The sequence below is a fragment of the Geotrypetes seraphini genome, chromosome 4 (assembly GCF_902459505.1).
Source record: "Geotrypetes seraphini chromosome 4, aGeoSer1.1, whole genome shotgun sequence".
Classification (NCBI taxonomy): domain Eukaryota; kingdom Metazoa; phylum Chordata; class Amphibia; order Gymnophiona; family Dermophiidae; genus Geotrypetes; species Geotrypetes seraphini.
In genome coordinates this window covers 304,748,306-304,892,484 of record NC_047087.1, presented here as the reverse complement: position 1 = coordinate 304,892,484, position 144,179 = coordinate 304,748,306, and positions in this window count along the sequence as shown.

Genomic DNA, 144,179 nt, shown 5'->3' with positions numbered 1-144,179 from the left:
GAACGCTGCGCATAACGAACTTTTTGTCTTGCTCCCTATAACGAACTTCGTTTCACACAACGAAGTCGCCCGAGGGGCCCGGGGGGGGGGGGCGGAACTACTCTCGCCGCTTCCTAATGTGAGCCGGGAACAGCAGCACCCTCCTGTCTGAATGCAGTGTTCCATCATCTCCCTCCACCTTACCTTAGATGCCGAGTTTTCCGGCTTTCTTTTTCGGCCAGCCACACACTTTCAAAGAGCAGCACATGCGCGCATGCTCTGTTGTTCAATCTTCTCCTCTGACGCAACCGGAAACCGGAAGTTGCAGGAGAGGAGAACATTGATCAACTCCAGCAGCTGCGCGTGCACAGCTTTTTGAAAGCGTGCGGCTGGGTGAAAAAGAAAGCTGGCAAACTCTGCATATAAGGTGAGGTGGAGGGAGGGAAATGTAGGGCTGCAGAACGAATTATTTTGTTTTACATGTATTCTTATGGGAAAACGCGTTTCACACAACGAACGTTTCACATAACAAACTTGCTCCTGGAACGGATTAAGTTCGTTGTGTGAGGCACCACTGTATAAGGAATATGGAGTTTCAAGAGGACTTTTAAGAAGTTACAGCAATTACACTAGCGTGTTTTTTGTTTATTTTCTTGAATTTTTTTCACGCTGTTTGATTTTTGAAGTTATTTTCCTCCTGTGTAGTTTTAACTGCAAATATTTAGCAGAGATAACCAGCTATCGCCAGCTGAATATCTGGGGATAGCTGGCTCTGTTTGATTTGCTGTAACCGACCAGTTAAATTGTTTTGAATAATCAGGGGGAGTGTGTTTATGTGTATACACTTCCCCCTCCCCATTCGCGGTTTCTGCACTCGCGATTTCACATAATCGCAATTTTTTTCTGGGGAGGGGGAAAATTTAAAAAAACATTTTTTTTACCTCCCTGCTGCCTTCCCGGCCTTACCTGGTGGTCTAGAGGGCTTTCGGGGCAGGAGCGATCTTCCTACGCTCCTGCCCCGTGCAGATCGCCATGACGAAATGGCTGTAGGGAGTTCCCGTCGTAGTCTCGAGAGACTACGGGAAATCACAGCAGCCATTTCCTGATGGCGATCTGCACGGGGCAGGAGCGTAGGAAGATCGCTCCTGCCCCGAAAGCCCTCTAGACCACCAGGTAAGGCCGGGAAGGCGGCAGGGAGGTGGGGATGGGTCAGAGTCGGATAATCGCGGTTTTTTGCCATTCGCGGTCCAGCTCTGCCCTTATTTACCCATTATTTAATAATTGTATGTACTGTATTGTTTTTTTTTTTTTTTTTATATTTACTAATTGTTAAATTTAAAGTGTACATCGCTTAGAATATTTGATTAAGCGATTTATCAAATCATCTAATAAACTTGAAACTTAAACTTGAAACTTATCCCCTGCGAATAACGAGGGAGAAGTGTAAATGTATTTAGTTATTGGGATTAATTAACTGCCTTTATGTAGAGTTACCAGATTTTAACTAAAAAAATTAAAAAGAGGATGGATGGCCCTGTCTTATTTCACCCACAGCCCCACCCCGTTCTGTCCCCTAGCTCCGACCCCATAAAAACCTCTTTGAGACCATGTCTGGAGGGCATCCGCACATCCATAACGGTGTTCCCTGACCGTCGGCGGCTAGGGGAATCCCTGTGTGGGCGGCGAGGAAAGCCCGGGCTTCTCTGCTGTTAGTTGCTGGAGAGCGAGGTACTCGCGAAGGGGATCCCTGGATGCCGGCACCCGATGCTGACGATTCACCTTCGCAGCGGCCTGCGCAGCACATGCACAGGCCGGCCATGAGTGCCTCGTGTCTGGAGCGCAATGAGCACTTTTTCCTGGTGAAAGTGCTCATTGCACAATACCCAATCTAGCTGTAATACAAAATACCGGTTAGTAAAAAAAAAAATAAATAAATAAAAAAAAGCAAACACAGACAAGGGAAGGCTCCCTTCAGACTGGCACTGCCTCAGGATTTTTTTTATTTTTTCAGAACAGACTCCAATTGCCTGTATTGGTTCGCTCCAAAACACCCTTTAAGGGAATTCTAACAATGCCACACACAAATAATCAGCTCACAGATGAAACCGCGCAAGACAATCGCGTGTGAACAAACCTGCCCAGACAATTGTACGCAGGATGTCAGCGTGCCGGATTTCAACAGTATTTTAAAGCGCTGTAAAGGGGTGTGTGGGGGGAAACCCCCCACACACTTTAGTTAGAAATGTTGGCGCTCCTTCTGTAATGGGGTTTCCCCTGACCCCCCCCCCCAATGGGAGCGCCAACATTTCTAAGTAAAGTGTGTGGGGGTTCCCCTACATACATCCCTTGGAGCGCTTTAAAATACTATTGAAATCCAGCGTGCTGACGTCCTGCGCGCGATTGTCTGGAAGGGTTTGTCCTTGTGCGCTTGTCTTGCATGGTTTTGACTGGTCACCCAAATAATCCCTTATAACTAAATCAAGATAAGGAGGCAAGGGTGAAAACACACTCAATGGCTAAGAAGAAAAATTAAAAAAAAAAAAATTTAAATTGAATCAGGTTGGGCAGACTGGATGGACCATTCGGGTCTTTATCTGCCGTCATCTACTATGTTATATGTTACTATGTAATTTATTATAATTTAATCCTATTAGCTATTAATCTTATTAATAGCGTACCCTCAGCTAGCGATACACTGGAATTAAGCACTATTCCAGACTTCTAAACCAAGCTGGCACCTTTTTCACCATCATAGGTGTACACTGTGTGCCCCAAAATGTGCACTGCTAAGTGGGCTAGGTTATATGACCATTGATTGTGACAAAAACATTCACTGCTATTTGTGCTTTGCTCTTTATGCTGGAGCACACAGTGTACACCTATAATGGTGTGAAGCATGGCAAAAAAAACGTACCGGCTTGGTTTAGAAGCCTGGAATAGTGCATAATTCCAGTATACCACTAGCTTATTTAATCACGCTGAGGGTACAATAATAAAATGATTAATAGGATTAAATTATAATACATTGAATGTGTTTTCACCCTTGCCTCTTTATCTTGATTTAATTACACTTCTCCCTCCATATTCACTATGATAGGGGATTAAGAGACCCGCGAATACAGAAAAAACGCGAATAACTTTTTCAAATGTTATTTGCTGTTTTCCATTAAAAACCATCATGAATATGGTGAAACCGCGAATAACATGGTGGGAGACCTGGCCTGTTCCTGAAGGAGACGCAAAAACACGGCGAAGAAAGTGCCGGGAATCAGCAATTTTCTCTGTAAACACTTGGAATCAGCGATTTCTCTATGCAAGCTGACGTAATTTGGGGGAAGGAGCCAGCAAGCTAAAAACCACGATTGCTGAAACTGCGAATACAGAGGGAGAAGTGTATAAGGGATTATTTGTGTGTGATATTGCCTGTATTGGTGGCAAGGCTTACAGCTGAGGCACATCTACAAAATTTGGGGGAGCTGGAGGAAGGGGGGGAGGGACTCAACATGAGACACGTTAGGTGTGACACCCCCCCCCCCCGAGGTGGGATGGACCCCAAACAAGGCCCCTCCTTTATGAAAAGATTCATTCGAAGCGGTGCTCAGCAGGTGTAGCTCGATTTAAAGAAGTTGCACTGTGTTAACAGCTTATATAATGACTAGTGTTTAAGCCTGTTAGATTAATGGGTGCTAGAATAGATGTGTAGACTTAAAAGATCACATTTAATGAAAACTTACCATGTGAGCTGTCTGTTTGGGGGTTTTTTTCTCTCTCTCTCTCTCCTTGGCTGCTGCCTGTCTGTCTGGTTTTTTTTCTTTGTCTCTCTCTCTTTTGCAGCTGTCTGTCTGTCTGTCTCTGTGGCCCCCCTCTCTGTCATTCTTTCTGTTTCTGTCTCTCACTAGCCCCCTCTCTGTCTGTCTTTCTTTCTCTCTCTCTCCTTGGCCGCTGTCTGTCTGTCTGGGGTTTTTTTTTTTTTTTTTCTTTCTCTCTCTCTCTCTTTTGCCGCTGGCTGGCTGGCTGACTGTCTTTGTGGCCCCATGTCTGTCTGTCATTCTTTCTGTTTCTGTCTCTTCCTGGCCCCCTGTCTGTCTGTCTTTCTGTCTGTGTCTCCCCCTGGCCCCTTGTCTGTCTGTCTTTCTTTCTCTCTCTCTCCTTGGCCGCTGTCTGTCTGGGTTTTTTTCTTTGTCTCTCTCTCTCTCTTTTGCTGCTGGCTGTGTCTATCTGTCTGTGTCTTTCCCTGGCCCCCTGTCTGTCTTTCTTTCTTTCTCTCTCTCTCATTGGCTGCTGTCTGTCAGTCTGGGTTATTTTCTTTCTCTCTCTCTTTTGCCACTGGCTGTCTGTCTGTCTGTCTCTGTGGCCCCCCTGTCTGTCTGTAATTCTTTCTTTCTCTCTCCTTGGCCGCTGTCTGTCTGTCTGTTTTTTTCTTTGTCTCTCTTTTGCTGCTGTCTGTCTGTCTCTCTCTCTGGCCCCCTGTCTGTCTTTCTTTCTGTCTGTGTCTCTCCCTGGCCCCCTGTCTGTCTGTCTTTATTTCTTTCTCTCTCTCTCCTTGGCCGCTGTCTGTCTGTCTGGGTTTTGGTTTTTTTCTTTGTCTCTCTCTCTTTTGCTGCTGCCTGTCTCTCTGACCCCTGTCTGTCTGTCATTCTTTCTTTCTCTCTCTCCTTGGCCGCTGTCTGACTTTCTTTCAGTGTCTCTCTCCCTGTCCCTCTGCCTGCCTAGAAACATAGAAAGATGACGGCAGATAAGGGCCATAGCCCATCAAGTCTGCCCACACTATTTACCCACCCTCTTAAGTCTACTGACCCCCTAAAGAATAATTGTAATTATACTGTCACTCTACTGACCCGCTCATTCAGTCCTAGTGACCCTATCCCTTGGCATGACCTCGTAGGGATCCCACATAGGTATCCCATTTGTTCTTGAAGTCTGAGATGCTGCGTGCCTCGACCACCTGCACTGGAAGCTCTTTCCAATGCTCAATCACTCTCTCCGTGAAGAAGTATTTCCTGGTGTCTCCACGAAACTTCCCTCCCCTGAGCTTGAGCGGATGTCCTCTTGTGGTCGAGGGTCCCCTGAGAAGAAAGATATCATCTTCCACCTCTACCTGTCCCGTGATGTACTTAAATGTCTCAATCATGTCTCCCCTCTCCCTACGCTCCTCGAGAGTGTAGAGCTGCAATTTGCTCAGTCTTTCTTCGTACGGGAGACCCTTTAGCCCCGAGACCATCCTGGTGGCCATCCGCTGAACCGATTCAACTCTGAGCACATCCTTACGGTAATGTGGCCTCCAGAATTGCACACAGTATTCCAGATGCGGTCTCACCATGGCTCTGTACAGTGGCATCATGTGTCTCTCTGTTGCGCCATACCTGCCTGTGTCTCCATAGCCCCCTTCTGTTCCCCCCAGAGCAAACCATGATTGCTGTCTGCCCCCAGCACACCCCTCCCCCCCAAAGCAGCCCCCTTTTCCGCTCCCCCTCAACTTCCCTGTGGAGCAGCAGCACATCGTGTAATTCTTACCAGCTCATCAACAACTAACTCCCTCTTCTGACAGGCGACGTCTTGCAGCACCCACAGGAGACACACCGCCGTTGAAACCGCCGCGTGCGCAGTGCGCCATGCGTCGCAAACAGCCGCACGCGCCGCGAATGGAACACAGCCATGGAGGCACACATCACGGTGGCAGGGATCACGGCCTTGTAAGTGCGCATGCACACTTAGGGTTTTAGCATTAATGTTACAGCACATGTTACTGGAGCGCCAAGATATTGTGGACATGTCAACTAAAGCTGGACGGTTGTTCTATCAATGTTGGCATCTCTTTAGTGTAACCTTTACCTCTTATGTTCAAAATCAACTTTGGACACCTTAGTGGGTTTACTCCTTGTTTTATTTCTTTGCTACTTATTTTGAATTGCTTGCTGCTGCTGCTGCCCAGGGTGGGGGGAGGGGGGGTGGTTGGGAGGGTGGGGGATTGGAGTTGAATTATGTTTATAAATCTGCTTTCTATTGTGTTTTGTATTACTCTTTGTGGTGCTTAATAAAAAAACGATTTAAACATAAATAGAGGATTTACAAAATGAGCCTTCTCTTTTCAAAATGTGTTTAATTGACCTCAGACTGTATGAACGTAAGTGGGGGGTGTCGAACCAGAGACTTTGGAAACCCAGGTCTGAAATTTGCTGGGCGGGCCAAGAAAGTTGCCGTCTGCTTTTCATAACATCATTCAAAAATGAGAGGAAATGTTAAAGAGACAGCTTGTGGTGTCAAACGAAAGGAAATTCCGCAAGCAGGAAAAAGAAGCAAAGCGCACCCATAGCGGCCTGGCGCTTCCTCCCATCCCCCCCAGAGTAATATTTTCCTACTGCAAAGGGTGGGGGCTATGTTTTCTCACAGGGGCACTCCGGTTCATCTTTACTAGGAATTTCCTTTCTTTTGATGCTGTGGTCTTTCTGCCAGTGTTATTATGTTCTTAATGTATTTGTAATTTTTTTTCTGACTGTATATTTACATTTGGGGAAATCCTTTAAAGATGAAAGAATGGTTATCTAACAGTTCAAAAAAGCAGGGACTGGCTTGGTGACTCAGTGGTGCACTGCTACACAGAGGGATCTGGCTTCAATTCTACTACTTATTTCTAAAGCAGTGCTGTACAAATTAGAGAATGACACAGGGACAAATTTTTCCCCGTCCACAAGGGAACTCATTTTCCTGTCCCCACAAATTAATTTCCTATCCTTACCCCATTGCTGCAAGCTCTGTCCTCATCTGCACGAGCCTCAAACACTTTAAAATCCTAAGTAGCAACATTCTAGAGCTCAGATTGTGATGTCATAATGCCTCATCCCACCAATGCCTAAGCTCCGTCCTCATCTGCACAAGCCTCAAACACTTTAACATCATAAGTAGCAACATTCTAGAGCTCAGATTGTGATGTCATAATGCCTCATTCCACCAATGCCTAAGCTCCGTCCTCATCTGCACAAGCCTCAAACGCTTTAACATCATAAGTAGCAACATTCTAGAGCTCAGATTGTGATGTCATAACGCCTCGTTCCACCAATGCCTAAGCTCCGTCCTCATCTGCACAAGCCTCAAACACTTTAACATCATAAGTAGCAACATTCTAGAGCTCAGATTGTGATGTCATAATGCCTCATTCCACCAATGCCTAAGCTCCATCCTCATCTGCACAAGCCTCAAACTCTTTAAAATCCTAAGTAGCAACATTCTAGAGCTCAGATTGTGATGTCATAATGCCTCATTCCACCAATGCCTAAGCTCCGTCCTCATCTGCACAAGCCTCAAACACTCTAAAATCATAAGTGTTCGAGGCTTGTGCGGTGAAGGCAGAGCTTATGGGAATGAGGCAGGGACAGTGACAAGACTCACAGGGACAGGGCAGGAAAATTAAGTTTCTGCGGGGACGGGAATAAATTTGTCACCATGTCATTCTCTAGTATAAATGATATACAGGTACTCTTTCTGTCCCTAGTGAGTGCTTTTGTACCTGGGACAACGGAGGGTTAAGTGACTTGCCCAGTCACAAGGAGCTGCAGCAGTAATCAAACCCAGTTCCCCAGGATCTTAACCCACTGTGCTAACCTAGGGTTACTAGACATGTTCGGATTTACCCTGACATGGCCCCTTTTTAGAGGGCATGTCCGGGTGTCCAGATGGCTTTTCAAAACCCGGCACTTTGTCCGGGTTTTGAAAATCGGATCGCGTCGGGAGGGGCGTCTGCGCATGCGTGGATGCAGCGTGGTGACATCACACGCACGTGCGGATGCCATCTCCCTCCCGATGAGAACAGGCTAAAGGGGCGGGACTAGGGATGAGGCTGGGGCGTGGTGTGGGAATAATGGGCAGGGATGGGTGGAACTGAGCTGGCCTGGGGGCGGGTCTATGGGCCCAGATTTTACTTGAGTAAAATCTGGTACCCCTATGCTAACCATTAGTCTATGCTAACCATTAGTTCTTGGGTCAGTCTCCTGCTCCTCGAGCTGGCCAGGATTGCGGATGTAGTGGAACCAGTATAGTCATAGCTCTGACAGACAGTCCAAGGGAGTCTCAGCCCCTGTGCAACCACCACACCTAAACCAGAGCTCACAAGTTTTCCGGTTCCAGGAAGAAGATTTTAGGCCCGTTCTGGATTTCTGGTCACCCCATTCTGCTGCATTATGGGACTGGCAGCACACACTAATTTGGGAACGTACAGTAAGGAAATGCAAATAACTCATTACTTAGAGAAGTAGGTTCACAACTAGAACTAGCCAGAAAGAGTCCCTCCTAGGACTTGGCAACTTGGCAGCTCTGTGCTAGGGAGTAAATCCATATGTGGGTGCTATATTTTAGGTGCCCACTTTCCCAGGAAAGGGACTTGGGAGTTCTGATCGACAAGTCGATGAAGCCGTCCGCGCAATGTGCGGTGGTGGCGAAAAGGGCGAACAGAATGCTATGAATGATAAAAAAGGGGGATCATGAACAGATCGGAGAAGGTTATCATGCCGCTGTACCGAGCCATGGTGCGCCCTCACTTGGAGCACTGCGTCCAGCACTGGTCGCCTTACTTGAAAGACACGGCACTACTCGAAAGGGTCTAGAGAAGACCGACTAAAATGGTTAAGGGGCTGGAGGAGTTGCAGTACGGTGAGAGATTGGAGAAACTGGGCCTCTTCTCCTTTGAAAAGAGGAGACTGAGTGGGGACATGATCGAAACGTTCAAGATACTGAAGGGGATAGACTTAGTAGATAAAGACAGGTTGTTTACCCTCTCCAAGGTAGAGAGAACAAGAGGGCACTCTCTAAAGTTAAAAGGGGATTGATTCCATACAAACGTAAGGAAGTTCTTCTTCACCCAGGGAGTGGTAGACAACTGGAACGCTCTTCAGGAGTCTGTCATAGGGGAAACACCCTCCAGGGACTCAAGACAAAGTTGGACAAATTCCTGCTAAACTGGAACGTACGCAGGTGAGGCTGGACTCATTTGGAGCACTGGTCTTTGACCTGGGGGCCGCCGTATGAGTGGACTGCTGGGCAGGATGGACCACCGGTCTGACCCAGCAGCGGCAATTCTTATGTTCATATGTTCATAAAAGATGCACACAGTATTAAAGAATTCTGGGGATCTGCGCCTAACTTGGCCACCAGGAATTATACCCGATTTCATTTGGTGTACGTCATCATGCCCAAAGCTGGGTGCAGTATCTCTGCTAGTGTTGCTCTATAAAAAGCACTCAGCCCGGAGCTCCCTATATAGAATGGTGCTGAATGCAGATAAGAACATAAGAATTGCCGCTGCTGGGTCAGACCAGTGGTCCATCGTGCCCAGAAGCCCGCTCATGCGGTGGCCCTTAGGTCAAAGACCAGCGCCCTAACTGAGTCTAACCTTACCTACATACGTTCTGGTTCAGCAGGAACTTGTCTAACTTTGTCTTGAATCCCTGGAGGGTGTTTCCCCCCTATGACAGCCTCCGGAAGAGCGTTCCAGATTTCTACCACTCTCTGGGCACAAGACGAGATTTCTTAAGACTCTCTTCCTTCCAAACAAACTTTGTCTTGCATTGAATAAAAGGTAGAGAAAACTGTTCAAGGCATAAAGAAGGAACATGATGACTATAACTACAACACTTCTGCCTAAAAATAGACATCTTCAAAAGAGTGAATCACCTTCTCCTGAACCCAATTAAAAAAAAACACACAAAAAAAACCCCTCATGAATATGGAGAAATCACCACGTGATGTGCTTTCCCCAGGTGCTTTTTCAAGAAAGATTACATCTTGTGTAATCCATTAACTTTGACTGTTTGTTCCTAGACCTACCTCCCCTATTTTTTTGTAAGTTGCCGACGTTACAAAAATAAATGCTGCATGGATTCATATTCAGGCTGCCGTCAGGCTACAAGCACAGCCAAGCCAACGCAGGAAGACCCTGCCATAATTACAGAAAAGCCACTGACAAAGTGCCACATAACATGTCCTCTACAGGGACACAAAAAATACAATCATAAAGTGTGAAAAGCTAGCATCAAGGGGATGCTTGCTGAAGCCGGCCTTTCCATTTTGGATATCGCTGGGAATCAAAGAGGGGTCATGAAAATATTCAGCACAGTTACACAAATATACTCAGCGTGACCAGGAGGAGGAAGTACCATAGATCCTTCATTAATGATAATTGCCTGGTCCAAAAGGAGACAGGACGGCTTAGGGCACCAAGGGAAGGGGGCATCACAGAGTTTCTTCCCCTCTTAGCTCTTTCTCTGTCATCTGCTACACCCATTATCCTCAAAAAAATTTTAAAATATGATTTAAACTTAGATCGTGCCTTAGTGCTTTTGAACGACACGAGGGGAATCTCAGAACGCCACCTGTCCGCTGTCAATTCATGCAGTACAGTGTGTCAGCACTCGTCACTGGCTCACCCAAACTTGTCCTCTACTCTATTTTTGTTCTCTTTTTTTCTTTCTTTCAAATTTATGAAATTTCTGTCATGAAGAAATATGTCTATTCTTCATACTATTTTTGTGCTGTTTCATAAATAAATAAATTCTAATACTGACTTCAAACTCGTTTCCAAGATACTAATTCATTATGTTTTTGTCTGTTCCATATACTTTCATAGTCATTTCATTCATTTCAGCAAACTTTCATTCCTTCTAATTCATTTTCAATAGGTTTTCTGAATTTTTCTTATCCCCTAGATAACTTAGCTTATTTGTGCTGAAATGACTAAGAAAGTATATGGAACAGACAAAAACATAAGGGTTCGGTGCTGGGGCCAATCCTGTTCAATATGTATGTAAGTGACATTGCTGAAGGGCTAGAAGGAAAAGTGTGCCTTTTTGCAGATGATACCAAGATTTGTAACAGAGTAGACACCGAAGAGGGAGTGGAAAATATGAAAAAGGATCTGCAAAAGTTAGAGGAATGGTCTAATGCCTGGCAACTAAAATTCAATGCAAAGAAATGCAGAGTAATGCATTTGGGGATTAATAATAGGAAGGAACCATATATGCTGGGAGGAGAGAAGCTGATATGCACGGACGGGGAGAGGGACCTTGGGGTGATAGTGTCCGAAGATCTAAAGGTGAAAAAACAGTGTGACAAGGCAGTGGCTGCTGCCAGAAGGATTCTGGGCTGTATAAAGAGAGGCGTAGTCAGTAGAAGGAAGAAGGTGTTGATGCCCCTGTACAGGTCATTGGTGAGGCCCCACTTGGAGTATTGTGTTCAGTTTTGGAGACCGTATCTGGCGAAAGACGTAAGAAGACTTGAGGCGGTCCAGAGGAGGGCGACGAAAATGATAGGAGGCTTGCGCCAGAAGACGTATGAGGAGAGACTGGAAGCCCTGAATATGTACCGTATTTTCACGCATATAACGCGCACATTATACGCGTTTTTACCTACCGCGCATACCCCTCGCGCGTTATACGCGTGAGCGCGGTATACAAAATTTTTTTTACATAGTTCCCACCCCGCCCGACGCCCGATTCACCCCCCCCAGCAGGACCGCTCGCACCCCCACCCCGAACGACCGCTCGCACGCGCTCCCACCCGCACCCGCATCCACGATCGGAGCAAGAGGGAGTCCAAGCCCTCTTGCCCGGCCGACTCCCCAACTCCCTGACAATATCGGGCCAGGAGGGAGCCCAAACCCTCCTGGCCACGGCGACCCCCTACCCCCACCCTGCACTACATTACGGGCAGGAGGGATCCCAGGCCCTCCTGCCCTCGACGCAAACCCCCCTCCCTCCAACGACCGCCCCCCCAAGAACCTCCGACCGCCCCCCCAGCCGACCCGCGACCCCCCTGGCTGACCCCCACGACACCCCCACCCCCCTTCCCCGTACCTTTGGTAGTTGGCCGGACAGACGGGAGCCAAACCCGCCTGTCCGGCAGGCAGCCAACGACGGAATGAGGCCGGATTGGCCCATCCGTCCCAAAGCTCCACCTACTGGTGGGGCCTAAGGCGCGTGGGCCAATCAGAATAGGCCCTGGAGCCTTAGGTCCCACCTGGGGGGCGCGGCCTGAGGCACATGGGCCCAACCCGACCACTGAAAGTCAGGGAGGGTGAACGGAGAGTCGGGACAGCGCACGGAGAGGCGGGACAGTGCACGGAAAGTCAGGGAGGGTGAACGGATAGTCGGGACAGCGCACGGAGAGTCGGGGAGGGCGAAAGGAGAGTCGGGGTGGCCAGAGGAGAGTCGGGGCGGGCGAAAGGACAGTCGGGCAGCATGCACGTTATACGCGTGAGCGCGGTATACAAAAGTTTTTGTACATAAAATCGTGGTTTCTGCGCGCTATACCCGTGTGCGCGTTTTACACGGGTGCGCGTTATCTGCGTGAAAATACGGTATATCCTAGAGGAAAGGAGAGACAGGGGAGATATGATTCAGATGTTCAAATACTTAAAGGGTATTAACGTAGAACAAAATCTTTTCCAGAGAAAGGAAAATGGTAAAACCAGAGGACATAATTTGAGGTTGAGGGGGTGGTAGATTCAGGGGCAATGTTAGGAAATTCTACTTTACGGAGAGGGTGGTGGATGCCTGGAATGCGCTCCCGAGAGAGGTGGTGGAGAGTAAAACTGTGACTGAGTTCAAAGAAGCGTGGGATGAACACAGAAGATTTAGAATCAGAAAATAATATTAAAGATTGAACTAGGCCAGTTACTGGGCAGACTTGTACGGTCTGTGTCTGTGTATGGCCGTTTGGAGGAGGATGGGCAGGGGAGGGCTTCAATGGCTGGGAGGGTGTAGATGGGCTGGAGTAAGTCTTAACAGAGATTTTGGCAGTTGGAACCCAAGCACAGTACCGGGTAAAGCTTTGGATTCTCGCCCAGAAATAGCTAAGAAGAAAAAAAAAAAAAATTTAAATTGAATCAGGTTGGGCAGACTGGATGGACCATTCGGGTCTTTATCTGCCGTCATCTACTATGTTACTATGTTACTATAATGAATTAATATCTTGGAAACGAGTTTGAAGTCAGTATTAGAATATTTATTTATTTATGAAACAGCACAGAAATAGTATGAAGAATAGACGTATTTCTTAATGACAGAAATTTCATAAATTTGAAAGAAAGAAAAAAACAGAACAAAAATAGAGTAGAGGACAAGTTTGGGTGAGCCAGTGACGAGTGCTGACACACTGTACTGCATGAATTGACAGCGGACAGGTGGCGTTCTGAGATTCCCCTCGTGTCGTTCAAAAGCACTAAGGCACGATATAAGTTTAAATCATATTTTAAAATTTTTTTGAGAGCAATGATATTAACTGAGTGAACACCCATTATCCAACATGAATTTCAGTGCTTCTCTAATCGTTATAAATTAGGGTTACTAGACGTCTGGATTTTCAAAACCTGGCACTTTGTCCGGGTTTTGAAAAGCTTCCTTGAAATCGTGTCAGGCAGGAAGGCGTCCACATATGAGCGGATGCCATGCAATGACCGCGTGCCATCAACGCGTCAAATCCACGCATGTGCGGAGGCCTTCCTGCCTAGGGTTACCAGATTTTCCAATTGGAAAATCCAGACTCCCTAGGCTCACCCCCCAGGCCTGCCCAACGTGATTTGAAGCAAACCCGAAGCAATCTTCAGGCAATTCCTACCCCTCTCACTTTCCCTCCCCCTTTCAACCCCTCTTACATTCCCTCCCCTACAACCCTTTTCTTCTGTAACTTTCCTCTCATGCATTTCTAATTCGCTGAATGTCCAGCCTTTTTTCGATGTGAACCGCCTAGAAGTCGTCTGACTATGGCGGTATAGAAAAATAAAGTTATTGTTATTGAGGAGGCTTTTCAAAACCCGGACAAAGTGCGGGTCTAAGGGTCTGGATTTTACTACATTAAAATCTGGTAACCCTAGTTATAAATATATATGATGTTTTGTTTCATACCATACTGGAAGCATGCACGACATTCCCCCAAAAAAGAAAAGGTTTTCCTTGGTTTCTCTGAAATGAACTTGGAGGCAAATTCTATAAGAGGCAACTAAAGATAGATGCTTAACTTAGGGCCACTGTTATCAAGCCGCCCTAGAGCTTTGTAGCGTGAGCTGGCTCAGTAAATAGAATTCCTATGAGTGTTGGAGCACTTGCCTATCTTACGTGCGATTCTACAAAAGATAGGTGCCTGTCACATAGCACTTAGCAGCGCCTAACTCCAAAGTAGGCGTGTTTAACGGCGGAGATGGACTTAGGCGCTGCTAGGCGCGATTCTCTAAAGGACTTAGGCGACTACAATGTAAGCCTTTAAAACCCTGCATTACGAGCGTCAAGAGTCGAGATTCTGTAACAGACACCTAAGTTTGATTGACAAGGGCCTAGGTTCACTAAGCGAGCCTTCTCTGACCCTGACCCGATTCACTAACCTTCTGGCCAATCGACCTCCCGCCCGATCCAATCCGCGCATGCAAATGAGGGGAAATGGCGTGCAAAGTAGGAAGGCAGCGATTCACTAAACTCAAGAAGGAACACCGATGGGGCTGGCTGATCCAAAAAGAAGCGACTGCTGAGAACCAGTCGCTCACGTCCTTGCCGACTGTTCTGCGCTCTGTCGCCCTGAAATCCCAGTAGAAGGCAAGCTCTGCCGACTCTCCTGCTGCCCTTCCCTGTAGTGCGAGTCTGTGGTTTTAACCCGCGGGTTAAAAGCGTGTTCTGTTCCTGGCTGCAGCGTGTTCTGTTACCCGAGGTTATACAACCCCCCCCCTTGCAGCGCGTTCTATTACCTGAGGTTGTACAAACCCCCCTTGCAGCGTGTTCTGTTCCATTACAGCCCCTCCCCCCCTTGTGTGGAGAGCAAGCACATGCGCGGACCGCATCTACAGGCCAGAAGATGGCATGCACATACGTCAGGATCGCTCTGCAGCGATCCGTGGGGTCGGTGTGGTGCTAGCCTCTGATCGTGTTAATTTGCATGAAGACTGATAGTGAATCGGTCGCCCAGCCACGGATCGCCCACGGTTTGGATCGGTGAGTTTAGTGAATCTAGGCCAAGGCACCTATCTTTTTAGACACCATTTACAGAATTCCCCCCTATTGCCTTTTGCCTCTGAAATATTCGGAAAGAGTTATGCAGAAGTCCAATGGGACATATTTCCTCAATTACAGACGGGCATTTGTTTATTTGTGAGCATAAATGACAATGCAGGGCAGCCCTGCCTCCAAGAAAGAGATAATTGATGATTATATTAGGAAATGGTCCATCTCCACCTTGATTAGAGTCCATGATAATTGATTGGTTCAGGTGTGTGATGAGAACTGGCAAGTGCTAATATTAGATTCCTAAATCTGGATGTCTACAGGAACATTAGGTCCTGGTGTCTCACTCCTTGTTGACTGCTAATGGAGAACAGTAAAATAGAAATGTTACATCAGTCTTTAGTCACTTATAGAAAGGGGACATGAAGGTGCATTTGCCTCTATGGAACAAGGAGAGACACTTCAGTGGATGCATTGAGGTATGTGGTCTCTTATAACACTGATTAAAGATGACAGCCTGACCTTTACTCTATAATAATAAAACACTAAGCACGCATGCGCACTCCTACCTGCGTGATCCATGATCCGTAGGTCCCTGGCCGGCAGTAGTGCTCATGCATGCTTCGACTCCCCCCTCACTCACTGTAAGGCAGTTCGTCGTCATCGACTGCCTTCTATTGCCCTGATCTCCTCTGCTGCATCCCTGATGACATCGAGACAGAGACGCGGCAGAGGAAATCACGGGCAGGAGAAGGCCACGAAGCAGCGTGTTTAGAGTGCTGCAGACGCTGCTGGAGCCGGGAGGTGTGTAGGTCGTCTCGCGGTGGGAGGGTCAGATGGGAGGGCCAGTGGGTCTTGAGTTTCTTCTTGAAGTCAAGGTAAGTGGTGGGCTGTCTTAGATATGTTGGCAGTTTGTTCCAGATAAGAAGACCTTGGTATTCAAAAGTAGTTCCAAACATCTTCCTCCATCGGATTTGTCGAGGTGTTGAGAAGGATAGTTTGTAGCGTTGTGACGCTCATGCATTGAAGAAGGAGTGTCGGATTTTAATATCAGAAGTTAGTCCCTCTGAGTTTTCCCCATAGATCGCTTTCTGAACCAAGCAGGCTATCTTAAATTGGATTCGCTTTTTCATGGGCAACCAGTGTAGTTGCTAATAGTGGATGCCTTCTCATACCTATTCTTTGTGAAAATTAGTCTGGACTGGTCTGATTGTCCTCGGTTGTCTCATCTTAAAGAATAATTTTTTTTATTAAAGAGGTGATATGAGCATTGAAGGTTAGGTTCGAGTCCAGTGTAACTCTCAGTACTTTGGAGGAATTTTCTATCTTTAGTCTCTCGCCTGTGGACAGTTCTAGTTCTGTGTTGGATAGAAAGTTACAGTTTCCGAACCACGATATTCTTGTCTTAGCTTTGTTTAGTTTGAGGAAGTTTCTCATCATGATTTAGAGTATTATCAAAGGACTTTTTGGTGTTTCAAAGAATAAAGATATCATCTGTGTAGGAAAGGATGTGATTTTGGGTCGAGGGTAGGTTATTTCCAAGAGCTCATGTATAGATGTTAAACAATAATGGAGAGCTTTGTGGAACCCCATAGTTGGCCTTCCATTGCTCGGATTTCTTGTCATCTTTCCACACTTCATAAGCTCTATTTTTTTACATACTGTGAAAACCATTTAATATCACACCCTGCATCCCGAGATCATTTAATTTGAGTAGTTAGACTGAGTGGTCCATTGCATCAAATGCTATCAAGATGTCAAATTGTAGACATCGGATTTGCATTAGATGGCTTTTCTTTGCTGAGTTGATGTCTTACTTTAGAAGTTAGTTCAAGTAGTAGAGATTGGCGCAGTGCCTTGGCCTGAAACCATTTTGCGATTTGTGGAATCTGTCTGTCTGGTCTATGAATTTAGATAGTTGAAAGAAAAAAGGAAGAGGGAAAGGGAGTTCTCTTTTTGCACGACAATGCACCTGCTCACAAGGCTGGCAAAACAATGGATGTTTTGACGCAGTTGGGGTTTCATTGCATAGACCATCCACCCTACTCACCAGATGTTGCTCCATCTGATTATTTTCTGTTTCCAAACCTTAAAAAAAGTTTGAAAGGGTGACAATTTTTGAGTGATTCGGAAGTGATTGCAGCAATAGAGCAATACAGTACTCCTCCGATATTCACGGGGGTTCTATTACAAGAACCCCCGTGAATCTTGAAAAACTGCGAATATGGTTTTTAGCAGGGGAGACAGAAGAGGGCAGCCGGAGCGCCAGCGAGTGAAGGAAATCTTCCTGTACTAAAGTCGGGCCTCACCAATCAGGAGGTGCGTGTCAAAGCAGCTCCTGATTGGTGAGGCCCGACTTTAGTGCAGGAAGAGGTGGTCGGAGCATACTGCAAGTGATTTTCTTCACTCGCCGGCACTCCAGCTGCCCTCTCCTGCTTCTCCGGCTGCCCTCTCCTGCCCGGTCATTCACAGTCGAAAAATACCACGAATGACTGGGACCGCAAATCGCATACTGCGAATTCGCGGGGGAGCACTGTATGTCATTAACCTACATCGGATTATTTTTGGGAAGGATTACAGAAACTTCAGACACGATGTGCCAAGTGTGTTGAACATAGGGGTGAATATGTGGAATATCTCTCCCCTTTAGAATCACAGAACTCTGGAACAACCTCTCATCCCCACTCAGAAACTCAAGCTCCTTCCAATCCTTCCGCAAACACTTGAAAACTTGGCTCTTTGAAAAAATCTAATCACCTCCCATTCCTCAGTATTCTGTCCCTCTCTTTCCTCTTAGTCCCTCTCCTTTATCCCTCATTGTAGTTCCTTTCCTCTTAACTCTGTAAACCGTGCCGAGCTCTGCGCTTGTGGAGATGGCGCGGTATACAAACCTAAGGTTTAGTTTAGTTTAGTTTAATAACTTATAAGTTTCATGGTTCCGCGTCATTCCCTTCTTGGTTGTGCTGAGAACTTTACAATTTCCCCAAATATGCTTTATCCAGTCTGCCCAACAAATTGGCCATAGCGTAGCTAAATCAAATGTTATGTGAAGTCAACATGCAAAGAATAAGTCTTTACTGAATATCCATGCCTTTACTAAGCCTAGTTAGTTACAATACCTGAAAGCGACTGAATTTTGGATTCTTTTCCAGAATACAGATGTATGAAGAGATAATCGAAAAGGCATGTAAGCAAGTTTGAAACAGATTTCAGTTTTAGCAAAGCCAATTCATGTCATTCTCGTTCATCCCAGTGCGGACACCTCAGAATGTACATTTGTAAAGAAACTACAGAGCCTGGATCGCTTCTCAGCAAAAGGGAACTTCCCCTCAAAACCACACTTACACAGCATTCATGCTCGCCCAAAGTGGCTTACACAACTGCCATTGATCAGGTGAAAATAGTTAACTATGGCTGCTCTATTAATTCCATTTCTGTATCTACTGCCTGGCTTATAATAAGTGATAACCTAGGGGAGGGGTGAAGGAAAGGATTTTGGTTATAGAGAAAAGAGATATGTCTTAAGTTTCTTCCTGAAGTCAAGGTAAGTGGTGGGTCGTTTTAGGTATGTTGGCAGTTCGTTCCAGATAAGAGGTCAGTTCAATGCAGTTAACAAAAATAAGAGACTGTACATGCACAGTATATTATAATCCCATTCAGAAGAATTTTTCAAATAAGTAAATCTTTAGCATTTTTCTAAAGGAATGATAAGAGCTAGAATTTGTTATCAAAGTGGAAAAGTTCTTATCCCCAAATCTAACTTGAGATGTCCAGCATTCTTAATTGTAATCTTATTTGTAACCTATTTGTAATATTACCTAGAAATGTCCAGTCATCTTACTATCTAATTTGCAAGTTCTCCTGGAAATATCCAGCTATCTTACCTCTTTTGAAACCAAAAAACAATCGTAAAGTTACTGGAAATGTCTAGTTAGCTCTTTTATAATCCGCCTTGAACTGCAAGGTATGGGCGGAATAGAAGTCACTAATGTAATGTAAAAGATAAAATTCTGGGAAAAAATATCATTTATATATGCCGCCTTTTACAGTAGGTAATTCAAAGAATCTGAAATGTCAGGAAGAATGCATTTTCTGTTGGAAAATGATCAATAATATAAGGCCAAACCATGTCTTATAGCAATTAGGGGGCATGTTGGAGACGTGTTTTGGGCAGGATTAGGACAGGCTTAGGACTTGGCCATTTTGTAGTGATAACATTTAACAAAACGTCCATTCGGGGGCTAGGCCTGTTTTTAAAAATAAAGAAAGCCCAAAAAGATGACCGCTGGAGGGAATAAGAAATGATCCCCCTCCTTACTCCCCCAGTGATCACTGACCCCTTCCCACCACCCAAAGATGCGATAGAATTATGAAAGGATATAGATAGAAGGATAAAGGGGGATTGAAGGGTTTAAGACAAAGGATCACCTTACAGGCCATGGACCTAATGGGCCGCCGCGGGAGCGGACAGCTGGGCGCGATGGACCTCTAGTCTGACCCAGCGGAGGCAACTTCTTATGTAAAATGGAGGCGGACGAGTGCCACCCCGCTACTCCTGATTGAAAGCAGGGTGAAATTCAAGATCTTTATCTCAGAATGGCAATAGCTAGCAGCAAGACACAATACCATACACCAGCACACGCCTTACGCTTGAGCCAAGAATCTCTGTTGGAAATACCCTCCTTCAGAGACATGAGATAAAAAGCATCAGGACAAAAATGTTCTCAGTGATAGCTTCAATGTGGTGGAACTTCCGAAGGAATTAAAACTAGGAATTAAAACATTGAGCCATACCTTGCCGCCCATACCTTGCCCATACCTTACACTTCACACCAGCCTGTATGACAGCTTCAGATGGCCACTCAAACATCTCAGCAGAGCAGAGGGGCGTACTGCAGTGAACGACACATAAACACATCTCACCATAACCTCCTTACGTTGTAAGGTAAGTCCTCCAAAACCCATTCAAAACCTACTGCACCTCCATAAAGATGACACATGCAGGCATAACAGCTACTGGTGTGGTGTACAGATGGGTACAGTAAGCTTTGGGTGGGTTTTGGAGGGCTCACCATACAATATAAGAAGGTTATGGTGAGATGTGTACCTGAATATGTTAAACATGTCTAAAAAAAGTGTGTTTTTTTTTTAAAAAAAAAGACATTTTTCTGTTTTGAAAATGACCATTTTCTCTACTGGATTTTTGGAAACGTCCAAATTCGGATTTAAGACGTCACATCGAAAGTGTTCCTCCACGTTATTATGTGGATTCAGAGATGCATGAAAGACTTATTCCTCTCTTCGAGTTTAGAGAAAGCCGCACGGCGCAAATCTAAATAACGATAATGGCTTCATTTCACTGGTCAGCTTTTGCTTCGGAGACCTTGTGGCTAAGGTCACCGTTTCCCTGTACAAGCAAATGTTACTGTTTTAAGGAAATGAAGTCAGTGTACTGCGAAACAAAAGGCACGGAGAAAACACAATGCCACATTCAACTGAACCCTCAGAAGTGAGGAAATTTTGAGTTCCTTAGTACAGTCCCACTGTCTCTAGGGGCCATCGCATATAGCATGGTCCTGTCTCAGTGATACAATACCTCTCTCTCCAATGTGAGCAATTAGGATAAGCCGAGAGAGGTTCCGGCAGCACCGCTAACAATTGCATTTTGGTCGTTCTGTGGAGACAGAGGACTGGAGACTTAACATCCTGGGAAGTCCAGACTGTGATGTGAGAGGCCAAACCCTGCTGGTGCATCCACAGCACACAGCGAGGAATGTTGGAACGTTTTTTTTTTTTTTAATGCTTTTGTCTTCAGGAACGCTCTTATTTTACCTTTGTCTTAACTGTCCCCAGCGGTGCTATTTTTGGAGTATGATTTTTAGAATTTTCTAGAAGAGGTCTAGGGCACAAAAGCACAGTTTATTTACTCCATGTACTCGAGTGAATTGGTGAAACTGGTTTTGGAATTAGTGTCCTGCTTAAAGTGTTTTTCAAAGAAGGAGAAGAACAGCGGCTGCCCCACTTATCACTTCATTCTATAAATGGTACGCACAGTTATCAAGTTCAAGTTTTATTTAAATTTGATTCAATTGCTTATCAAATTCCTAAGCGATATACAAAAAAAAGAAAACAGATAATTTAAAACAAACGGTCAAACAGGAACATAACAAAATCTCAATATTATCGAACATGGTAAACCAAAAGGGAAGGAGGGAGAAATACGTACATTCCTGATAGGATAGAAAACAATACACGAAAGAAAAAAAGAGATGGTTAACAAAACTAAGAATGTTATAATGTCTCTGTATCGCTCCATGGTGCGATCTCATCTGGATTATTGCGTTCAGTTCTGGTCTCCTTATCTCAAGAAAGATATAGCGGCACTAGAAAAGGTTCAAAGAAGAGCGACCAAGATGATAAAGGGGATGGAACTCCTCTCGTATGAGGAAAGACTAAAAACGTTAGGTCTCTTCTGCTTGGGAAAGAGATGGCTGAGGGGAGATATGATTGAAGTCTAAAAAATCCTGAGTGGAGTAGAACAGGTACAAGTGAATCGATTTTTCACTCCGTCAAAAAGGACAAACACTAGGGGGCACTTGATGAAGTTACAGGGAAATACTTTTAAAACCAATAGGAGAAAAAATATTTTTCACTCAGAGAATAGTTGTGGTAAGAGTGGATAGTTTAGCTGGTTTTAAGAAGGGTTTGGACAAGTTCCTGGAGGAAAAGTCCATAGGCTGTTATTAAGAAAGAGATGGGGGGGGGGGGAGCCGCTGCTTGCCCTGGATCGGTGGCATTGAATGTTGCTACTTTTTGGGTTTTGGTCAGGTACTAGGAACCTGGAGTGATCACCATGAGAATGGGCTTCTGGGCTTGATGGACCTGTCTGACCCAATAAGACTATTCATATGTCCTATGTTCTTATGTTATATAGACCAATCTCTAATCTTCCTACAGTTTCAGGACTATTTGGAATAGGTACAAGTATTTGATCCAGGCAAGTCAGATTTTGTAACTAGTCACTTCCTCCGCTGGTATATTCCATGACTTCAAAATCAGTCTTACTAATGTCTTCCTAAACTCACTAGTGAACTCACTGGAAGGCAAAGATGTACAAATAATTGCACCAGATGGCAAAGCACCAAATATTCGTGCAGGACACAGATCCACAGGACTGCCACTGGCAAATTTCTTCAGTAATCTGCAGATATTCTTCCGAGGGACAGTCGAACTCCATCAGCTTCTCTTTCCTCACAAGCAGTGTTTTATACTAAGTAAGTAAATGCAACTGATTACTGTACTTAAGTAAAAGTTTTGATACTTTTACTCGTATGAAGTACAGGATAACAGTTGTTACTTTTACTGAAGTAATAATTTCCACCAATTTTCTCTACTTTTATCTAGTTACATCTGATGCTTGCAGTTAAAAGTAAAAGCAGAAGCCAGATTTAAATGTGATTTCTCAGTAAATCAACTGAAAGAGCAAAACCGGAAACAGAATTTTGCTATTACAAACCTCATCATGCAAACACTGGATCATCTCTTCTTAAGTTTTGCTGTTCAGTAAATATAGCCTATAAGAACAGTGGAGTTGCCTGCGTTTGTTGAACTGGTTAATGGTCTCCAACAAAACACATCAGTGAAGTGCAGATGAAGCTGAAACTGGTAGAAATTCGACCATGTCTCTCCACTCCTGTCCAAGCTTCACTGGCTTCCAGTACCCTCCAGAGTCCTCTTCAAATGTGCCTGCTTAGCCTTCAAGATCCTTCACGGCATCCTCCCTCCCGTTATTCCACTCTTTTGGAATTCCTCAAACCCTAATTCCGCCAGATCCTCCCCAAAATTGAAACTATCTTTCCCTTCTACAAAAGGTATATCCCGCGCAGGAAAACTGGGAACATCCCTCCCCTTTAAAACCACAGAACTCTGGAATAACCTCACATCCCTGCTCAGAAATTCCAGCTCCCTCCAACTTTTCCGCAAACACCTGAACACTTGGCTCTTCTCAAAAATCTAATACCTCCGCTCTCTCATACCCTGGCCCCTCTCTACCCTCTTAGTTCCTTTCCTTTAACCCTTCATTGGAGTTCCTTTCTATCCTAACTCTGTAAACCGTGCCGAGCTCTACGCTTGCAGAGATGGCGCGGTATACAAACCTAAGGTTTAGTTTAGTTTTAGTTTAGAAATTCTTGGTGAACAGACATGTGTCTCCATCACAACAGACTGTTGGTCATCTCATGGAAAATTTTACATTGGGGTGACACGCCACTAGATTGAATCTTTAGAGGGGAAGTCTACTTGTCTGTCCTTAAGACTGGAGGGTTCCCACACATTTGATGTTCTTGCAGATAAAGACCATATGGCCTATCCTACCCATATGTGTCCATCCATGCCATCGGCTCTCCCTTAGAGATCCTATAGGCTTGTCCCACGCTTTCTTGAATTCAGATACAGTCTTCACCTCCACCAGAAAGCCATTCCACAAATTCACTAACCTTTCCATGAAAAAGTTGTTTCTGAGTCTGTCCCCTTTTACTGTCTTCCTATGCCCCCTCATTCCAGAGCTTCTTTTCAAATGCAAGAGGCTCGCTTCCTGTGTGCATTTTTGCCACAGAGGAATTTTAACATTCTCTATCGTATCTCTCCTCTCGTGCCAAAGTAAAGTCAACAAGCTTTTCACTTGTTGAGTATTACCGCCAAGAACACGTTGCTGTCCTGTCAGATTGCTGACTATTACTTGGATTTGTTCTTTGTGGTATGTTGCAATATATACCTGACCTTTTGTTACATAAAAAATATTACAAAAAACAATTAATATGAGGGGGTGCTGAAAAGTTCTCGGCCCAATCAATCTCCTAAATACTGCCACTGTAGCTGAAAAGAATGCTATTTTATTTTGCGAAGTGCCAATGTGAAGAATCATAATGCTATGTTTCAGATCGTTGATTGAACCGTGTCAACAAAAAGTGTGGAATTTTCAAGTGTGAAACTCCGAGCCAGGGATTCAAGGCAAAGTTGGACAAGTTCCTGCTAAACTGGAACGAACGCAGGTGAGGCTGGGCTCATTTAGAGCACTGGTCTTTGACCTGGGGGCCGCCGCGAGAGCGGACCGCTGGGCACGATGGACCACTGGTCTGACCCAGCGGCGGCAATTCTTATGTTCTTATTCCTGCCAAAGAAAACTCCATGAGAACATAAGAAGTTGCCTCCACTGGGTCAGACCAGAGGTCCATCGCGCCCAGCGGTCCGCTCCCGCGGCGGCCCATCAGGTCTGTGACCTGTGAAGTGGTTCCTGACCATTTCTGTAACCTACCTCTACATCTATCTTTAACCCTCAATCCCCTCATCCAGATAGGTTCCTAAAGGATGAGGGGATTGAGGGTTACAGATAGATGTAGAGGTAGGTTACAGAAATGGTCAGGAACCACTTCACAGGTCACAGACCTGATGGGCCGCCGCGGGAGCGGACCGCTGGGCGCGATGGACCTCTGGTGTGACCCAGTGGTGCCAACTTCTTATGTTCTTAATGTACGATGCAAACATTGAGCGACAAAACGAAGAAGTGGTGTGCATCTTTCAGCGTAGAGATTGAGACCGAAGATGCAGCAAGGTCTGAGAGGTCTCAAACGGTGTCAGCTCCTGAAATTGTTGACCATGCCCATGACCTGATTTTGGCAGATTGGCAAATATCGGCTGAGGCACTACAGATATCCAGGGATTATGTTGGGTGTATGTATTACTATTTAAAAAGGCTTACCAAAGACCTTCAGTCACATTCCTCACTGGACAGAATGCCAGGAAATCAAAATAGTATACAAATTAAGTTTTATTACATATATACAATATTTCTAGCCATAATCATTGATTAAGTACAGAGTTTGAATTAATACATTACCGGTTATTATATCATTACTCTTGTCCACGATCAGGAGGCTTACTCACAAAATGTCATCACACAGCGTATCAGTGGTGGAAATGTCCCCTCCCTTACAGGTAACTTTCCTTTCTGGGAAGGCAATATTTATACATATCCCCTCCTTGTAACTGAATGCCGGGAGGATGTTTACCAATCAATATACTCCTAGCCTGCCTCGTGAGCTAATTTCCCATCCCAATGTCGGGAGGATGTTTACCAATCAGTATGTGTTAATTTCCCATCCCCTTCCTTGTGGAGGATATTTACCAATCTGATTACACATCCCCCCTTTATGGATTGAGCTAACTGAATGCTTGTGGATTGAGCTAGAAACTCCTAGCCTGCCTACCAATCAGTATGTGTTCTGAGCTGACAATGACCTGCTCTCATAATTATCAGTAGGTGCTGAAAAATTTCTGGCCTTGCTCGTTCTCATAATACTTGTGTTTCCCTGTAACAGCTATCATGGATCCTAGGCAGTGTCATTCAATATTAATAATCCTTTCATATCATACGTTTCACATTCGTATCACAGTGTATAAGCCGCGAGCAGCTGGGTTTCAGAAGCTGTCAGCCAAGTGGATGCCCAAATGTTTGCCTGCAGACAAGAAGCAACATTGAGAGAACGCTGCCAAGTTGATTTTGCAGTATTTTCAGTGAGCTGGTGCCAACGTTTTGGAACTTACTTTTATGATACATGGTTGCACCACTATGATTCTGAGACAAAACAACAGTCCATGTAATTGCGGCACACGGGTTCTCCAGGGCCAAAGGAAATCCAAAGACCCAAAAGTCAGCAGGAAAGGTCATGGCCACAGTGTTTTGGGATCAGGAAGGTGTTGTAATGGCTGACTATCTTCCAAGGGGCCAGTTAATTCAGAACACTTCTGCAACTCGCTATGCTGATTAGAGGAGGCATTGAAAGAGAAAAAGGAGGGGGAAGCTGCGGAAAGGAGTTCTCTTTTTGCAAGACAATGCACCTGCTCACAAGGCTGGCGAAATGATGGGTTTTCACGCAGTTGAGGGTTTCAGTGCATAGACCATCCACCCTACTCACCAGATCTTGCTCCATCTGACTATTTTTTTGTTTCCAAACCTTATAAAGAGTTTGAAAGGGCAACAATTTTCGAGTGATTCAGAGATGGTTGCAGCAGCACAAAGCAGCATTTCAGTGACCAGACATCAGAGAATTTTGGGGAAGGATTACAGAAACTTCCGATGCAATGTGCCAAGTATGTTGAACTTAGGGGCGAATATGTAGAATAACTTGTAAGTTTCATGGCTTCACGCCATTCCCTTCTTGGATGGGATGAGAACTTTTCAGCACCCCCTCGTATTGTGATGTCATAATGTCTCATTCCAACAATGCCTAAGAGCCAACCTCATTGGTGATGACACAATGGCTTGGTTTCCCTATACTTCTGCCTATTTACTAGATGCATTTGCCTCACTGAACTGAAAAGTGTCAAGAAAAGTGTGGAATTGCTTGTACGATTCATGGCTCCACGTCATTCCCTTCTTGGTTGGGCTGAGAACTTTTCAGCAGCTCCTTCTATTGTGATGTCATAATGCCTCATTCCACCAATGCTTAAGAGCCAACCTCATTGGTGATGTCACAATTGCTTGGTTTCCTTATACTTCTGCCCATTACTAGATGCATTTGCCTTACTGAACTGAAAAGTGTCAAGAAAAGTGTGGAATAACTTGTAAGTTTCATGGCTCCACGTCATTCCCTTCTTGGTTGGGCTGAGAACTTTCCAGCAGCTCCTTCTATTGTGATGTCATAATGCCTCATTCCACCAATACCTAAGAACCAACCTCATTGGTGATGTCACAATTGCTTGGTTTCCTTATACTTCTGCCCATTACTAGATGCATTTGCCTTACTGAACTGAAAAGTGTCAAGAAAAGTGTGGAATAACTTGTAAGTTTCATGGCTCCACGTCATTCCCTTCTTGGTTGGGCTGAGAACTTTCCAGCACCCCCTCGTACTTGCATGGAAATGGACATCTTGTATTAGCAGTGAATTCTAAATACAGAGGGAAAACAGAAGTTTAGGCAAAGAATAAAGGAGACCTAAGAACATCATAACGGGAAGCCAGAGAGCCGAGACACAGGCAGACCAAAATCTGAGCAGTCTCTGTATTGCTGCTATCTTAATGCTAAAAATCATTATTCACATGGGATTTAAGGAGGAACGTCACACTTTCACTGCTCTGACAGAAAATGTGGGAGTATATGAACAATTGGCCAGCCAGGCGTAAATCTTTCATGCTAACACTTCTGCAACTTTTGAACTCAGCTTCCCTGTATATATATATATATATATCTTTTTTTTTTTTTTTTTTGCTTTCATTTTTGCCATTGGGAGGAATGAGAAAAGGAATTTGGGTCATCTTGCTCACTGCTGACGCAGGCACAAGCATCTGACTCAGACGACAAGACTGCCAGGAAGCTTGTACTTATTGCAGACTCGCCCCACTGTCAGACACTAAAAGACTTATTTTAAAAAAATAACAAGGAGAGAAACCAACTTAAGGCCTCATTTCCTAAGGCTTTTTTCCTTCCATTATGTGTCTATGATAATAAATCCAGCCTTAACTGTACAAGTGTATGGAAAGCGTCTGTTGCGTGTTGAATGTACAGAGCTGCGGACGCTTTTCAGCGCTATAGAAATAGTATCCTCTCACAAGAGAGTAGTTAAAGCTATAGCCTCAACACCCTGAGGTTGTGGGTTCAAACCCAAACTACTCCTTGTGACACTGGGCAAGACACTTAATCCTCCCGTTACTCCAGATATGGTAGATAGATTGTAAGCCCACCAGGTCAGAAAGGGAGACGTGCTTGAATATCTGAATGAACACATGTAAACCATTCTGAGCTCCCCTGCAGGCCTCCAGGCAAAGTATGGCTTCTAGTTTTAAATCTTTGGCCCGGTCACAGAAATAATGCACTAGGGTAGAGCAGTAAGGAGGTATCGCCTACAGCTTGTTCAAAACCAGTGCTTTTGGTTTGAGGTCCTACAACTCATAGTAACATAGTAGATGACAGCAGATAAAGATCAAACAAGATCATATAGAGTTAAGTCAAAAGATATTTTATCTGAACCCTGGACAAACCCCTGCGGAGTACCACAAGGATCCCCACTATCGCCCATACTATTCAACCTCTTCATAGCTTCCTTAGGCACTGCCCTAGACGCCCTAAATATAACATCTTTCAGTTACGCAGATGACATAACCATCATTCTCCCATTTGACATACAAGACCCCAGCTCCAATGAACACCTGATAACAACACTAGAAACTGTAGAAAAATGGATGAAGAACCATAAATTGAAACTGAATGCAGAGAAAACCAAATTCCTATTACTAGAGAAGGAACAAAAGCAATCTATAACAGAATTGGAAATAAATACAATCAAATATCCCATACAGAGCACTCTAAAAATTCTAGGAATACAATTAGATAGACACTGCACTATGCAGACACAGATACACAAAGTCATACAGAAGGCATTCTTCACCATGCGAAACCTAAGAAAAATAAGAAATTTCTTTACCAAAGAACACTACAAGATCATTGTACAATCCCTCACACTCAGTAACTTGGATTACTGCAACAGCCTCTACCTAACATGTCCTTACAATATGATAAAACAACTACAGACCGTTCAGAACACAGCCATCAGACTCATCTACTGTCTCAGCAAATTTGACCACATCACTCCCGCCTATATAGACTCTCACTGGCTTCCGATAAAAGCAAGAACTCAATTCAAGTTCTATTGTCTGCTGTTTAAGATAACCCATGGAACTGCCCCCTGTTACCTAAACAACCGCCTAAACCGCTACCGCTCATCCAGATCAAGAAGAACTCAAAACCTATTCACCTTCCCACCTAATAATGGAACCCGTCTTAAGAAACTATACGACAGCCTTCTAGCGACACAGGCAGCAAAAATTGACCCCACAATCACCAAACTAATGATCAATACAACAGACATCAAAGTGTTTCGAAAAGAAATCAAAACATTTCTATTCAGAAAACACGTCATTACCAACTAATATCCTCCCTTTATGCACAAGCTCTCCCTCGATAGAATAACACATTAATTCAATTCTTAGAACCTTTCCTATCATACATACTCTGATTCCTATATAAACATTTTCCACACTATCCAATAAATTTCTTACTTCATTATTAGGTAACTTCCAATCTGTAAACCGTATATACTGATAATCTCCACTATATTCTGTTATCACTTGATTCCCTTGATTTGTAATTCTCAAAATTGAATCCTCTACCACACCATTTAATGTACACGAATCACTGTTATGTAATTTATCTAGATAATCTTTATTACGCAATTCTTTTGGTAATTCCTATAATTTGTATTCCGCCTTGAACAATATATAATGTATAATGTATTCGAAATTAATTTTCCTATGAACTGTTTTCCTACCTTCTTCTACTCTACGTTTATAACCTAACTAATTTATTTTTCTCAAGTACTTTAGCAAGAATGTGAGCCTTTGGGACAGTCAGGGAACTCTAAGTACTCTCTCTTCATCTTAATTAATCTTACTTATTGCATTTCTTCTGTTTCTACTGTAAACCGCTTAGAACCTCACGGTACAGCGGTATATAAGAAATAAAATTATTATTATTATTATTATAAAGGCCCGAATGGTCCATCCAGTCTGCCCAACCTGATTCAATTTAAATTTTTTCTTCTTAGCTATTTCTGGGCAAGAATCCAAAGCTCTACCCGGTACTGTGCTTGGGTTCCGACTGCCGAAATCTCTGTTAAAACCTACTCCAGCCCATCTACACCCTCCCAGCCACTGAAGCCCTCCCCAGCCCATCCCCCACTAAACGGCCATGCACAGACACAGACCGTGCAAGTCTGCCCAGTACTCACTCTTCTTCTGCATATTGTCCTACGGGTGGAGACTACCAGACCATGATTGAAGATTATGGTAAATGACAAATTTGTAACCCAGGCTTCCTAATTGCTTTTTAAATATGACATGTATTGTGTACATTCTAGAAATTGATGTATCTTTTTGAACTGTATATTCTCTGGATGTTCAGCCTTATCTGCTGTGAACCGCCTAGAACCATTCGTGGTTTGGCGGTATATAAGAATAAATTATTATTATTATTATATCATCACATATATAATAAATATTACAAACTACAAATTTCTAAATGGCTTATTGTTTATTGTGACCTGTAAAAATTATAAAACTTACCCCCTCTTCTATTAAACTGCGCTAGCAGTTTTTAGCGCAGAGAGCCACGCTGAATGGCCTACGCTGCCCCCGACGCTCATAGGAACTCTATGAGCGTCAGGAGCAGCGTGAGCCATTCAGGATGGCTCCCCGCGCTAGAAAATGCTAGCGCAGTTTAATAGAAGAGGGGGTTAATAAAAACACAAATTTTTTTTAAAAAAATTTTTTAATCATAAATCATTAACAAATGGCGCTTCAGCAACTTCTTTTATTTTGCATTGTATTTTATTTTTTTGCCTAACTACCTTTCTGTACAAGTGAATACTTGATATGTTATTGAAAAATGATAAATAAATAATTTTAAAAACGCTACTAAAATAAATAGAAACTTGAGGGGGTCCAGAGAAGAGCGACTAAATTGATAAAAGGTATGGAAAACTTTTCATACGCTGACAGGTTGAAAATGCTGGGGCTTTTCTCCCTAGAAAAGAGGAGACTTAGAGGAGACATGATAGAAACCTTCAAAATCCTGAAGGGCATAGAGAAGGTAGACAGGGACAGATTCTTCAGGCTGTGGGGAGCCACAAGTACAAGGGGGCACTCGGAGAAATTGAAAGGGGACAGGTTTAGGACAAATGCTAGGAAGTTCTTTTTTACCCAGAGAGTGGTGGACACATGGAACGCGCTTCCGGAGGTTGTGATAGGCCAGAGCACAGTACGGGGGTTCAAGGAAGGTTTGGATAAGTTCCTGAAGGATAAGGGGATTGAGGGGTACAGATAGAAGCAGAGGTAGGTTACATAAATGGTCAGGAACCACTTCACAGGTCATAGACCTGATGGGCCGCCGCGGGAGCAGACCGCTGGGCGCGATGGACCTCTGGTCTGACCCAGTGGAGGCAACTTCTTATGTTCTTATGTTCCCCCTTTACCGGGGGTTTTGGGACACTGATCTCTTGAGCTATACGTATAGAGGTAACCAGCAGCACAGAGAAATTCTCTGCCAGCTCCCACCAAACTATTAACCAGAGAGAGGGACAAGTTGTTTCTCCCCACTGCAAACTGCGCCCTTCCCTGCTCACTCCAACTGTAGTTCTGTCTCTCTACACTGTTCTCAGGCTGAAAAAAAAACCCTAATCTTTCAAAATAGCCAATAGTGGCTCTCTGCTCTTAGCAGTAGAAGGAGTCTATATAATATACAGACAGTTTTCTTGTTGCTATGACATCAGAGGCCCGTTTGCTGAATTCGGTGAACACAGGAAATCCCCTCCTCACTGCGCTTTGAAAGAAAGCAGTGAACGTGGGAATGTCCCTCCTCCCATATGCTTGCAAACTGATTGAAAGAATAGAAAAAAAGAAGAATTTTTGAAGTCACAATAATGTCGTTTCAGATAACTCCCTTGATTTTAAGAGGATCTCACATCCTTAGCAGTTATGACACCTCAAAAAGGTATGTGGCTTTCTAGAGCATCACCATTGCTGCAGTCTGGAAATGAAACTATAACATTATTATTCCTAATATTATAATTATTGCTATTATCCAATTACTGTTAGCTAAACTAGGGCACATAGACGGAAAATGACTTTCCAATGGTCCAATTGAGCCTGGAATTGGGTAACTTGTCATCTCTGGGTTTGGTCTCTGATCCAGCCCTGCGCCCTCCTGTCCTGGTAAGCTCTTGCCAGAAACATGATGGCAGATAAAGGCCAAATGGCCCATCCACAGCATCCACTATCTCCTCCTCTACCCTATTGGCTAAGGCTCTTAACACCTGCATTATGATGTCATAGAACTTTAGTAACATAGAAACATGATGGCAGATAAAGGCCAAATGGCCCATCCACAGCATCCACTATCTCCTCCTCTACCCTATTGGCTAAGGCTCTTAACACCTGCATTATGATGTCATAGAACTTTAGTAACATAGTAACATAGAAACATGATGGCAGATAAAGGCCAAATGGCCCATCCAGTTTGCCCATCTGCAGCATCCACTATCTCTTCCTCATCCTATTGGCTAAAGCTAACACCCGCATTGTGATGTCATAGAACTTTAGTAACATAGTAACAAAGAAACATGATGGCAGATGAAGGCCAAATAGCCCATCCAGTCGGCCCATCCGCAGCATACACCATCTCCTCCTCTTCCTAAGAGATCCCACATGCCTGTCTCAGGCTTTCTTGAATTCAAACACAAGAGGAATGCCCTATGGGACGGGACTTAGGTGTCTGGGTCAATCAGAGCCGTAGACCCCTCCCCGGCACATCCCAGGAGGAATATTAGTTTAATTTAGAATGTTAATACTAATCTCTCTTAAAACGTTTTGGTTGCATAATTGAGCTAAGATATTTTCCTGCTGAGTCTTTCCTCTCTGTCTACAAAATGAAGAGATACTTTTCAAAGAATGTGTAACAGAGGGCGGACTGAATGTTTACATGCATGATTATAACTTATGAATTTTATTGTGTAATTTGCTTTGAACTTTCCTTAATGAAGCAGGAATGAAATAACCAGCAATGGGCAGCCCTGCAAGTTACGTAGAATTACCTAATGCTTAAATAATACTGAAGTACAGAACCCGGACTAAGACCATACCAGGCCCATGACACATAGAACAGAAAATTAGCAAGATATGTTTTCAAGGGAAGAACTATTGCCAGTTTCAGCCAAGGCCAATAAAGTTATTCATCCGTCCTAAAGAAAACTTTGTCATGGAAATTGAAGCCAGTGTGTCAGATTCCAAATGCCGTGGTAGGGCTCTGATAAATTACTCTTCTGAACCATTGCTTAACAGATGTAAAAGTGCTTCATAGCAACGCTCTAATATCTAATATATTCCAAGGGCCGCAACAAGCCTGTACTTTATGCATCTGTGGAGTCCCTTTTTTTTTTCTTTGCTGTATTTGTCACTCCTTCTTAGAATGTTGTGTAAGATCCAAACACAGAGCCTGGGCCGTGAGGATTTTGGATTTTTACAAAGAAACAGAAAATGGTGACAGATAAAGACCAAATGGCTTATCCGGTCTGTTCATCCATATCATCCTCTATGGGCTCCTTTTACAAAGGTGCGCTAGCGTTTTTAGCGCACACTAGCCGAAAAACTACCGCCTGCTCATGAGGAGGCGGTAGCGGCTAGCGTGCACTATTCCGTGCGTTAAGGCCCTAGCGCACCTTCGTAAAAGGAGCCCTACACGTTCCTCTTCCTTAGGGATCCTATGAGGTTCATAATCGAAACGGAAATATTTATTTATTTCGATTTCTATCCCATCCTCCCAGTAGCTCAGAACGGGTTACAAGCCAACATTCACAATGGAAAACATTTCGGAGAGTACAAGGCCATACAGCAACTTAAGTCTACAAACCGCGCCTAAATCGGTACTTGGACGACCTAAAAGACAGGTCACCCAAGTGCCGATAATCGAAACGGGTTATAGACGTATCTAAAAGCAGCTTAGGTCTTTTGACTGCCGCTGTGCACCCAGAGTGAAAAGGGGCATTTTCCAAGGAGTGGTTATTTTGGAAGGTACATGGGATGTGGGCCGATTAGTCAACGTACGGTAATGTGCCTGCACTAACTGAGATGCACTGTCACGCCCATTCTCCACCTCCGAAAAAAATTCACATATATTTTTAGCACATATTTGAAGGCGCGCTTTGGAATTTTACCGCAGGATGTCTCAGCGTATTCCACGGTAAACCATTTTAAGCTAAGGTAAGCAAGCAATAGTGTATAAGAACATAAAAATAACTTTATTGGGTCAGAACAATGGTCCATTCAGCCCAGTATCCCGTCTTCAGAGAAGCCAATCCATATTACAAGTACCTGGCAAAAACTCAAATAGTAGCAGCATTCCAGAGCTGAGATTATGATGTCATAATGCCTCAGTCCACCAATGCCTAACAGCTAGCCTCATCAGTGATGTCACAATGACTTGATTGTCCTATACTTGGCTCACATAAGAACATAAGAATAGCCTTACTGGGTTAGACCAATGGTCCATCTAGCTCAGCATCCTGTCCTCCCGGAGGCCAATCCAAGTCACAAGTACATGGCAAAAACCCAAATAGTAGCAGCATTTCATGCCACCGATCCAGGGCAAACCAAAAAATATAGTGGCGCTAGAAAAGGTTCAAAGAAGAGCGACCAAGATGGTAAAGGGGATGGAACTCCTCTCGTATGAGGAAAGACTAAAATGGTTAGGGCTCTTCAGCTTGGAAAAGAGACGGCTGAGGGGAGATATGTTCAGTAAGGGCCTTAATGCCCTGATCATGCAATTTGATATGAGCTCTGCCTTTGACCTAGTCGACCATGGGAAAATGCTACAATGCCTAGATGCAATTGGCATTAGGGAAGAGGTGTTGGACTGGTTCCGAGGCTTCTTTATATCCCGTACCTATCAAGTACGTTTCAATTACGATCTCTCCAATACCTGGAGCAACCCATCTGGCATACCACAAGGATCACCACTATCCCCAGTGCTTTTCAATGTCTACATGTCCTCACTAGGTGCACAATTGACCCAGCTGGGGATAAAACTATTCGGCTACGCGGATGACTTTACGATCATCATTCCATTTACTAACTCTCTCTCGGAAATTACTCCCAAGGCATCAGAAGCACTAAATTAGATGGAGCAATGGATGACTGAATTCAAACTGAAACTTAATTCAGAAAAAAACAAAATTTTTTGTAGCTTCGCCACACCCGCTTGACACCTAAACACCGCTATGCATCAATAACCTTAGTTATCCTATTCAGTGTACTATGAAGGTACTGGGTGTAACACTAGACCAGTGCTTTACCATGAAGGACCAGGTAGACTCCTTAATCAGAAAGGGTTTTTTCACTCTCTGGAAACTTCGATCCATTCGAGCATAGGCCAGCATTTAGAATCCTGTTACAATCCCTCGTACTGAGTCAACTTGATTACTGTAACATCGCCTATCTAGCAATTTCCCAAAAGAATATGCGACGATTACAATTAATGCAAAATGCAGCGGTCAGACTGATTTTCGGGCTGAAGAAGTTTGATCATGTGACACCTTACTACCGACAGCTGCACTGGCTACCTATGGAGGCACACATAAAGTTTAAGTTCGCCTGTTCTGCTTTAAAGTATTATATGGACTAGCCCCTAAATACATAACTGACCTTTTCTCCTTCTCAGCCAACAAACATAAGAGAAGCTCACATTCGATCTTCGTGCCCCCTCCAGTTAGAGGATGTAAACTCAAAAGACACCATCAACACCTTTTCTCACATCAGGCAGCATTATGGGGTAAAGATCTAGAACAATTGCTTACGCCTACTACGTATGGGGAATTCAGGAAACGCCGAAAAACACATCTTTTCCTGAAATATCTAGGCAGCTGACCCGTACAACTCTTTCTCCTCAATAACTGATCCCTTGAGCTGTTACTTGTTGTAGTAAGTGTATACTTACTACAACAAGTATACACACTCCTATTGCCACCTGGACACATGCCCTCCAAATATCATGAAAACTGCCCCCCCCTCACTTTAAAGCAAAAATGATGACATGGGTTAATCACCTACTATCCACAGGAAACTTCCCATCTGAGCAAGGTCATATAATGATCACCCCAATTCTAAAAAACGCGAAAGAACCACCTAACTCCCCGTCTAACTATAGACCGGTCGCCAGCATCCCCCTATTTACCAAAATAGCGGAAGGGATGGTAAAGGCGGAACTTTCCGAATACCTCGAAAAATTCAACATTCTATGTGACAACCAAGCAGGCTTTCGCGCGGACCATAGCACTGAAACCGTCATAGCCTCCCTTCTCGGCCACCTCCACACGCTCTTCAGTCAAGGCTCAAGTGCCCTGATCATACAACTCGACCTGAGCAGTGCTTTTGACCTGGTCGACCACACCATTCTCCTTGAATGCCTAGCTCACATTGGCATCTCAGACCAGGTCCTTAACTGGTTTCAGGGTTTCCTACAAAACAGATTATACAAGGTATTCATGAATAACTCTTTCTCTTACTGCTGGGACAACACCTGTGGGGTCCCGCAGGGCTCCCTCCTTTCCCCCATCCTATTCAACGTATACCTAGCCTCCCTAGGTAAACTCTTACACAACCTAAATCTCAAATTCTTTATTTATGCAGACGATATCACAATAGCCATCCCACTAACCAACTTTTCACAAGAACTACTTGAACACACTTCAAACATTCTCAACCAGATAGAACTCTGGATGCTTTCATTCAGACTGAAATTAAACCCTGACAAATCAAAATTCTTCCTAGCCTCCCCCAAAGATAAAATCAAGGAAACCACAATTCAACTAAAAGGAAAGACCTTCCCCCTCGACCCGACCATAAAAATTATGGGAGTCACGCTGGACAAAAACCTATCCCTAGAAAACCATACCGACATCATCGCTAGAAAAAGCTTCTCGGCACTCTGGAAACTTCGCACCATAAAAAAATACTTCAATGACACTGCATTCCGCCTACTCGTACAATCCTCCATCCTCAGCATTCTCGACTACTGCAACATCATCTTCCTTAACGCTACAAAGAAAACTACCAGGAGATTAAAAATAGTTCAAAATACCGCAGTGCGCCTCATTTTTGGCCTAAAGAAATGGGAACATGTCACTCCATTCTATCACCAACTGCACTGGCTGCCATTAGAATCTAGAGTTCTCTTTAAATTTGCATGCTTTTGTTACAAATCGGTTAACGGTTCTTCCCCAAGTTACATAAATACCCACTTCAACCTTTACTGCAACAACAGGACAGCACGCAGAATTCAACTGTTCGCCTTCCCCTCGCCAAAACACTGCCTTCTCAGAAGATCCCTCGAAAGAACTTTCGCCTTCCAAGCAGCCAAGTTGAACCCATGGCTAGCCCAGATGATACTCGAGGTCCCCCACTTACCTTGCCTTCAGAAAACTACTAAAAACTTACCTATTCAACAAACACGACTCCTATTTAATCCCTTCACCTCACATAACCCCGGCCCCACCCCCAACCCCTTCCTCCCACACCTGATTCCCCCTTGACCCTCTCTCTACTTCCCTTGCCTAGTTCGATCTAAGCCGCAATTTTCAGTTAAACTGTTGTACATCTTCCTTTCATTGCAGACTACTGTAAATTGTGGTAACTTCATTGCTGACTGTTGTAAATTGAAAATTGTTGTGATCTACTGTAAATCTGCTGGTAATTTGTTTGTAAATCTGCTTGTAACATGTTGTAAATAAGCTTGTCAATGCAGATCATTTGTTAATTGTTGTAAACCGCCTAGAACTCGATGGGTATGGCGGTATATAAGAATAAAGTTATTATTATTATTATTATTATTAATCACTTGCTTCCACCCTGTTAAGTTCAATCTATTTGTACCTTCTTTTAATCTTTGTAAACCGCATAGAACTTCACGGTCCTGCGGTATATAAACTGTTATTATTATTATTATTATTATATGATTGACATCTACAAAATCCTGAGTTGAATAGAGCGAGTACGAGTGGATCGAATTTTCACTCTGTCTAAAATTACAAAGACTAGGGGACACTTAATGAAGTTACACGGAAATACTTTTAAAACCAATAGGAGGAAATTTTTTTCACTCAGAGAATAGTTAAGCTTTGGAACGCGTTGCCAGAGGGTATGGTAAGAGCGGTTAACACAGCTGGTTTTAAGAAAGGTTTGGACAAGTTCCTGGAGGAAAAGTCCATAGTCTGTTATTGAGAAAGACATGGGGGAAGCCACTGCTTGCCCTGTATTGGTAGCATGGAATGTTTGGGATTCTAGAATCTTGTTACTCTCTGGGATTCCGGAATCTTGCTATTCTTTGAGATTCTGTATGGAATGTTTCTACTCTCTGGGATTCTAGAATCATGTTACTCTATGGGATTCCGGAATCTTGCTATTCTTTGAGATTCTGCATGGAATATTGCTACACCTTGGGTTTTGGCCAGGTACTAGTGACCTGGATTGGCCACCGTAAGAACGGGCTATTGGGCTTGATGGATCGTTGATCTGACCCAGTAAGGCTGTTCTTATGTTCTTATGTTCTCCCATGTCTGTCTCAACAGCTTATTAAAAGAATTGTAAATAAATTGTTACTCTTAAAAAAAAAAAAACCACACCATTCAGTAGTGTTTCCTCCCTGGAAGCCAGAAATATCTACGAAATCATGAAAAACATTAACCGTGAGTTTACTTTTTCCACAGTGAAGACCGCAACAGAACGTAGAATGGAAAAAGTTCTGTAAAATGTGGAGGTGGCTGGAATCAAGAGGGCACACGGAGGTGGTAAAATGCATTTTCTAACAACAACAAAGAAAGATGGGTACTCAAACGTCTTTTAATAAAGAGGAGACAGACAAAAGCAACTTCCTTCCACCAGGCAGGAAAGGCATAGTTCAGCAAATGTAGAGCTAAGCTGTTTAATATTCCAACTGCTCTGGTTAGTGCTTCATGAGGCCGTGCTTATTCTTATGTGATAGCTTTCATTTTTCCTGTTCCTAGGACTGGTTTAGCCTTTAGGGTAACTAGGCTGTCACCTAGGGTTGCAATCTCAGAAGGGGGATACAGCAAAGGGCTGAGACTGAGAGGGGACATGATCGAAACATTCAAGATACTGAAGGGAATAGACTTAGTAGATAAAGACAGGTTGTTCACCCTCTCCAAGGCAGAGGGAACGAGAGGGCACTCTCTAAAGTTGAAAGGGGATAGATTCCGTACAAACGTAAGGAAGTTCTTCTTCACCCAGAGAGTGGTAGAAAACTGGAACGCTCTTCCAGAGGCTCTTATAGGGGACTCGACATTAAGCCCGTTACATTAACGGGTGCTAGAATATATGTCTGTCTGTCTTTCTTTATTTCTGTCTCTCTCTCCCTCCCGCTGTCTTTCTTTCTGTCTGTCTCTCTCCCTGGCCCCCTTTGTCTGTCTGTCTTTCTGTGTTTCTCCCTGCCCCTGTGTCTTTCTTCTTTTCTTTCTATCTATCTGTCTCTCTCCCTGCCTCCTATGCAGCAGCATTTCTCTCCCACCATTTCCCTGTGCAGCAGCCACAGCAGCATTCCCTCCCCCTCAATTTCCCTCCCCCCACACCACTTCCCTGTGCAGCAGCAGCATTACCCCTACCCCCCCCCTTTCCCTTCTCGCGGTCTAGCCAGCTTCTTTAGTCCGTTGCCGCCGCCCCCTCCCTCCTTCCCTTCCCTTACCACAGTCCCGACAAACCTGCCGACTCCAGCAGCCTGCAGCACTCTGTACACGCTGGTTCGGGGCCTTCTACTGCCCTGATTTACTCAGCCGTGTCTCAGATGATGTCATCAGGGATGTGCCAGAGTAAATCAGGGCAGTAAAAGGGCCCGAAGCAGCGTGTGCAGAGTGCTGCAGGCTGCTGGAGTGGGCAGGTTTGGAGTCGGGACCGTGGGAAGGGGGGGTGGCAAGAAGTCGGGAGAACTGAGTTACCGAAGAACAGGGAGTCCAGCAATGGCGGCCAGTGCACTCCTGCGGCCATGGACCTACAGAACATGGAACAGGGAACACGAAAGTAGGAGTGTACATGCTCGGCTAGGGTTTAATTATATAGGATAACACCCTCCAAGGATTCAAGACAAAGTTAGACAAGTTCCTGCTAAACTGGAACGTATGCAGGTGAGGCTGGACTCATTTAGACTAGAGCACTGGTGTTTGACCTAAGGGCTGCTGCTTGAACAGACTGCTGGGCACGATGGACCACTGGAAGAGGTAGGAGGCAAACCAGGAAAAGACAGAATCATGGAATCCAAACAAAAACGGTGTATCAAGGAGTAGGGAAACATATTAGGCCGTGGGGAGGGTTAAGGGGAGATGAATCTGATGTAAGGGCTGGAGGACTGAAGTGGGGCAGGTGGGAGAAAGGGGCTGGGGCTTGGAGAGTCTGATTATAGGGGCTGAGTCTGGAAGAAGGGGCTGGTGGCTAATAGAAGGCTGGGGATGACAAAAGGAAACTTAAAATGTCAGATACTGGAGACAGGAATCTGGTGCTGGGAGGCAGCTAACAGTGGAAGAAGGGGGCTCAGATCTAACACATGGACTAGGCGTAGGGGTTGGAGAAAGGATCTAGTGCTGGACCTAGGAGAAAGGGGTTAGAGAGCTGGGGAGACAGCTGTGGGTGGGCTTGGGAGCAGAACTTGTCCTCCCCCCCCCCTATTCAAAAAGGCATTTCACTGCTCCTGATCTCAATTTTGAATGTAATGTCACCCTTACTACCTCCTGTGAAAATTAATGATTGGACACCAAGGGCCAGATTCTTTTTTTTTTTTTTTAATCTTTGTTCATTTTTTAAAACTCACAGTAAGTATAACACAAAATACAATCATTTTATACTTTAACATTACTTATTATATCATCAAATTATCGCTCTCATCAAATATCCTCCTTCCCTTATACCCAACAATAATTAATCATAAGCAAAAGAAAGCATAAAATATTCCCACTCCCCGCCCACTCTGGACATGTATGAACAAAAGGGAATTAATATTTATTCTATGCAGTAATTTCAATCTTTACAGTATCTTGTTAATGGCTCCCAAACAACCTGAAATTTCTTAAAATTTCCCTGCTGCACGACAATTATCCTTTCCATTTTGAAAATGTGACACAAAGAGTTCCACCAAAAGCTATCATTCAGCCTATCCCAATTTTTCCAATTATTCGTAATCTGTTGTATGGCAACCCCTGTCATAATGAGTAGAAGCTTATTTATTAGAGGCACTGTCATCTTGAAGCTGGAACATTAGATCATTTGTTATTCTATATCCGCCCACAGGGCCTAGGTCGGTGTGCCGACCTATCCTGCGCTCAGAACCGCCTGCGTGCGGACCCCGCCAGTGTTCTGATGCCCTGGATCAGAACTTAACAGATCTCCATCCCTACATCCATTAATACTTGCTTTTTGGATATCAATATGGGGTCAAATAAATAATTTGTTAGATAATCCGGTGGCATTATCCTATGATACCGTATTGTTTGGCATGTCAATGAGGGCAAAAAGCCAAATATCCGCTAATAACACGGGCCAGATTCTAATAACAGTTAAGTTAGACAGTGTTAGGTGTCTTATCGCCGCCTAACTTGATTGTTTTAATTGGTTAAATTGGCGCAGTAATTGACTGCGCCGATTAAAAACGAATTAAAACACTGTTTTAAAAAAAAAAAATGGAGGTGCCCTTAAAACCAGCGCCGTTGTCCTATCTAAGGAGGCACTTTACAGCGCCTATGGTCACAATGGGCACAGTTAATGCCGGAAGAGGCCTTGGGCACCATTAAAGGCCTCTTTAGACGCAATTCTCATGAAAGGTAGGTGCTGGAAATGTCAATCTTTAAAAACCTGGCCTACATTTCTGGCGCTTCCTGAGAAACAAATACAAGAGCAAAGGTGACCCATTGGTGTTCAGTCTCTTTTATTGTAACGGGCTCGACGCAACCGTGTTTCGGCCCACAAGGGCCTGCCTCAGGAGTCTAACTATAAAATTTAATAAATAAATGTAAATTTACAATTGAAAAATAAAATAATGCAATTATGTCAACAATTATAAAGAAAACGAAGAACAATGATCAAAACATGTAAATGGACCATATACAATCTACATATGCGCGTTCATCAAGAAATCATAAAACATTACTTATAGACATTGATGAACAATTCAAAATAAATTACATAAAGCCCATATCAATCAGTCATAACACTATTCAAAAAAATGAACATATATGTAAAGCATTCTAAATGAATACGGATGTAGTGTATATAATCCCAATTAACCTTGATAAAACTATAAAAAAAACTTTATTAAATCAATCCTCATAAAAGCATAAACGTGTCGTAAAATACCAAACGTTTCATAATACAGTGGCACCTCAGAATCCGAACGCCCCAGAACTCGAACATTTTGGAATCCGAACTTTTTTTGTCCCAGAATCCGAACTCTGCTTTGGAATCCGAACACCCTGCGCATTGTATGTGTGTGTTTCTGCCCCAGAATCTGAGTGCTGCTTTAGAATATTTGTTAATATTTTACCTTAAAATCTGAGTTTGTGGGTCCCAGGAACGGATTAATCCAGTTTCTATTATTTTCAATGGGAAAAATTGTCTTGGAACTCGAACGGGGTTCTGGAACGGATTAAGTTCGGATTCCAAGGCATCACTGTACAAGGGAAATTTTTGAAGGATAAAACGCTTATTGAGAAAGACATGGGGGTAGCCACTGCTTGCCCTGGATCGACAGCATGGAATGTTGCTACTATTTGGGTTTTTGTCAGGTACTAGGGACCTGGATTTGGCCACCATGAGGACAGGCTACTGGGCTTGATGGACCTGGGCTACTTGGTCTGACCCAGTAAGGCTATTCTTTTGCAGGCAGTGATTAATAGTACCAAAAGCAGCAAAGAGGTCAAGAAGGATGAGGACTGAGTTAAGGCCGTTGGATCAGGCCAGGAGCAGACTTTGGTAAGGGCAGTATCTGTGGAGTGTAGGGGGCGAAAGCCAAATTAAAGAAGATCAAGATCAGTCAAGATGAAAGGCAGTGAAGGCAACGACGGAGTAGAGCATGCTAGAGTAGCTTGGACAGGAATGGAAGAAGGGAGACAGGGTAATAGTTGGAGGCACAGATAAGGTCCATGCCTCACCACTGCCCTAAATTCACCCGATTAACTATGCAGGTGCTGGCACTGAATATTACTACTGCATAACTGTTTGTGCCTTATGAATGCCGCCCCTGACCTGCCCATAGTTTTTTGCTTGCAAAGAATTTCTATTTTATTCTTTTGGGAGAAGACTGTGGATGATATATTTTTGTTTCTCTGAGGTAATATTTAGAAATAAAACAAACCAAAAAAAAGGAAATAATGGTATACCTTTTTTATTAGACTAAATGCATTTTTTTGATTAGCTTTCGAAGGTAATCCCTTAGCTAATCAAAAAACGCATTGAGTTAGTCCAATAAAAAAAGGTATTCCCGTTGTTTTTGTGTTTCTGTGAGGAGAGTAACTTCCCTAATTCTGTCTCTCTCTCTCCAGGAGTTATACTAAGCAAAGAGGTTTGGGGATCGTTCTCTTAAGGCAGGGGTGTTCAATGTCGGTCCTCGAGGGCCGCAGTCCAGTCGGATTTTCAGGATTTCCCCAATGAATATACATGAGGTCTATTTGCATGCACTGCTTTCATTATATGCTAATAGATCTCATGCATATTCATTGGGGAAATCCTGAAAACCCGACTGGATTGCGGCCCTCGAGGACCGACATTGGACACCCCTGTCTTAAGGTCAGGGTGCTTGACACCGACAGCGTGATTTGAATCCTGAGCCTTGAACTGTGAGATGTGAAGAATCTTTACAGAATCTACTGATAGGAGTCTGAGACCCTGGGAGAAAGAAGGGGAGGCCTTTGCAGAGCCAGTGAGCAGGTGAAGCTCTGCTGTCAAAGATCTGGTCCTGCTAAAACCCTGATTCGCCACCGTCAGTGAGACCAGTGTGATTTTTTTTTTTTTAAATCTTTATTAAATTTCCAAACTACCATTGTGCAAACAATTTCAATATACATATTACACGAAATGCACATTAAACTTATAGACATTAATGCACAACTATTTCCCCCTCCCCCCCAAATAATCAGAAAAAGTACATACCTACAGGAAACCTTCCATATATTCCATATATAGCCTCAATTCCGCTATATGTCAAAATTATAGAAGGCCTAGTAGCCAAACTCCTCACCAATTACATAGAGGACCATAACCTACTCCACCCCATGCAATCAGGCTTCAGAACAAACTTCAGCACAGAGACACTACTAGGCTCCCTTATGGATACCGTCAGACAACAACTTAGTACAGGGAAAAAAATGCTACTCATACAACTGGACCTATCGGCGGCATTCGACCTAGTAGACCACAACATCCTTCTACAGATCTTAGATGCAATAGGCATCTCAGACAAAGTATACTCCTGGTTTGAAGGATTCCTAAAACTCAGAACCTACAGTGTAAAATCAAACAAAGAAAAGTCAGAATCCTGGTCAAACCCCTGCGGCGTACCACAAGGATCTCCACTATCCCCTACCCTCTTCAATCTCTACACTGCTTCTCTAGGAACGCATCTGGATAATCTAGGCATAACCTCCTATAGTTATGCGGATGACATCACCATCCTCGTCCCATACGATCATTCTAAACCTACCATGACAGACAAACTTCACCAAACACTTGAAGCAGTCACAACCTGGATGGAAAATCAAAAACTTAAACTCAACCAAGACAAAACCAAATTCATCCTCCTAGAAAATGACAAGATCCAAACCACAACCATCCTAGACATAAACGCAACCAAATATCCCATCCAAACCACCATAAAACTACTAGGCATGACCATAGACAGATGCTGCACAATGCAACCGCAAATAAATAAAACAATTCAAAAATCATTCGCAATCATGAGAAACCTGAGACAAGTCCGAAAATTCTTTGAAAGAACACAATTCCAACTTATAGTACAATCCCTAATACTAGGTATATTGGACTACTGTAACATACTCTTCCTTCCATGTCCTGCAACCACGATAAGACAACTCCAAACAATCCAAAATACAGCTTTGAGACTCATCTACTCATTGAAAAAACATGACCACATCACTGAAGCCTTCATCAACTCACACTGGCTCCCAATCCAAGAAAGAATCCAATTCAAATTCTACTGCATATTATTTAAAACCCTACACGGAGACAGCCCATCATACCTGAACAATCGCCTCATCCAAGCACCCAGTACCAGACACAGAAAAACGCACTCCCCATTCATACCCCCCCCCAATCAAAGAAGTAAAAAGAACAAAACTACACGACGGCCTCCTAGCCACTCAAGCCGCAAGACTGGACAACCAGATCTCCAACCTTCTGATGACCACCCCAGACTATAGGACGTTCAGAAAAGAAATAAAAACCACACTTTTCAAGAAATTCCTGAAACAGCAATAACAACACGACCTCTAAATGCTCTTAAGATCTACAACTTACCTCTCTAGCTAATCACTGTAATTCTGTCTTTTTTAAATTAACCTTTTGTAATCCGCCTTGAACCGCAAGGTAATGGCGGAATAGAAATCCCTGATGTAATGTAATGTAATGTAATGTAATATTCCCCAAATGAAATTCCAATGCAAAACCCTCCCCCCTTCCCCCCACCCTGGACGTGCATGCTTAAGGGTCAATAAAATAAAATCAGAACTTAGTGCTCCTTTTACAAAGGCGCGCTAGCGTTTTTACGCACCAGATTAGCACGCGCTATAGTGCGTGCTACCCGAAAAACTACTGCCTGCTCAAGAGGAGGCGGTAGCGGCTAGCGCGCGGCATTTTAGCGCACCCTATTCCGCGCGTTAAGGCCCCAAGGCACCTTCGTAAAAAGAGCCCTTAGTCAATGGTTCCCAAACATCCGTAAATTTCTTATACCGTCCCTGTCGTAAGGCCATCGAACGTTCCATTTTAAAAGTATAACAGAGAGATTCCCCCCAGAAAGTGTAATGTAACCTATCCCAGTTCTTCCAATTCTTCAAAATGAATTGAATGACAACCCCTGTCATTATAAAGAGAAGTTTGTTATTTCGAGCTGATATTTAAGTTTTAGCTCTCACTAAAATACCGAACAAGATGGTATCGTATGGGACCAGTTTGATTTAAGATAAGTTCTTTAAATGAGACAACACAGATTTAGCACCTGATTTTCCCAATAGTTAAAAAAAAATATATTATAATAATAACAGCTTATATACCGCAGGACCGTGAAGTTCTATGCGGTTTACAAAGATTAAAAGATGGTACAAAGATTAAAAGATGGTACAAAGATTAAAAGATGGTACAAAGATTAAAAGATGGTACAGGTTGAATGAACTTAGCAGAGGAGAAAGATCGAGTTAACAGTTCAAGGTAACCGATATTGAAGAGAAAGAATTGTACAGGTCAGTTGTTTAGATACGTCAGGAACAGATGTGTTTTCAGGCGTGTCCTAAATTCCCCATAAGTGGAAGACGTGAGCAATTGTTCTAGAAAGATCTTTACCCCCATAGTGCTGCTTGGTTGGAGAGAAGGTATTGGTGGTGTCTTTTGAGCTTACATCCTCTAACTGGGGGGGGGGGGGGGAAAGAAGGTCAGGTGTGTGCTTCTCTTGTGTCTGTTGGCTGATTATTTTAGGAGAGGAGGGTTTTTATTTTCTGCCAATGAAGTAACCTTATCCAGTCAGTGAGCTGAAATTTCTGCTCTAGACGGGGTTCAGATGCTTTTTTCCTCCCTCTCTTGCTTGTAAAATCTAATTTTATTTTTGCTTTTGTTCAAACAATCTTTATTGAGGTTTTAAAATAAGAGCAAAAAGAAAACAAAACTATACAGCAATATCCAGAGACACATGTCATAAAACCTTAACATCTTTAGCAAATAAATAAGATTGGAACGTGGCCCACATACATTGTACAGACTTAAAGCGAGCGGTGGAATAAGCATTTTCCATTTCAAATTTATGAGGCAAACAAATTATGGGCTCCTTTTATCAAGGTGCGGTAGGCAGTTAACGCGCGTTCAACCGCCTGCCGCGCTAGTCGCTAACACCTCCATTGACGAGCCGTTAGTTTTGTGATGTGCCGCGGGGGTTAGCGCGTGATGAAATGTCCGATGCGCTAACCCCCGTAGCGCACCTTGATAAAAAGAGCCCTATATTCCACCAAGGGCTCTTTTTACTACGCTGCGGTAGCGTTGTTAGCGCAACCCCCGTGCTCCGCGGAGAAACTAATGACAGCTCAATGGAGGCGTTAGCGTTTAGCGCGCACGCTAAAACCGCTAGCGCAGCTTAGTGAAAGGAGCCCCAAGTGGCCACGTGAAGATCATGGTGCACTTTCCAATTTCTAAGGATCACGTTCAAAGCAAGAGCTAATAAAATGTCAAACCAATGAGATTGACCCTTAGAAAGGGGAGAGGACAGTACAGTGCTTCTCCAAATGACAACGGCCAAAGAGAGCTCCTCGGTAATATGTCAAATATTAGCAACTAGTATTTTGGCCCGTTACATTAACGGGTGCTAGAAGTCTGGCCGGCTCCCTTAATCCCTTGCACCCCCTCCTTCCCTTCCCGCGGTCCCAACAAACCTGCCGACTCTAGCAGCGTCTGCAGCATTCTACACACGCTGCTTCGTGGCCTTCTACTGTCCTGATTTACTCTGGCACGTCCCTGATGACATCATCAGAGACGCGGAAGAGCAAATCAGGGCCTTAGAAGGCCCCGAAGCAGCGTGTGTAAGAGTGCTGCAGACAGGTTTGGAGTCTGGACCGAGGGAAGGGAAGGGGGGGCCGGTCAGATGTCGGGAAGGGATGGGAGACCGCGAAAAACGTACTGTTTTTTTTGCCGCGAGAGAGCAGGGAGTTCAGCGCTGGCGGCCAGTCCTGCCGCGAGTGTAGTTAGGTACTGGAAGGCTGGGGACTCACGCATGCGCACTCCTGCCGCCACAGACATACACCTCATGGATCAGGGAAAACGGAACACGCAGATAGGAGTGCACATGCGCGGCTAGGGTTTTATTATATAGGATAATATCCCAAACAGATGACCAAAAAGGTTGCAAACTGGAACAGTCATAAATCCGATGAACAAGCGTAACCCTTCGCAGAATTGCAGTGCCAACAAAAATCAGAAGATAAATGTCCAATATTAAACATCACCCCATATTACAAGAAACTTCACTGACTACCCATCGAGGCCAGAATAATCTTCAAATCCGGCTGCCTCTGCTACATGACACTCCTCGGCATCGCTCCCACCTACCTCCTGAAACACTTCATCCTACAGGACATGCTCCGCTTCCCACGCAGAACACTCCTGTTTACATTCCCCTCCCCCAAAGGATGCCGATTCAAAAGATTCCTCAAAAGAACTCTCGCCTTCCAAGCTGAGATATGGAACAACACCCTAAGTGACCTAATCCTGAATTCACTAACATATTCAGAAAATCACTAACAACACACTTATTCGACAAATTTGTCTGAACCTCCAAAATAGCTCAACACTTACCGCTTCTTACACGTTCCTTCTCCCACCCCTTATTCAAGTTTTATTAGGATTTTATATACCGCCTATCTAAGCGGTTTTTACAATCAGGTACTCAAGCATTTTCCCTGTCTGTCCCGGTGGGCTCACAATCTATCTAATGCAGTGGTTCCCAACCCTGTCCTGGAGGAACACCAGGCCAATCGGGTTTTCAGGCTAGCCCTAATGAATATGCATGAGAGAGATTTGCATAGAATGGAAGTGAAAGGCATGCAAATCTGCTCCATGCATATTCATTAGGGCTAGCCTGAAAACCCGATTGGCCTGGGGGTCCTCCAGGACAGGGTTGGGAACCACTGATCTAATGTACCTGGGGCAGTGGAGGATTAAGTGATTTGCCCAGGGTCACAAGGAGCAGTGCAGGATTTGAACCCACAACCCCAGGGTGCTGAGGCTGTAGCTTCAACCATTGCGCCACACACTCCTCCAACCACACAACCGCCCACTTACCCCTTCCCAATTCCAACCGATGTTAACTCGCTGTTATCAGCACCTCTTATTGTACACCGTCTTGAATTGAAAGGTATGATGGGATATAAATAAAGCTATTATTATCATTATTATTATTATTATTATTATTATTAAACAATTTCCTCGGTGTCCACAACGCACGATGTTGAAGAAAAATAAGGACTGTGCTAAATGAGCAGACATAGATATCTTGAAAGCACTCGTCCAAAATTCTTCCCGTTGTAAGGTGGTTAAAGTAGCATCAACATCCTTTTCCCACACAGTATGTAAAGACTGAGGAGAGACGTCATCAAACTTAGGCCCTCTTTTACTAAGGTGCGCTAACCGATTGGCGTCGCACTAAACGCTAACGCGTGCATGTTAGTCTAGTTAGCGCACCTTAGTAAACGAGGGGGTTAGTAAGATCCTTATATATACGAGAAGACAAGTGTTGTTCTGTAACTAAAGTAGCCATATATTTAGACCAAAAAAAATTAATTATTTTGACAGCCCTGTAAGGTCTTAGGAAAACCACTGTTTCTTTGAGTGGAGCTTGGTTTGTGGTTGTATTGAGTCCTATCTGGGCTCCCAGAACTGGAGTAGCAAGGAAGTAGCAAAAAATAATTATTTCCATAGCGCTACCAGGCGCATGCAGCATTGTACATTGTACACGCAAGAGACGGTCCCTGCTCAAAAGAGCTTACACTCTAATTCTGACAAACACACAGGACAAGAGCCATAAGAACATTAGAATGGCCAGACTGGGTAAGACCAAAAGGTCCATCTAGCAGACTATCCTGTTTTTAACAGTCACCAATCCAGGCTTCAGAGTCTAGGGCAGGAGTGCCCAATACGTCGATCGCGATCGACCAGTAGCTCAGGAAGACAACGTGAGTCGATCGCGGAGCCCATCCCGGGCTCTGTAATAGACTAGTATTGCCGTCCTGATCTACCGGGCCGATCAGCCTTCCTCGGTGTTCTCCCTAGGGCCTTTTAGCTGCTGCCGCCGCTGCTGAACATTAAAAAAAAAAAAAAAAAACAACGGCTTGGAGATTTCAGCCCGTAGCGAACTTATGCTCCGGGCTCTAACGTGTGCGTGCCGGCTTCTCTTCTCTTCCCTCCGAAACCGGAAGTTATGTCCGGGGGGGAGGAGAAGGGAAGCTGGCACGCACATGTTGAGAGCCCTGAAGCAAGCGTTCGCTACGGGCTAAGGCGGGAGACATGTTAGTGAAGTATTTCCTCTTCTTGCTGCCGGGTCCTGCCTACTTTCTGTTTCCGCGAAGGCAGGACCCGGCAGCAATTCCCCCAACAGCTCCTCGCGATGCTGGTCGGCTGAAGCAGGGAGAAGTTGGGGCGGCGGCGGCTTTTGGGCCTGTTATTGGTGGCGGTTTGGGTCCTGGTCCCCGATGGCAGTTTGGGTCCTGGTCCCCGAGGGCAGGGAGAAAGAAAGAAAAAGGGCAGGCAGGGAGACAGAAGGAAAGAAGAGAAACAGAAAAAAAGGAAAGGGAGGCAGAGAGAAAGAAAGGGCAGGGAGAGAGGAAGGAAAAGTTGGGGGAGGGAATGAGGTCTGGAGGAGAGGAAGCATACAGGCTAAAAGGGAAAAAAATTGGAAGCACAGTCAGAAGAAGAAAGTGCAACCAGAGACTCATGAAATCACCAAACAAGGTAGGAAAAATGATTTGATTTTAAATTTAGTGATCAAAATGTGTCTGAATTTATATCTGCTGTCTATATTTTACACTAAGGTCCCCTTTTACTAAACCGCAATAGCGGTTTTTAGCACAGGGAGCCTATGAGCGTCGAGAGCAGCGCTGGGCATTCAGCGCAGCTCCCTGCGGTAAAAACTGCTATCGTGGTTTAGTAAAAAGGGAGGGGGTATATTTGTCTATTTTTGTATGGTTATTACTGAGGTGATAGTGCACAGAGTCATCTGCTTTGACCTCTTTGAAAAACCCTGGAATAGGAATGATGATTAACATTTTCTATGCGTAGTGTGCTTTGTGTTTTTAAAAAATTTTATTGTTGGTAGATTATTTTGACTTGGTCATTTTAAAAGTAGCTCGCAAGCCCAAAAAGTATGGGCACCCCTGGTCTAGGGATTCAAATTAAGGACTCGTCATGAGACTTTGTGTCTTGAAAGAGCTGTTTTGGTTTTTCAGTTTGTTGTACCCTACTTGTGTACTTCAGTTTTGGTAAACCATCAATAAAGTTGTTTTGCTTAATTTTTAAGCAATAAATCTAGAATAGGGTTCAATTAGATGACTTATTTTTATAAGAATAGCCTAATTGGGTTAGACCAATGGTCCATCAAGCCCCGTAGACCGTTCTCATGGTGGTCAATCCAAGGTGTATTCCATGCAACCGATCCAGGGCAAACAGTGTCTTCCCCTGTGTCTTTCTCAATAACAGACTAGGGACTTTTCCTCCAGGAACTTATCCAAACCTTTCTTAAAACCAGCTACACTATCCACTCTTATCACATCCTCTGGCAACGCGTTCCAGAGCTTAACTATTCTCTGAGTGAAATAATTTCCTCCTATTGGTTTTAAAACTATTTCCCTGTAACTTCATCGAGTGTCCCCTAGTCTTTGTAATTTTTGAGGGAGCGAAAAATCGATCCACTTGTACCCGTTCTACTCCACTCAGGATTTTGTAGACATCAATCATATCTCCCCTCAGCTGTCTCTTTTCCAAGCTGAAGAGCCCTAACCGTTTTAGTCTTTCCTTATATGAGAGGAGTTTCATCCCCTTTACCATCTTGGTCGCTCTTCTTTGAACCTTTTCTAGTGCCACTATATTTTTCTTGAGATAAGGAGACCAGAATTGAATGCAATACTCCAGGTGAGGTCGCACCATGGAGCAATACAGGGGCATCATGACATTCTTAATCTTGTTAACCATCCCTTTTTTAATAATTTCTAGCATCCTGTTTGCTTTTTTGGCCACCGCCACACATTGGGCGGAAGGTTTCGTTTTATTGTCTACGATGATACCCAGATCCTTTTCTTGGGTGCTAATCCCAAGGTGGACCCTAGCATCCGGTTCCTGTGATTCAGGTTATTCTTCCCAATGTGCATCACTTTGGATTTGTTCACATTAAATTTCATCTGCCATTTTGATGCCCAGTCTTCCAATTTCCTAAGGTCCACCTGCAATTTTTCACAATCCACATGCGTTTTAACAACTTTGAACAGTTTAGTGTCATCTGCAAATTTAATCACCTCACTCGTCGTTCCAATTTCCAGATCATTTATAAATAAGTTACATAGCACCGGTCCCAGTACAGACCCCTGCGGCACTCCACTGTTTACTCTCATCCATTGAGAAAAATGACCATTTAACCCTACCCTCTGTTTTCTATCCATGCTGAGTCATTTGTATTTTATATATTGCCGTATTTCCCCATGTATAGGCCGTGTCCCGCGAGAATTGACAGCAGCCAGTCAGGAAGCAGTGCGGGGTCAGGCTGGTTGCTTGAAAAGATTGGAGGAGGCAGCCGTGGAGGTATTTAAGGGGGATTAAAAAATATACAGGGAGGGGGGGATGATTTTTTTTTTTAAGTTCAGCTAATCTAGCTAAGCCACGGCTAGTAACATGGGGAGGCTTATCCAGCAGGTGTAAAACAAAACGCGGCATTTTCTGCAGCCTATACATGGGGAAATACGGTATTTGGTTTTTATCTTGTGGGTCACTTGTGACTATATATATCGTTTGTGGATTGTTTTTAAGTTATTTGGATGCTTATTAAACTACAAACTGGTACATCTGATCTTCTGTTCCACAAGCTTGTCATTTTCAACGTAGAAGTCTTCCTAGCATGGGACATATCTCCAACTACAGGGGTTGCCTTCGAAGCCCACTCCAGCCCATCCAGATGTGTCTAGCCATAATTGGGGCACAGACTGTAGAAATCTGCTCAGCCCTGGTCTTATTTCCCAATCTTTGGAGGACTGTTGCATACATTTGCTTTTTTTCATTGACTCTTTTCCTCATTATCTCTTTTTCGTTATTAATTCCCCTTGACGATGACATCTACATCTGGATTTCCACAAGGGGGCACACCCCAACTTCTCACCCCAATAGAAGGCATTGTAGTCAGAAAATTACCTGTACTCTGAACAAGTTAGGGGGATTTTTCTCAGCTTCTGTGTGATTCTCAGAAGGACAAGTCTGAGGAGATGTAATTAACTCAAGGACTTGAACAAATCATATGTAGAGGCAGTGGTTCTTTCATCTGCAAAGTGCGCCTTAGAGCCCCCCATATGCTTATATTAGTTCACAGAAGATTATATAACAAGAAACTAGATCAGTGAAATCTAGGATTTACATTATCTAGTCAATACTACTACTACCATTTATCATTTCAATAGCGCTGAAATGCGTATACAGTGCTGTACATTTAACATTCACTAGACAGTTCCTGCTCTGAAGAGCTTACAATCTAATTTAGACAGCTCAGGGTTGGAGTGTTTCTCGCAGAAGGAATGATACAACGGATAAAGGTCACTGAAGGTGAGTGGGAATTAAGAGTTGAAAGCAGCTTCAAAAAAGTGGGCTTTTAGCTTGGATTTGAATACTGCTAGAGACGGAGCATGACGTATTGACTCTGTCAACCTGTTCCTGGCATATGGCGTGGGAAGAAAGAAGGGATGGAATCTGGAATTGGCGATGGAGGCAAAGGGCACAGATAAGATGGACTTACACAATGAACGGAGTTCACAGGGCGGTAGCATAGGGGTAGATAAGTAATGAGAGATATTGGGGGGCTACAGAGTGAACGTACTTGTAAGTCAGTAAGAGGAGTTTGAACTGTATTCAGAAATGGATGGGGAGCCAATGAAATGACTTGAGGAGAGGGGTAATATGAGTGTAGCGGCTCTCATGGAATATGAGTCGCGCAGCAGCATTTTGAACGGATTCAGAGACGGTTGAATGGAAGACCTGAGAAAAGTATATCGCAGTAGTCAATGTACCAAATAAGATGCCAATGTCAACCACATATTTCCGAAACAAGGTTGTTTTAAACACTTTTTTTAAATGCACCATAGGTTGCTATAGATCTTAATTCATTAGAGAAAGTCGACCAGATAGAATCAGCTTGATAAGAAGACGGTAATAAACTGTTGGGGTTTTTTTTTTTTAAGTAATCCATTTAAGATTAGGAAATTGCAATAACGTTGCTTCTCAAGTGTTATAGTATTGACTAGTTAATGATCTACACAATAAATTATTTTAAACCAGTGATTCCCAACCCTGTCCTGGAGGAACACCAGGCCAATCGGGTTTTCAGGCTAGCCCTAATGAATATGCATGAGAGAAATTTGCATATGATGGAAGTGATAGGCATGCAAATTTGCTTCATGCATATTCATTAGGGCTAGCCTGAAAACCCAATTGGCCTGGTGTTCCTCCAGGACAGGGCTGGGAACCACTGTTTTAAACGATATGACAGCACAGTTTGAAAATTACTCTCACCTGCACTGGAAGTCAGTGTAGGGCAATATAAAAAGGCATGGCCCTACATGGGTGGGGGACAACAGATCCCCATAGGAAAGTGGCAAAGGTATAAGGAGTAAGCACCACATGGAAGAGTTCAAACAAGTGAAGAAAAAAAAATGATGTCAAAGTCCCTCCTCGAGGGCCGCAATCCAGTCGGGTTTTCAGGATTTCCCCAATGAATATGCACGAGATCTAGTTGCATGCACTGCTTTCATTGTATACTAATAGATCTCATGCATATTCATTGGGGAAATTCTGAAAACCCGACTGGATTGCGGCCCTCGAGGAGGGACTTTGACACCCCTCACATTAAGGTAGACCTCCTGATATTCAGCCTGCAACATTGAGCACTATTCCCAGATATTCCATTCCATGCTTTGGCATTCACCGTTTATTTTAATTTTTTTGAGCCAGCTGACATATAGGTCTCCTTGTACTAAGGTGCGCTAGGGCTTTTACGTGTGGAATAGCGCACGCTACATTGCCGCACGCACTAGACCTTAACGCCAGCATTGAGCTGGCGTTAGTTCTAGAAGCGCAGCGCGCGGTAATTCCCTGCGTGCGCTAAAAACGCTAGCGCACCTTAGTAAAAGGAGCCCATAGTGTGTTCAATCGATATTCATTCCCTCACCGCATAATCCAAACCACTTAAAAAGATAGGACTGCTATTTTTGCGGCCTGATTGAAGCGGCGGGGCGCTATCGGCACTTAACCCAGCTCTGTCCTTGGAATGCCCTTGAGTTAGCCAATTCTGAATTCAGTGCTAACCGGTCATTTTCAGTGGAGATAACTGGTTGCGTACTGCCAAAAATAACCGGGTAGCTGCAAAATAGGCAATTTAACCAGTCGGTGGCTACTTCCAACTGGTTAAATGAATCTGAATAATCTGCTGGATAGTGTTTATTTTATTTTTGAAATTTAAAAATGTTTAAATGTTAATAGTCTTCAATAATCTGCTGTCTTGTACATAAGAAACTATATAAAACCAATTATATACCAGAGAATACTAAAAACTGAATTAATTCTGTTCTGCCAAAGGCATCAGTAACTTAGGGCATTGAAGAGAACTAATTTCTCCTTGTATCGCAGGTCTCAGGGATCTGCACTAATGAAGGAATGTGTGCGTGTAGGGGTGGGGTGGGGGGGATGATTATCTTTTATCTCATCTGTGCAAGAAATAGGGGCAAGCAGGGAAGCATCAACACCTTAGCATGCTTCCTTCCCCTGTTTCACATCCTAAGAATGTTTGTGGCTCCTTAGTTTGGATTACTCACTCTTCTGACACTTTTCAGCAGGCTTCAGCAGTGCTCTGGAGGTGTGTAGATTCTCAGCAAAACTGCCCAATAATTGATTTTGCTCCTCATCCCTGGAACCGGGAGCCCATGTAGAGGTAAAAGACAATGAGAGAGTGGGGAACAAAAGAACAAAGAATATGTTAAAACTTTCTGAAATATCGTTTAGAGCAGGGGTGTCAAACTCAATCACATTAAGGGGCCGAAATCCAAAATAGAGAATGACACGGTAACAAAATTCATCACCGTTCCCATCCCCGCGGATAACCGCAGGAAATAATCCCATGTCATTTTCTAGTGTCTATTTCAACCTCGGTCCTTCTACCCCAGCATTCTTCAAAGCAAAGCTTGCGGGTCAGTGGTTGTGGCCATTCATACTCTGATTCTTATGTGAGCCAAGGATAATGAAGCCATTGTGACATCACTGATGTGATTGGCTCTTAGGCACTGGTGGAATGAGGCATTATGACATCACAATATCTGCTCTGGATACCAGAGACTGTCATTGTGTAGTGTCTGTTTCAACCTCAGTCCTTCTACACCAGCATTCTTCAAAGCAAAGCTTGCGGGTCAGTGGTTGTGGCCATTCATACTCTGATTCTTATGTGAGCCAAGGATAATGAAGCCATTGTGACATCACTGATGTGATTGGTTCTTAGGCACTGGTGGAATGAGGCATTATAACATCACAATATCTGCTCTGGATACCAGAGACTGTCATTCTGTAGTGTCTGTTTCAGCCTCAGTCCTTCTACACCAGCATTCTTCAAAGCAAAGCTTGCGGGTCAGTGGTTGTGGCCATTCATACTCTGATTCTTATGTGAGCCAAGGATAATGAAGCCATTGTGACATCACTGATGTGATTGGCTCTTAGGCACTGGTGGAATGAGGCATTATGACATCACAATATCTGCTCTGGATACCAGAGACTGTCATTGTGTAGTGTCTGTTTCAACCTCAGTCCTTCTACACCAGCATTCTTCAAAGCAAAGCTTGCGGGTCAGTGGTTGTGGCCATTCATACTCTGATTCTTATGTAAGCCAAGGATAATGAAGCCATTGTGACATCACTGATGTGATTGGCTCTTAGGCACTGGTGGAATGAGGCATTATGACATCACAATATCTGCTCTGGATACCAGAGACTGTCATTGTGTAGTGTCTGTTTCAACCTCAGTCCTTCTACACCAGCATTCTTCAAAGCAAAGCTTGCGGGTCAGTGGTTGTGGCCATTCATACTCTGATTCTTATGTGAGCCAAGGATAATGAAGCCATTGTGACATCACTGATGTGATTGGCTCTTAGGCACTGGTGGAATGAGGCATTATGACATCACAATATCTGCTCTGGATACCAGAGACTGTCATTGTGTAGTGTCTGTTTCAACCTCAGTCCTTCTACACCAGCATTCTTCAAAGCAAAGCTTGCGGGTCAGTGGTTGTGGCCATTCATACTCTGATTCTTCCCTCTCTCCTTAAAGAATGACATGAAAGAGGGTTTCCTGCGGTTATCCGCGGGGACGGGAATGGTGACGAATTTTGTCACGTGTCATTCTCTAATCCAAAACTGAGGCTAAGTCGCTGGCCAGACCCCACCCAATCTCTGCCCCCAGACTCCGCCCCCATAATAGTACTAATTATAACACCATATTTTCCATTCATTTTGCATATATACACACATACAATATAGTCTTATTAACACATAATGGTTAACCACAAAATTAAACTACACAAAGCACACTGTATGCTTCTCAACATTCATTCCTACCAGAACACAGATAACCCCTAAGCCAATACAGGGCCCAAAACTAAAAGTACTAATATATATAAAGGAAACCCTAAGATTCAAGACTCTGCATGCAGTACAATCCCCAGAGAAAAAGAAACAAATGCATTTCTTTCTGAGCAGTGCAAAAGATTGACAGCAGATTAAAAGTCTCAAAACTGACACAATCCATTTTATGCAGCCCATGGTCTAATGCCCCCTGGTGTTAACTTGTGGCCGGCTCCCTCCTCCTCAAAGCCGCAGTGTGCACAAAGCCGCGTGCAGCGGCTCCTCGTGTGTCCCTGCGCCTGAGCCAGAAGCCGTCTCTCTGATGTCACAACGTCAGAGGGAATGCGTCTGGATGAGGCGCGAGGAGCTGCTGCACGCGGCTTTGTGCACACTGCGGCTGTGAGGAGGAGGGAGCCGGCCACAAGATAATACTGGGGGGAATTGGACTCCGGGTCGCATAAAATGACCAGGCGTGCCGGATTCGGCCCATGAGCTTTGAGTTTGACACCTGTGGTTTAGAGCTTTGAAGGTTCTCATCTCTGTACTGTGGGTGTGGATGTGTCAATTAATATATATTTATGTGGCAGCATATGTGATCAGATTTGTGCTATTTTTGTTCTGTATTATGTCTAATTTGGGGTATGGTGTGCTATATTTATGATATGATAGTCCAGTTTGGACTTTTGTAACTTGATGTCGCTAGGTGTTCCCAAGAGTGCGATTCAGGCGTTACAAGTTACACAGAACTCGATTATTCGCGTTCTGTTCGGTATTGGGAAATTTGACCACGTGTCTGAATTTTATCTGAAACTTTACTGGTTGACGATTGATTTTAGGATACGATGTAAATTGCTGCTATTAATTTATCTTCGCCTTCATGGAATGGCGCCAAAATATTTAATCAACTATATATCTGTATAATCTGTATACCAACTATATATCTGTATAATCTGTACACCAACTATATATCTGTACACCAACTATATAACTATATATCTGTACACCAACTATATATCTGTATAATCTGTACACCAACTATATATCTGTATACCAGTCTGTATACCAATCTGTATACCTTATACTCTCGCTCAGCAGATTGTATATCTATAATTTTGCTTCCTTAATGTTTCTGCACTCTGTATTTCCTCTGACTATCTGCACATTGTAACTCACTGAATGTCCAGCTCTCTTGATTGTAAACCGCCTAGAAGTCGCAAGATTGTGGCGGTATAGAAGAATAAAGTTATTATTATTATTATTATTATTATGTACATTACAGAGTTTACGGTCCAAGCTGGAGAGCTATGGGTTCTACTTTAAAGCGGGCAAGATTGAAAGTCACAAGACTGGGAGTTTTTTCCTGTGCTGGTCCAGCCGCGTGGAATGCCATTTCATTGTATATCAGAAAGCAAAAAGATGTGATTGTTTTTAAGAGGCTATTGAAGAGACATCTTTTTTGCGAAATGAAGCATGGATGCTGAGCATCTGTAATTAGTCAAATTGTATGATATGTCGAAATTTTGACATGTGTGCCTTATGGCTGTTTGTAATGCTTACTATGAATGTGGTATTGTAACCCACCTTGTTAAAGGGGGGGTGGGGATATAACCAAATAAACTATGGTTAAACAATTTTTTTATTGATGACAACACCACTTGCAATATAAAAGAACATCAAAGCCAACAGCAGTTAAAGTGTTACACAAATGAAGAAAAACCACTAAACGGGGTCATCAAATTTTCATAGAACTGATGGACAACCCCTCCCTTAAATAACAGTGCATAACATATGAAATACAGAATACCTCCCTGTACACTGAAATGGAACATCTCGCCCCCAACCCCCCCTCCTTCCACCCCTTATCTCACTCTTGCTTATCCCTATATGGACTTAATCCAGACTATGTAACAACAGGTTAAGACCTGTGAGGGTATAAGAACTGTACATAAGGGTCCCATATCTACTGAAAAAGGATCTTTCCGGGACCCTCCGGCATCAAAGTGCTTCCCAAGTGACTAATTGATGGACACTGTTACGCCAGTGCCACCGTCCAATACTACATTATAGTTTTCCTGGCGAGCAGGCTTAATTTTCTACATAAGGTTACATGGCCCTTTGCCATACGGTCGTAGGCTTTGGGGACATCCAACACCAAGTAGTATGTTTCTTAAGTATCCTTGTATTACGATTTATTTGATAAGTATTAATAATCAGTTTTATTTTGAATTGTGGGTGAATTGCTTTGAGCCAGTTTCCCCATTAAAAGGAGTACGAAAATGCCAAAAAAATTAAAATTAAGGAAATCAAATGTGGTTTCCAACTTCGGGTTCTGTGACCTGTGTGAGTTGAGTCTCATGGATCCATCCTCCTCACGTCTGTTTTCTTCAGCAGGTCTGGGGGAGATCATTGAGAGGTAAGATTCAGCTGGCTCATGTCTTTTTAGAGAGACTTCCACCTCTTGCAATTACAGTGTGGGAGCTTCAGGCTACCTCAGACAAGGTTTATATCTATCTTTCTGACTCACAGTTACTAATCCCGACCTCAAACGAATGACATTTTACGGGAAACAAGCCAAGGTTCCCTTTTCTCTTTAGATGTGATGTGGAGGAGCCCTTCGTAAAGGGCAATTCTTTAACTTGGCTGAGTGGAGTGGTACGGTTAGACATAAATCATTTGCGGACAGGAAGATTGGAGTCGGATGACAGCGGCAGCCTTGGGAGACCCTTGATAAAACACTTGCTAGTGTGAAACATGTCGGGTCTGACTCCCAGGTGTTTGGCTGAGATACGTATTTATTGCTTTTGAAACATTCAGCACAGCATTGAAGTGATGAAGTTATTTAAAGTTATTTAAAGTATTTATTCTATAAAATACAGAAAAACAAAAGAAAAAAGAAATAAGATAAAAACACTAATAACATTTACAAATTGACGGCCAATGATGAGGCACCACAATAGACTGGGGCTGAGGCGTCTTTTTGGAATATAGTAAGAGACACACAATCTTTATATACGTTCAGACTAGAATATTTACTATCAGAATTGTAGTAGCCTGAACAGAATATTTATCAATACTAGCCATTTTTTTAGTAAAATCCTTCTCCAGCACCATAGCTCAAATGAGTCAAACTTCTTTCTGTCTTGTCTCTGTAGTGTCGCGGATCAAGTCTTGGATTGGTTTACTTCATTTCTTACCAACCGTTCATCCATTGTGAACTACAATGACACGACTTCTAAAGTTTACTCTTCAATTTACGGTATTCCTCAAGGTTCTATCCTCTCACCTCTATTGTTTAATATTTTCCTATCCCCACTACTGAGCATTTGCCAATCAATTGGCTTCACCACATACACATACGCTGACGATATTCAACTATTACATCCATTAAACCCGGAAAACATAGAGGAAATTAACGAAATCAATAAGAAACTAGAGACGATAAAAAATTGGCTTTATTCCAACAAGCTAGCTTTAAACATCCAAAAAACAAAATCACTGCTTTTTCCATGGAAAAAAAGATATACATTTGAACACTCTATTTTCCCTTGATAATATCTACTTAGAGTCTGTGACTTCCTTAAAAATTTTAGGCATTGTCATTGCTGACAAACTTTCATTCCACGATTATATAAGTAATACAGTCAAACTGTGCTTTCATAAACTACACTTGATACGTTCGATTTCAAAATTTCTTGAGCCCAAATCGATCAATATACTAATTCACTCTCTGGTTATGGCCAAACTTGACTATTGCAACTCTTTATTAATCAATATTACACAAAAAGAGAAAAGATGCCTTCAAATCATACAAAACACAGCGGTCAAACTCATTCACAACGGTAAAAAATACGACCATGTCACCCCCCCCTACTGATTAAATCCCACTGGCTCCCAATTAGCCACTGCATTACTTGTAAAATATTACTTTTAACTTACAATACCTTAACTTTCAAAGAACCATAATTTATCAACCGATTGCTTATTCCTTATAACACTTTTCGCTCTCTCCGATCGACGACTCAAATACTCCTTACAGTCCCTTCACTAAAAATCATTGGCACTAGAAGACACAATATGTTCTCAGTAATGGCTCCCCAATTGTGGAATGCTCTTCCTCACTTTATCAGAGAAGAAACTTCTAAAAAGTTGTCTTTTTAAAGACGCGTTCAATCTTTAGCCTTCTTCTTTAGATACAAATATGAGGGCTCAGATCTTTTACCCCTTCCCATTGTTTCATCCCTTACTCTCTCTCTTCTCTCAAGCTATGAAGATGTAACTTTACCCCTTTATCATTACGTTTCATGTACGTCTTAAAATTGTTAGTTCTAAGACTATTGTTTGTTGCTTACTTATTGTAACCCATTTTATGAAGCTGTAAATCGCTTAGTAATTTGAATAAGCGATCCATCAAATATAAATAAAAACCTGAAACCTGAAAACCTGTCCAGCTTTCGCATCCATAACTGACGAGAAAACAAGTGCGTGGACAAGTCTGATTTTCGTTTGGAGTGTTATTTCCTTGCCTTTGAATACTTTGTCAAGAGCCTTCATTGAAGAGCAACCAAGTGCTATTCTGCGGAGTATTTTCTCTCTGCTAGTTGCTTCTTTGTTTGGGCATGTTTATTTTATTTACAGTGGAACCTAGGTTTACAAGCATCATTTGTTCCAAAAGCATGCTGGTAAACCAAATTGCTCATATATCAGGAAACTCGCTTGATTGGTTCCACCTCCCCCCCCCCAAGGCTACCGGTGCTGCTCTAACCCCCACCCCCGTTTGAACCGGCATCGCTCCCCCCCGCCCGCGAACGCCCCCCCTGAGAACCATAAGAACATAGGAACATAAGAATTGCCATCTCCGGATCAGACCCTGGGTCCATCAAGTCCGATGATTCGCACACGCGGAGGTCCTGCCAGGTGTACCCTGGCATAATTTTAGTCCCCATATCACTGTATGCTTCTCAAGGGAGATGTGCATCTAATTTACCCTTACCCGTATCACTCTATGCCACTCTTAAGGAGATGTGCATCTAGTTTACCCTTAAATCCTAGAACGGTGGATTCTGCAATTACTTTCTCTGGGAGAGCATTCCAGGTGTCCACCACTCGCTGTATGAAACAGAACTTCCTGATATTCATCCTGGACCTGTCCCCCCTCAGCTTCAGTCTATATCCTCTTATCCGTGTCACAATGGACATTGTAAATAACTGCTTTCCCTGCTCCATTTTGTCAAATCCTTTCAGTATTTTGAAAGTCTCGATCAGATCCCCTCACAGTCTCCTCTTCTCAAGGGAGAACAACCCTAGTCTCCTAAGTCGTTCCTCGTAGTCCAGGTTCTCCATACCTTTCACTAGCTTCGTTGCTCATCTCTGCACCCTCTCTAGCAGTTTTATATCCTTCATTAGGTATGGAGACCAATGCTGGATGCAGTATTCCAGGTGTGGTCTGACCATGGCTCTGTAGAGCGGTATTATAACTTTCTCTGATCTACTCGTAATTCCCTTCTCTATCATGCCTAGCATTCTATTTGCTTTCTTCGCTGCTGCCGCACATTGCGCCGACGGTTTCAGGGTCCTATCTATCAGTACACCCAGGTCCTTTTCCTGTTTGGTCTTTCCCAGAGTTACACCTGACATACCATACTTGTGATCTTTATTTTTCTGCCTAAATGCATCACTTTGCATTTTTCCACATTAAAATTCATCTGCCATTTATCTGTCCACTTCTCCAATTGATTCAAGTCGCTCTGGAGTTCCTCGCTGTTCTTCTGCGATCTGATTGCCTGGCATAGCTTTGTGTCGTCTGCAAACTTGATGATTTCACTGGATGTTCCTTCTTCCAGGTCATTTATGAAAATATTAAATAAGATGGGTCCAAGTACTGAGCCCTGGGGTCCACCGCTAGTCACTTTTTCCCATTCTGAGAACCAGCATCGCTCCCCCCCCCCGCTCGAAACGGCATCGCTCCCACCCGTGAATGCCCCCCTGAAAAACCGGAATCGCACCCCCATGCTGGAAGCGGCATACCCCGCCTGCCCAAACAATCCACTTACCCTCATCTGGTACCGGCACGCAGCACCAACCCACAGGATGTGCCGGTGCCAGTCAACAAAGATCCCGCCTCTTGCCTGGTCTGGGCCTTGAGCATCTGCGCATGCTCAAGGCCTTCTGGCTCTCGCTCTCTCCGAGAATCTCGGGGTGCTCACAAATTGAGTCATCACTCGGTTTGCGAGTCACAATTTGCGAGAATGTTTTGTTCGTCTTGCAAAACACTCGCAAACCGCGTTTCTCGCAAACCGAGGTTTGACTGTATTTTAAAAATGTATAGAATTTATAGAATTATCTCTCACCTGCCTTTTAAAGTAGTTCCACAAAAAAACACTGGCCACTACAGAATTAAATTGATGGCATTTGATGACTTTATTATCACACGTGGTTGCTAACATCTTCTTATATGAAACTACACACCACACGTGATTTTATATTTTACTCCTGAGGAATGCAAGTTTATGCCAAAACATGAATCTATGTTGGGTTTTCTGAACAGAGAATAAAAGTGTTCCTAAAGACACATATCATAAAACATTACATAAAAATTTATTTGTACACCTCAGTACCTTAGGAGTTCTGTGCGGTTTACAAAAAAAAAACAAATTGAAACAATAACAATAAAAACAAATGACCTGGAATTACAAAAATTTCTGAAATAAGTAGGTTTTCAATAATTTCCTGAACTGCTGGTAAAAGACAGAGCTAGCAGATTTACAGACTCATTATCACAAGAAGCTGCCTGAAAAGATAGGAGAGGAGTCTTCCTTTTCACCATATTTGACTTGCAATTGTATGTTAGCCACTACAACTTAGGTGGTTAAGTGCAATATTCAGCCCTTAATCGCTTAAGATAGAACTGCTTTTTATGTGGCCCGATGTATGCTGTTTTCTTAGGTTCAAGTTCAAGTTTATTTGATAAATCGCCTATATAAAACATTCTAAGCGATGTACAATTTAAAAACAGCTTATGGGGGAACAGACAATCTTAAGACACTTTTAAAAACAACAATTTAAAAAACAAAAATTATTGAAACACATGTAAAAAAAAATCTGGAAGTTTATAGGTTTCTCTATACATGTGGTTTAGTGACAAACAAGAAATAAAGGGAAAAGGGAAATAAAGTTACAAATATCTCAATATAGAAAAAACATAAAAAGGGTAAAAACACTAGGAAGGGGGGAGGAAAAAAGAAAAGATAATAAAAAATAAAAAAAAGGAACATTGGCATGAATAATTAGTCAGTAAAAGCATCATTAAATAAAAATGTTTTTAAAAGTTTTTTTAGGCAGTTAATGGTTGATATCAGCACTTAACCGGATAACTGCCGAGTCCATGAATGCCTAGGCACAAAAAGGCAAATTCGATAAGAAGCGCCCAAAAGTTAGGCGCCTAATTAGGCCCTGTTCAGCGCGATTCAAGTCGAAATTGGTGCTGTTTAGTGAATTGTGCTGAGCGGCACCTATTTGGGCACCTGTTTTGGAGGCGCCCAAAAATAGGCCAGCTCTAGACACAACTAAAAGTTAGGCGCCCATACGAGCGCTTAAGCAAGCTTAAGAGCGGCAATTCTGTAAGAAGGCGCCTAACACGTAGCCACGCCCACGCCTAACGTGCATAGCGCCTATTTTTTTGAAGGCCACCTAAATTTTTAGAGGCGTCTTGTTACAAAATTGCACTTTCTTGATAGGCGCCTAGGTTTCAATCAGTGCTGATTAGAAGCTTAATTGCTCTTGTTTTTCACTTTAGATAGGCGCCTATCTAGTTGGGCACCTCCAAAATAGGTGCTTAACTTTAAGAGCTGGTTACAGAATTTGGGCCAAAGGGCCTAAATCTGGAAGCGATGCCTGCCCTTGTAGACACCTGCAAAATGGGGCCGGTAGGCGCCATGTCCAGAATGGTGTTTATTTTCTTCTACAGACACCTTCAATGTAGGCCAGTATTTTACAGGCCTACCTGTAAGGCGTCTGACTCGTGCCTACAAGAAGCACCTAGGCACGCCTACATATGCCTAAGGCCACTTCCGGCGTAACCCACGCCTATGCCAGCCTTAGGCATCCATAGGCATGCCTAGACATCTCCGTACACATGTAAACAATACCTACATAATAGGCGTCGATCGCCCCATCTTTTTTTTTTTTTAATACATACCGATTGGCCTGTCAGACAGCGATAGAAAGCCTACATACCGGTTGGCCCGTTAGCGATAGAAAGCCTACCACCACCTACAAGCAGGACACCATTTTTAGACTGAAGCCCTGACTGCAAATATATAGCGGTATTAATGGCTAAGTCCTGCTGAATATTTGCAGTTAACCCCAGATAAGTGGCTTACATGTCCAGGGGCCTCTCTGGGCTGTTTAAGTTACTTTGAATATCAGGCAAACTGCGCTAAAACTGATTGTATATTATTTCTAAGTGCAAGACAATTTAGTAAATGTGAATAGTGTGCAGCATAGCTATGTTCTAATTAGGTATGGCATGGTACTTGGTGGTGTAGTTGAAGTAGGGTTGGGCAAGGTCAGGTATAGAGTGTGGTAGTAGTTGGTTTAGGTGAGATCACATGTACAGTGTGGTTGAGGTAGGGTTAGACGAGGCCAGGTGTAGAGTGTGGTTGAGGTAGGGTTGGACAAGGTCAGGTGTACAGTGTGTTTGAGGTAGGGTTGGACGAGGTCAGGTGTAGAATGTGTTTGAGGTAGGGTTGGACGAGGTCAAGTGTAGAGTGTGTTTGAGGTAGGGTTGGACGAGGTCAAGTGTAGAGTATGGTTGAAGTAGGATTGGGTGAGGTCAGATGTAGAGTGTGGTTTAGGTTAGAGAATGACACGGTGGCGGTTTACCCGCGGCCACCGCATTTTAGCCGCGGGTCACCCGCCGAAACGGGGAACGAAAACTAGCAGTCGCTGCGGCGACGGGGACAAGGCCATTCACTGCCCGTGGGGCGGTGAATGGTCTTGTCCCCGCAGTGAGGCATGAAGAATCGCGCGGTCCCCGCAGCCCACACTCGCCTGCCCAATCGATCCTAGTGATTAGCCAGCTCTCTCCCTTCTCCTCACCTTAGTTTGTAGGTTTTCTTTTTCGGTGACCCGCACGCTATCAGAGAGCCGCGCACCCGCTGCTGCTCAGTTTCGATCTTCTGCTCTGATGCAACCGGAAACAGGAAGTTGCAGCAGAGCAGAAGATTCAACACTGAGCAGCCGCGCGTGCACGGCTCTTTGGGAAAGCGTGCAGGTCGCCGAAAAAGAATGCCTACAAACTAAGGTGAGGAGAAGGGAGAGAGCTGGCTAAACAGTAGGATCCATTGGGCAGGCGGGTGGTGGCTGCGGGGACCGTGCGATCGCTCGCGGCTCAAATTGGAAGGAGGTAGTGAAAGGGAAAAGGATTCTAGGCCAAGGGGATGAAGACGGAAAGAAAAACCCACAGCGGGAAAGAAAGGGAAGGACAGGCAGGTGAGCCAGATGCTAGAAGCAGGGGGGGGGGGAAGAAAGAGGGGAAAAAGCTAAATGGGGTTGAAAAGAAGAGACACACTGGTATGGAAGAGGAAGATAGGGAAAATCTGGACACAGGAAGGTAACAGAAAGGGTAAATTATGTGCATGGGGCATAGGGACAGAGACATAAAGGGGACATGCCATGGGGATGGTATATGGACACGGGGGGGCAATGGCAGATACATAGGGGAGATATTAGAAATGTGGAAAATAGGAGCACAGAAGCGAGATGGTTTGTGGGGATGGGACAGGGACCGAGCTTGCAGGCTCCAGTGGCTTGCACAAATTACATTGTAACATGCCATGAAAATAAGAGGGAGGAAGGTAGGTAGATAGATAGGCCACGCCAGAGGAGCTGAAGGGTAGTAGAAAGGAACAGATGGTAAAGGAGGAAGGGAAGGGTGGTGGTGGAAAGGAATAGGACAGACATTGAAGGAGGATGGAGAGGAACAGACCCTGAAGGGAAATGTGGAAGACAGAGTGGGAAGAAGACAGATGCCAGACTATGGGGGAGCGGAGGGAAGAAGATGGGTGCTAGACCAATTGGGGGGGGGGTGAAGGGAGAGGCACAGTAACAGCAAATGGAAGACGCAGAGAGAAGACACACAGTGGATGGAAGGAATTGAATGAGAAGATGTGGAAAGCAGAAACCAGACAACAAAGGTAGAAAAAAAATTCTATTTATTTATTTATTTTTTGCTTTCGGATAAAGTAGCATATTAGTTGTGTTGATAAAAATTTATAAACAAAGCCCTGCCAGCTGAACATCTCTTTCTCTAGTTCAGCAGTAGGAACTTTGATTTATAAGAAAGGAATAAGCTAAATATTACAGTACTAAGGCTTATATGGATGCAGCGGGGACGGTGACGGGGCGGTGAATGGGATGGCAGTGGCGGTGATGGGGCGGTGAAAGGGATGGCGGTGATGGTGACGGGGCGGTGAAGGGAACGGCGGTGACGGGGCGGTGCAGAGGATGGTGGGCCGGTGACGGGGCGGTGACGGGGACAGATTTTTTCCCCGTGTCATTCTCTAGTTTAGGTCAGGTATAGAATGTGGTTCAGTAGACAGGATGTAATGAATGCTGTGCACTGCTATGCAGGAGATATGAGATTAGTTCCAATGTTGACTTCTGCTAGAGTTGGAGATGTTTCAGAGCCCCCAGTTTGGAAGTATTAGGAGTGTTACAATTCCACTAGAAGCCAATTCCAACTGATTCTGGAAGCCCAGAAGACTAAGAGAAAACTGCCAAACACTGCTCTTGGGAAGATCCTACCCAGTCCATGCACAGCTCCAATCTGATCACTAGGAGTCTCCATTGTACGAAAACCGAACACACAAAAGATGAGATGTTAAAAGTCATAGAAAGTCGTAATAATACTAACTGGCAGAATGTGTGCTAGTATCAGATTGCAAATTACGGGCAATGTGAAATTGTTACAAGTGTTTTACAACAAAGTGGGACATTAACTTGTCTCTCTTTGTTTTTTGGCTCAGTTTCTGCTCATTTACTGTACTAAAGGAAAACATTTTGACAAACTGTTGAAATAACCTGGCAGGCATATTGAAGAAAACAGCACACAGGATTTCCAAGAGATGCAAAGCAAGCCGGGACAGGTCTCTGCCTTACTATCCCTGCTGCAAAGCCAAACTGGGTTCTAGGAACCCAATGTTTGGCATGAGCCTGGTGCATAGCTAGGCATGTCTCTTTGATCCTTACTGAGCCCTTCTGCATGAACCATGATGCTCTTGTCATAGGGATAAATGAAATAAGAACATAAGAAATGCCTTACCGGATCAGACCAAAGGTCCATCAACGCTAACATCTTGTTTTCAACAGTGCTCAATTCAGTAACAAATAGCTGGCATGGCAACTCTCCCTCTAAGCCAGCTCATGTTACTCATTCTGTGGCCCCAGCCCCATTCAAGAGGCCACAGAAAACATGCAACCACCCAGAGAAGCGGGTTAATGACATCTTTATGTAGGGTCAGCAAACAAGTTAACCCCAAATGTAGGGTTTTTGGAATTTGAGATGCACAGTGCCTAGTATCCTCCTTCACAGGAATGAGGACAGAAGTAAAAGCATCTTCTTCACAGAAGAACAGGGAATGAAAAGAGGCTGACTGAGTCCACAGTTGGGGTCATGCATAGCCCAGGTGCTATATCTGTTTTTATGATAGGAAGCAGAATGGGGTTTTCCACAGGGACTATAGACCCATCAATATTTTTCCCCAACACATCTTCAGCAACTAGAGAACTTGTGGATGGGGCTGGAGATGGTGTATTTGCTTCCACCAACCACAAAGATGTTCAACTGCCCTTGGTTTGCACCCTATTCGACTGCAGCTTGCGGACGTCCAGCTGACTTGACTTAAAGAAACAGGGGCTAGATGCACTAAAGTCTCCAATCATCTAACGATCGTCGCTAAACTGGTTTGACTGGTTTAGCGACCGATAGTATTTGCCGACCCGATGTACAAAATGGATCACCATGTTTTGTCCCTGCGATCGCTCTTTCTCTGATCCAGCCATGCACATAAAGTCATTAATATTGAAATGCCATGCAAACTAGCTGACCAATCGATGCTTTAACATGGCACAAAAAATAGTGATTGCTCCTACCGACCCAAAAAAAACGACAGGTCTAGCTAGACCTGTTGGTAACTGTTACTGACAGGTCTGCCATGATTGTTGTTTTTTTTATGGCACAGATTTTGTGCATATTTGCTCTAATAAAAAAAATAATAAATGCCGTGCCAGCCCTCCCCCCTGCCGATGACTGCCCTCCCTGATGACCCTCCCCCCCAATGAACTGGGCAGGAGAGATGCCCAGTCCCTCCTGCCACTGCGAACCCCCACCCCCCGCGCCAGATTAAATCGGCAGGAGGGATGCCCACTCCCTCCTCCCCATGCCAGGACTCCTCCAAAACATCCCCGCCCCTTCCTAAAAAAAATCGACAGGAGGGATGCCCACTCCCTCCTCCTGCAACTGATGGGTTCAGTCCAGCTTTCAGGCTTTGGCTTAGGGTCCCTTGTTTTCTAGGAATGGATCTCTAGACCAAGGGAAGGTATTTCTACAGCTCCTTAATTAGGTGTCATCGACTCATATTTGAGTCCTAGTGACTTGATGAATTACAGATCTAAAAAGAGATCGGTTTTGTACTAGTCCAGTAAGGTCCTCAAGGGTCCCCATGGTTGTTTTCAACATGTCCAGCCATCTGATTGTAAGCCAACTTTTTAGCCTGGTTCCTTCGATCTTTCCAAACATAATGTCCTTCTCCAAGACAGTCGTAACTTCAAGTGAAATAGTCAATATGATCTCTTCCAGAATCAATTTGTTAGTTCTAGCAGTCCACAGCACACATAAAACCCTTCTCCAGCACCACAGCTCAAATTAGTCAATCTTCTTTCTGTCTTGTTTCTGTAGTATCCAGCTTTCACATCTGTAATTGGCCACTGAGAAAATGAGTTTCCAATTTTCCTTTGTTCATGCTTCGTACGTTCCATATTCCTATGTTAAGAATATCTTTACAGTTTCTGATCTCCCTTTTCTGTCCAGCAACATCAGCATCAGGATGTCCTGGTGGCTTTGATATGTCAGCTTCACAAAAACTGGATATACTCTGGGTGACGGTCAGCTCTTCCCTAGTAGCAGTGGTTCCCAAACCTGTCCTGGGGGACCCCCCAGCCAGTCAGGTTTTCAAGATATCCCTAATGAATATGCATGAGAGAGATTTGCATACCTGTCACTTCCATTATATGCAAATCTCTCTCATGCATATTCATTAGGGATATCTTGAAAACCTGACTGGCTGGGGGTCCCCCAGGACAGGTTTGGGAACCACTGCCTAGTAGCATGGTGAATGCCTTCCAATCTAAGGGATCATCTTCCAGCACTATACATCGAATCTTTATGTCTCATCGTCATCAAGTTTTCATGGCAGAATACAGACGTAGATTGCCGGTACTTTGTTCTGCGCAGTATACACTCGATGTTGTTGCATCAAATGCTCTATCTCCAACACTGCCCATCTGCTGCTGCCCAGATAGGTGGTACATCATTAATCTGGCATCTCCACTGAAACCTGTCTGCCTTGGAAGACCCTGCTGGTAGTGAAACTACCGACAGCATAGCTTTGAGCTTCTCAGATGCGCACAAGCCCCAGTGGCACGACAAGTCCACGTACCATGACTGGATCTCTAGACCAAGAGAAGGCATTTCTATGGGTCCTTATTGTGTTGAATTTTAAGTACAGTAAAACCTTGGTTTGCGAGCATAATTCGTTCTAGAAGCATGCTTGTAATCCAAAGCAATCGTATATTAAAGCGAATTTCCCCATAGGAAATAATGGAAACTCAGACGATTCATTCCACAACCCAAAAACTTTAATACAAAATACTATACGTACTTGTATTGCAAGACCTCGCTCATTTAGAACTCATTTAGTCACTACACTTCTGCAGTGTCAGAGAGAGAAGAACCATCGGCTCAGTTGTGATGATGTGACGCGTGTATACTGTATGTACTCGTATTGCAAGACTTTGCTCGTTTAGAACAGTCACTACACTCCCGCAGCGTCAGAGAGAGAAGAACCATCGGCTTAGTTGTGACGATGTGACGCGTGTATACTGTATGTACTCGTATTGCAAGACCTCGCTCGTTTAGAACAGTCACTACACTCCCGCAGCGTCAGAGAGAGAAGAACCATCGGCTCAGTTGTGATGATGTGACGCGTGTATACTGTATGTACTCGTATTGCAAGACTTTGCTCGTTTAGAACAGTCACTACACTCCCGCAGCGTCAGAGAGAGAAGAACCATCGGCTCAGTTGTGACGATGTGACGCGTGTATACTGTATGTACTCGTATTGCAAGACCTCGCTCGTTTAGAACAGTCACTACACTCCCGCAGCGTCAGAGAGAGAAGAACCATCGGCTCAGTTGTGACGTGTGTATACTGGATGTACTTGTATTGCAAGACATTGCTTGTATATCAAGTTAAAATTTAATACAATGTTTTGCTTGTCTTGCAAAACACTTGCAAACCAAGTTACTTGCAATCCTAGGTTTTACTGTACTTTGGAAACAGAGGTGTGTCATTCCCAAGTGAGCAAAGCACCCAGATCCCAAGCGGAGGACCCTCAAGAGATGCTGAGCCATTTCGGCCAGTGCTCCACATCTTTTTGTAAGTAGAGCTTGCTTTTAAGACAGCAATGGAAGTGACGGTTCTGTGTACAGGTCCAAGCTGAAAAAGATTTTCATTTGCATGTACTCGAACATTGTTCTTGCTATAAATATCAGCATCATAAAACTTTTGTGTCCAAGAAAATTTTTGGGAGGCTTTTATTTATACGCAGAATAACATTTCAGTACATGTGCAGTACATGTGCTCAGGCATGTGCATAGTACTAGCCGTCCTCTGAGCAGAACCTGGTGCGTGTGTATCCAGTAGGCTTACTTTGATTATGGCTCAAGGTCTGTACACTTCAGTTTTGCAGCTTACTACAGGCAGTCCCCAGGTTAAGAACGAGTTACCTTTTTTTTTTTTTTTTTTAGTTCAATAGTTTTTATTGAATATTATAAGAAATTTACAGAAAGCAGTTCAAACACACAAAATCTGAATAAGACACAATGGTATAGAAAAAGTCTATATCTATAATCATTTACTTACAACCAGATTAATAAAAAGAATCTAGGGTATGTGTAACTGCTAATAGAAGATATATGAAAGGCAGAAAAGCAGGGAGAGTGAAATAAGAGAGAGGGAAAGAAAGAGAGAGAGATAGAGAGGCAGAAGTGTCTACTGGTTAGAATGAACATATGAATCTAAGAATGACCAAGGTGATTTATTTTGCACCATGTTTGTGGAGAGTTACCTTTTTAAAGCTGTTCATAAGTCAAATTTATATGTAACTCAGAACTTACAGATTTTAAGATTCTTGCTGCTTCCCTCTGCTCCCAGCTGACCAAAGGGCCAACTGTCCCTACCAGTGTTCCCCATTGTTCCTGAATCTGCTGCAGGAGAAGTGTAGGAGTCTATGCCCCTGGAAACACTACTCAGTGAAATCAAATGAAGCCATAACTGCGTTCTTAAGTACGAGTCGTATTTAAGTCGGGCATCTGTAACTCGGGGACTGCCTGTACTTGACTCACAGAAGAGCATAAGGGTTGCCATACTGGGACAGATCGAAGGTCCTTCAAGCCCAATATCCTGTTTCCAAGAGTCACAAGTGCCTGGCAAGATCCCAAGAAGTAGGAATATTCTAGAGCTGATTTTGTGATGTCATAATGCCTCATTCCTTCAATGCCTAAGAGCCAATCTCAGCAGTGATGTCACAATGGCTTGATTATTCCTATACAGGCAGTCTCCAGGTTAAGAACGAGTTACATTTTTAAAGCTGTTTTAAAGTCGGATTTGTATGTAACTCAGAACTTGTAGATTTTAAGATTCTTGCTGCTTCCCTCTGCTCCCAGCTGACAAAAGGGCCAACTGTCCCAGAGTTCCCTCTAAGGTACAGCATGCACAACCACACACTGCTCTTAATGTGGCCATGCATCGTTCCTGAATCTGCTGTAGGAGAAGTGTAGGAGTCAATGCTGCTGGAAATGCTGCTCAGTGGCATCAAATGAAGCCACGACCGCGTTCTTAAGTATGAGTCGTACATAAGTCGGGCGCCTGTAACTTGGGGACTGCCTGTATATCAGAGGACAAACCTTTCTCATTATGTTCGTGTTAAAAGTTGGGCACTCATCCATCAGCACGCAAATGCATGATTTTCTGCATCTGTGCCTGAAGCGCCTCTCCGCCTGCAGTGCACTTCAACACTTTCAGCGCCAGTGGCATAGTAAGTGGGATGCAAGGGGGGGTCAGCACCCCTCCTCCTCTCTGCTCCCCCCTTCCCACTTCTCCCTCTGCTGCGCGTGCGCCCCTTCCCTTCCCCCGTACCTTTTAACCCTTGGCACACACAGTCATCAACTTGCTGCCCACGTCAGCTTCGGCGCTCTCTCTGATGTCACTTCCGGGACCCGCGCCTAGGAAGACAACGTATCAAAGCCGACGTGGGGAGCAAATGGGTGGCTGTTTGCGCCGAAGTTAAAAAGGTACGGGGGAAGGGACACTTGTGCACAGCAGGGGGATATGGAAGAGGGCGGGAGAGGTGCACCACCACCCTGGGCGCCTCTCACCCTGGCTGCACCACTGTTCAGCACCCTTGGTGTTTAAGAACATAAGAAGTTGTCTCCGCTTGGTCCATCTCACTCAGCAGTCCGCTCCCGTGGCGGCCCATCAGGTCCATGACCTGTAAGGTGATCTTTGTCTAAACCCTTTAATCCCCCTTTTCCTTATATCTATACCCTTTCATAACCTATCTCTACTTCTATCTATATCCCTCAATCCTCGTATCCTTCAGGAATTTATCCAATCCTTCTTTGAAACCCGGTAGTGTACTCTGTCCTATCACAACCTCCGGAAGCACATTCCAGGTGTCCACCACCCTCTGAGTGAAAAAGAACTTCCTAGCATTGGTTCTAAACCTGTCCCCTTTCAATTTCTCTGAGTGCCCCCTTGTTCTTGTGGTTCTCAATAGGCTGAAGAATCTGTCCCTCTCTACCTTCTCTATGCCTTTCATGATCTTGAAGGTCTCTATCATATCTCCTCTGAGTCTCCGCTTTTCCAGGGAGAAGAGCCCCAGCCTTTCTAACCTGTCTGCGTATGAAAGGTTTTCCATACCTTTTATCATTTTCGTCGATCTTCTCTGAACCCTCTCAAGTATCGCCATGTCCTTCTTGAGGTACGGTGACCAATATTGGACACAGTATTCCAGATGTGGGCGGACCATCTTAACTCCTGCAGAGGACCTTTATACATTATTAACTGTAGAATCAGTAAAGGGGATGTTGAGCGTGAGGGACAGCGAGTAAGAAAAGATCGTTCTCTCTGCAATACAATAAAACCTTCCGCCCATTGTATGGCGGAAGCCAAATAAGCAAACAGGATGCTAGGAATTATTTAAAAAGGGATGGTTAACAAGACTATAATGTTATAATTCCCCTGTATCGCTCCATGATCTGGAGTATTGCGTTCAATTCTGGTCTCCTTATCTCAAGAAAGATATAGTGGCGCTAGAAAAGGTTCAAAGAAGAGCGACCAAGATGGTAAAGGGGTTGGAACTCCTCTCGTATGTGGAAAGACTAAAACGGTTAGGGCTCTTCAGCTTGGAAAAGAGACGGCTGAGCGGAGATATGATTGAAGTCTACAAAATCCTGAGTGGAGTAGAACGGGGACAAGTGGATCGATTTTTTTGCTCTGTCAAAAATTACAAAGACTAGGGGACACTCAATGAAGTTACAGGGAAGTACTTTTAAAACCAATAGGAGGAATTTTTTTTTCAGTCAGAGAATAGTTAAGCTCTGGAACGCGTTGCCAGAGGTTGTGGTAAGAGCAGAGAGCATAGCTGGTTTTAAGAAAAGTTTGGACAAGTTCCTGGAGGAAAAGTCCATAGTCTGTTGGGGGATATATTTTTGGTTTATTTCTTGATTGAATTGTTGGAAGAAAGGGGGAGGGATATTTTTATTCTGTAATGTTATTTATGGATGTTAAGTGCTTCTGTTGATCATTAATGTTTGTTTACTTCATGGCACTTTGTATTAGTCTTGAAAATGAATAAAGATTTATTTAAAAAAAAAAAAAAAAGAGAGAGCAAGACATGGGGTAAGCCACTGCTTGCTCTGGATTGGTAGCATATAATGTTGCTACTCTTTGGGTTTTGGCCAGGTACTAGTGACCTGGATTGGCCATTGTAAGACCAGGCTACTGGGCTTGATGGACCATAGGTCTGACCCAGTAAGGTTATTCTTAAGTTCTAGTTTTTGCCTGCAAGGAAGGAAGTGAGCAGAAGGGAAGGAGGAGGAGGAGATTAGACGCTGCTGTTTTTAGCAGCTCAGTGAGGAAATGGTAAGGAACCAGCTCGATGCAGCAGTTAACTCTTTCAGCAGCAGATAGTTTAGCATCCTGCCGAGGTCACATGATGAAAACAAATCATTGCAGTCTCCTCCACCATTCCCCATCCATCCACACAGAACAAAGATAAAGAGTCCTTGGCAGCGGGGTTAGATTCTCTGGGCTGTTTCTTGGTAAGCATACGCCACCCACACCAGGAAACACAATAATGGAGACTAGTAAGGGTTTCTATAAAAAGTGCCCATTAAGTACTCCTTAGGCAACCCATGTCAAACGCAAGGCCCGGGGGTCCAAATCTGGCCCGCCTAGCCGTTTTATGTGGCCCGCGGTGACTGTACCACATCTAAGCACCTGACTGTGTAGCTCCACTCCCAGCGGTACTCCAAGCTCCTCACCACGCTGCCTCAGTATCCATTTGCAGGCAGAAGGCCCAGTCCCAGTGTAAAAGCTAGGTTGGATCAGGGTGTGCCTGACCGCGCCACAGGTGTCTGAGGGTGAGGAAGGATCTATACTTCTACTAAGTATCTTAATAAAAAATTAAGCCCGCGACTTAGCCTGTGTTTTAGATTTCGGCTCCTTAAGTTATTGAGTTTGACACCCCTGCCTTAGGCAAAAAAATGTTTAAAAGTGGCGGGGGGGGGGGGGAATAATACAACATCGAGACAACTTCCCTGTGAAGAAAGGCTAAAGTGGTTAGGGCTCTTCAGCTTGAAGAAGAGACGGCTCAGGGGAGATATGATAGAGGTCTATAAAATACTGAGTGGAGTGGAACAGGTAGACATCAATCACTGGTTTACTCTTTCCAAAAATACTAGGACTAGGGGTCATACCATGCAAAGAAGCTATTAAGTAGTACATTTAAAACTGGAGAAAATATTTCTTGACTTAATGTGTAATTAAACTCTGGAATTTGTTGTCAGAGAATATGGCGAAAGCAGTTAGCTTAGCAAGGTATAAAAAAGGTTTGGCTAATTACCTAGCAACAAAAGTCCTTAAGCCATTATTAAGATTGGGAAAATCCACTGCTTGTTTCTTGGATAAACAGCATAAAATCTGTTTTACTCCTTTAGGATCTTGCCAGGTACTTGTGACTTGGATTAGCCACTGTTGGAAACTGTGATACTGGGCATACTAGACCTTTGGTCTGTCCCAGGATGGCAACTCTTATAGAAACATAGAAAAATGATGGAAGATAAAGGCCAAATGGCCCATCCACTCTGACCATCCACAGCATCCACTATCTTCTCTTCTCCCTATGAGATCCCACATGCCTGTCTCATGTTTCTTGAATTCAGACACAGTCTTTATCTCCACCACCTTTAATGGGAGCCTATTCCATGCATCTACCACCCTTTCTTTAAAGAAGTATTTTCCTTAGATTACTCCTGAGCCTATCACCTTTTAACTTCATTCTATACCCTCTCATTCCGGATCTTCCTTTCAAATGAAAGAGATTTGCCTCAAGATCATTTACACTATGTAGGTATTTAAACGTCTCTATCATATCTCCCCTCTCCTGCTTTTCCCCAAAGTATACATGTTGAGATCTTTAAGTCTGTCTCCATACACTTTATAACCAACTAGCTTTATAGCCCGTTACATTAACGGGTGCTAGAATATATGTGTGTCTGTCTTTATTTCTTTCTCTCTCTGTCTCCTTAGCCGCTTTTTCCTGTCCATTCTCCCTTATTTTTACCTCCCCTGTGTTCACCACCACCCCTTCACTGCTCCCCTTATCCAGCAGCAGCCCTTCTCCCTTTGTTTTACCTCCCCCCTGTCCATCAGCACCTCTTCCTGCTCCCCCTGTCCAGAAGTAAGCCTCCCTTCATTTTTCCCCCGTGTCCATCATCACCTCTTCCTGCTCCCTCTGTCCAGCAGTAGGCCTCCCTCCATTTCCCCCCCTGTCCATCAGCACCTCTTCCTGCTCCCCATGTCCAGCAGTAGGCCTCCCTTCATTTTTCCCCCCCTGTCCATCAGCACCTCTTCCTGTTCCCCCTATCAAGCAATAAGCCTCCCTTCCTTTCCCCCCCCTGTCCATCATCACCTCTTCCTGCTCCCTCTGTCCAGCAATAGGCCTCCCTTCATTTCCTTCCCCCCCTGTCCATCAGCACCCCTTCCTGCTCCCCCTGTCCACGGGAGTTAGTACAGGGCCGGTGTCTGCCATTCTCCCCAGAGTCCTTGCGCCCCACCCCCCTTCCCTTCCCACGGACCTGACTACCTACCCAGCGATTCAAGCAGCGTGTGCACCAGTCTTCACACGCTGCTTCGGGTCCTTCTACTGCCCTGATTTACTCTGGCACGTCCCTGATGACATCATCAGAGACGCGGCAGAGCAAATCAGGGAAGTAGAAGGGCCCGAAGCAGCGTGTGAAGACTGGTGCACACGCTGCTTGAATCGCCAAGGTAGTCGGGTCCGCGGGAAGAGGGGTGATCGGAAAAGGACTCGGACTCCTGTGGTCTGTCGCGGAGGGTGGGCCGGCTCCATTTCAGCCACAGGGAAGGCTCACTGCCCCAGCTCCTTGCCCGTCCACAGCCCGGGCCAGGCCTCCCGCGCTTTCTCAGCGGCCCGGCTCGCTCGGTTGTTGTTTTTTTTGTTTACCTGGCCACTCCGCTTCCTGCATTTGCTGCTCTCCGTCAGTGACGTAATAAGCGCACATGCGCACTTGTCTTGCCACATCCCGACAGAAAAGGGATCAGGGAACACGCGAGGCAAGTGCGCATGCGTGGCTAGCATTTTATTATTTAAGATGGCCAATGGGCATTTTAGTAGCCTTCCTCTGGACCAACTCCATCTTATTTATATCTTTTTGAAAATGCGGTCTCCAGAATTGTATACAATATTCTAAATGAGGTCTCACCAGAGTCTTATACAGGGGCATCAACACCTCCTTTTTCCTACTGGCCATACCTCTCCCTATGCACCCTAGCATCCTTCTAGCCAGTGGCGTACCTAGGGTATGTGGCACCCGGGGCCCATCATTTTTTGACACCCCCCCCCCTATGTAAAAAAATATTTTTTGTAATGACCATGAAACAGAATAAATGGTCAGAATAGAAACAGGCAGTGAAAATTTTCTTATATTCCAAACATAACATAACATAAATTATGTCTGAATTGTCATGACATCAGAAGTACATATGGAGTAGTTGCAGGTGATGCTTGGGACAGTTCTGATTGTGTTAGTTCGGTTTTATGTGTTTTTTGAATAGAAGGGTTTTTATTTCTTTTTGAAGGTTTTGCAGTCTGTGGTTGATGTCAATTGGTTGTAGAGTTGAGGGTCGAGTGTTGCAGCTCGAATGGCTAGGAGGTTGTCGAACAGTTTTTTTCTTTTGACGTTTTTGGTTGGAGGGTGTGTGAATGGTGCATGAGTTCTCCTATGTCTGTTTGAAGTGGATTGAATTACACTGCACAACAAAGTTTTTGCTTCCTGAACACTGCTGGGTGTTTCTTATAGAATTTTGGGTGCTGATCATGAATATTACATCAAAAATTACCCATCACGTACCATTTCAGAGAAATCTTCAATTTTGTCGTGATTTTTTCTTATATTTGGATGCAAACAATTTTTTCTCCCATAAGTGTCTTATCAACCAGGTATAACTGGAATATCTGTGGAGACCTCAAAGTCGTTGCTCTGTTACTAGGACTGCAGCTTGGCTATACAAAGTACTGCTGTTTCATCTGCGAATGGGACAGCCGAGACAGAGAGTCGCACTATTCTAGAAAGAACTGGCCACTCCGTAAAAAGTTAGTTCCAGGACAGAAAAATGTAGCACATGAATCGCTTGTTGACCCGACAAAGATATTTTTGCCTCCTCTTCACATTAAACTGGGACTCATGAAGAATTTTGTGAAAGCAATGAACAAGGAAGGGGAAGGTTTTCGTTATTTAAGACAGATGTTCCCAAGAATAACTGATGCCAAGATCAAAGAGGGTATTTTTGTTGGCCCCCAGATCAGACATGTTATGAGTGACAAGCGATTTGAAGATCTGTTAGTTGGGCCGGAAAAAATTGGCTGGAAAGCCTTGAAAGACGTTGTTGACAATTTTCTGGGCAATTACAGAGCCCCAAACTACATTCAGCTGGTAGACAAACTTCTCAAAGCATACAAGAGAATGAAGTGCAATATGTCACTCAAGATTCATTTCCTCCATTCACACTTGGACTTCTTCCCCGCAAATCTCGGTGCTGTGAGTGACGAGCACGGTGAAAGGTTTCATCAAGACATAGCTACGATGGAGAAACGATACCAGGGCAATTGGAATCCGTCAATGCTTGCCGACTATTGTTGGATGCTACAACGTGATGCACCAGACACTGAATATAAAAGAAACTCGGGAGCAAAACACTTTTAATTCTGTTTCATTTAGTCGCTTGTGCGAAACGTAAACTTGACTATATATTTTATTGTCAGTAAACATAAAAATGTCTATTTCTCATAGTTCTTACGTGATGCAGTAAAACCAAAACCATATTTGAGCATACCAAGTTGGTACCTGTCATAATCACCAAAAACTTTTCAGGAATCAAGACTTAACCAAAAAATTGTTGTGCAGTGTTATTTAGCTGAAGAAATTAGTTACCCCCTCATCCCACACACATTAATTCTCTTCCATTTTTGTTCCCATTATAAAAAACACTGATAAGTTCCCAGAAAAAAAATACATTAAAATAAGAAATGAAAACAAAGGCCCCTACAGATGAGAACATAACATAAGAATAGCCTAACTGGGTCAGACCAATGGTCCATCATGCCCAGTAGCCCATTCTCATGGTAGCCAATCCAGGTCACTAGTACCTGGTCAAAACCCAAAGAGTAGCAACATTCCAACTTCCCCATGTCTTAATAACAGACTATGGACTTTTCCTCCAGGAATTTGTCCAAATCTTTCTTAAAACCAGCTAAGCTATCTGCTTTTACCATAACTTCTGGCCACTTCATTTTTAAGTTTAGATCTTTCCTTTCAAACAGAGACCTTGCTAGATGTCAAATACAGCACAAGGTAACTTCACATGGACTTAGCTGTGCAGGAAATGTGAATCTCCTCATACACCCACCATATAGTGCAAAAATGTGCAAAGGTCTGTTTTTTTCTTTCGATCACTACATAGCCTAATGCCACACAAGCAGCGCTGTTACAAACATATTCTGTAGGTCAATGCTAAGGATAACAAAGTTTCCTTCCTTGGACCATAAGGAGATAAACCACTGGAAGAGATCCCAAAACAACACCCAAAGACCCACTCAGTGTGTGAACCAGTTAAGTGTAGTGGACTAACTGGGGGGTGGAAATGGGCCCGGAGTTTGCTCAGCAGAATTTCCCAGACCACCTCTTCCTCTCAACACATTGACACGCTGCCACCATCACCACTAGGAACACCTCACTGGGTAGGCCAGCTATGCTATAAACTTTATAAAACACATTATTATATTTTCTTATAAAGCACATATTTTAACTGAACTCTCTGACATCCTCAGCCTTTCCATTCACAAAAATAGAAGGAAGAAAAGTTCCCATTTCCTGCTGTCTCATGTCCCCGGCCTATACAATATTTTTTTTCTGCAGACCCTTCAAAAGTCTGACCAAATCCTCGTTTCACTTGCATTATAAAGTACTGAGGATGCCATCTCTCCCCAATCCCAGGTCCTAAAGTCTAAGACAGTAGCGCAAACTAATGCTGCCAGATACAGGAAAAAATTTTTTGATTCGATTCAGCCCTATTGAATTGGTTTTTCAATTCGATTTTCCTGCCCAGTTGGGTGATTTTTTTCAAAACTCCTGGTGGGTTTTATAGCTTTTTCACCCCCTTTGGCTTCTCCTAACCACACTGGCGCTGTGGTGTAAATAAAATAAAGAAACAAAAAGGACTTTTCCTCTCTCTGTTAAATCCTAGCTCACGTTTGCAGTCCAACACCAGCTCTGGCAGGATACACATTTCAAATCTGACATATTATAATCACAAAACAGAAAATAAAATTAATTTTTCTACCTTTTGTTGTCTGGTTATATTTCAAATCTTGTTGGTCCAAGGCTCTGGTTTTCTTCTGATAACTTGCTTGCCAGGGTCTCCTTCTTTCTGCATGCTAACCATCCATCTGCCAACTCTGTCCTCCCTTTCCATTTCCCTTCCCTTCCCTTCCCAGGAAGTCTGGTATCTTTCCTTTTTTTCATCTCCCTCCACAGATCCACCTTTTCTTAAATACCCTTTCATCCGGCATCTCTCCCTCCTTCCCCACCATCCCAGAGTCCACCATCTCTCCCTTTCTTTTCCTAATTACCCTCCTATCCAGTATCTCTATCCCTCCTCCACACCATCCCTTGTGTCCAATTTCTCTCCCTTTCTGTTCCTTCCCTCCCTAAATCCCATGGTCCATCATCTCTCTCCCTCTCCTCTATTTTCAGACCCATTATTTCTTCCCCCCCCCCCCAAAGTTTGGCATATGCACGTCTCTTTGAACACCCCCTTCCCTCCGTGTACTTCTAAATCATGGTCCCCCCCAAAGGCCTGTCCCCCCTTAAAGGTCTGCCTGTCCCCCCTTGAAGGCCTGTCCCCTCCTTGAAAACCTGCCTGCCTGTCCCCCCCTTGAAGGTCTGCACCCCCCGAAGGCCTGCACCCCCCGAAGGCCTGTCCCCCACTTGAAGGCCTGTCCCACCCCCTTGTAGCTTCTCCCCCCCCTTGTAGGCCTGTCCCCCCTTGAAGGCCTGCCTGCCTTTGCCCCCCTTGAAGGCCTGTCCCCCCTTGAAGGCCTGCACCCCCTTGAAGGCCTGTACCCCCCCCTCGAAGGCCTGCACTCCCTTGAAGGTCTGCACCCCCCCGAAGGCCTGTCCCCCACTTGAAGGCCTGTCCCTCCCCCTTGTAGCTTCTCCCCCCCTTGAAGGCCTGTCTCCGCCTTGAAGGCCTGCACCCCCCCTTGAAGGCCTGCACCCCCCCTTGAAGGCCTGTCCCACCCCCTTGTAGGTCTGTCCCCCCCTTGAAGGCCTGCCTGCCTTTCCCCCCTTGAAGGCCTGTTCCCCCCCTTGAAGGCCTGCACCCCCTTGAAGGTCTGCACCCCTCCAAAGGCCTACACCCCCCCGAAGGCCTGCACCCCCCCTGAAGGCCTGCCTGCCCCCCTTGAAGGCCTGCACCCCTTGAAGGTCTGCACCCCCCCCCCCGAAGGCCTGTCCCCCCTTGAAGGCCTGCCTGCCTGCCTGTCACCCCCCTCCCCCTTGAAAGCCTGCTTGCCTGCCCGCCAGCCCCACCCTGAAGGCCTGATGCCCCGACCCACCCCGAAGGACCGCTCGCCCCCCTGGCCTCCCCGCACCACCTATGAAGCAGCCGCAGCAGGATCGCGAAGTCAGCGTCAGCGATCCCTGCGCTGCTTCCTGCGCCACGGTCCCGCCCCTCCTCTGACGTCAGAGGAGGGGCGGGATCGCGGCGCAGGAAGCAGCGCAGGGATCGCTGACGCTGACTTCGTGATCCTGCTGCGGGCTGCTTCACAGGTGGTGCAGGAAGGTCAGTGGGGCGAGCGGTCCTTCGGGGGTGGCGGGGGACTGAACGGCAAGGCCGGGAACACCCCCTTAGGGCTGGCACCCGGGGCGGACCGCCCCCCCCGCCCCCCCCTTGGTACGCCACTGCTTCTAGCTTTCGCTGTCACCTTTTCAACCGGTTTGGCTACTATCCAACCCAAGTCCTGCTCCTTTTTCGTGCACAAAACTTCTTCACCTCCTAAACTGTACCATTCCCTCAGATTTTTGCAGCCCAAATGCATGACCTTGCATTTCTTAGCATTAAATTTTAGCTGCCAAATTTCAGACCATTCTTCAAGCTTCGCTAGGCCCTTCCACATGTTATTCGAACCATCAGAGATGTTTACTCTATTGCAGATTTTGGTATAATCCGCAAAGAGGCAAATCTTACCCGTCAGCCCTTCATCAATATCACTTACAAATATGTTAAAAAGAACAGGCCCAAGAAACGAACCTTGAGATCTCTCTGAGAAAAGGGATGTTACTAGTGGTGTACCTCAAAGTTCAATTCCTGGGCTCCATCAAAAAGATACAAAAGGATGGAGTCGGTCCAGAGGAAGGCTAATAGTCAGTGGTCTTCATCATAAGACATTCTTCAAGAACAAAATCGCAACCATCAGGCCCACTTTCAATGGAATACCTATGCAATTAGAAGAGAACACAACACCCCTCATAGAGAAAGAATCAGTTGCAGCAGACAGAACCTGATCCCACTTCCCACCTATACAATGGTCAGACCTAAATACAGCCACACAGCCTGTGACCTCAACCAATGCCCTCCATACCTATTGAAAACCTCCAGTATAATATTTTGCACCCTCCTTATGCAATGGATACAAACTTTACTCACAGACGGCCTCTTCCCACAAGAACTCAGCGAAATCATCATCACTCCGATCCTAAAAGACCCCAAAGGGCTGACAGATCAACCCTCCAACTACAGACCCATAGCTTCAATACCACTTTATGTCAAGCTCATAGAAGGCCTCGTAGCTAAAGTCTTAACCTTATACCTAGAAAACCACAACTTCGGATTCCTGGACCATGGAGAGGCACTACAAGGACTGCAGGGACCAGATGGGCTCCTCCTGACCAGAAAGGGTAAGAACGTCTTTGGACACCGACTAGCCCAGCTGCTTCATAGGGCTTTAAACTAGGTAAGTTGGGAGAGGGTACCCACTCTCATACTGGTGTGGTAAGTAACCATTCTGGCGGGGTAAGTTGCCACTCCATTTCTGAGTCTGAGGTAAGTACACACATTGCAAACAGTACTGTAGAAGCCACACTAACTCAAACGGGAAAATCTCCGTGGAAACCTAGCAAACATAAATTATGGAGGGCTATGTACGTTAATGCCCACAGTTTGGGCAATAAAATTCTGGAATTAGAGACGGAAATGAGGAATGCCGACCTAGATGTGGTAGTGATATTTGAGACCTGGTTCACGTATTCCCATGGGTGAGATATGGCTATACCGGGATACAACTTACTGCGTTGAGACAGAGAGGGCAAAACAGGAGGAGGGGTAGCACTATACACTAAAGAGGATATCAAAGTTACCAGAATCACAAATGTCAAGTACACTGGGGAATCCCTTTGGGTGAACCTGGCCAGGGGAAATGACAAATGCCTGTATCTTGGTGTTGTATACAGACCTCCAAGACAACAGGAAGACATAAACATAGACATAGAATTAATCAAAGACATAGAGACCATCACTCTGCGTGGACACACGATACTGTTGGGGGACTTCAATATGCCTGATGTTGAATTATACCTGCCATACACCACCTTGGGTGAATCTCTTCATAAAGGCAGTTCAATCTCAATAAATAAATAGTGGTTGGATTGAGAGCTCCTGAGCTCAGTAGTCTGGAAGGATCCCTGTTGCCATGACTAGCCTATATAATTTGGGATGGGACATAAAATAGGGGGGGTAGAATCCCACAGTTGTTGAGGATGACATCTGATGGTATTTGATCCCCCGCTCCATTTCCAAAGCGAGCTGGAAATCCAGAGGAAAAAGGAAGAATCCTACAGCCCCCTCCTCTCCCCAATTCAATCGGTCGCTTTCTTATGGAGCAACACGAAACATAACCCACCAGTCAACCACAGAAAGCAGGCCCCAACCATAACCTTCAGACCGTCCCTCAACGCCACTGAATTCTGGTCCCATTTCACACTACTATCCAACCTCAACAATAATAGAGACTTCGCCGAATACTGGAACAACACCAGTACTATGATCCTTGATAAGATTGCACCGCTAAAGAAAGGCAAAATAAGACAACACATAATAGACGGATGGTACGACATGGAACTAACAACACTAAAACGAAAGGCATGCCAACTAGAAAAAATCTGGACCAAAACAAAGAACGAGAAGGACAAAGCAATCTGAAGATCTAAGATACACGAATACAAAAGAATTTCAAAAGAAAAACGACACGCCTATTATTCGAACAAAATATGTTCTCCCACAGCCAACAGTAAGGAACTCTTCAAACTAACACGTTGTTCGAAGTTACGTTGTCAAAGTTAATCACCATAAAATATCCCCCTCCACCCAACTACCAACTGCTGAGTCCTTTGCATCTCACTTCAAGACAAAAATCATCATGCTAAGCACACCCTTCCAAAACTTCCCTCCCAACCTCCCCTTCCCCACCACAAGCCATCACTCTGACTCCATCCCAGCTGACATGCACTAGGATCACTTTGAAAACCCCAATTGGTTCCAATTCCTCAAACTCTACTGCCTCCTTGACAACTGCCCACCCAATATCATGAAATCGGCTCCCACACCCTTCAAAGCACTGCTCTACGACCAGATCTCACAAAGGATGACCAACGGCGAATTCCCAACCGATCATGGCCACATCATCATCACTCCTATCATAAAGAACCACAAGGACCCCATATCTTCAACCTCTAACTACAGACAAGTAGCCAACATCCCCTTCTTCACCAAATTGACATAAGGACCGATCAACACTACCCTAACAAACTACTTGGATAAATTTTCTACACTACATGAATACCAATCAGGATTCTGCACACACCACAGCACAGAAACCGCACTTGCCTCCATCATGGACCACATCTCTCACATACTTAGTGCAGGGAACCAAGCACTAATACTCCAATATGACCTGAGCAGTGCCTTTGACTTGGTGGACTATGAAATTATACTCAACTGTCTGGATGCTTTCGGAATCACAGGCAAATTTCTAAACTGGTTCAATGGCTTCCTGAAAAACCGATCCTACCAAGTCATCAGTGACCAAACCTACTCACAATCATGGGACAACCCCTGTGGCATCCCGCAAGGTTCCCCTCTCTCTCCCACCCTTTTCAACAAATACATATCCTCTCTTGGCCATACACTATCAAAGTTGAACATCAAATCTTACCTATAAGCAGATGACATCACAATCATCATCCCCCATCTCCACCCTATCAACCAAAACCAGAATCTTCATCTTTTCTGCTATTAACCAGGTATCACAATGGACAAAAAACTTCAAACTTAAACTAAACGCAGATAAAACTTAATTTTTCATGGCAACCCCATCAAACAAAATTATCAACTCTTTAATCAACTTAAACAGAAGTAATTTCCCAATCAACCCTACCATAAAAATCCTAGGTATCACCATTGACCAACAACTCACCCTTGACGCCCATACCAACATCTTAATCAATAAATGCTTTTGCCTAATATGGAAACTATGCATGCTAAAATCTTACTTTGACTTCGCTGCATTTAGGCTGCTAATTCAATCTCTTAAGTCTAAGCTCACTAGACTACTGCAACATAATCTATCTAGGATCCCACAAAAAAACCATTAAAAGTCTAAGAGCGATCCAAAACACGGCGGTGAGACTGATCTTCAGCCTGAAAAAATCCGACCACATCTCTGCACTGGCTACCAATCGAAGCTAGAATTATCTTCAAATTCAGCTTCCTCTGCTACAAGACGCTATTCGGCACCTCACCCACCTACCTCATGAAACACTTCGCTCTACAGGACATTCCCCGCCCTTCCCACAAAACACTTCTATTCTCATTCTCCACTCACAAGGGATGGCGATACAAAAAATTATTTGACAGGACTCTATCCTTTCAGGCAGGCATCTGGAACAATCCTTCAGAAAAACTCTGAAAACCCACTTATTCGCCAAGTTTATCTGATCTTTCAAACCCCATCCTTTCTAACCACGCACCTTCTCCCACCTGTGCAACCCACCCTCATCTCACCCTCTCCCACTAAACCAATGCTGTAATCCCCCTGTTCTCTCCTCACGTATCGATACCTGCGGTATCCACAAGGTATTTCTACTTTACTGTATACCGTCTTGAACTGAACAGGTAAAATGGGATATAAATAAAGCTATTATTATTACTCTAACTCATCTCTGCTTCTTGATAAAGACAGGGAACGGGATGGAGGACAGAAGAAAAAGAATCTAAAGCAGCTAAGGCTTCAACCACATGAATCCCAAAAATATTTTGCTAAGGGATAGAATGCAAGATATCGATGAGCGCAATGAAGAAGAGAGACTTTGTATTGTAGCCAATGATATTATTACAGCTGCAAGTTTGATCACTGGTGTTTCTCGTTATCAGCATATTTCGCCAGTGTTGAAGCAGCTACACTGGTTGTCTGCTGACAATTATACATCATGCAGTACATGGAGAATCGCCATGGTATTTAAAGCAAGCTTTAAAGAAGTATTTACCAAACCGTTCTTGGCGTTCACAGTCAACAATGAGGTTATCGCTTGAGCATTGACATGAGATTCGCTATTAAAAAAACATGGATGGTAGCAATTTCTGTGGCTGGGCCTTGGTTATGGAATACTCTGAGCAGCTCATTGAGGCTATGTAAAGATTTGAAGTCTTTTAAAAAAATCTTTGAAAAAAAACATTTGTTTGTTAAAGCATTTTCTTAGACTATAAGATGCTCTTTCTGGTTAAGTTTGTTTGACTATCTGTAAAGATGTACTATTGTTATTGAAACAAGAAAAGAGACTGCAGAAAACATGTACAAATCACAGGAACTTTATTGGTGTCAATAAAAATTATTTTCAAAAAATGATTCTCATTTAAAAGAAATTATGTGAATATTGTAATCCGCATAGGTTATAAGCAGAATAGACATTTTTTTAAAATAAATAAATAAAATTATAACAAATAGGCTCATTGAGACCATAGCCAGAGCTGAGTTGTATAAGGAGAAACTTAAATAATGGATAAAAAGGAAGTGATTATTTTATTTATTTATATACTGCCTATCAATGGAGACTATACCATTGTTCAGATCTCTGGTGAGAATTCATGTCCCATTCTGGAGGTCATACCTCTGTTAGGTAGCCCAGAGAAGGGTTATCAAACTGGTGCTGGGCTTGTACCGAATGAGATTAAACTAAGGATCCAAATATAAAATGCTCGCGCGCATCTGTGACGCCGAAAGCTATGCCATCGGTAGTTCCACTACCAGCAGGGCCTCCCAAGGGGGGACAGGTTTCAGCGGAGATGTCGGACTAAAAATATACCACCCTTCTGGTCGGCAGCAGACGGGCAGTGTTGGAGGCGGAGGATCGCATTTGATGCGACAACATTGGATTCATACTGCGCAGAAGGCCTGGCAATCTACTTCTATTTTATGCCACAAAAACTTGATGATATTATCAAGTCACTAGGACTTGAACACGAGTCAATGACACCTAACAGAAAGATGACTTCAGATATGTAACTATTTTTTTCTTCTCTTTTTCATGTTGGTATTGGTTGTATTTGTAAACCACTTAGCTGTATCTATGATAGGCAGTATATCCTCTATAATAAAACCCTAAGCGCGCATGCGCACTTACAACTCCGTGTTCCCTTACAGCATGATGTGTGCCTCTGTGCTGAATTTGATTTCAGGCGCGTGGGGCAGCTTGCGGCGCGGGCAGCGATTTGAGCAGTGGTGGCGGTTTGACTCCTGCGCTGCCACTGCCAGGACACCTCTTACCCCCAGACCAGCAAACGCAGCAGCCACGGGGCATTATAATGCAAGGTGGGCCGGCCTAGCAAAAGCCCCGAGGTTGCCTGTGCTAGCGGATGCTGAATGAAAAGGTTCTGGTCCCAATACTGCCTCACACGCTCTGTCGTTTGTAAGTCAGATGCATCTGGGGACAGTCTCTTTAGGAAGAAAGGACGCACAGGCTCAGGTTTGTCCCAAAGAAATTGTCCATTTATTATGAGCCCTACATCCATTTATATAGCATTATACATGGGTCAGTTTTCTCAGCATATGACTGTAGGAAAGACCATATTTGGTAACAGGATACATTAGAAAGAGGTAGCAAACATAAGGGGGGGGTAGTGAAAGTTTCCATCTAAGGTCTAGCAATGTTTCTTATCTCTCTAAAGCACAAGATGTAAGACACAGAGCTCAGAACACAAAGAGAAAATGGCCTTGTGATTTCTTGGCACATACAACTTGTTTTCAGCAGTTCAAGCAGGAATAGAAAACTTACAAGGAATATATGTGCCCGATCAGGTAAGAGGTGCTGCTGGACAGGGGGAGGTAAAAGGAAGGGAGAAGGCCTACTGCTGGACAGGGGGAGCAGGTAAGAGGTGCTGCTGGACAGGGGGAGGTAAAAGGAAGGGAGAAAGCCTACTGCTGGACAGGGAGAGCAGGTAAGGAGTGCTGCTGGACAGGGAGAGCAGGGAAGGGGTGGTGGTGGACAGTCGAGGAGAGAGAGAGACAGAAAGAAAGAAAGACAGACAGTCAGAAAGCAGCCAAGGAGAGAGAGACAGAATGAAAGACAGACAGACACACACATCTATTCTAGCACCCGTTAATGTAACGGGCTTAAAGACTAGTCAGGAATAAAGTGATACACTGGCCGATACTGTGGTCCTTTTATTAAGGTGCACTAACTGATTTAGCACCTGCTAAATCAGGGGTGTCCAACCTTTTGGCTTCCTTGGGCCGCATTGGCCGAAAAAAATGTTTCTGGGGCCGCACAAATGCGCAAACGCTGCAGCAAGACAGAGGAGGGAGCCGGAAAGACGGCAAACACCCAGGGGCACCAGAGGAAAACACTGCATCGCCCACAACTGGGGCCGCACAAAATACTTCACGGGGCTGCATGTGGCCCTTGGGCCACAGGTTGGACACCCCTGCGCTAAATGCTAAGACATCCATTGGTTGGTTGTTTATTTATATTCTGCTTTTATCAAGGCAGAGCACAAAGCAACATGCACAATAGAATTACATACAAACAGCTAAAAATATATAAAACTTTCACAATACATAACCAAACCAATTTTATGTTATTATGTAATATAATTCTTTCTCCTCAATGATGTGGGCTTGATGGGATTTCTGATTTTCTATGACTGATTTAAGTTGTATTAAGAAATAATATTTCTATATTTTTTGTGTAAATTCCCATATCCTGTATACTTGTTTGGATACATTAATAAATTTCAATAAAAAAAAGAACTGGCCTTGGGTAAGTTTAAGCAGCCCTAGGTTTCTCCCTAGAGCTGCAACAGACATCTGAAATAATAATAATAATAATAGTTTATTTTTATATAGCGCCAAACCATCAGTTCATGGCGGTTTACACAATAATAATTACACTAGGTAATTAGAAATACAAAGCCATGTAACAATTATTATAAATTAAAATAACAGTTCAGAATAAAATACTAAATAGCAAAATACAGCCCTATAAAAACTATAAAAGATAGTAATTATACAATACAAGTTGATTATACTAAAATAAATAAAAATAGTCTGTAGAATTATTTAAACGAATGATCATAAGATAGCAGAAACTGACTACGATAACAAATTTAAGAATAAAATCAATGTTGTGTTTTGTATTTTTTAAATAGATAAGTTTTAAGATCTCTCCGAAATTGATACATACAATAACTCTCTATTTTGTTGTGTTGTGATAGAAAACATGCGTTAAACACTATTAAATAAATGAGCCTCAGCCAACCAGAAAGGACAAACGTCCCTACTGTATTTCAACAGCTATTACACAGCTAATTGAATCCCCAATCATAGGCTCGTCTTACAATCTTGGAAAGCGCAGTAAAAAAAAAACCAACTCAGCGGCTCAAACCAACGTGAGAAAAACCTGCGCTAACACATAAGATTGCAGAGCAACAAAATGTTCAAGAACTTCTTGTCCAACGCAACAAAACATGGGTGTGGTAATAGGAAAAATGGAAAAATAATGATGACAGTCTACTCTTCCATCTTGGCAGACTCCACGCGCCAAAGCAGCACTCTGAGGGTGCTTGTTGTGGACCTTTCCACGCTGAACTGATCCTGCACCAGGGAGGGGCCTAAGACCCTTCTCATAGGAGGGGCCTTGGGCATCTGGGCCAAGTGGAGTCTCAGGCCTCCTTTCCAGTGTGGCGCAGTGGTTAAACTACAGCCTCAGCATCCTGAGGTTGTAGGTAGAGAATGACACGGTGACAAAATTCATCACCGTTCCCGTCTCCGCGGATAACCGCGGGAAATAATCCCATGTCATTTTCTAGTGTCTATTTCAACCTCAGTCCTTCTACACCAGCATTCTTCAAAGCAAAGCTTGCGGGTCAGTGGTTGTGGCCATTCATACTCTGATTCTTATGTGAGCCAAGGATAATGAAGCCATTGTGACATCACTGATGTGATTGGCTCTTAGGCACTGGTGGAATGAGGCATTATGACATCACAATATCTGCTCTGGATACCAGAGACTGTCATTCTGTAGTGTCTATTTCAGCCTCAGTCCTTCTACACCAGCATTCTTCAAAGCAGAGCTTGCGGGTCAGTGGTTGTGCCCAATTATACTCTGATTCTTCCCTCTCTCCTTAAAGAATGACATGAAGATGGTTTACCGCGGTTATCCGCGGGGACGGGAACGGTGATGAATTTTGTCACTGTGTCATTCTCTAGTTGTAGGTTCAAACACACGCTGCTCCTTGTGACCCTGGGCAAGTCACTTAATCCCCCCATTGCTCCAGGTACATTAGATAGATTGTGAGCCCTCCAGGACTGACAGGAAAAATGCTTGAGTACCTGAATAAATTCATGTAAACCGTTCTGAGCTGTCCTGGGAGAACAGTATAGAAAATTAAATAAATAAATGCTGTCTTGTGAAAAGAGAACTCCTTTATGCAGTTTCCCTCCCCTTTTTTTCTTTCAGTGTCTCCTTTATCAGCACAGCAAATTGCAGCAGTATTCTGCATTAACTGTTTGGCCCCTTGGAAGATAGTCATTACAACACCTTTCTGATCCCAAAATACTGTGGCCATGACTTGTCCTGCTGACTTCTGGGTCTTGAATGTCCTTGGCCTTGGAGAACCCGAGTGCCACCATTGCATGGGCATTTCCCACGCTTGTTTTGTCTCAGAATCATAGTCGCGTAACCATGTTTCATCAACAGCACGTTCCAAAAAGTGGGCACCAGCTCACTGACAGTCCTGCAAAATCAACTTGGAAGTGTCCACTCAACGTTGTTTCTCATCAGCATTCAAACATTTGAGCATCCACTTGGCTAACAGCTTCTGCAAACTCAGCTGTTCATCGATATACACTAGAGGTCTGTACGGGAATGGGGATCGCGGGAATCCCACGGGAATCCCCCCTAACCCACGGGACTCCCAAGGGGACCCCCCTCTGGCCCAAGGGACTCCCACGGGGATGGAAGGCTTTGGAAGCATGGTTCGTCCATATAATATAATGGACATGTCAGCCTTAGTAAAAGAGGGGGTTTATAAGTTAATTACCTGAACAGAAAACAAAAAAAAGGGTTCCACCAAAGAGATTCCACAAGGAAAACAGCAAAGAAACTGTGGAATTGATGATCCTGTCAGAAGTAATTGCTGCTTTTTATGGGGATGGGCGGGGATGGAGGTAATTCCTTGGGGAATGGGTGGGGACAGAGAGGATCCTGGCGGGGACGGGCGGGGGATGGGTGGGTTTTCTGTCCCCGCGCAACTTTCTATTACACCCCCAGGATGTTCCCTGGATGCCTGTAATGTCTCAGCAATTGTTTTAGCTGATATTCGCCAATCTGCTAAAATCAAGTCATGGGCATAGTCCACAATTTCAGGAGTTGATACAGTTTGAGGCCTCCCAGACCTTGCTGCATCTTCGGTCTCCAAATCTCCATGCTGAAAGTTTTGCACACCACTTCTTCACTGTGGAGTATGATGGGCATTTGCCACACAATGTTTGCATCATACATTCATGGATTTCCTTTGGCATTTTCTTCTGCAGGATTAGGAATTTTGTGACTGCTCGGAGTTCCACACTTTTGTTGACACGGTTCCAATCAGCGATCTGAAACAATGTCAAAACTTAGCATTGCAAATTGGCATTTTGCAAAATAAAATAACACTCTTTTGAGCTAAAGTGGCAAAATAACACTCAGAATATAGGAAGTTGGGTGAGCTGACAACTTTTCAGCACCCCTTTGTAAGTGACTTTCCCAGGGTCCTTTTTACACCTTTGGGTGATTCTGTTAATTGGTTTGTATATGAAAGGGAAGGTCATGGTTCCTTAGCAGGATTCCTGCAGAGGAAATAAAAGCAAAATGTGTTTCAGGGTTGCTTCCTTCTGGACTGTTGTAGCAGGCTCTATGCTGATGACTCCCAGATGTACCTCTCTGCGTCAAATATCTCTACTGAAGCCCAGACCAGAGTCTCAGCCTGCCTGTCAGACATTGCCACTTGGATGTCTCACTGCCTTCTAAAATAGGATATGGCTAAAACATAACTGCTCATCTTCCCGTCTAAACCCTCGTCTCCGCTTTCCTTGTTCTCCGTCTCTGTGGACAACACTCTCATCCTTCCTGGTTTGTCTGCTCGTAATCTCGGGGTCATCTTTGACTCCTCTCTCTCCTTCACCGCCCAGATACAACTTATCGCTAAAATCTGCCGTTTCTCCCTCTGTATTACCAAAATTCAGCCCTTTCTCTCTCAGCACACTACCAAAACACTTATCCATGCCTTCATCACCTCGCACTTAGACTACTGCAACTCGCTACTCTCAGGTCTTCCGCTTAGCCATGTCGCTCCCCTCCAATCCATCCAGAATTCGGCTGCACAGGTCATATTTCGGGAGAGCCACTATACTCATGTTACCCCTCTCATAAAGTCGCTTCATTGGCTTCCCATCCGTTTCCCAACACAATTCAAAGTAACTTCTCTTACTGACCTACAAATGCACTCACTCAGCTGCCCCTCACTATCTCTCTTCACTTATCTCCCCCTATGTTCCCCTCCACTCCACCCCTGGTGAGCTCCACTCAGCTGGTAAGTCCCTTCTATTTGCACCCTTCTCTTCAACTGTCAACAAACCTTCTACCTTGCTGCACCAACCGCTTGGAACAAGCTGTCCAAATCCCTACGGTGGGCTCCGTCTCTGACAGTGTTCAAGGCCCAGTAAAAAGCCCACCTCTTTGAGAGTGCTTTCGACTCCTCTCTCCTTGGGTTCTGCATCCCCAACCCTATATGTCATGTCTGTCTGTCCAAGTTAGATTGTAAGCTCTTCCATGCTGGGACCTTCTATTAAATGTCAAAATGTAGCAGCTACAGATTTTCCATTAATCCAGTTTATAACAAAAGGTCTACATTTTTTTTTTACTTCTGTGGTGGTGGCGTGTGCACAGTTCCCCTTCTATTTTTCAGTAGTAGAAATGTCAAAGGTTCTCATAGATGCATCTGCTCCTCCCTCACCTCGCTCAGGAAGTTGGTTTTCTACAGGAAGCAAGAAATAATTCATTTGGCTGAAGAAGGGGTGGCTGTGTTTCAGAACACAGTGGCCTGTGGTCCTGAAAAGCGGATGTTTCCTGAGTATCGGTATTGTGTTGAGTCTCTGCAGCTGTAGCTGACTGACCTCAAAATATCCTTTCCTTTACAGGGAGATAACTGAGGGGCATTTCCCACACTTATCAGCTAACCAAGAGTGTTCTGTGTTTTGTTTCTTTTTTTCAAGAATGGGGAAGAAATTCTATGATAAATGAGTTCTAAATAATAAAGGAAAACCACAAACAGCTGAGTCAGAATGGATGGGTGTATCCTCGCAGCAAGGCAACAGGCACTTGGTTTCAAGTTCAAACACACACACACGAGGATTGGAGAACTGGCGTTGTGTCACGGTGCCCTTTTACCTTTAGGTCGCCGGTGCGGGTTTTACAGCTGTTGGCAGTGTATATGACTTGGGCTGGGGATTTCCATTCCAGGTGGACAGGTCCTCTTCAGAAAAACCACCATTCTGGTTTCTCTTTCTGTTCTAGGACCTAGTGGGACCAAATAGGTTTGACTTCTATGCACCTGCGACCGCCGTGACCTACTTTAGACCTGGAAATTCATTGTAGGGCCTAATTTATAGTAACATAGTATATGATGGCAGATTAAAGACCTGAACGGTCTACAGCAGGGGTGCCCACACTTTTTTGGCTTGGGAGCTACTTTTAAAATGGCCAAGTCAAAATGATCTACCAACAAAAAATTTTTAAAAAACACAAAGCACACTGTACGCAGAGAAAATGTTAATTATCACTTGTATTCGGGGGTTTTATCAGAGGTCAAGAAAGATGACTTTAAAATATGCAATGTCACCTCAGTAACAACTATACAAAAATAGACAAATATACCCCCTCGCCTTTTACTAAACTGAATGCTCCTCGCAGCTCCTGACACTAAAAACCAAGATTTAGTAAAAGGTGGCCATAGTGCAAAATATAGACAGCAGATATAAATTCTTAAAACAGACACATTTTGATCACTAAATTGAAAATAAAATCATTTTTCCTACCTTTTTGTCTGGTGATTTCATGAGTCTCTGGTTGCACTTTATTCTTCTGTAAATCCAATTTTTCTTTCTTTCTGCCTGTCTTTCTCTCTCCCCCTGCCCCCTCTTTCTTTCTGCCTGTCTTTCTCTCTCCCCTGCCACCTCTTTCTTTCTGCCTGTCTTTCTCTCTCCTCCTGCCCCCTCTTTCTTTCTGCCTGTCTTTCTCTCTCCCCCTGCCCCCTCTTTCTTTCTGCCTGTCTTTCTCTCTCCCCCTGCCCTCTCTTTCTTTCTGCCTGTCTTTCTCTCTCCTCCTGCCCCCTCTTTCTTTCTTTCTGCCTGTCTTTCTCTCTCCCCCTGCCCCCTCTTTCTTTCTGCATTTCTTTCTCTCTCCCCCTCGCAGCTCCCGACACTAAAAACCACTATCGCGGTTTAGTAAAAGGGGGCCATAGTGCAAAATATAGACAGCAGATATAAATTCTCAAAACGGACACATTTTGATCACTAAATTGAAAATAAAATCATTTTTCCTACCTTTTTGTCTGGTGATTTCATGAGTCTCTGGTTGCAATTTATTCTTCTGTAAATCCAATTTTTCTTTCTTTCTGCCTGTCTTTCTCTCTCCCCCTGCCCCCTCTTTATTTCTGCCTTTCTTTCTCTCTTCCCCTGCCCCCCCAAGCCATTGTGACGATTTCTCCACTTCCCGATTCTTTCCCTACCCCTACCCCCAAGCCACCAACACGAGCCAGGCCTAGCGCATACAAGCGCCGGGCCCACAAGACTTCACTTCTGATGTCAATTTATGTCACTTTTTGTATGGGAGAAGGGGGCATTAGAGGGGGATAGAGAAGATGGCGGGGGAGGGGTGCCACTTACCCTCATTACGCCACTGCACCTCTGTAGATGCTTTAGGCCTTTTAACACCTCTGTGGGTGTAGCTAACACTGGAAGTGGCGTTAGGTGGGGGAAGGGAAGGGGGCACTCGTGCAGCGGGAGGGCAGGGAAGGGGCACCACCTACCCTCACTACACCACTGCACCTCCGTACATGCTTTAGGCCTTTTAACACTTCTGTGGACGTGGCTAACGCTGGAAGTGGTGTTAGGTGGGGGAATGGAAGGGGGCCTCGCGCAGTGGGAGGGCAGGGGAGGGGCACCACCTACCCTCACTACGCCAATGCATCTCCGTAGATGCTTTAGGCCTCTTAACGTCTCTGTGGGCGTGGCTAACACTGCAAGTGGCGTTAGGTGGGGGAAGGGAAGGGGGCACTCGCACAATAGGAGGGTGTGGGAGAGGCACTTCCTACCCTCACTACGCCACTGCACCTCAGATGCAGGCCTCTTAACGCCTCTATGGGCGTGGCTAACACTGGAAGTGGCATTAGGCGGTCTAAAGCACCTACGGAAGTGTCATTCACATCAAAGGCAGGCGCTGGACATGTAGGCGCTGGAAAACCTTGGCCTACATTTCTGGCACCTACCTTTTCCGGAGGCGCAATTCTATACCCGGCGCTGTGGAGTAATTGAAGTCTGCTTTTAAGCTGGCCACCAACAATGGTGCCGGTCACAGAATCTGGGCTTACGTGTATCTCCAGCTAATCGGGTTTTCAGGATGGCCCTAATGACTATGCACATGGGGAGTGTGTGTGGTGCAGTGGTTAGAGCTACAGCCTCAGTACCCTGAGGTTGTGGGTTCAAATCTCATGCTGCTCCTTGTGACCCTTAAGTCACTTAATCTCTCCCCCCCCCCCACCACCACCATTACCCCAGGTACACTAGATAGAGTTTGAGCCCACCTGAACAGATAGGGAAAAATGTTTGAATATCTGAATGTGAACCACTTAGGCTATAAGTGATATATAAATATCCTACTATCATATAAATAATGTTACTATACTCTAAACATGTAAGAATAATAATAAAAATTCAGTGTAATATGTAAATCTTCATATGCATATTCCTTAGGGATATCCTGAATACCCAACTGGCTGGGGGTCCCTCCAGGACAGGGTTGAGACCACTGCACTGATGCCCATTCTCCTTCCATGACCCGTTCCTTCAAAAAAAATATTCTTAAAAAATACTTAACACCCCCGGGTTATGTTGGAAAAACATTTTTTTCTGAATAATAAAAATTAGCACAGACTAACAGGCAAAATGTTTTGAGAGAGCCTATTTTTCATGCATTAGAGCTTAACACCCTTTAGTAAAAGGGCCCCTTAGAGGTTGATTCTATAAATGGTGCTTACATCAGCTGGCGCTGGCCACATGTCAATCACGGCTAGTGGCACCTATGTAAAAAACTTAGGCGTCTGAAATGTAGGCGAGGGTTTCAAAGGCCTACATTTTATTATTATTATTTGGGGTTTTTTTCAAAATTATGTGTATTTAAAAGTTTTCACAACCAGAACAAACAATAATCAGCACAGATTCATAACATAAAGTCATCTCGTACAAACATTATATTGACAGTAAATACCTACCATCCCCCCATATCAACCCTCCCCTACTTCCCTCCCATATTCTCCATACACAGTACATTCTCTCCATTGCATATATACATCCCAAATTTTATGAAAATCTTTCACTCTTCCCCTCCTATGTGCTGTCATCTGGGACATTAAACACACATAGTCCAATTTATGATACAATAAAGCCAGGTAAGGAGCCTCCGGTGTCTTCCATCCTTTAGCAAGTAGCATTCTGGCCATGGTAAACATACAAATTGCCAGATGAAAAACTTCTCTGGGGATACCTGGTACAGGGAAATTTAAGAGACAGCTCTCTGCTCTTTTAAGGTAAAAATGAGAAGTATATAGCCTAAGATTAATCAGGACCTTAGTCCAACAGGGATTGGACAGATTCCTGAGGGACAAAGGGATCGTAGGGTACTGAAAGGGGTGCAGGGACAAACGGTCAAGAATTTGATGGGAAGATAGGACTTCGATGAGAAACCAAGGGGTGATTCAGACAGGTCATGACCTGTTGGGCCGCCGCGGGAGCGGACTGCTGGGCGTGATGGACCTGTGGTCTGACCCAGCAGAGGCACTACTTATGTTCTTATGTTCAATAAACAGCTATTTTGGGACATTCCCACCACATATGCAGAAATGAACCCACCTGCCCACATTGGCGCCAACACTTTCCATCCCCTGATTGAAAGATTTTACTAAGTTTAAGGGGAGTATAATACCATTGGTATAAAAGCTTATAGCCATTCTCTATCAGAGGGGTGGACACCGTCAAGCGCAACCATCCCTTAAACCCCCCTATTCCACACAGAGGCTGAAAAAGATTTCCCCAGGTGAGCTTCCCAACGCGCAGTATAGGTAGCAACAGGGCTAGAAGGGGAAATTAAGGCCTGATACGGGCAAGAAATCCCTCCCCCACCCCCATTCCCGTCAATATAACGGTCTCAAAAGGAGGTTCTTCCAGATTCAAATCTTTACTTGCCTTTCGGCATAAAAAAATCTGAAAGTTGTTGATATGGAAAAAAGGAGGTTCCTATAATACCAAACTCTTGCTGCAACTCCACAAAAGTGCGCATCTTTCCCTGCTGCCATACTTGACCCAGAGCACACCGCGAACGATTGGCCCACATCTTAGAAGTATTATCCCTTGATCCTGGCTCAAAGGCTGGAGCAAATATTATTATTCAATTTTCTATACCGTTCTCCCAGGAAAGCTCAGAATGGTTTACATTAATTTATTCAGGTACTCAAGCATTTTTTCCCGTCTGTCCTGGTGAGCTCACAATCTATCCAGTGTATCTGGGGCAATAAGTGACTTGTCCAGGGTCACAAGGTGCAGCGTGGGCTTGAACCCACAACCCCAGGGTGCTGAGGCTGTAGCTTTAAACATTGCACCAGTCTAGAAATCAAAATGCAGCAAAAGTGAGCCAAGTATAGAACAGTGAAGCCATTGTGACATCACCGATGAGGCTGGCTCTTAGGCATTGGTGGAATGAGGCATTATGATGTCACAATACCAGCTCTGGTTATCAGAGGCTGAAACTTTTCACACTATTTATTTATTCCATTTTCTATACTGTTCTCCTAGGGGAGCTCAGAACGGTTTACATGGATTTTATTCAGGTACTCAAGCATTTTTTCCCATCTGTCCTGGTGAGCTCACAATCTATCTAGTGTTCCTAGGGGATTAAGTGACTTGCCCAGGGTCACAAGGTGCAGCGTGGGTTTGAACCCACAACCCCAGGGTGCTGAGGCTGTAGCTTTAAACATTGCACCACAATCTTCCCTCCACCACACTTTCAGGCACAGTTTCTGGAGAATCATGCTTCGTGGTGCCTAACTCATACTTCACCCATAGAAATGGCCACTTAGGTGCCATGCAATAGACACCTATCTCCCAATTAATTTTTTTTTTTAGTAATTACTGAGCCTATTAAAAAATTTTGCCAATTAAGTTAGGTGCCCTTTATAGTACCAGCTCCTTAGTGTGTAAATGCAAGGAGGGCATTCACAAGGGGGGCATGGGCAGGATTTCCCTGGACAGCTTTACAAAACCCGGTACTTTGTCCGGGTTTTTGAAAAGCCTCCTCTAAATTGCGTTGGGTAGGAGAAAATCTGCAAATGTGCGGATTTCCTCCTGCCCGACAAGAGCAGGCAGGGGGGTGGTGCTGGGGCAGGACTGGGGCAGGGATGGGTGGAACTGGGAGGGCCTGGGCGGGTCTAGGGGTCTGGATTTTACTATAGTGTTTGCAGTTCTAGCGTTGGCAAACTGCCCTCTTAATTATGGTGCCTAGCTTTGGTACTCAGTTATAGATTTGCACCCTTACCCCCAATTCCCTGTATGGCGCCTTTATGTTGGGCCTGCAAATTCGTGCACACAGTCGATTTGCGTGTAGAACTTAATTGTTTAACCAGCCTAAATTGCTCCGATAATTGCCAATTAATACCTAATTCACACTGATTAAAAGTTACACGCACAACTTGGTAGGCATATTCTATAAAGTTCTTTGCCCCAGTTCTAGCATGTGAATATGAAGATGGGGCATAAAAACATAAGAACATAAGCAATGCCTCTGCTGGGTCCGACCTGAGGTCCATCGTGCCCAGCAATCCGCTCACGCGGTGGCCCAACAGGTCCAGGACCTGTGCAGTAATCCTCTATCTATACCCCTCTATCCCCTTTTCCAGCAGGAAATTGTCTAATCCTTTCTTAAACCGCAGTACCGTACTCTGCCCTATTACGTCCTCTGGAAGCGAATTCCAGGTGTCCACCACACTTTGGGTAAAGAAGAACTTCCTAGCATTCGTTTTGAATCTGTCCCCTTTCAACATTTCCGAATGCCCTCTCGTTCTTGTAGATTTCGAAAGTTTGAAGAATCTGTCCCTCTCTACTCTCTCAATGCCCTTCATGATCTTGTAAGTCTCTATCATATCCCCTCTAAGTCTCCTCTTCTCCAGGGAAAACAGACCCAGTTTCTCCAATCTCTCAGCGTATGAAAGGTTTTCCATCCCCTTTATCAGACGCGTCGCTCTCCTCTGAACCCTCTCGAGTAACGCCATGTCCTTCTTAAGGTACGGCGACCAATATTGGATGCAGTACTCCAGATGCGGACGCACCATCGCCCGATACAACGGCAGGATAACTTCTTTTGTCCTGGTTGTAATACCCTTCTTGATTATACCTAGCATTCTATTCGCTCTCTTAGCGGCCGCTGCGCACTGTGCCGTCGGCTTCATTGTCATGTCCACCATTACCCGCAAGTCCCTTTCTTGGGTACTCTCATTCAATAACATCCCTCCCATCGTATAGTTGTACCTCGGGTTTCTGCTTCCCACACACAATACTTTACATTTCTCAGCGTTGAACTTCATCTGCCATCTCGTCGCCCATTCCCCTAGTTACTTCAAGTCCCTTTGCAGTCCTTCGCAGGGGAGGACCGTGGATGGATCGTGGGTGTTCCTTTATGCGCACTGTTACAGAATACACCCGATGCATGCATAAGTTAGGTGCTGATATTTAGGCCTGGTTTCCCTTGGCCTAAATGGGTGTTCCTTAAAGTTATGTAATGCTCTGGTGATTCTATAAGGTACATGTACCTTTTATAAAATCGCGCTAAGGACTCCTTTTACAAAGGTGCGTTAGGGCCTTAACACGTGGAGTAGCACGTGCTAAAATGCCACACGCGCTAGCCGCTACTGCCTCCTCTTGAGCAGGCGGTAGTTTTTTGGGTAGCGCGCGCTAATCCGGTGCGTGCGCTAAAAACACCAGCGCATCTTTGTAAAAGGAGCCCTAAGTGCTGTTCTAGTCGGCACCAAGTTTTGGGCACCATATATAGAATATAGCCCTTACTGTGTAACGGTCATTAAAAGGAAGAATCCATTCCATATTTTCCAGTTGATTCTTAGTTGACGCATGTTTTCGGTTTGGCATTTTTTATGAGAAGTTTGGTCAATTGCGATCCTGGTTTTTGGCAACTATTTAACTCCGTTCCTCAATTAAGTCACTCTTAGCGGTACCCTTCTCCTCCACTGCCAGTTCCTGACTTCGTTCCTTTCATCTTGCTGCCCCCCTATGCCTGGAATAAATTACCCAAGTTTGTCCATCAAGCCCCTTTCCTTGTTTAAAAGCAGACTGAAAACCCACCTTTTTGATATAGCCTTCAATCCATAACCCTTCTCCCCTCTGCCCACCAACCCAGCCAGCAGATTTACCGTTCCCCTTAACTGTATCCATGACATCCTGTTTGTCTGTCTTGGCTGTTTAGATTGTAAGCTCTTTCGAGCAGGGACTGTCTTCTTTGTGTCTCTACAGCACTGCGTGTGTCGGGTAGCGTTATAGAAATAATTCATAGTAGTAGTAGTGCGAAGAGTTTCAGTCTTTGGGAAGCAGAGCTGAGATTGTGATGTCATAATGCCTCATTCCACCAATAAGAGACAACCTCATCAGTGATGTCACAATAACTTGATTGTCCTGTACTCCCCTCTGCCCTCCAGCCCAGCCAGCTGATTAACAGTTCCCCTTAACAGTATCCATGACATCCTGTTTGTCTGTCTTGCCTGTTTAGATTGTAAGCTCTTTCGAGCAGGGACTGTTTTCTTCTTCTTTATGACTCTGTGCAGCACTGCGTGTGTCTGGTAGCACTATAGAAAAAATTAATAAGAACATAAGAATTGCCGCTGCTGGGTCAGACCAGTGGTCCATCGTGCCCAGCAGTCCGCTCACATGGCAGCCCTCTGGTCAAAGACCAGCACCCTGAGACTAGCCCTACGTGCGTACATTCCGGTTCAGCAGGAACTTGTCTAACTTTGTCTCGAATCCCTGGAGGGTGTTTTCCCCTATTACAGACTCCGGAAGAGCATTCCAGTTTTCTACCACTCTCTGAGTGAAGAAGAAAGTGGTAGTAGCAGTATTTAAACAAGATTTAAACTGAATTATTTTCTTTTTAGATTTAGTTTACTTAGATTTAATGAATTTTTAAATTGTATTTCTTTTCTTTCTCTATTGTTTTTTTCTTTGCTTTCCTATTTTTTATGGCGTTCTTTTCGTTTCTTGTTTTTATATATTTTGTACATCGTGCTGTTGACAAAACCTTTAATAAACATAGTGAAGTTTACCATAGTATAATTACAGAGCGGCAATATTAGATTTGCAAGGAGTCTTAGTCTGTGTGATGTGACGGTCAGCAAAATGATTACATTCTATGTCCTGTATGATGCAGTCTAAAAAAATAAGTAAAATAAGGACATCAAGCATGATGCTGGCTGACTGAACAGCCCTTTGTTCTTGATGCTGCTAAGAAAATGGGGATGAGCTGTCACATTCACAAAAGATAAGAGCACTCACATGAAATTCATCTGTTCCACTGAAGCTTCGTTCTCTAAAGCCCCGATTTAGTATTGGCTTCTAAGCCAGTGACGTATGTACACTCAGCACTAGCTTTTAATCTATCAATGGATGATGATTGTCGGTGATTGTATAAAAATTTCAGATGTAATATATGTGTCCCAGATTATTGACTTTTTTTTTTTTTAGCTAATAAGAGTCCCATTAGTTTATGATTCATAACATATCTTGAAAAATACAATATTTTTCCTTTGACAGAGAGAAAGTCAGACATCTTGGAGCTGAAATATTTAAGGCTGACTCTCTTGCTTATGCTGTTAGATTTGGTCAAGTCTATGTCATCTCATTGCGAACCTAAGAATAATTGTTTTGAACTATATTCAGTTTTCAGGTATGTGGCTAGTTATTGATAGAGGAACATCAAACTGCTATTATTCTATTGCTCCATTTCACTAACCTTCAGCCTTCCCAATGATCTCTTTTTACATGCTGAGTCTGAAGTATGAAAGTCAAAGTCTTAACAAATGTACGAGTGAACTAGGAAAAAATAATTTCAAATATAAGCTACACAGTATATACTTATGCAGATGATATATTTCTACTTTGTTGGGCTAGGAAAAACGTTTTAGAATTGAATACAGCTAACACAAAACTTATTGGTTTTGGGAAATTAAGAGAGTATCTGTATGAATGAAGTCCTATATTTTTCGCTCCATAAGACGCACCTGACCATAAGATGCACCCTAAATTTAGAGGAGGAAAACAAGAAAAAAAACATTCTGAACCAAATTCTGCCAAATTCTGCCCTGCCAGGCTCTGCACCCAACCCTACACTCCTTGCCAAGCTCTGCACCTAGGCTAGTGGCTCAACTAACAAACACACGGATCATTATCTAAATTATCCAACCCACAAAAATATTACCAATCAAAAAAGAAAAAAGGGGGTATAATGAATAATAAATACAAAAATAATTTTTATTTTTATTTAGTACCTAACTTCTTGTTTATAAAAATTTTTTGTTATTACTAATAACCCACATATGAAAACTTATTCTAAGCACACACTTTTACCCTAGTGTATACATAAATTAAATATCTCAATTTGATTTAAGAGGCTGAAGTATCATAAAGGATGCATTGTTCTCAGTAAAGAGACCTCTTATAACTTAGATGTTATTTCAAGTCTTCATCCTGAATGCATATGATATAATAATTTACTTCAAACCTCCTTCCTACCTTAAAAATATTTTATTTATTTATTTATTTATTTGTTTAATTAATTAATTTGCATAAGGAACTCTCAATTAACTTGGCTAAGAGTGCACAATTTAATTTCTTAACTTAAAAAAAAATTATATAATGTTATCAAAAAAAAATAATACAACAAAAAAGAAAAAAGGAAAAAAAGAGAACAGCAGCACTTATCTTAGTGGCTTCCCAGCCAAGACCAACGTTGGTAGGTTGTGGACTACCTGACACTCAAACTGTTTTAGAGCGTTTCAGCTATCAACTAACCTTCATCGGGGGACAATGTGATTGCTGCACTACTGTAAAAACAATGAAAATGAAAAAAATATGAATATCTAAGATAAATAGATGAATTATATATATATATTTTTCAAACTCCTGCTTTTATCCATAGAGTCTTAATTCCATATTCCACTATTAGAACATTGAGATCACAGGACCAACATTTATTAACCATTCCTTCTTTAAAAATCATCAATACTAGACGTCTTACTATCTTTTCGGTGACAGCTCCTCAATCCTGGAATGATCTTCCAATATATATAAGAGAAGAAAAGAATCTAGACAAATTTAAGAGTAAGCTTAAAAGTTTCCTTTTTAATGATGCTTTTAGCGATTAATGATCTTTTACTATCATATTTTTAGTAATTTTCCCCCCCCCCCTATGTTATTACCTTTTTTTTATTTTTTATTTTTTTTAATATGCATTGTAACCATTAATGAACTTCCCTTTTGTTTCTAAACAATGTCCAATAATCTATGTTTATTTTAACATTGTGATTTGTGTTTGTAACAGTATTTATTTATATAATATTTTACCTATGTTTTATAACTACGTGTTTTATTTTGTACATCGCCTTGAATTTTGATATGGCAATTAATCAAACTATTTAATAAACTTGGAAACTTGGATATATATATATATATAAACTACTTATTTACTTTTTAAACCAAAACTTCAACTGTTTAAGAAAGCTTATGTTAAAAGCACTCTTACTGCGAGGAATCGCTACTACGAGAAACCGCTACATAATATGATAGCATGCTTTTTCCTTTTTTCCTTTTTTCTTTTTTGTTGTGGTATAAGGACAGAATTACATGCCCTCATGCTAATTGAATACTTAAGACTTAAACGAATTCCGAGGGGTCTTAGGATGTTAAAAGAGCCCCATTTGTATAGGAAAGATACAGAATTTGTGACAAATTGGAACCGCATTTTAAACAAAGTGGGATGGATTTAATGATCCTGATAGTAGAGCAAGCTCAGAAGATGGCTATTACATTAAAAACTGAGGTTGACCAATTACTAAAAGACGTAGCAGAACAAGTTCCACCTGAGGATGTAGTTCTTAAATTAGATCAGATGAATCAACAATTGAAAGATTTTAGAGATTCCTTAAAGAAAACAAAATTAGAAAAGTTTAAAAGGGATGAAAGGGACTACGAACAAAACCAAATACTTGGACCCGGAGTTCTAACACTAGATCTTTTTAAGGTAGGAAGGAGGTTTGAAGTAAATGATTATATCATATGCATTCAGGATGAAGACTTGAAATAACATCTAAGTTATAAGAGGTCTCTTTACTGAGAACAATGCATCCTTCAGCCTCTTAAATCAAATTGAGATATTTAATTTATTTATACACTAGGGTAAAAGTGTGTGCTTAGAATAAGTTTTCATATGTGGGTTATTAGTAATAACAAAAATTTTTTTATAAATAAGAAGTTAGGTACTAAATAAAAATAAAAATTATTTTTGTATTTATTATCCATTATACCCCCTTTTTTCTTCCTAGGCTAGTGGCTGGCAGGCAGGTAGGGACGGCACAGGGCAGGCAGGCCTAGTGGATGGCAGGCAGGTAGGGACAGGGCAGGCAGGCCTTCTCCCACCCTGGCATACCCCCCAGGCAGGCAGGTCCTGGCTTCTCTCTCCTCCCTCCCTATTTTTAATTTGGCAGGGCAGGCAGGCCGCTGCTCCCCCCCCCTCCCCGTTATCTTATTTTAATTATGGCGCCCTCCCTCAATGGGCGTGGCTGCCTCTCTAGCAGCAGAACGGCGCACAAGGCTGCTTGGTCCCCGGCTTCTTTCTGAGAGAGCTAAGTTCTCATGGGAAGCGGCGCAGGACCAGGCAGGCAGCCTTGTGTACCGCTCTGCTGCTAGAGAAGAGAAGAGGAGGCAGCCGCATCAGCCGACCAGGCAGGCGCCGCTCTGCCGCTAGAGAGGCAGCCACGTCCAGTAAGGAAGGGCGCCAGAATTAAAATAAGGTAATGAGGGAGGTTGGGTATTCGCTCCATAATACGCACCCTTATTTCCACCCACATTTTTGGAGAAAAAAGTGCATCTTATAGAGTGAAAAATATGGTAATCCTAGATTCTGATTTAGAATTAAATCATCATATGAAAATGATCTAAAAAAAATTATTTTTCCGTCTTCGACAACTGAGAATTATAACTACTACTAGTACTGCTAATTATTATTATTTTTAAAGCGCTGACAGGTCCCTGCTAAGAAGAGCTTACAATCTAATTTAGACATGACATTTCGGGGTTGGGGAGATTATGGTAGAGGAAATGTTACAGTGGGTCTTGGTATCTGACATTTTAACATACAATAGACGGTCCCTGCTCAGAAGAGCTTACAATCTAATTTTGACAGGACATTTTGGGGTTGGGGAGATTATGGTAGAGGAAATGATACAGTGGATCTAGGTATCTGACAGCAGTGAGTGAGAGTTAAGAGTTGAAAACAGATTCAAAAAGGTGGGCTTTTAGCTTGGATTTGAACACTGCTAGGGAGGGAGCATGATGCATTGATTCAGGCAGCTTCTTCCAGGCATATGGCACCGCAAGAAAGAAGGGACGGAGTCTGGAGTTGGCAGTGGAAGAGAAGGGTACAGATAAGAGGGGCTTGCCCAATGAACAGAGATCACGGGGAGGAGCATAGGGGAGAGATAAGTGAAGAGAGATATTGGGGGGCTTCAGAGCGAATGTACTTGTAAGTCAGCAAGAGGAGTTTAAATTGTATTCGGAGATGGACGGGGAGCCAATGAAACGGCTTGAGGAGAGGGGTAATGTGAGAACAACGGTTCTCATGGAATATGAGTCACGCAGCAGAATTTTGAATGGATTGAAGAGGCGAAAGATGGGCACGTGGGAGGCCCGAGCGAAGTACATTGCAGTAGTCTAAGCGCAAGGTGACAAGAGCATGGACAAGGGTTTTTTGTTGTGTGTTCAGAGAGAAGAGGATGGATTTTGGTAATATTATAGAGGAGGAAGCAACAGGATTTGGTGGTTTGTTGGATCTGAGCAGAGAAGGAGAGAGAGGAGTCAAAGATCACCCCAAGGTTGCGAGCCAACGAGACAGCGAGAAGGATAGTGTTATCCACCGAAATAGAGAACAGCGGGAGGGGGGAAGGGGGGGAGTAAGTTTAGGGGAGGTGAGTTTAGGCAGAAAGATAAGGAGTTCAGTTTTAGCCATATTCAGTTTGAGATGGCGGAGAGACATCCAAGTGGCAATGTCGGACAGGCAGGCTGAAATTCAGGCCTGAACTTCCGTAGAAATATTCGGCGTGGAGAGGTAGATCTGGGAGTCATCAGCATAGAGGTGATATTGAAAATCATGAGAGGAGATCAGTGTACCAAGAGAGCGGGTATCTGGAAAAGAGGAGAGGGCCCTGGACAGAGCCTTGGCGTATGCCGATAAGACAGTGGGATAGCAGCAGAGGAGGATCCAGCGCAACATACTTTGAAGGAACGACGAGAGAGATAGGAAGAAAACCAGGAGAGCAGAACCCTGGAATCCCAGCGAGGACAACACGTCAAGGAGGAGGTGATGATCAACAGTGTCGAAGACAGCAGACAGATTGAGAAGAATGAGGATAAAGTAGAGTCCATTGGATTTAGCCAGGGACCGGTCATTAGAGATTTTAGCAAGAGTGGAGAGGGCAAAAGCCCGATTGAAACGGGTCAAGAATATTATGAGAGGAAAGGAAGTCCAGGCAACGGCGGTGAACAGCGCGTTCAAGTAGTTTGGATAGGAAGGGGAGAAGGGAGATAGGGCGGTAGTTGGAGGGAGACGTAGGGTCTAGCAAGGGTTTTTAAGTAGGGGTGTAACTACAGCATGTTTGAAGACATCAGGAACTGTAGCAGTGGAGAGCGAAAGGTTGAGGATGTGACAGATGGGAGGGATAACAGCAGGAGCGATGGATCCAAGTAGGTAGGTAGGAATCGGATGAAAGGAACAGGGGGTGGGTTTGGAGAAGGAGAGAAGGTGAGCAGTTTCCTCTTCCATAACTTCAGAAAAGGAAAAAAGGGTCATAAGAATTGTCGAAGGAAGGTCGGTAGAGTGGACAGTCAGAAGGGGCGGCGGGGGAGGCGACATTGATGAGAATTCAAGGTGGATCTTGTGAATCTTGTTGTGGAAGAACTCTGCCATCGTCTGGGTGGAGAGCGAAGAGGGGATAGGAGGCGGGGGCACTTTGAGTAGAGAGTTGAGTGTGGCAAAGAGACGGAGAGGGTTGGCACTAAGAGAGATGGTTAGACAGTTGTAGTCTAGCATCCTTTCTCTGTGCATGACCTCTCTATTTTTTTCTGCCCACACATCTCATCCTGTGGCTTGCATGTCTCTCTCTCTATTCCTTGCTCTCTCCCTGCAATCCAGTTTTGGAGACCACATTACCGAAAGGATGTGCTGAGGATCGAGTCGGTGCAGCGAGCGGTAACCAGGATGGTCTTGGGGCTCAGGGATCTCACGTATGAAGAAAGACTAAAGAAATTGCGGCTGTACTCACTTGAGGAAAGAAGAGAACGGGGAGATATGATTGAAACGTATAAGTACATCACGGGACGCATCGAGACAGAAGAGGATATCTTCTGGCTCATGGGACCCTCGACCACCAGAGGGCATCCACTGAAAGTCAGGGGAGGGAAGTTTCATGGCGACTCCAGGAAGTACTTTTTTTCTGAAAGAGTAGTGGATCATTGGAACAGACTCCCACTCCAGGTGATAAAGGCCAGCAGCGTGACGGATTTTAAGAGAAAATGGGATACTCATGTGGGATCGTTAAGGGAGTAAACTCAGGGGGGAGGGATACTTGGAATGGGCAGACTTGGTGGGCTATAGCCCTTTTCTGCCGCTTTTTTCTATGTTTCTATGTTTCTACCTCCCTGAGTCCAATGCCCCCTCTCTTCCTCCAATACTGCCTCTCTCTCTCTCCCTTCTTCTCCACTACCCTCCTCCCAATCCAGTAGTACCGTTCTTTCTTCCCCTCTAAGTGAAGCAGCACCTCTCCTACTTCCTCCCCTGCCCCGAATCCAGCAGCACCTCTCCCCCCAACCCACCATCCACCCAGGTCCAGCAGCACCTTTCCCTCTCACCTCCCCCACCCACCTAGCTCCAGCAGCACTTCTCCCTCTCACCTGCCCACCCAGCAAGCTCCCAGCAGCAACTCTCCCTCTTATCTCCCCCGCCCAGGTCCAGCATCTCCCTTTTCAGCTTGCCTATAGCATTAAATCAGCAGTTCTGTCAGGCAGTCTCAGGGCTTTGCTAGGCTGGGCCACCTCCGATGATGCAACGTCCTGTTGACTTTCCCTGGAGGCAGGTCAAACCCATGCTGCTCTTAGTGACCCTGGGCAAGTCACTTAATCCCTGCATTACTCCAGGTACATTAGATAGATTGTGAGCCCACTGGGACAGACAGGGGAAAATGCTTGAGTACCTGGATAAATTCATATAAACCGTTCTGAGCAGTACAGAAAACTGAATCAATAAATTGATGGCTTTCAGCAGCCTCCACTGATGAACTGCCTGAAGAGTGACACACTTGAGCTATTTGTGAACTTCCTCCAGCATTTAAGTGGTTGAGTCATAATCCTGAAAATGTGGGTCGTCCTGGAATCTAAAACTCCAATACACAAACTTTTGGTTTGTTTTATTTATTTATTTTTTCCCCCCATTTTCAACAAATTTACATCATTAGATCATGAATTCCCGGAGAAAAAGAAAAACATTGTCTCACAAACACAATGCAAATAAACTTCTCCCTCCGCATTCGCGGTTTTGATTATTCACGTTTTTTTAGCTCGCTGGCTCTTCCCCCCAAATGACATCAGCTTGCATAGAGAAAATCGCCGATTCCTGGCACTTTCTTCACCGTGTTTTGCCTCTCCCTCGGGAACAGGCCAGGTCTCCCACCATGTTATTCGCGGTTTCACCCTATTCACGATGGTTTTTAATAGAAAACAGCGAATAACATCTGAAAAAGTTATTTGCGTTTTTTTTCTGTATTTGCGGTTCTCTTAATCCCTTATCACAGCGAATACGGAGGGAGATGTGTACCTTGGACAAAGTTCTGCAGAGCAGCAATTAAAGAAAAAAGCTTCAGTAGAAAATCTTGAAGACCCTTCTAAGTCCCTCTAACTAAACAACACTAAGGGCTCATTTTACTAAACATAGAAACCTAGAAGATGACGGCAGATAAGGGCCATAGCCCATCAGGTCTGCCCACTCTACTGACCCACCCCCAAGTCTACTATCCTAGGGATCCCACTCCTGGTGACAGGTTCCCTTGGCTTAACCCTCTAAGGCAGGGGTGTCCAATGTCGGTCCTCGAGGGCCGCAATCCAGTCGGGTTTTCAGGATTTCCCCAATGAATATGCATTGAAAGCAGTGCATGCACATAGATCTCATGCATATTCATTGGGGAAATCCTGAAAACCCGACTGGATTGCGGCCCTCGAGGACCGACATTGGACACCCCTGCTCTAAGGGATCCCACATGGGCATCCCATTTGCTCTTAAATTCTTGCACGCTGTTTGCCTCGATCACCTGCACCGGAACCACTCTCTCGGTGAAGAAATATTTCCTGGTGTCACCATGAAATTTCCCGCCCCTGAGTATGAGCGGATGCCCTCTTTTGGCTGAGGGTCCTTTGAGAAAGAGAATCTCTTCTTCCATCTCGATACGGCCGGTAATATACTTAAACGTCTCGATCATGTCTCCTCTCCCTACGTTCCTCGAGTGAGTACAGCCGCAAATTTTTCAGCCTTTCCTCATAAGATAGGTCCTTGAGCCCCGAGACCATCCTGGTGGCCATCCGTTGCACCGACTCTACTCTCAGCACATCTTTTCGGTAGTGTGGCCTCCAGAATTGCACACAGTATTCCAAATGAGGCCTCACCATGGTTCTGTATAATGGCATTATGACTTCAGGCTTCTGGCTGACGAAACTCCTGCGGATGCAACCTAACAACTGTCTTGCCTTAGATGAAGCCTTCTCCACATGATCAGCAGTTTTCTTCGCACGGGCTGGCTCTCCTGCTCTCCCCTTCCAGCCAATCTTGCCACCCAGACTCTCCTGCTCTCTGCTGCCTTCCCTACAGTGCAAGGCCGCGGGTTTAAAGCGGGGCTGCACCGTGGCGTGCAGCCCCGCTTTAAACCCGCAGGCTCGCACTGCAGGGAAGGCGGCAGAGAGTAGGAGCTTGGGGCAGAAAGCAGGGCTGGAAGACTGGGGCAGCGAGCAGAGCAGGGACAGGAATCACGCATTTCATTTTCAGGGCAGAGAGCAGGGCTGGAAGATCGGGGCGAGCAGGCAGGAGACAGATCGGGGTAGAGCAGGGCTTCTATGAAGCTGGAGAGTCAGAAAGCAGTTTTTGACAGGTCTCCAGCAGTCGCTTCCTGGGTTGATCGGCCAGCCCAGTCGGTTTTAAAATTTTTGGTTGATGAATCGCGTTGCTGTCCAATTTGCATGCGTTTCTCCTCATTTGCATGCACGGATTCGAAGCGGATCGCTAGAGAGGTTAGTGAATGGGGCCGGAGGGAAAGGGGTCGATTTAGCACCTGCTAAATTGGTTAGCACACCTTAGTAAAAGGACCCCTTAATCCCCCATTGCCCCAGGCACATTAGATAGATTGTGAGCCCCCCAGAACAGACAGGGAAAAATGCCTGAGTACCTGAATAAATTCATGTAAAACGTTCTGATCTCCCCCGGGAGAAAAGCATAGTGTGAAAAGTTTCAGCCTCTGATAACCAGAGCTGCTATTGTGACATCATAATGCCTCATTCCACCCATGCCTAAGAGCCAACCTCATCAGTGATGTCACAATGGCTTGATTGTCCTATACTTGGCTCACTTCTGCCACATTTTGATTTCTAGAGTGGTGCAGTGGTTAAAGCTACAGCCTCAGCACCCTGGGGTTGTGGATTCAAGCCCACGCTGCTCCTTGTGACCCTAGGCAAGTCACTTAATCCCCCCATTGCCCAAGGTACATTAGATAGATTGTGAGCCCACCAGGACAAATAGGGAAAATGCTTAAGTACCTGAATAAATTCATGCAAACTGTTACGAGCTCCCCTGAGAGAACAGCTTAGCAAACTGAATAAATAATAGAAGCAGGTACTGTATGATTTATTTAGCATTAACATGACACATTCCTTATTTTTATCCTCAAAGAGCAGAGGAGGAGGAGAGGGTAAATGGGTGGAGGGAGCATGCTTGCTCATCACTTGAGGCCCCAAAACTGTGAAAATGGCTAGCGATGACAAGCAGTTCGCTTTTTAGTTCTCGCTCCCTATGCAGTGCTGAATCATTTATGTCTCGGCTCTGTCCAAGCCTTTGTCTCTGCCGCCTCCTCCTTTTCGTGGCGGAACGACTGATCTTTAAAACAATAGAATGTGTGACAGGAATTTGGCTGAGATTTAAATTTACCCCCCCCCCCCCCCCGTGCGGACGTCACACGATACTATCCTGCAATAGTTCTCCGTCGTGCAGGATCGGAGTGAGACCCAATTTAGTGGTCGGGAGACTGCAATTCACGTGCGCCTTTGCTATGCTGGTTTTCGTGTCATTTTCTGGAGCTCACGAATGAACAAGACCTCACTTCCAAAGAGCCTGAGAGAAGGATTCTACTTCAGAATTTATCAAACAATGCCGGGCACAAATTGATAATACTCTCAACCATCAATGCTTCTTTAACACTAAAAATATTATATCATAATATTCACACCGAAGGTCCTCAGATCGCCACAATAACTCATTTGAATAGTGTGGCAGCTCTCCTCACTGGAACCCTTGTTTATCGGCGTATACTATTTTTCATTCTATTCATCTATTTAAGTCTAACCAAAAAAGTCTTCAAAGACTTCTGCGAATTCAGAACACTGCGGCCAAGCTGATCTTCGCAAAAAAGCAAATTTGATCATGTTTCCCCACTTCTGTCCAAACTTCACAGGCTTCCAGTAATTTCCAGGGTTCATTTTAAATGCGCCTGCCTAGCTTTTAAGATCCTACACGGCATCCTCCCTCCCCTAATTCCACTATCTTGGAATTCCTTGAGTCCTGATACCACCAGATCCACCCATAAACTTAAACTATCCTTCCCCTCGCTAAAAGGTATCCTCTATGCGGGAAAATTAGGAACATCTCTCTTCTTCAGAATCACAGGGCTTTGGAATAACCTTACTGCCCCACTTCGGAATCTGGGCTCCTTCCAACTTTTCCGAAAGCATCTGAAAACTAGACTATTCACAAAAATGTACTGCTCTCTTCCCTCCTACTCACCCTCCAACCTCACTAAGTTGTTTCTTCCTTACCTTAAGCTCTTGTAAACCGTGCCGAGCTCTATAACTATGGAGAGGATGCAGTATATAAACTTAAGGTTTAGATTAGATTAGATTCTAAAACTTTTTAAAATGTTTTTAAGTTAGTCATAAAGGCCCCGATTCTGCAAACTGCACCTAACTTTAGGCGTGGTTTAGACGTCCATGGAGCGCAACTTGCGCTCCGCATTACTTAGACGTGAGACAGACGTCAGATACGTGTCTCCAAAAATTTTTTTTTTTCACTTCTAGACGCCAGGTGGACGTCCCTACAATGTATTTAGTTATATATAAAAATGTGTTTTTTACCGATTCTGTTCCATTATTTCAGGATTGTAAGCTTTAACATAATATGAACACTCAGGGTCATTGGGGTGGGCAGACTAGATGGGCCGTGGCCCTTATCTGCCGTCTATTTCTATGTTTCTATGTTTATACCATCTTTAAAAGGATATTTATAATATATTATTTTCAGTGGGACTTGAACTGGGAACATCAGAGTGAATCTTGAAAAAATGTAACATGCTAACATGCTAATCTTCATTCTAATCCGCTGTGCTTGACAACGAGCCATACAAGAAAAGCAATTCAGGTTTTATTATACTGTTCCATATAGGCAGCTAATTCTGCTAGTATAGATGCCAGGAGACAACACAAGCTTGATCTTACTGCCCTGTCATATTCCTTTTCTTCATTATGTCAGGATTGTAAGCTTTAACATGATAAAAACAAACAAAAAAAAATAACACAGTATACCATCTTAAAAAGGATATTTATAATATTTCATTTCCAGTAAGCAGTACTGACTGATTGGGAGTGGAACTGCAAACATCAGTGTTGAAGGGTGTAAGTTTAACCTCTGTGCTACATAGGAAACTGTATAACAATTGTAAAATGAGCTCCTTGAAGCAGTGCAAAGAATAGCTGTTTGAGCATTGTTTCGGCTTTAGATAGACATGGTTTGGGCTTCAGAAAGAAGTTAGTAGGATAGATGTTATTTAAGCACTCCTCTAGGTCATCCATTGAGCTTTGTTTGGGCTTTAGATAGACATTTCTCTGAATGGGGTTTAGGCAGATTTTGGACATTTCCAAAGTGATCTTCTAAATACATTTCAGACATTTTATTTTGTGATTCAGACAGCACATAAACAGGACACATCCATACAAGCGTATTGAATTTAAAACTGCCTAAAGAAGCAATGTTATTAGCTAATTACAGCACATGAAAATCACAGCTTTAGGATTCAAGCTCCAAATAACACCTCCTTTCTCACTAAACTTTGCTCCAATCGGCTCATTCTTCAAAGCAAAGAAAGCCCATAACATCATTTGGCAAAGCTTAAAAACAGAATAAAACACAGAACAGACCTGAATGTGACTTCTAGTTCATTGCAAAGGGAAGTGTGAGGCTGCACAATGCTGACCTCATTGTGAGATCATCAAGGTGCACCTGCAAGGTACAATGCCACAAGTAAAAGATGGGCTGGGAGTTGAACTCACAACCTCTTTAAGATCAGCACAGCACTATTATTCATTGAGTTACACCACCTTCCGCTCCAGTTTCACTGACTCCCCTATCATATCATAGCTTAGTGATCTGCTAAGGTAAAATCTGCTTAGCGATCATCTCACAGTTAGCTGAGACAAAAGACTGATAGCTTAATGGCTTAAAGCACTGCTTTCATTGTCCCAAAAGCCAGAATCTCAAGTAGGGTTCAATGAATGTGACATGGATTCAAATACTGCTTGTTTTATCAAATGCAAACTCAACTTTTGGAATAGATTGTTTCTAGTATTGCTAATGTTGTGCTGTTTGAGATGAAAATTAGATGTGATTGCTCTGTAGCTTGTCATTTTTATTAAAATGAGTATTGTGTCAGCTTAAGCACATGAGGGAGTCAAATCCAGACCATGCTGACACCCCAACCTTCATGCTAACTACTGTGCTACACAATGAGCCACACAAGAATAGCAATTCAGGTTTGATTATACTGTTCCATATAGGCGTCCTTACGGCATGGTTGCGGCTTTATAGCAGAGCACCCAAATCACTCCGAAATGACTGCAGTTAAGCATATCTTAAGCTGTCAGGGTAGGAAACTTCTCCCCTGACTGAAAGAAGCCATTTCTGGCTCACCAAGTTAAGGCACATCATTGCACCTTATTCATCCTCTCCAGCTCTCATATAATCTCATTTTCTCAAATATTATGCTGGTTGCAGGCTGTGAGGCAGGAGACATGCTAGCTACCCTGTTTGCCACCCGCTAAGGGCCTCCCCACTTCTCGCCTTTGCAGCCTGGGCCTCATGGAACACTAGATAAGACAAAGGTCAATGTGATGAAGTAGCTGAAATGGTGTTTATTAAGGAAACACTAATGCCTGGCTGCTACTCAAGGTAAAAAATAGTTTAAGATTTTTATTGCACAGTCTAGGAAAGCAGTATGCAAGTGTAATATCAGGCAACTGCAGTTCGATGAGATGGATGACAGGTATGCAGAGTAAGCCACTCCTAGGTCCAAGTTATTACTGTGGTAGTATTGTTAAGGTCCCATAATCTGCTCCTGGTAGGAGAAGGCAGGCTGTAGAAAAAGGAAGATGGATTGAGACAAATTAAGAGTTTATTGGTGAGTTTTAGGCTCTCTTTTACAAAGGTGCACTAAATCAACGCATGCACTAACTGCTACCGTGTTCCTAGGATAACATGCAAGCGTTAACATTTAGCACACGATAACGGAACCCTAAACGGCACTGCTTTAAGTGTGTGGTAAATGTTATCCTATGCACTGTCAGCATAGCTATCGCTAGCATTCAGCATTTTCAGTTGGCATTACTTATGTCAGCAAAGGCCTATGGTAAATTATATCAATCTGACTTTGGCATGTGAATGCAGATGGACCCTGAGTGTAGGTAGACTGTTTCATATAACCCAAAAAGACTGTTTTAAGTAGCCCTGATTGAATCATGATTAGCTAAAAGGTGTTAATGTGTTAATGTCTGATTAAGAGGGTGCTTAGGACAATGGGTCCAGGTGCACAGATAACTAAAGTTAATCAGAAACTATTGTCAGAGGCATACTGGAAATTACATTTGACCATAGCCTATTCTTCGGCTGTCTAGCACAAGTTTACTAAGGAGGGGGAGATTTAACTTCTATTGAAGCTCAATAGTTTTCTATATTCAGAATAGGATTCCAAGCTATAAAAGCCCCCTCGCAGCATCACTCCCCTCTCTTGGCTCTTGGGTCTTGCCTCTCTTCTTCTTTCTTTCTTTCTTTCTCTCTCTCTCTGGCCGATCTCTGGAACCCGAAACTTAGACTATCACCCCATCCCCCTTTCTCTCTCTCTCTCTCTCTGGCTCTCCCTAGAACTTCAGACTCTCTGTCTCTTTGCCTCTGAACTATGTAAGGCAGGGAAACTGCTTTACTCTCTACTTAATTGTAATGCTTAATTGTTGTAATGCCTATGAATACTACTTTTCTGTAAATCTATTTCTATAATATATTCTTTATGCAACCACCTCTGGCTGTGTGCCTTTTTGATTCTACTTCCTGGTGAATGTTCAGTGAGGGAACTGAACCTGGGACCTGGCGTGTGTAAGGGCGCCTCTCAAGTAACCCCACCAACCATATATTGTGGGGGCCACTAACAAACCTTACATGCATGTGTTAACAATTAGCGCATGCGTTGATTTAGCACACCTTTGTAAAAGAGAGCCTAAAACTCACCGATTTACTATTCTCTCAGAAAATCATCAAAAACTACACCCATATGAAGGAATAAAAGTGTGAAACATGTTAGTATTGTGAAAATGTGCATAATTCATCACAAGGGCAAACAAAGGTTGCAGTACATCATTCTTACCTATTTTTTCCGTTTTGGTATTTGCTTAGTCTGTAGACTGGATCAGTTACCAAACCCCAAATGAAGTTCACTCTATAGCTCTATGCCTTAAAGTACTGCTTTTATCTTCCATACGTCAGGGGTTCAAGTCTTGAGTGTGGTTAGCAAATATTTTATATTCATTTTTCTACCAGAAAACCTTCAAACTCTTTGGCCATTCCTTTGCTTACACATATTTGGGTTGAGCTTTAAAATGATCTGCAGCAATTCTCAGATGTCTAAAGCAGCCTGTTCTCTCATCCTAAACCCCTTCCCCCACCCCAACACACACTCCTCAGTAGTGCTGCCCGATTCACGATTCAAATCGATTCACCGATTCACTTCGGGTGAATCGATTCGAATCAATTTAACCCCCCCCCAAAAAAAAATTGGCTTCCCGATTTGTCTGACCCTCCCCTCTCCCCCCCTAAAGCAGGAGCGGCAGCGCTGCTCTTGCTAGCTGGCCGCTGCCGCACTTGCTTTAGAGGGGAGGAGGGAGAGTTAGTCGGGAAGTGCTGCTGTGCTGGTCTCCGGCTTCCCCCCCTCCCTGGTGTCTGGTTTCCCCCCTAGCCTCCTCGAAGGACTGCGCATCCCCCCTCCCCCGGGAAGGCCTCCGTGTTCCCCCTGGCCTCCCTGTACTGTTTACCTCATAGCTGCAGTCTGCAGTGAAGATCGTGGTTACAACGTCTTTGTAAACTTGCTTTGAGCTGTTTCTTCTGCTGCGGACCCCCCCTCCTCTGATGTCAGAGGCAGGATCGCAGCGGAGGAAACAGCTCAAAAGCAAGTTTAGAAAGAAGCTGTAACTGCGATCTTCACTGCAGACTGCAGCTATGAGATAAACGGTGCGGGGAGGCCAGGGGGAACACGGAGGCCTTCCCGGGGGGGGGGATGCACAGTCCTTCGGGGGGACAGTACTTCAAGGGAGACAGGCCTTTTGGGGGTGCAGGCCTTCAATGAGGGAACAGGCCTTCAAGGGGGGGCACAGTCCTTCAGGGGGACAGGTCTTTTGGGGGTGCAGGCCTTCAAGGGAGGAACAGGCCTTCAGAGGGGGTGCAGACCTTTAAGGGGGGAAACAGGCCTTCAAAGGGGGGACAGGCCAGGGATGGTGGCATAAGCCTTCAGGGGGGACAGGCCTTCAAGGGGGGGGACAGGCCTTCAAGGGGGGATGCAGACCTTTAAGGTGGGAACAGGCCTTCAAAGAGGGGACAGGCCAGGGATGGTGGCATAGGCCTTCAGGGGGAGACAGGCAGGCCTTCAGGGTGGACAGGCTTTCAGGGGGGGGGGGACAGGCCTTCAAGGGGGGAACAGGCCTTCAAGGAGTGGTGCAGGCCTTCAAAGGGGGGGACAGGCCAGGGATGGTGGCATAGTAACATAGTAATGTTAGAGGCAGATCTAGATATTGTCACTATAACAGAGACATGGTTCAGTGAATCACATGGATGGGATGCAAACATACCGGGATATAATCTTTTTAGGAAGGACAGAGATGGTCATAAAGGTGGAGGAGTAGCTCTCTATGTAAAGATCAATATACAAGCGACCGAAATGCAAGGGACCTGGGGAGAGGAAGAAGCGATATGGATTGCTCTGAAAAGAGAAGATGGAACTTCTATCTACGTGGGTGTAGTCTATAGACCTCCGACTCAATCGCAGCAAATTGATAAGGATCTGATTGTGGATATCCAAAAGTTTGGAAGGAAAGAGGAGGTTCTGCTGTTGGGAGATTTCAACCTGCCGGATGCGGACTGGAATGTTCCGTCTGCGGAATCGGAAAGAAGTAGGGAGATAGTGGATGCCTTTCAAGAGGCTCCGCTCAGACAAATGGTGACGGAACCCACAAGGGAAAAAGCGATATTGGATCTGGTCCTCACAAATGGAGAGAGTATCTCTAATGTTCGAGTGGGTGCTCACCTGGGAAGTAGCGATCATCAAACGGTTTGGTTTGATATAACGGCTAAAGTGGAGAGCGGCCGCACGATACTTAAAGTCCTAGATTTCAAACGTACGGACTTTAATGCAATGGGAAAGTACCTGAAGAAAGAGCTGTTAGGATGGGAGGACATAAGACAAGTGGAAAGACAGTGGTCTAAGCTGAAAGGAGCAATAAAAATGGCTACGGACCTTTATGTGAAGAAAATCAATTAAAACAACCTAGTGGCTGAGAAAATAAAGGCGAAAGAGTTGGCGTTCATGAAATATAAAAAAACCCAAGAAGAGGAGAGCAGAAAGGACTACAGAATGAAACTGCAAGAAGCCAAGAGAGAGATACGTTTGGCGAAGGCACAGGCGGAAGAACAAATGGCTAAAAATGTAAAAAAGGGAGATAAAATTTTTTTCAGATATATTAGTGAAAGGAGGAAGATAAAAAATGGAATTGCTAGGCTAAAAGATGCTGGGAACCAATATGTGGAGAGTGATGAGGAAAAAGCAAATGTGCTAAACAAATACTTCTGTTCTGTGTTCACAGAAGAAAATCCTGGAGAAGGACCGAGATTGTCTGGCAAAGTTACACGAGAAAATGGAGTAGATTCTGCGCCGTTCACGGAGGAGGGTGTTTATGAGCAACTTGAAAAACTGAAGGTGGACAAAGCAATGGGACCAGACGGGATCCATCCCAGGATACTAAGGGAGCTCAGAGAGGTTCTGGCGAGTCCTATTAAAGACTTGTTCAACAAATCTCTGGAGACGGGAGTGATTCCTGGGGATTGGAGGAGAGCGGATGTGGTCCCTATTCATAAAAGTGGTCACAGGGATGAAGCAGGAAACTACAGGCGGGTGAGCCTCACTTCAGTTGTTGGAAAAATAATGGAAGTGTTGCTGAAAGAAAGGATAGTGTACTTCCTTGAATCTAATGGGCTACAGGATCCGAGGCAACATGGCTTTACAAAAGGTAAATCGTGCCAAACGAACCTGATTGAATTTTTTGATTGGGTGACCAGAGAGCTGGATCGAGGACATATGCTAGATGTAATTTACTTGGATTTCAGCAAAGCCTTTGATACAGTTCCTCATAGGAGGCTGTTGAACAAACTTGAAGGGCTGAAGTTAGGACCCAAAGTGGTGAACTGGGTCAGAAACTGGCTGTCGGACAGACGCCAGAGGGTGGTGGTTAATGGAAGTCGCTCGAAGGAAGGAAAGGTGACTAGTGGAGTCCCTCAGGGTTCGGTGCTGGGGCCAATCCTGTTCAATATGTTTGTGAGTGACATTGCTGAAGGGTTAGAAGGAAAAGTGTGCCTTTTTGCAGATGATACCAAGATTTGTAACAGAGTAGACACCAAAGAGGGAGTGGAGAATATGAAAAAGGATCTGCAAAAGTTAGAGGAATGGTCTAATGCCTGGCAACTAAAATTCAATGCCAAGAAATGCAGAGTAATGCATTTGGGGATTAATAATAGGAAGGAACCGTATATGCTGGGAGGAGAGAAGCTGATATGCACGGACGGGGAGAGGGACCTTGGGGTTATAGTGTCCGAAGATTTAAAGGCGAAAAAACAGTGTGACAAGGCAGTGGCTGCTGCCAGAAGGATTCTGGGCTGTATAAAGAGAGGCGTAGTCAGTAGAAGGAAAAAGGTGTTGATGCCCCTGTATAGGTCATTGGTGAGGCCCCACTTGGAGTATTGGCTAGCCCAAATGATGCTAGAGGCCCCGACCTACCTAGACTTCAGAAAACTTCTCAAAACACACCTCTTCCGCGAACAAGACCCTTAGTCTTTACTCCCCGCATACACTCCAACCCCCCCCACCCCCACCTCCCTCTCCCCCCCCCCTCTTCTGGTTTCCCACTCCCTCCATTTTATCTTCTAACCCAACTATGATAAACCTGTGCCTCCTTCCGCGCTACCTGCAATTCCGATAAAATTTTTGTAAATCCGGGTTCAGACCGGATCCTAATGTAACGAATGTAAACCGCCTAGAACTCTTTGTGTATGGCGGGATATAAGAACCTAATAATAATAATAATAATATTGTGTTCAGTTTTGGAGACCGTATCTGGCGAAAGATGTAAGAAGACTTGAGGCGGTCCAGAGGAGGGCGACGAAAATGATAGGAGGCTTGCACCAGAAGACGTATGAGGAGAGACTGGAAGCCCTGAATATGTATACCCTAGAGGAAAGGAGAGACAGGGGAGATATGATTCAGACGTTCAAATACTTGAAGGGTATTAACGTAGAACAAAATCTTTTCCAGAGAAAGGAAAATGGTAAAACCAGAGGACATAATTTGAGGTTGAGGGGTGGGAGATTCAGGGGCAATGTTAGGAAATTCTACTTTACGGAGAGGGTAGTGGATGCCTGGAATGCGCTCCCAAGAGAGGTGGTGGAGAGTAAAACTGTTACTGAGTTCAAAGAAGCGTGGGATGAACACAGAAGATTTAGAATCAGAAAATAATATTAAATATTGAACTAGGCCAGTACTGGGCAGACTTGCACGGTCTGTGTCTGTGTATGGCCGTTTGGTGGAGGATGGGCTGGGGAGGGCTTCAATGGCTGGGAGGGTGTAGATGGGCTGGAGTAAGTCTTAACAGAGATTTCGGCAGTTGAAACCCAAGCACAGTACAGGGTAAAGCTTTGGATTCTTGCCCAGAAATAGCCAAGAAGAAAAAAAAAAAAATTTAAATTGAATCAGGTTGGGCAGACTGGATGGACCATTCGGCTCTTTATCTGCCGTCATCTACTATGTTACTATGTTACATCTGTGCCTGCAAACTGCAGAATGCTGATGAAAAACAGCAAAGTCCATCACTTATGAGAGCTGTTAAAACGAGTGAAGGTAAGGGTGGGACTTGAACTGGTGAGGATAGACAAGATGCAACAAAGCACTTTAACTTGGTGAGCCACAAATGGCTTCTTTAAGTCAGTGGAGAGGTTTTTTACCATGATAGCTTAGGATGCCTTAGCCATGGCAAGATCTAAATAAATGTGCCTGCAAATTACACAATGCTGTTGAAGCAAAGTCCATCATATATACACTCCTATGAGAGCTTAGGAAGCTGTTAAAATGAGTAAAAGTGAAGTTGGGATTTGAACCAGTGAGCTTGAGAAGATAGACAAGGTGCAACAACTTGGTAAGCCAGAAATGCTTTATTTGTGGTAACTGTGATATCATTCCTAAGCAGATGATACATAGGCAGGTCAGTAAGCTATGATATGACAGGGGAGTCAGAGAAACTGGAGTGGAAGATGGTGTAGCTTAATGTGTGCTGATCTTGCAGAGGTTGTGAGTTCAACACCCAGTGCAGTGCATCTTTTAATTGTGCCAATCTACCTTGCAGGTGCACCTTGATGATTTCACAATGAGATCAGCTTTGTGCAGCTGGACAGCTCCATTTTGCAATGAGGGAAATGCATGTTAAGGTCTGTATCTGGGTTTTCTGTTCTTAAGCTTTGAGAAATGAAGTAATGTGTGCAATATTTATATCTTTTTCATGTTCTTTCTTTGCTTTCAAACAAAAGCTGATTGTAGCACAGTTTGGTGAGAAAAAAAGGGGTTCTTTTTAAGCAGGAAAGCGAAAGGTGCTATAATTAGTAAATCATATTGCTGTTTGGGCAGAAAAGTACTATGTTTTGCATGCAATATGTTTGTATTGATGTGCCCTATTGATATGGTGGCTTATTAAATCTATTACGAGGGGAATAAACAGATTCCTGAAGTCAATGTAGAAAATATCATTTTGGAAGCCCAAAGCATGTCTATGTTCCGTCCATAGAAACTCGTGTTTAGCTCAAGCCGAAACCAAGTAGAAACCACACTTAGACCAGCTTTTCATTCACCTACAATTTCCACGATGTTCAGAAGTGGTCTACCGCCCAAGCAGTGTCTATCTGGTGCCTATCCTTAACCACGCCCACGTTACGCCCACGTCTACATACTTGGACGCGACTTTTCAAAAAACTCGTTTCTAAATTCTGAGAACGCCTACCTGACGCCTAACTCCGTCTAAGTCCCAATTAAAGCTTGTTAAGACCCTTCAATCACTCATGAACCACTTAAATCGGACGTCTAAACCACGCCTAAAGTTAGGTGCAGTTTTCAGAATCGGGGCCAAAGTGTCAGTGCTCATAGCTTAATCAATAATTTAATATAAAGTGCAACTTAGCTTGTGATCTAGGCTGAAACGTTTCATACTATTTATTCATTCAATTTTCTATACTGTTCTCCCAAGTAGAGAATGGCACTGGGACACATTTTCCCGTCCCGTCCCCGTGAGTTTTTCCTTGTCTCTGTCCCATTCTTGTAAGATCTGCACAAGCCTCAAACACTCTTAAATCATAAGTGTTCGAGGCTTGTGTGGTTAAGGCAGAGCTTACAGGAATGGGGCAGAGACAGGGACAGGGACTGTGACAAAACTCACGGGGACAGAACGGGGGAAACTGAATTCCAGCGGGGATGGAGACAAATTTGTCCCCGTGCCATTCTCTACTTATAACTTTCTATAAGTTGTGCTGTAGCATTTTGAATCAATTGGAGCTGGTGCAGACCCATTGTAGTCAGACCAGTGTCGAGTCTTACCACTGTGTTTTAAATTGTTTGTAGCTTTTCAAGAGCCATCCTTGAGCATCCCACATTAGGTGCCAATATTTCCTGGCACATATAATGCACACAGTTACCCCTCTCTCAGAGTGAATGCCTTTCTATAGGGCAATTTTATAACAGCATATAGGCACAAAAATTGCCTTCATAAAACCGGGTGTAGCATGCGCATCCTAGTGCCTTTTCTTGCCTGGGTACCCTGGAGTGAAGTATTAGGGTTTATATTAGACCCCTTCTTGACATACATGGATCAAATTACAAATGAAATTTATGGAAGAAAACCATGTATGTAATGAGACAACTACACGATGGGAGGGATCTTATTAAATGAGAGTACCCAAGAAAGGGACTTGGGGGTAATGGTGGACATGACAATGAAGCCGACGGCACAGTGCACAGCGGCCGCTAAGAGAGCGAATAGAATGCTAGGTATAATCAAGAAGGGTATTACTACCAGAACGAAAGAAGTTATCCCGCCATTGTATCAGGCGATGGTGCGTCCGCATCTGGAGTACTGCGTCCAATATTGGTCGCCGTACCTTAAGAAGGATATGGCGTTACTCGAGAGGGTTCAGAGGAGAGCGACGCGTCTGATAAAAGGGATGGAAAACCTTTCATACGCTGAGAGATTGGAGAAACTGGGTCTCTTTTCCCTGGAGAAGAGGAGACTTAGAGGGGATATGATAGAGACTTATAAGATCATGAAGGGCATAGAGAGAGTGGAGAGGGGCAGAAAGGGAGAGAGAAAGGGAGACAGAGAGAAATAGAGAGAGAGAGATAGAAAGAGAGAGAGAAAGGGAGAGAGACTGAAATAGTGAGAGATAGATAAAGATTGGAGAAATTGGAGCTCTTTTCCCTGGAGAAGAGGAGACTTAGAGGGGATATGATAGAGACTTACAAGATCATGAAGGGCATAGAGAGAGTGGAGAGGGACAGAAAGGGAGACAGAGAAAAATAGAGAGAGAGAGAGAGAGATAGAAAGAGAGAGAGAAAGGGAGAGAGACAGAAATAGAGAGAGATAGATAGAGAAAGATTGGAGAAATTGGGGCTCTTTTCCCTGGAGAAGAGGAGACTTAGAGGGGATATGATAGATACTTATAAGATCATGAGGGACATAGAAAGAGTGGAGAGGGACAGATTCTTTAAACTTTCGAAAAATAAAAGAACAAGAGGGCATTCGGAAAAGTTGAAATGGGACAGATTCAATACAAATGCCTGGAAGTTCTTCTTTACCCAACATGTGGTGGACACCTGGAATGCGCTTCCAGAGGGCGTAATAGGGCAGAGTACAGTACTGGGGTTTAAGAAAGGATTGGACAGTTTCCTGCTGGAAAAGGGGATAGAAGGGTATAAATAGAGGATTATTGCACAGGCCCTGGACCAGTCGGGCCGCCCCGTGAGCGGACTGCTGGGCACGATGGACCTCAGGTCTGACCCAGCGGAGGCATTGCTTATGTTCTTATGACAGCCGAGATTAGTAAAATCTTATTTTTTTTGAACATCACTTTGCTTTGGTAGTACTAATGTTAATATTAACATAACATAATACTTTATTTGTAGACTGCACAATGCCTTTTGGTTCTAGGCGGTTAGAGAAGGAATACAGTAAGATGAATGAATAACAAGGAATGAATTCAGAATAGAAAGAACTGTTAGCATTAAAAATAATATTCCATAGATATTCCTGACTTTCATAGTCAGGAACACAATCTATGCAAATAACCTCAAAAATGAGTTATAGATAATATGTATGTACATTTGATGAAAGAGTACATTAAACACAAAAAAGGATGAAGGGATAAGAGAGAGGAACCGTTAAAACGGCACACTGTCAAAAGCGCGGAGGACAACGGTGCGCCATTTGATCGCCGCTTTGAGGCCTTCTGTGTTATACTCTGAGGGGTGCGTGGGGGGAACCCCTGAATAGTTATAAGTGATTGCACTGCTGTTGGGGGGGGGGTTGGGGGGAACTCCCCCCCACCCAGTACACTGAAAACTCCCAATCTCCTTCCCGTTTTCGCTCTTCAGGAGTTTCATGTAGTGGAGGGGGTTCCCCCCATAACAGGAGTGCGAGGAAGCCCCCCCCCTTAGAGCGCAAAAGGGAAGGCCTCAAAGCGGCAGAAACGGCGGCGCACATTTCTCCTGCGCTCAAATGTCGGCACGGGATTGTCGGTGCGCTGTTGTCCTCCGTGGTTTTGACGCGTCACCGTTAAAACAATAGAATTTCAAGAATTGAAATGATAAAATTAAAAGAACAGGGGTGAAAATAAATGAATAAAATCACAATTCGACTATTGTAATTCTTTGTATTTGAACTTAAACTCAAAAATGCTAAAAAAAAAAAAAAAAATGCAGCTGATTCAAAATGCTGCAATGAGATTGCTATATGGTCTATAGATATGGGAGTATTTCTATATTTTATAAGAAATTTCATTGGCTGCCTATAGAGAAACATATAGAGTTTAAAACTGTTTGTGTGATTCATCGTATTATACAGGCAGAGGCTTACGATCATCTCACTTTGTTCTTTATACATTTAAATTATTCATCTAATTGAATAGTACATTTTGACTGCAGTTCGCCCCTTTTAGAGGTATATGAGTTACGTTTTAAACGTCAGTTTAATTCCTCTTTTACATATGCTGCTATTGTTGTTTGGAATGATTTACCTCAGAAAATAAGGACAGAAAATAGTTATTGGAGATTTCGTAAAATGCTTAAAACATCTTTATATGATAGATTGCAAAGTTAGTGCTTTTATCTAAAGGACTGTAAGGGTATATTTTTATCCAAAGAATTGTATCATCTCATAGAATTAGGCTTCTTTCTGATGTAAATCGCCATGAACTAAATGGTATTAGAGTGATTCAGAAATCTTGTATTAGATTAGATTAGGTTATAAAATTACCTACTAATTCAGGGTAGGCCTGTCATTGAATTTTGTGCAATCAAATGTAATTAGCATGAAAATATTTTCAGGCAGCTAACTCACACAGCCTAGTTTTCACAAAGTCAGGAACTATTCTCCTGCTTTAAATAGCAGCCTCTATGAAAAATCTTCTCAGGCCCTCAGCGTCACCACTCAGAACTCGAGGTTGTCGACAGTAAAGTGGGGGGGAGCCTTGATAAAGCGGTTCCCGCAAAACATGTCGGCTGTGACACCCTTTATGGCATAGATTTCTCTAACAGAGACACCTTTATGCAAAGCTAAGTATTAGCTATATTAAACACAATTAAAAATTAAGATGTTAAAAATATTTAAGCTCTTGATAAGAGATAAAAACAACTAAACAGACCCAGTGACGATTTGCCACGTAAAGTTCAGAACAGTGAGAAGTTTGAGTTCTGAGTGGTGACGCTGAGGGCCTGAGAAGACTTTTCATAGAAGCTGCTATTGAATTTTGTGCAGCATGCAAGACCATGGGAAGTATACACTGAAAGGGCCTGTTTCAATAAACGATGCCTAACTCAGTGGGCACCTAACTCAGCAAGGGCCTAGGAAAATGGCATGTAGAAACATAGAAACATAGAAGATGACGGCAGAAAAGGGCTACAGCCCATCAAGTCTGCCCATTCTGCTTACCCACCCCCTGTCTATGCCCTAATGACCCAATTTCCTTATCTTGACCCTCGTAGGGATCCCACATGGGTATCCCATTTATTCTTAAAGTCTGGCACGCTGTCTGCCTCGATCACCTGCACTGGAAGCTTGTTCCAATGATCAACCACTCTCTCTGTGAACAAATACTTTCTGGTGTCGCCATGAAATTTTCCGCCCCTGAGTTTGAGCAGGTGCCCTCTTGTGGCCGAGGGTCCCTTGAGAAAGAAAATATCATCTTCCACTTCGACACGTCCCGTGAGGTACTTAAATGTTTCGATCATGTCTCCCCTCTCCCTACGTTCCTCGAGAGTGTAGAGCTGCAATTTGTTCAGTCTCTCTTCATACGAGAGACCCTTGAGCCCCGAGATCATCCTGGTGGCCGTCCGCTGAACCGATTCAATTCTGCGCACATCTTTACTGTAATGTGGCCTCCAGAATTGAACTCCAGATGAGGTCTCACCATGGCCCTGTACAACGGCATTATGACTTCAGGCTTTCGGCTGACGAAACTTCTATTGATACAACCCAATATCTGCCTTGCCTGTACCGCGCGTCATTCAAACATAGATGCTATTTATAGAATCACGCCTAGCGGTGCCTAGTTCAAGTTAGGCACTGATAGGCGTCTGCAACTTAGGTGCCAGTATTTTTAGCCAGGGTTTTCTTGGCCTAAAATACCAGCACATCCAAATTCTGCCCCCCTAACCACGCCTACTTTTCATGTAGGTGCAAGTAGGTGCCTTGGTGTAAACTAGAGGTCTGCATGGGAACGGGGATTGCGGGAATCCCCCCCACCCACGGGGATCCCCCTCAAGCCAACGGAACTCCCACGGGGTTGGAAGGCTTTGGAAGCAGGGTTCATCCATATAATATAATGTACACGTCAGCCTTAGTAAAAGAGGGGGTTTATAAGTTAATTACCTGAACAGAAAACAAAAAAAGGGTTCCACCAAAGAGATTCCACAAGGAAAACAGCAGCGCAAACACAAAAGAAACCGTGGAATTGATGATCCTGTCAGAAGTAATTGCTGCTTTTTATGGGGATGGGCGGGGATGGAGGTAATTCCTTGCGGGGATGGGTGGGGACGGACAGGATCCTGATGGGGACGGGTGGGGACGGAGAGGATCCTGACGGGGACGGGTGAGGACGGAGAGGATCCTGGTGGGGACGAAGAGGATCCTAGCGGGGACGGGTGGGGACAGAGAGGATTCTGGCGGGGACAGGTGGGGACGGAGAGGATCTTGGAGGGGACGGAGAGGATCCTGGCGGGGACGGAGAGGATCCTAGCGGGGACGGGTGGGGACAGAGAGGATCCTGGCGGGGACAGGTGGGGACGGAGAGGATCCTGTGGGGATGAGTGGGGATGGGTGGGATTTCTGTCCCCGTGCAACTCTCTAGTGTAGACCAGTGGTTCCCAACCCTGTCCTGGAGGACCACCAGGCCAGTCGGGTTTTCAGAATAGCCCTAATGAATATGCATGGAGCAGATTTGTATGCCTGGCACCTCTATTATATACAGATCTCTCTCATGCATATTCATTAGGGCTCTCCTGAAAAGCCGACTGGCCTGGTGGTCCTCCTACACCACACCTACCGAGTTAGACATCTACCAGAAAATTGTTTGTTTTTAATGGCGCTGTTCAATTAACAGCGCCAATTGAACCAATTAAGAAATTATGTTACGCGTCTAATTCAGCTAGGCGCAATGATCTAAGCACCTAACTGCAGGTGTCTTTTATAGAATCGGGGCCAAAATTGCCTGCACCATCTTTAACCAGAGTTATGTCGTCAGTGGAATCGTTTGAACGATACAGCTTGTTAGACCACGTTAGCAACTATTTGGAAAGACAGAGGTATTGTATATGGTAGCAAACCATTCTGGCAATAATTTGTGTTCATTCAGTCTTCACATTGAGTTTTGTTGGAGTGAATTATAGAGTTAATCTTCTGTGTGTGACCCACTAGGGACAGTAGTAACACTCGTGTGGACCTCTGTGTATAAAGGTTGCCCACTCCTGTTCTACACGTGTTATTGGGACAAACAACTACTACTGCCACAATTTATCATTTCTATAGTGCTGAAAGGCATATGCAACGCTGTACGTTTATATGTAGTAGATGGTCCCTGCTCAGAAGAGCTTACAATCTCATTTGAACAGACAGGACATATAGGGGTTGGGGAATTTCATTTAGAGAGAATGGTAGAACGGACATAGGAATCTTATGGTGAGTGGGAGTTAGGAGTTGAAAGCAGCCTGGAAAAAGCGGGCTTTTAGCTTGGATTTGAATATTGCTAGAGACGGAGCCTGACGTAATGACTCAAGCAGTCTGTTCCAGGCATATGGTGCAGCACAATAGAAAGGATGGAGTCTTGAGTTTGCAGTGGAAGAGAAGGGTACAGATGGGAGGGACTTACCCAATAAATGGAATTCACGATGGGGAGCATAGGGGGAGTTAAGTAAGGAGATATTGAGGGGCTGCAGAGTGAATGCACTGGTAAATCAGTAAGAGGAGTTTGAACTGTATTTGTAAATGGCTGGGGAGTCAATGAAGTGACTTGAGGAGAGGGGTAATGCAAGTATGGCGGCTCTCGTGGAATATAAGTCATACAGCAGAATTTTGAATGGATTGAAGGGGAAGAGAGATGGTTGTGTGGGAGACCTGAAAGAAGCACGTTGCAGTCAGCTAAGCGAGAGGTGATAAGAATGTGGATAAAGGTTTTGGTATTGTGCTTGTAAAGGAGAGATCGAATTTTGGTATGAGATATAGAGGAAGAAACGACAGGCTTTAGCGGTTTGTTGGATCTGAGTGGAGGAGAAGAGCCAAAGATGACCCCGAGGCTACAAGCTGAGAAGACAGGGAGGAGGAGGAGGAGTGTTGTCCCCAAAAATAGAGAATGGGGGAGGGGGTTTAGGTGCAAAGGTGAGGAGTTCAATCTTAGCCATATTCTGTTTTAGATGGCGGTGAGACTTCTAGGCAGCAATGTCAGGCAGGCAGGCAGCTCGAGCCTGAATTCCTGTAGAGATATCTGGTGTGAAGAGGTAGATCTGGGAGTCATTAGTATAGAGGTGATACTGAAAACCATGAGAGGAGATCAGTGAACCGAGGGAGTGGTTATAGATGGAGAAGTCCCAAGACACAGCCTTGAGGTACACCAATTGAGAGTGGGATTGCAGTGGAGGGGGATCCACCACTGCATACACTGAAAGTGCGATGAGATAGATAGGAAGAAAACCAGGAGAAAACAGCAGATAGAGCAAGAAGGATGAAGATAGAGTAGAGGCCTTTGGATATGGCCTGGAAAAGGTCATTGGAGATTTTAGCAAGGGCAGTTTCTATGGAATGCAATGGGCGAAAGCCTGGTTGAAGTGGGTCAAGAATAGCTTGAGATGAAAGGAAGTCCAGGCAACAGTGGTGAACAGCATGTTCGAGTAGCTTGGATAAAAAGGGAAGAAGGAGATGAGACAATAGTTGAAGGGGCTTGTTGGATGTAGTGAGGGTTTTTTGAGGAGTGGTCTAACTGCAGCATGTTTGAAGACATCGGGAACAGTTGCAGTGGAGAGTGATAGGTTGAGGGTGTGACACGTAGGAGGGATGACAGTGCTGAGTAGGTGGGTGGGAATCGGATCAGAGGAGCAGATAGTGGGTTTGGAGGAAGAGAGATATGCAGTTTCCTCTTCAGCGATTTCAGAAAAGGAGCAAAAGTGGCAGGGGTTGAGGGGAGGTTGGTAGAAGGGACAGATGGAAGGGAGGTGGGGGGTGACATGGTTGAGAACTCAAAGTGAATCCAGAATTCGGCTGTGCGTCTAATTTTTGATTTGAAAAAAATCGGATCATGTTACTCCTTTGGTTGCCTTTTGAGGCCAGGGTTTGGTTTAAATTTGGGACGCTCTGTTATAAAGACGTATACAGGTATAGTCAGGCATCTGGTTATTTACTAGAACAATTGACCTTTTTTAAGGCGGTTCGTCTACTAAGGATAACTTCATTGTTTGTGTTCCCTCCAGTTCGAGGATGTCTTTACAAGAAATTTTTGCATCGAACAATTGCATATCACGCTGCTAGTTGGGATTCGGAACTGCGCATTTTGTTTGCTTCTTCGATTTCATCTATGCATTTCCGAAAACTATTAAAGACATCTCTTTTTTGTCAAATTCTTAGGAAAGCAAGGAAGACAATATTTCTCTTGTATTTCACTGTGATGTACAGTCTCTTGATGAAGTAAACCGCATCAATCTGGAAGGTATTGCGGTCTAGAAATGTATTTTAATGTAATGTAATGAACCCTGTTGTAGAAGAACTCAGCCATTGTCTGGGGAGAAAGTGATGGGGGGATTGGAGGCGAGGGCACTTTTGAGTAGAGAGTTTAATGCGGCAAAGAGGCGGCGAGAGTTAGAGCTAAGAGAGTTAGATAAATGAAATTTGAATCCGAAAGGTGTGAGAGAAAAAGGCAAAGAGGGAAGTACGCAAAGAAAGGGCCCGGGCTCTTATCAATGCTCTTTAGCAAACTTAGTTTTTAACAGCTGCACTGAGAGGCAGAGATGAGCTATTAGCAGGCCAGCAACTCTGTTCCTCCTCTCTCCAATTCAGCTGCCCTACAATACACTAAATTGTTAAAAAGAAAAGAGAGCATAAAGAGTGTGAACGCGGTTGTAAGGTCACAGTAATGTCAGATATAAAAGGTATATATAGGAATCCACAGAGGTCAGCCCACGCTGTAATCATATGGCAATTGCTTTATTAGTCATCGCCTCATCAGGGTTGTTCTTTGAAGCTGTCTCTTTCTAACTTCAAGCTAGTCCTTAGTTAACTAGGAACCCCAAGATTAACAAATGAAACCTCCCTCAGGATGCAATGGGGATAGGCAGCATTGGTTCTGTGAGCAGAGTGAATATTGAGCGGTATTTTAAACTATATTTCAACAGGTATTGTAATAGGCAGATTCAACATCTTGTAAAATGCTGATTTATGTCCCTATAAGGCCGCTTTAAAAATATATGTCACTAGCTTTATAGCCCGTTAAATTAATGGGTGCTGTGTGTGTCTGTCTTTATTTCTTTCTCTCTCTGTCTCCTTAGCCGCTTTCTGTATTTCTGTCTTTCTTTCTTTCTTTCTTTTGGCTGTCCACCACCACCCCTTGCGTGCTCCCCCTGTCCATTCTCCCTTCTTTTTACCTCCCCTGTGTCCACCACCACCCCTTCACTGCTCCCCTTATCCAGCAGCAGCAGCCCTTCTCCTTTTGTTTTACCGCCCCCTTGTCCAGCAGCACCTCTTCCTGCTCCCCCTGTCCACGGGAGTTAGTACAGGCCCGGTCTCTACCGTTCTCCCAGGAGTTTGTTCTTTACTCAGATAGAGAGTCCTTGCCGCCCCCCCCCCTTTCACTTCCCGTGGGCCCGACTACGAACCTGGCGATTCCAGCAGCGTGTGCAGCAGTCTTCACACGCTGCTTTGGGTCCTTCTACTGCCCTGATTTACTCTGGCACGTCCCTGATGATATCATCAGAGACGCGGCAGAGCAAATCAGGGCAGTAGAAGGGCCCGAAGCAGCGTGTGAAGACTGCTGCACACGCTGCTGGAATCGCCAGGTTCGTAGTCGGGTCCGCAGGAAGGGAAGGGGGGGGCGGCGGCAAAGGACTCGTACTCCTCTGGTCTGTCGCGGATGGCGGCCCGGCTCCATTTCTCGTTTCGTCCCGGAGAGGGGGGAGGTAGGAGGCGCCCTTTGTGCCCCAGTCCCAGCTTGTGGAGGCGATCGTCGGCTGGCTGGGAGCGGGCTTGTAGAGGCGATCGTCGGCTAGTGACGTAGAACGCGCATGCGCACCCTTGCCGCCACACCCTGACAGATCAGGGATCAGGGAACACGCGGCGCGAGTGCGCATGCGCGGCTAGCATTTTATTATTATAGATGTTGTGCAAATAGACAAGTACTTTTAGAGGAGGAGTTTGGGTGGAAAATGGGCAGAGCTGGGGTGACCAGATGTTTGGGAAAGCACGGACATGTCCTCTTTTTAGAAGACCGTCCGGGTGCCCGGAGGGATTTCCAAAACCTGGCAGTTTGTCCAGGTTTCAGAAGTCCCCGAGCTTGAGGCCCTCTGCGCGTGCTCGGATGTCGAGGCGAACGCGTGGTTTGCGCATGATGGCGTAGCGTTAATAACCGCGCATGCGCAGAGGCCCTCCAGACCTCGGGGAAGGAGGCAGGAGGCGGTTCAGCTGGGGGTGGAGCTGGAGGCAGGATGAGGCGGAGATGGGGGCGGAAAAGAGCAAGGCCAGGTGTCCTTTTTTTTAAAGAGGAAATCCAGCAACTCTAGGCAGAGCCTACTATCAAAACTCTTATCCATACTCTCATCTCCTCCCACTTACACCGGGATTTCTCAACCTAGTCCTTGGAACAAGCCAAGCCAGACTGGTTTGCAAGATATCCACAAAGCATAAATTTGCATGCACTGCTCCCACCGTATGCAAATCTATTTCACGCATATTCATTTTGGATATCCTGAAAATCTGACTGGCTGGATGTAACCCGGGAACTGGGTTGAGAATCTCAGGCTTAGACTACTACAACCTGCTCCTTTCAAAGGTCTCCCGTGGAACCATCTTTCTCCCCTTCCATCTGATCAAAAGTCAACTATACAGTATGACTTATATTCTGCCAATGTCACTGTACTCCATAAGCCCTTTTTTGAAATCAGTTTGCATACAGTTCAAACTCCTTTTACTGACTTAGAAGTGCATTCATTCTGCAGCTCTTCAGTATTGCTCCTCTCTTCCCAAACCCTTCCAGGAGCTCTGTTCATCAGGCAAGTCATTTTTATATGCCAACACCAGATTCTGTTCCTTCCATCTTACTAGAAACATAGAATGGTGATAGCAGATAAAGGAAAAAATGGCCCATCCAGTCTGCCCATCCGCAGCATCCACTATCTCCTCCTCTCCCTATTGGCTATGGCTCTTTACACCTGCATTGTGATGTCATAGAGCTTTAGTAACATAGTAACACAGAAACATGATGGCAGATAAAGGCCAAATGGCCCATCCAGTTTGCCCATCCACAGCATCCACTGTCTCCTCCTCTCCCTATTGGCTAAGGCTCTTTATACCTGCATTGTGATGTCATAGAACTTTAGTAACATAGAAACATGATGGCCTTGGCCCATCTACAGCATCCACCATCTCCTCCTCTCCCTATTGGTTAAGGCTCTTTACACCTGCATTGTGATGTCATAGAACTTTAGTAACATAGAAACATGATGGCCCATCAGCAGCATCTATTATCTCCTCCTCTAACTAAGAGATTCCCCTTGCCTGTCCCATGCTTTCTTGAATTCAGACACAGTCTTTGTCTCCAGCACCTCTACTGGGAGACTATTCCACACATCTGCCACCCTTTCTGTAAAAAAGAATATCCTTAGATTACTCCTGAGCCCATCACCTTTTAACTTCATCCTATGCCCTCTCGTTCCGGAGCTTTCCTTCATTTTAAAAAGGCTCATCTCCTATACATTAATGCAATGGAGATATTGAAAAGTCTCAATCATATCAACCTCGCTTCCACATTTTTTACCAGAGTACAGTACTCCCCCGCGAACTCGCGGTTCAGTGTTGGCGGCCCCAGTCATTTGCGGGTTTTTTCCCTCCTCAAAAATATACTCCGTCCAGCCGCTTTCTCCAGCACCCAAGGTGGTTCTGTTGCACCTTTCCCTTCCAGGGGTTCTGCAGTAAAGAGGAGGAGAGGGGTGAGCCCATAACGCATTACCGAAGTCGGGCAACCTGCACGGCGCGAAGATACAGAGAAAGCCGGCCCTGCAGCCCTCTCCCGCCTCCCCTAAATCGCTTCCAATTATCGCGGTTTTTCAAAATTCGCAGGTGCTCCTGGAATGGAACCCCCGCGAATTTCGGGGGAGAGCTGTATACATATTGAGGTCTCTAAGTCTGTCCCCATACGCTTTGTGGCAAGGACCACTAACCAGTTTTGTAGCAGCTCTCTGGACCGACTCCATCCTATTTATATCTTTTTGAAGGTGCAGGCTCCAGAATTGCACGCAGTATTTCAAATGGGGCCTCACAGTGGTGCAGCAAGGGTGAGAGGCGCCCCTCCCCCTCCCTCATCTCCGCCCCCCACCGTTCTTTCCCCGATCCCGCCTGCCGTGCGCCCCTTCTTCCCTTCCCCCGTACCTCTAGTTGAAGTTGTTACTTGCGGCAGTCAACAACGTGCTCTTCGAGACCCCCCATCGGCTCTCCCTCTGATATCACTTCCTATTTGCGGAAAGTAAAATAGAAAGAAAATAATAAATTCTAATTAAAATAGAAAAAAAGATTATCAAACTTAAAATACAATTATGAAAAGCAGCAACTGTAAATCTGCAAATCGCTCCCCCCAACGTTCGTACCAAATAGGATAATAAATAGCCCCTGATTGAAAATATTTATTACTTACATTATCCACTAGTTCTAAGCAAGGGGAGTGTGTGGTACAGTGGTTAAAGCCACAGCCTCAGCACCCTGAGGTTGTGGGTTCAAATCTCACACTGCTCCTTGAGACCCTGGGCAAAGTCACTTAATCCCCCATTGCCCCAGGTGAGCCTGCCAGGACAGATAGGGAAAAATGCTTGAGTACCTGAATTTACACCACTTAGGTTATAAAGTGGCCTATAAATTCTAAAAAAATAAATAACCAAAATTTTAGACTACTGCGACAGCCAATCAGCTAGTGGCTTTGCACGGGCAGGAGTAAAGAAAGGTCACTCCTGCCGCAGTTCACCGCTGGACCACCAGGGATTCTAAAGGTGCGCGGGGGAGATGAGAAGGAGGTAAAAATTGTTAGAATCGGCTGAGACAAGAGGCGAGAGGGATCCCTGCTGTCCCGGTCCACCGCTGGACCACCAGACTTACAGCAGATTTGGTGGACGCATGCAAAGTATTGGGAGGGAGGGGGGGGTGGGGTGCAGAGACTGGCTGGACAGGGGAGGGAGGGAGCTGGATGCAGAGTCTGGCAGAGAAGCAAGGGAGGGGGAGCAGGGTGCAAAGCTTGGCAAGGCACTGCACTTGAATATTAACCCTCCAGTTTATATTCGAGTCAACCTTTATTCCTCTTTTTTTTGTGGAAAAGGGGTTACCTCAGTTTATATTTGAGTATATACGGTATATGTGAGCCCCCTAGCAGGATTTCCCCTTTCCCCCTGCTTAAAAACAGCACTATGCTTTTGTAAAAGGGGGGAGTTGAGTTTGCCTGACCACGCTGAACCAAGTGCTGAACTTTCCTCTCTGCACACTTTTCTTCGACGCTGACCACGCGAGAGGCACGTTAACTAGGAAGTCAGCCGGCACAGCTGACTCTCCCCCGGCCGCCGTCTCTCCTCTTCTTTCCGCACCTCCCAGATCCCTGTAACGGCGGGGTCGAGGCCAGACGGGCCTCCGCGCATGCGTGGACATTGACGTGATGATGTCATCGCGTCGACTTCCGGGTGCCTTCCGGCCGGGGCACTGGATTTAGTGTGCTGCCGGCCGGAAAAGTTTGCGAGACACTGCATTAGATAAATTGAAAGGATCACTGAAAAGCGTTCTGTATAAAGACGCATTCGACAGATAGGATTCCTACGAGGCTCTGCTTATTATTTTTCCTGTCCTCGTAGTCTGTCCTTTCATTGTTATCTTTCCTGTTACAATTGTAGTTCTCCCCGCGTGACTTTCGACTCTAATAGTCGTGATCGTCTATGTTATCGTTCTTAATTGTTATGTCTGTCTTCCCCATTTTATACTGTATATCACTGATTTTTTTTTTTCTTTTTTGAAATTGCGATTTGATCAAAGTTTTATTAAACTTGAAACTTGACTCCCTCCCCCACGACTAAATAACTTCTAGACTTAGCCCAGAAAGTAGAAGATCATACTTAACTATAAACCCAAACCCTTTCCATGGCACCAACACAAGCCACTGAGCTGGCTCAGGAAAAAATATAGTTTGCGAGCCTTTTCCAACCCTGACCCGATTCACTAACCTTCTGTCCAATCCCATCCGCACATGCAAATGAGGGGAAATGGCATGCATAAGTAGGAAGGTAGTGATTCACTAAACAGAAGATGGAACACCGATTGGGCTGGCTGATCCAAATTTTAGTGACTGCTGAGGACCATTCGCTCACATCCTTGCCGACTGTCCTGCTCTTTGCAGCCCTGAAACCCCAGTATCAAAAAGTAAAACCATCAAAATAAAATATCTCCCTTGTGCAAAAAGTGCCCTGGCCTCTGCCGCCCTGCCTGTCTGTAAGCCTGTAGTTTTAACCCGTGGGTTTAAAACGGGGCTGCACTATTATGGCGTGTTCTGTTCTGTTCCCCTGCAAAGCGTGTTCTGTTCCAATGATTCTTGTGGGGCCAGCAAGTGCAGCCACCCCTCCCCCTTTCGTTTTGACCTCAAGCTTGTGTGGAGAGCAGGCGCATGCGCGGATCACATCTACAGGCAAAGAGGATGGTCTACGCATGCGTCTGGATCGCTCTGCAGTGATCCGTGGGGGTCTGCAAGGGGCATGCGTCCGATCACTTCATTTGCATGAGGATGCTGTAGTGAATCAGTCGCCTGCCGAGACTTGGCCACGGATCGCCCATGGATCACAAAGATCAATGAGCTTTAGTGAATCTAGGCCTAACTGTCTTTGTGTCTGACAGTCTTCAGGGCAGCATGACTTTCATTCATGCTGGTGCAGAAAGGGAAAATACAAACGTCACTAGCTAAGCATGATCAATTCCTACTTGGAAAAAAGTGGGTTGGGTTGAGGGGTTTTTTTTGTAATTTTTCTCAGTGCATTTAGTAAATCACTATCAAGGGACATTAAGTGTCTGCTCTTTTGGGAAGAATCATATCGATTCTCACTTTTTCTTAGCTTTGCCCTTACTTCCCCTTTCATCACAGTGTCACATAAAGAACCAAGACACAAAGAAAATAGAAAATTCTTACCTAATGATCACATTCTCCATGAATCAGACCAACTGCTGTAAATTGGCACATTTAAGGGTTGGGTAAATGCTCAATACTTATTTCACACAAATGGCAATATAAAAATATCTGACATGCTATCACTGTTTCCTCTAAGCCAGTGATCTCAAACTCGCGGCCCGCCAGGTACTATTTTGTGGCCTGCAGTGTCTGTACTAGTGCTGCCCGCTCTTTGCAGCCTCCTCTGGCTTCCCCCCTGGCCTCCCGCTCTTACCTTCAGATAATTACCGCAGCCTGCAGAGAGGATTGCCGGTGCTATAGTGATCCTTGCAGGCTGCAATCGTCCTCAGCAGCACATTCCCTCTGCCGTGATCCTACCCCTGATGTCAGAGGAGGGGCGGGACTGCGGTAGAGGGAACGTGCTGCGGAGGCCAATGGCAGCCTGCAAGGAACACTACAGCACCGGCGATCCTCTCTGCAGGCTGCGGTAATTAGCTGAAACTAAGACCGGGAGGTCAGGGGAGAAAGCAGGAGGACGCTGCAAAGAAGGGGGAACATGAGGCCTTCGGGGGGGGGGGTAAGATTTATAAACTATAAAGAGTTCTATCTCATGCAAAATTGTCATTTCTTTAATAAGACATTAACTATTTTTTCTGTGGCCCTCCAAGTACCTACAAATCCAAAATATGGCCCTGCAAAGGGTTTGAGTTTGAAACCACTGCTCCAAGCTGATCAGGAGTCTTCCAGCTACAGTCCTGCCAGTGGGTGGTGCTGTTTCACTATAAAGTTTTCAGCAATGAGGGACAGGCAAACTGCAGGACTCCTGGGAACCTGCTTATCCCTAGCAATTGAAAGCACAATATTGTTTGTACATCCTCTACTGGCAGCAATGCAGTTGGTGGACTCCTCAGTTTAGTGGGAACAGTTCATGATATGGGTTGGACTACCTCTAAGGAAAGTGATATACATATATGGTTTATGTTTTTTTTTTCAGACTTGATGTACTGCCTCTCTCAGTATTCAAAGCAATTTACAATAAATAGGGAAAGCATGTGCAGCATGGCTTATGGAATTCTTTCCAATTCTTCTCCATGTGCAGGAAGGGGGAGGGGTGTGCATGTGTCTGAATCTGCATGTTGTGTGTGTGGCTGTGTGTGCGTGTGTGTTATCCATGTTGATTTGGCACATCACAATAAAGATATCACACAGGAATATAAAAGTAAGATAGATGACATAAGGACCAGACAGTTCACCTTCTCTGTCTCATTGTTCCCCTCTATGCTACCTCAGTGGTCAGAGTCACATGCTTGAGCGACTGTGAGATGGCTTGTCTTACCTAAGCGTATTCATTTTGTTGTTTGAGCATTATATACACTTCCCCCTTCATATTCATGGGGGGTTCAAGTTCAAGTTCAAGTTTCAAGTTTTGTTTTTTTTATATACCGCCTATCAAGGTTATCTAAGCGGTTTTACAATCAGGTACTCAAGCAGAGCCGGCCTGCGAATATTAAAAAACCGCGAATAATATTTGGGCCGGTTCTGCCCCTAACCCCTGCTTCCCCTGGATATTTTAAGCCCTGAAAGCCCCCCCCTTAAGCCTTACCTGGTCATCTAGCGGGTTTTCAGGGCAGGAGCGATCTTCCTACGCTCCTGCCCCGCGCAGATCTCTCACAGGAAATGGCTGCCTTGAGCTCCCGTAGTCTCTTGAGCCATTTCCTGTGAGCGATCTGCACGGGGCAGGAGCGTGGGAAGATCACTCCTGCCCCCGAAAACCCACTAGACCACCGGGTAAGGCTTAAGGGGAGGGGGGGGGCTTACAGGGCTTAAAATAGCCTGAAAAATGAAAATGTATTTTTTGATTTAAAACCGCGAATAAGCGAATCCGTAGATATGGAATTCGCGAATACGGAGGGGGAAGTTTTTGCTGAAAAGCAGGTTAAAAGTATGTGTGGCAAGAAACATTGTTCTTTGAGTTTGTCTGGTAGGATCCATTGTTTTGCTTTAAACATAGGTGACCTGGGCCTAAAAGGATTGGTGCGTGAGGCTCTGCTGTCAATTACTATGTTACTGAAGTTGCTACCCTCTGAGAAGCTGCTGCCAAAGGCAGCTGGCCAGTCTTGCCTAATAGTTGGGGCAGCTCTTGCCCCACCCCAATTTTGAATGCTCGGGGGGAGGGGCACCAGCTCATCTCTCGCCTCAGGCAGCAGATTGCCTTGAACCACCCCTGGTTACCACGATTGGTAAAAGCCTCACTCCCCCCCCCAAAAAAAAACAAACCCTTTTATACATCGAGGTTGAGCTACCTTGCAAGTAAGACTAGCTACAACCAGTTTTACTTAACAGCATCTCTTCCGACAGGCAATGAAAGAATTGCTATGAAAAACACAGCCTTTAGAGATAAGAATTTCAGGAATAGCAGAGATTCAAACTATCATGGTGCCATGTCTTACTGCATACTGCTGCGGCACACTACCGTGCCTCCTGAGATTTCAGGTGTGCCGCGAGACGCTGGGGGAAGGAGGAGAGGTGCTGGTGCCAGCTGACTGCCTAAAGGACGTACCTCTCGTGGCAAGAGGCACATCCTGTAGGCAATCAGCCGGCACCTCTCCTCTCCGCGCATCTTCCCTTTCAGCAACCCCCCCCTGGCGGCTCAGGGCCCGGCTGGAGGGCCTTTGCGCGTGCGCGCACATCGATGTGATGATGTCACGCATGCGTGTGACGTCATTGCATCAACGTCCACGCACTTCCGGATGCCTTGAGCTGCGGCCGCTACGTTTAGTGTGCCAAGTCTCGACAAAGTTTGCGAGACACTGTCATATTGGAAGACTGAAAGAGGTAGCTAAGGGTGGGAGGTTGCCATAATTAGTGATGAGAGTAGCAACCTTCCTCCTCCTGCTTCCTTTCTGGTCGTAGAAACTAGAGTAATCAGTCAGAGATGAATGTAGAAGAAAATGAGTTAGGGGAAGGGGACAAGATTTTTCTAATATCGAACTGAAGAAACTTAACTTGGCTTACAGCTTTGAGGATTCTGGCACTGACCATTTATTTTTTTCCTCAAAACAGGACATCTATTAATTTTTAGGTAATAACATTGTAGATATCTGTCTTTCTTTCTTTCTCTCTCCCTGCCCCCCCTTGTCTTTCTTTCTTTCTCTCTCCCTGCCCCTCTCCCCTTCCCTTTCTTTCTCTCTCTCTCTCTTTCCCTGCCCCAGTGGCGTACCAAGGGGGGCGGTCCGCCCCGTGTGCAAGCCATGAGGGGGGTGCTCCCGGACTTGGAGTCATGGCCCGGGAACTTCCCTTCTCATGGCCGGTGCTGCTGCTCCTGCTTTAGAGGGCGAGGGGGGAGGGTCAGTCGGGAAGCGCTGCAGTGTCCAGCTTCCCCCTTTGCCTTCCGCTGTCATCCCTCTGCCGCGATCCTGCCTCTGATGTCAGATGCGGGGCGGGACCGTGGCAGAAGGACGACAGCTCCTGAGCAATGTTCCCTCTAAGGATTGATGAGGTGTGTGCAAAAAAAAATATGCATGAGCGACAAGTTACATACTCCACAAATTTATGAGCAGGCGCGGAGGACGCATTTTTAAACAAATGTACCGGTAGTTTATCCTTGTACTCCTTATGTATTTTTAATCATCTATGGATATGTTTGTATGTTTATTGTTCAAATGGTTTTATATATTTCCCCAAATTTATTTTTGTTATACGCATTGAAAATATTTGATATTGCGTTTAAATCAAAATCTCAATAAACTTGAAACGAGTGCCCGTGAGATTGTGGGAGGGTTAAATACTCAAAATTTAGAAGAATAACAATTTACTTAAAGTTTTTGCTTCGACAGCTTTCTGGTATCTTTACATACAGTGGCGTACCTTGCATATGTAACACCCGGGACCCATCATTTTTTGGCACCCCCCCATCTGTAAGAAAAACATGATTTTTAGTAACAAACCACACGTCACACATGAGTACCTAGGAAAAGGCAGCATCTTACATATTGCAGTGAGCAGTACATCAATACACCCATTGTAAAACTAAACAAGCCAGACCAGCACAGATCAATCCTACACCGTCAATCCTAACAGAAAACCATGTCTTTCGAACACACAGAACACAGAAAACACCTTTGCAAACTAACCCCTCCCCCTTTTACAAAACTGTAGAGTGGATTTTAGCCACGGTGGTAACAGCTCTGACGCTCATAGAATTCTGAGCATCAGAGCTGCTACCACCATGGCTGGCGCTAAAAAACGCTCCACAGTTTTGTAAAAGGGGGGATAAAATAGAAATACACAGCTTCAACGCTCTAGCTCAGGGGTGCTTAAACGTTTTGGGCTTGCGAGCTACTTTAAAATGACCAAGTCAAAATGATCTACCAACAATAAAATTAAAAAACACAAAGCACACTATACGCTGAGAAAATGTTAATTATCATTCCTATTCTGGGTTTTTTCAAAGAGGTCAAGGCAGATGACTCTATGCATTGTCACCTCAGTAACAACCATACAAAAATAGACAAATATACCCCCCTTCCTTTTTATTAAACCACAATAGCAGTTTTTAGCGCAGGGAACTGCGC